Genomic DNA, 136481 nt, shown 5'->3' on the forward strand with positions numbered 1-136481 from the left:
GAGCGCAGTATTAATTTATTATTGTGTGGGTGGAAATACAAGATATTCGTCAGCTTAAACTCAATTATATTCTTCTAGTAATAAGAGTGACATACATCATACAAGTATTTCAAGCGGGAACAAATCTTCTACTAGGCATACATGTCATATATGAAAAACATAGAATAATACTATCATAGAACAATATATAACTCTTTCATTTTAGCGAAGTCTCAACATTTCGAGTTTGTTTTTTATAGATCTAGCATTCATGTACGTGATATTCACACTTTGGGCCTTAGAGTATTTTTTTCTTTTATTATTACAGTTATAAGTGCAAGGTTCACTGTAGGTTTTTACGGCCATTGCAGAAGTCAGAGATGTAGTATCCACAGTAGGGTGAGTTTAGGGGAACAGTTAATCACCTAAATTTCTGATCAATATAACTTTCTAGCTTACAATGAAAATTCAATTCTCTCTAAACTGGTCCCTTCCAAGACTATTAAGCTACATAGTTGCAGCCAAAAAATTACCTATTTCCCCATAGCTCTCATGAAAATATGTATTTGAACACAAACATTTTTTGGTTAACTGTGTCCACCCTATGGTACACAATTAACCAGGGGGGTAGTTCACAGTTAACCAGCGTATACACAGTTGACCATAGTGTATAAGGAAAGAACTACCTACAGACTTATTATTTAAAAAAAACATAGCAAAAAAAAGTTTTTATTTAAAAATCTACAATAAATGAAGAAGAACAAAACAAAAACTTGAACAGATAATTTGATACAAAATAAAGAACTAATCTTTGAAGAAAAACAAAAACTCTTGAAGTAAGTTAAGTTTTGTCAAATCAAATTTGACATTGAATTTAAAAGTGGCCTGTCTTCGACTGCTGCCAACTATTTTTGGCATGGGTAGATTAAACGTAATATCTCTAATCTTTATTCCTCCAGTATCTTGTACATTAGGTTCACAAAAGGTCTGATGAGCTCGACTTTTCAACCTTAAAAAATTTACGAAAAAGTCGGCGTCATCGTCATCATCATTTCCTCTAATATTTTGGCAACGAAATAAACTGATCCTTTTTTTAAAGGGAAAATTACGACAACATATTCATTTTCCTTTGGATCTTGAGTTATTGGTGAAAAATTTCCATCCACTTTAACAATATCATCCTCATCATCTAACTCACCAACAAAGTCTTCTCCCCCAGATGGCGATCCACTGGCCACGAATTCTTCCTTATCTCTATCTGAGTCTTTTTCACCTGCTTATATTTGAACTTGTTTTTTCTAGATTTACCCGAGAATAAATAATATGGGCTTTTTTTGCCGCTGCTTTAGAAGTTCTATTCTTTTTTTCAGCTATTGCCTCTTTCTCAGGGGTATCCGTAGCAATCAAACTTCTTCCCGGTGCTCTTCTTTTTTTTAAATTGCGAGGTTTTGCTCTCAGTGGAGGCATAAATTCTCTTGGCGAGATAAATGCTGATTTGCTAGTAGACGGAATTGCCAGTCGTTTATCTTCAAGTCAGGGACCGTATTCTCGACAAGTGATCTTTCAAAACCTATACGTTCATTCAGTGTTCTTAGCACTGAAAGAACGTATACGTTTTGAAAGATCACTTGTCGAGAATACGGTCTGTTCACGTGGATTTCGATTGGGTGTGATCTTTGCTCATTGTTAAAGAAAAAACTTATAAACTACTGAAAACTAGTGTTCATCTTTATTGTAAACAATAATCAACAACTGAAATCTCAGCGTAAGAAATACAGTTATAATTTACAATGTGACTGTCGTTGCTTGCTTCTTATCTTGCACTGCAGATGGGCCGCTGGCGGTTGTTATGAAAGGCTGGGCGCTTCGGCGTCACCAGGTCGTACCCGATGTCGCCCGAATTGCCAAAGTATCCCTGGTTGCCAGGATTGACTAGCGGTTGGCGTGAACATCCCTGCCCCCTTGAAAGTCTCGACTTTCAAAATCGATTGGTAACGGGCAAATCTTGGTCACAGATCTTCGATATTCTCCATTCATAGTTCGTACTGATACAACTCGGATTTGACCATCTTGCCCTGAAAAAAACCTCAATTATACGTCCTAATGACCATTTAAGAGGCGAGGTCTTCTCATCCTTAATCAGCACCATTCTGCCCATAAGGAGTTGTTCATTTGCTGCAGTCTTCCCTTTCCATTTGGTACGTTGGTGTAGAGTTGTTAGATACTCCTTCCAACGTGCCTAGAAGTGCTGTAACATTTGCTGCAACATCTTATATTTGCTGAGTTTATTCATTTGTAATGCGGTGACATCGACCTGAGGGATGCTTGTTAAAGCATCGCCGATCAGAAAGTGAGCTGGGGTGAGGGCACCAAGGTCGGTAGGTTCTGAGGAAATTGGGATAAGAGGTCGTGAATTCAGGACGGCTTCTATCTGCATCAAAACAGTACTCAATTCTTCATAAGTCAAACTGACGTTACCGACTACCCGAGCTAAGTGAAATTTCGCAGACTTCACCGCCGCTTCATAAAGACCACCAAAATGTGGTGATCGTGCTGGTGCAAAGTGCCACCTTACGTGATTTTCCAAAAAATATTTATTTATCTGCTCATTGTGAGGAGCCTCAGAAAAAAGATCATATATCTCCTTCAACCTATTGGCACCAACAAAATTAGTGCCGTTATCCGAATAAACGTCCGTGCACAATCCTCGTCTTGATACAAACCGCTTGAATGCGTTTAAGAAACTCTCTGTTGTGAGATCGCCCACTAACTCTATATGTACCGCCTTTGTGGAAAAGCAGACAAAGATACATATGTATGCCTTAACTAGCCTCCGATTTCTCCGTCTTCCATCCTTAATTAAAAATGGTCCTGCGAAATCAGTGCCAGATATCAGAAATGGTCTGCAGGGTGTCACCCTACTCGCTGGCAATTCTGCCATCGGTTGTGTTATAAATTTTGGCTTGAATCGAAAGCATGCGACACATTTATTCAAGATTTTTTTGACAATTGATTTTCCTTTAATGATCCAAAACCGTTGCCTGATTGCCGTAAGAGTAGTTTGTACTCCAGCGTGTAAGTGGCGTTTATGTTCATAAATGATCAGTATGTTGGTGAAATGATGATTATGTGGCAATAAAATCGGAAATTTGGTATCATATGCCAATGTAGCTCTAGCAATTCTACTTCCTACTCTGAGAATACCCTGGTCGTCTATGAATGGATTCATTGCAAGAATGCTACTGGACGCCTTGAGGGGTTTGCTACCCTTAAGAGCATTTAGTTCGTCAGAGAACGCGTAAAGTTGAACCATTTTAACTATTACAGTCAAGGACTGATCTAATTCTTCTACATTCAATTTATCTGTTTGAGATCTAGCTTTATTTCTGCAATTGAACGCAAATCTTAATATATACGCAACAATATTAATCAATTTGGACATTGATGAGTATTTTTTGATCAAGTCGAAGTGATCATCTATATGCGACAGAGAACATACTTGGAACTCAGGCAATTTCTTTCATTCGGGTAAAGAATCAGGTCTCAACGTAATAATCGATTTAGGCCAATAATATTGATCTTCAACTAGCCAAGTTGGTCCAGACCTCCACAGGTCGCAAGTTTTCAAATTATCTGGATCCAAACCCCTGGAAATCACATCTGCAGGATTATCCTCACCTTTTACGTGTCTCCAACCTTCACGATCAGTAAGTTGTTGGATTTCTGCGACGCGATTAGCAACAAAAGTCTGCCAATTGGTAGACTCTGATCGAATCCAATGTAATACTATACTGGAATCAGTCCAATAGAATTTGGAGTTCAATTCAATTTTTAAGGCATCTAGTGCCTTACTAACTAGTCGCGCGAGCAAAAGGGCTCCACTGAGCTCCAAACGAGGTAAAGTTGAAACCTTGAGCGGCGCGACTCTCGATTTTGCGCAAAGTAATCTGCACCCCCGATTTCCCAACTCGTCCTCTGACAACAAATAAATGCACGCCCCATAGGCTTTCTGAGATGCATCACAGAATGAATGCATGCTTATTGATATGCAATTGCGAAGAACAGCTTGTCTACGAACGTAACACTGACCCAAGTCCGCTAGATGATCCCCGAAAGATTCAAACTTCGATTCTAAAATTGGTGGTACAGGATCATCCCATCCAATATTTGAATGCCACAACTCCTGTAAAATTATTTTTGCCTTTATTCATACTGGTCCAACTAACCCCATAGGATCAAAAATTTGAGCTATGGTAGATAAAATTGTTCGTTTATTGATGTTCTTGTTACATTTTAAATTGATCTTATAATGCAAGGTATCTGAATCAGACTGCCATTGAACACCTAAGGTTTTATGGCTGGCATCCTTCGCAATAAAATGTTCAGATCTTTGATTTGCCTCAAGATCGCTTTCAAGTATGGACATGTCGTTACTAGCCCATTTTCTCAAATTGAACCCATGTGCACTCAACATGCTTGAAATTTCTTGTTTCAATGTGATTGATTCGTGGACTGTATTGACTCCGGTGATCAAATCATCGACATAGAAGTCTGAGAGGACAACCTCTGCGGACTCCGGAAAAGATTCGCGTTTTTCGAAAGCGCATTCATGTAGGCATCTGGTAGCAATGAAACTAGCAGGACTTGTGCCATACGTTAGTGTATTGAGACGGTAATGGGAAATCGGTTCGCTGGAATTAAATCGCCAAACTATACGCTGAAGGTCATTTTGCGATTCACAGGCCTCGATCATCCGATACATTTTTTTCAAAACAGGGCTGACTCTACCCTCCCTCCAAAATCTAGGGAAACAGTGCACAGCAAGGGATAACCTAAATATAAGGGTCAAAGGTCTAGCCAGAATGATCGAGTAGTCTTTCAATAGAAAAGATGGAATCCCGTCAGGCCCCGAAGTCATATTGCCTTTTTTAAGGGATTTGAGTACATCGTCCTCAGTTATCTCAGGAATAGCCAGAGACTGCGTGAAAGAGATGTTGGAGGAATCACTATGCTGGAAGAACAAATGAAAGCCGAATTAAAAAATGATGCAAACGCATTGACTATGTTCTGAGGAGCTGATAATTGCCGATTCTAGTAATTCATAGAACCAGGAACAGATGAATTGCCCCTTATGGTGTTCAAATAACCTGATGATATCGCACAGTTTTTCTTGATAAAGAAACTAAAATAACTTTTGTAACACTTAACTTTATTTATAACGAAGAAATATAATATAGGTTAGGTTAACCTTGACAGAAACTTACACAGAAAAAAGAGAGTGAATATTTTTACTTACAGCAGTATTGTAGCAGTATTCACAGCTGTTCACAGAACATTATTTATCTTTTTTATTTATTATTTGCCATTGGTCTCAACACACCCCCTCAATGGTAAATTAACTAACATAATTAAACCTTTCAAGTCCTAAACTACCACAAAATTTTTCGAACAGAGTTGAGCCTACAGGCTTTGTAAATATATCTGCGATTTGATCGCTTGTATTTATATACTCTATATTAACAATATTTTTCTTGATTTTGTCACGAATAAAATGAACCTTTATGTCAACATGCTTCAGTCTTTTATGAAATTCAGGATTTTTGCTAACCTTTATAGCCGACTGATTACACGGGTCAACATGAAATTTGACTTTGATTGCAAAGCATTAAATTTCGGTAGTTTAGGTCGTAATAAGACGGAAAAAAAATATATGGCATGAAAAACTTTGCTTTTGTGCTTAGAAGACTGATTGAACGAAATTTTTAAAAATCTCGGATTTTAATTTTTGATTGAAAATAAAACTATTGAAATAAAAATGTTTATTATTTTTATTAAGTTTAACTATCAAATTAGCTTACAGAAAAGTGGAAAATAACTTAAAAGTGCACACTTTTTCTTTTTCTTTTATGTTCATAGCTACTTTCTCTCAATAAACCCCAAATATAGTCGCCCATCATGTTTTCATTGTATTGGCCTTGATAGCGTTGTTCAAAATTCATGATGTCCTGATGGAAACGTTCTCCTTGCTCTTCGGAATAGGCTCCTATATTGTTTTCAAATTTATCCAAATGAGCATGCAGCATATGTACTTTTAATGACATCCTGCAGCCCATGGCCTTAAAATTTGTAAGCATATCCTCAACCAACTTTTCGTAGTTTTCAGCTTTATTATTTCCTAAAAATCCAGAAACTACTGCTTTAAAACTGTTCCAACTTGCTTTTTGAGTACGATTCAGCAACGTTGGAAATTTTTCATCGGCGAAAATCTGTCTTATTTGCGGACCAACAAAAACCCCAGCTTTAACCTTTGCTTCCGATAACTTCGGAAAAATTTTTTTTAAGTATCCAAAAGCTTCTGAAGTTTCATCCAGTTTTTTAACAAATTGTTTCATCAACCCTAACTTAATGTGCAAAGGCGGCATTAACACTTTTTCCGCTTCAACAATCGGCTCAAATTTGACGTTCTGTTTTCCGACACACAATTCTGTTCTTACAGGCCATGACCGTTGAATATAGTGTTTAGAATCCGCTCTGCTATCCCACAAGCACAAATAACACGGATACTTTGTATATCCACCCTGTAGCCCCATTAAAAATCCCACCATTTTAAAATCTCCAATCAGCTCCCAGTTATACTCACGATACTTTACAGATTCAAGCAAAATTTTGACACACTCATAATTTTCTTTAAGATGTACTGAGTGAGCAATTGGAAGAGACGGAAATTTATTTCCGTTGTGCAATAGAACTGCTTTTAAACTTTTTGTAGAGCTGTCAATGAATAAACGCCATTCGCTAGGGACACAGGGTATGCCAATTGCTTCAAACATACCTTTAATGTCATTACGAAAACAAAGTCCATCTTCCTTCGTGAAAAACGTTGCAAACATTTCATGCCTAGTCCGCTGATCCGTGATCTTAACATCATCAAGCAAATTCCACTGTTTTAACCGAGAGCCTAGAAGCTCTGCTTTATTTTTTGGCAAATTTAAATCTCTAATTAGATCGTTAAAATCTTCTGAAGTAATGAGATAGTGTTTTGGTTGTTCAGGTGTAGGCAAAAACTCCTTATCGGAATTACTTTTATAAGAACTAAAAGATGAGCTACTTTTCTGCGATAATTTTTTTGGTGGCTCAGGTACTGGTCGTGTCAGGTTGTGAGCAATTGGAGCAGAAGAAGATTCGAGGTCAGGATATTCAATAGGTTTTGCATTTTTACCTCTACGTCTTTTACTCGGATTCACCATACAAAAGTAGCAGTCAGTAGTATGGTCTTTTGGTTCTCGCCAAATCCTTGGTATTGCAAATTTCATAGACCTTTTCTCACCTCGATACCAACCTAAAAATATAAAAATAAAAATTAATATGTCTATTATTTTGGATTCATCGCTTAATTAAATAAAAATTACTTACCTTCCAAACACCTTTTACAATAACTACAAGCAACATGTGGAGCCCATGGCTTATCTTGATTCCGTACAGGACAGTCAAAATATGCTTCATAGGCTTCACAGAGAACGTGAGATGTCTTTAGTTCATATTCCACGTCTCGAACTTTAATAAATTGACCACATATAAAACAAAATGCATCAGCATCGTATTTGCACTTTCGTGATGACATTTTAAGTTATTCTGGGCTTGTAAATAACACCTGATGGTTGTTTATCACTCGAGTGCCATCTAGCGGCACAGTGTAAACGTTAATACCCCACTCTCACCGCGCGGTCTTTTTAAAAATATTAAAATCAATTAAAATTTATAAAAAAATTGAAAAATGAGTATTATTATTATAACTATCACAAAAGCAAACTTTATACCGAAAAAAGGTATTTTCTTTTCGTTTTTGTGCATAACTAACTGGAAAATAATAGTATAAACTTTAGGACAAAGAACGAAAATTTTTTTGTAGAGTCGTGTTATCTTCAAAAATCATAACACATACATATCGATCAAAAATTCCAAAATCATGCAACAAATATCGAAGCCAACATGCTTCGCTAACTGACTGACTCAAAGCTATGTACTCAGCTTCGGTTGATGACAGGGCAACAGTAGATTGTTTTTGAGATCTCCAAGAAATGGGATTTCCAAATAATTTGAATATATAACCTGTTGTCGATTCACGGTCTGTCCTGTCACCAGCCCAATCTGCATCTGCATATCCTACAATAATATTATCAATATCTTCACATTTAAAAATAAGACTTAAATGAAGTGTTCCCTTTATATATCTTAATACTCTTTTTAGAGCTTGCCAAAGATCTTGACTAGCACAAGTTTGATATCTGCTTAAGATGCTAATAGATATATAGGTACATAGATCAGGTCTTGTGCAGAGCATCGAATACATGATTGAACCTATTACAGATCTACATCTCTGCTCTAACTCCAAACTTTCAGATTTGTCTCTTTTTAAAATTTCATGATTAAAATTCACTTCCATTGGCGTTTTGGAAGGATTACAATCAAACATTTTATATTTATCCAATACATTTTTCAAATAATGGGTTTGATTTATTATTATTTGATTTCCTTGAATATCCTGTTTTACAATCATGCCTAAAAATCTATGAATTTTCCCCTTATCAAGCATTTTTAAATTTTGACAGCAAATTTTTATATTTGTGACTTCAAATTCTTTTGTTCCAGCAATCAGAACATCATCAACATACAGCAAAATAAAAATTTTATATGAATTTGTGGCTTTGGTATACAAACAATATTCATTTTCAGATCTTAAAAACGATAATGACATCATAACACTATGGAATTCTTCATTACAACTTTTGGGTGAAGTTTTCAAACCATACAATGATTTTCTTAATTTGCAAATGGTTCCCCCTTTCTGTTCAAAACCTTTAGGTAGAGAAATATAAACGTTTCCCTTAATATCACTGTTTGGTTGTGGACTGTAGAAAAAAACATATGCACTGGATTTTGAACTTGTGTTTTAATTGCACGTAACTTGATGCATACATAAATTGATATACAGCGATGTGTACTGCATAAGTTGTTGACACTGTTGCCATCAACTAGGTCCTAACATGGCGCCCAACTTGAAATGACAACGTTATTTCAATAATATAAAAAAGAAAAAAATGAATGACAATTTCTATGGCACGTGATCGTATCACTCAACCGGCAACACACAAATCTTGGACACTGGTCGCTTAAATTCTGCTCCATTGCCCGAACACTTCAAACTGACCACTCGGACAACTCCATCATTGCCGGGATGTAGTGCGGTAATTCTGCCAATTTTCCAGCTGTTGACAGGGTTGTTCTCTTCCTTGATGACCACAAGACTGCCAATTTGCAAAAGTTCCTTGGAACGTTTGTGCCATTTCACCCTGTCTTGCAGGTGAGTGGTGTACTCGTTGTTCCAACGTTTCCAATCATCATCATCATCATCATCATTCAGCGTTTCCAATAATGTTGTATAATTCTTTGTAGGTGTTGGAACCTTTTTAATCGATTTTCCGGTTTTTGCAAGAAGTCTTGCTCAGGTATAGCTGTTATGGCTCGTCCGATCAAAAAATGTCCGGGTGTTAGAGGGTTAAAATCATTGGGACTAGATGAGAGAGGACTGATTGGACGGGAATTCAATACGGACTCAATTTGCGCCAATACAGTGCTGAACTCTTCATAATCTAAAATGGTGTTATTTATCACTCTTTTGAGGTGAAATTTGAAAGATCGTACCCCAGATTCCCACAATCCGCCGAAATTTGGTGTCTTGGAGGCATAAAATGCCACGTTATATTGTCCTTTGCTAAGGAATCAGAAATTTTGGCATTATTTTTTTTCAAGAAGCTTTGAATTTCTGAATTTGCACCTATAAAGGTGGTGCCATTATCCGAAAACAAGTGTAATGGTCTCCCACGCCTCGCAACAAATCTCTTGAACACGGCCAAAAATGCCTCACTCGTCAAACTGGTCACTAGTTCAAGATGCAACGCCTTTGGGTCATACAGACGAAAACGCAAACATATGCTTTCAAAGTTTTATAGTTTCTTGTTTTCCTATCTTTAATCATAAAATAGCCACAAAAATCAAGGCCAGTATTAAATAACGGTAAGTACTCGTTTACTCGAGAAACAGGTAAGTTTCCCCATTACATACCGAATTACATACTGAAATGCTCTCGGTTTTGCCTTGAAGCATGTGACACATTTGTACACTATAGCTCTCACCAGATTTTTGCCTGATAGAGGCCAAAATTCTTCACGTATTGAATACAGTAATTGTTGGGGACCACAATGTAGTAAGCGTTTATGCTCCTCAATCAATATAATTTCTGTTAATTTGTGTTTATTGTGCAATAAAATTGGATGTTTTTTATTAAAACTTAAATTTTCAGCATTTTGCAGTCTTCCACCTACACGCATAATTCCCTTATCATCTAAAAAGAGATTCAATCTGAGCAACGGACTAGATGAGGAAATTGTACGAGCTGCCTTGAGATCGACTATCTCCTTTTCAAATGATTGTTGATGTGCAAGTTTGATCAAAACCTTTGATGCTGCTTCAAGTTCCTCAATGGTAAGTACTCCGACTACCCGTTTTTCACCTGTCAATTTCGAATTGTGCAAGAAACGTAAGCAGTAAGCTACAACCCTCTTCAATTTGGAAAACGTAGAAAACCTATCGAATATTTCAAATGTGGGTTGCCGACTTGTTGCCGTATTGACTAAAATTCTTTGCTCCGGAATCATTTCGTTGTGCATGGAAATACCTGTAGTCGGTAGATCTGAATCTTCCGAAAGATAAGGAGGACCGTTCCACCAAAATCTTGAATCAATCAATTGGTTGATATTAACCCCCCTGGATATAAGATCCGCGGGATTGTCTTTGGATTTAATGTAATGCCAATCTTGAATTTCAGTGCTTGACTGAATTTTGCTCACACGGTTTGCTACAAATGTATTCCATCTTTTAGGCGTACTCTGTATCCAGCATAACGTAATCATTGAATCTGTCCAAAAATAAAACCGATCGATCTTCATCTTGTTAAGTGAAATCACACGTATGCCTGTCGGCTGCTCAGTTGATACGGTGAGGGTGTGGGCACCAAATGAACTTGTTAAACTTGACTAATTAATTGTTGGGCGCCAGGCTTACTAAAGTAAACCAAATTTCATAAAAATGAAATTTCTCAAAAAAAAAAAAAATATTGATAGAGATGATAAAAAAAAAAAATGAAGCTAAGTAAGAGAAACGGGAGATAGATAAGAGAGATCTTGCTTAGTGGTAAGAAATAAAACGTATAACTTCGAAGAACACCTACTGGTCCTATTATTTTTTTTGCGTTCGTAATCAATGTGCTCACGCTATGAAAGCCTTTCATCAATGATCAGACCAAGAAATTTAATCCTACTAGAGTATTTCATAGTACTATTTCCAAATGATATTTCTTTTTTGGTGTATTCAGGCACCTTACATTTATCAATCCACATGAAAAAAGATTTATCCAAATTAAGGGTCAACTTATGGCAAGATAACCATTTGGTCAAGCACTGGAGATCGTGTTCGATGCTCCGGGAGACGACGTCACATGTTTCTCCACAGTATACAATTGTTGTATCATCTGCATACAGTCGGACTTCCCCTCTAATATTTATGTTCGCTAAAGAGTTGATGTAAATGAGGAAAAGGGTGGGACCTAAAATCGATCCCTGTGGTACACCACAGTTAATTTTTTTATTTTCACTAAAATATGAGCCTTATTGAATGAATTGCTTTCTATTTGATAGGTAATCACGAAACCATGTGACATACTTCCCCTGAACACCGATCATTCTCATTTTTTCAGCAAGATATCATGGTTGACAGTGTCAAAGGCTTTACATAAGTCAAGTGAAACAAGAGCACACTTTTTGTTTTTATCAATTTTCATTTGTACTTCAGATATCAGATCAACAGCAGCGGTGGTAGTGTCACCCGACTTGCGAAAGCCGTACTGTGATTTCGTCAATATACTATTTTCTTCAAGATATTCCTGCAGTTGCTTATTCACTATTTTCTCAATTATTTTCGATAGTATTGGAAGCACTGATAAAGGGCGATAGTAGTTCGGGTCTTCCTTATCACCGGACTTATACATAGGTGATACTTTCGCTAGTTTGAAGACTTCTGGTACTTTACCACATGATAAGGACTGGTTTATAAGTTTACACAAAACACTTTGTAGTTCAGGTTTACACTCTTTCACAGTCTTCGCTTCAATCTGATCCCATCCTGGTGCCTTGGATGTGTCCAGGTCGTCTATAATTTTACCTATATCCTCCTGTGTTACCGGGGTGAATGAGAATCTGGCATTACAAGTTGTTTCCTTTGCAGGGTCTATATTTTGGGGTGTGATGTTTGCGGCCAGTTTTTCCCCAATTCCAACAAAATAGTTTTTCATATAGTTGTAGACTTCTTCCGGACTTGTGATGGTGTCATTGTTATCTGTTTTTATAGCAGAAATATGGTTTGTATAGGTTGTTGACTCGTTTCTAATAATGTTGTTTATGATTTTCCATGTTTTTTTTATCCCCATTTGTTCTATTGAATTTTTCTTCATAATATTTCTTCTTCGCAGCTTTGACTTCAGTTTTTACAGATTTTTGAGCCATTTTGTGTTGGTCGAAGAAATATTCATTACTTGGAAATCTTTTTATCTGTTCGTATAGATACTCTTGATGTTTTATCGCTTGTAGCACTTTCGAGGTGAATCAGGGTTTGGAGTCTTTCCTGCGTTTGTTTTTACATCTTTGATAGGAAGTGTTTTTTTCAAAACAATTAGCTATTTTTCCGTAGTTTACATCTATATCAAGGGTGTCCAGGTAATTTCTATCAGCCTCCAAGAGATCTTGCTTTAATCTCTCCAGATCAATTTTTTTTTTCGTGTAGAACTTTTAAGGTTGTTGTTTAGAGATCTCAGTATTCATTTTCAGAATTTGCAGTTCATGATCACTAATACTGTTGCTTATTATTGCTAGCTCTATAGATGCAGTGACTAATTAATGAATGGTCAATAAGTGTTTGTGAATAGCCAGTGATCCTTGTGGGAAAAGTTTACAGTTTTTTACATACCGAATTACATACTGAAATGCTCTCGGTTTTGCCTTGAAGCATGTGACACATTTGTACACTATAGCTCTCACCAGATTTTTGCCTGATAGAGGCCAAAATTCTTCACGTATTGAATACAGTAATTGTTGGGGACCACAATGTAGTAAGCGTTTATGCTCCTCAATCAATATAATTTCTGTTAATTTGTGTTTATTGTGCAATAAAATTGGATGTTTTTTATTAAAACTTAAATTTTCAGCATTTTGCAGTCTTCCACCTACACGCATAATTCCCTTATCATCTAAAAAGAGATTCAATCTGAGCAACGGACTAGATGAGGAAATTGTACGAGCTGCCTTGAGATCGACTATCTCCTTTTCAAATGATTGTTGATGTGCAAGTTTGATCAAAACCTTTGATGCTGCTTCAAGTTCCTCAATGGTAAGTACTCCGACTACCCGTTTTTCACCTGTCAATTTCGAATTGTGCAAGAAACGTAAGCAGTAAGCTACAACCCTCTTCAATTTGGAAAACGTAGAAAACCTATCGAATATTTCAAATGTGGGTTGCCGACTTGTTGCCGTATTGACTAAAATTCTTTGCTCCGGAATCATTTCGTTGTGCATGGAAATACCTGTAGTCGGTAGATCTGAATCTTCCGAAAGATAAGGAGGACCGTTCCACCAAAATCTTGAATCAATCAATTGGTTGATATTAACCCCCCTGGATATAAGATCCGCGGGATTGTCTTTGGATTTAATGTAATGCCAATCTTGAATTTCAGTGCTTGACTGAATTTTGCTCACACGGTTTGCTACAAATGTATTCCATCTTTTAGGCGTACTCTGTATCCAGCATAACGTAATCATTGAATCTGTCCAAAAATAAAACCGATCGATCTTCATCTTGTTAAGTGAAATCACACGTATGCCTGTCGGCTGCTCAGTTGATACGGTGAGGGTGTGGGCACCAAATGAACTTGTTAAACTTGACTAATTAATTGTTGGGCGCCAGGCTTACTAAAGTAAACCAAATTTCATAAAAATGAAATTTCTCAAAAAAAAAAAAAATATTGATAGAGATGATAAAAAAAAAAAATGAAGCTAAGTAAGAGAAACGGGAGATAGATAAGAGAGATCTTGCTTAGTGGTAAGAAATAAAACGAATTAAATTTTATAAATATATTAAAACTATTTAAAAAATATTTTGCTGAAGGCTGAGAAAAAAATAAATTCAGAATTCACACAAAAAAAATATTGCTGAAGGCTGAGAAAAAAATTAATTCAGAATTTACAGAAAAAAATATTGCTGAAGGCTGAGAAAAAAATAAATTCAGAACATTTACAAATGATGAAAATTTCACTGATCTCACAATTCGGATATAAGGTCTCCAGACAGAATTTGGAATAAGTAGGTTATCGAAAGATGATTTTTGATATCTCACGTGGTAGATCTTGTTTCTCAATTTTGATAGCTGCTTGATATCAGAATATTGCTTTTGGATCGAAGTGGTGAAAAACAATTCAAATCTCGGGTTCCAATTTGGTGGATGCTCGCCTGAAGTGAAACTCAACGGCACTTGCAGTATTTCGTCCAAATATTAGATGAAGGTTTCTGTGCAACCTTGATCAGGATGCAGATTCAGTGCAGCCTGGTTAAAACTTGTACAGGAATTGTGGAATCTTCTTCGTATCAAAATGGTTGCTTGAGCATGCGTGGAGAGAAAAATTCAGGAAATTAGATTTGTACAATTATCGAAGATAAAAATGTTCTGGTTGAATTTAGAAAAATAGTATCTAAAGTATTGTATGAAATTTGGAATTGACAGAAATTATAAACTATTATATAAAAATGAGTTAATTATTGAATACTTTCCGGAAAGTGAAAAAAACTTATGTTATAAGAAACAATTAAATACAAAGAATAAAAAAATGTACATATGATCCGAGAGTTATTATAAGAAGGAAATTTATTTAATTTGAATGAAATTTATAGTTAATTACAGCAAGAAAGGGAATATGTACTTCCTGGCGGCTCTCAAAAGAAAGAAGGAAAAAAAATCCTTACACACTACTGTGTGTTAAGAGAAAAAAAGAAAAGAGACAATGGAATATCAAATTAAACTATCAGATATCAAATCGTTAGATAGAATTACTGTTATTCAAAGAAATAATTAGGTAATATTCAATATCTAATATTAAGGTACTCAACCATACGTAAAGCCACCAAAAAATATCACACTCACTCTCCACCTGTTTTCAATCAGTCGTCAAATCAATAATAATTCTCTTTCAGCTGAAATCTGAAAAATTTCCACATTGAACGACAATCTCCGCGCACTCTCTGTATCAAATATGAGAATCGATAGTGTTCGATAAATTACATCGGGGATCAGTGGCGTTTCTTAAACATGAGCTGGGCAAAATTATATAAGGTCCGTTGAATCGTTACAATCTCTAGAGCCTGGCGAACCTTTTCTTGTAATTCTACTAATAGGACCGCTGCCATTAACTCTAACCGTGGTAAAGTGATTTGTTTTATTGGTGCCACCCTAGACTTAGCACATAATAATCTCAGATGATAGCCTTTTTCATTCTTGTTTTCATACCTGACATAAACACATGCACCATAAGCTGCTTCGGAAGCATCTGAAAAACCGTGTAATTCGATAATTTCTGCCTCTGGTGATAGTACGTACCGCGGTATGCTGATTTTGTTCAAATGTTGAAGATCTTCGCAAAATCTTATCCATTTTTCATAAATGGAATTCGATACCGTTTGATCCCATTCTACCTTATCTACCCATAGCCTTTGAATTATAATTTTCGCATTAATCGTGAGTGGACCCAATAGTCCCAATGGGTCAAATATTTGAGAAACATTTGCGAGAATTGATCTCTTCGTTACATTATTCCTTTTGAATTCGCGAAAATGTTTACTTGAGAATTGAATAGAATCCTGAATGGAATTCCAGCATAACCCCAGCATTTTGGATTGTTCATTTTCCCCAAGATGCAATACACCTACATCAATATCTGCATTCACATGAAACTCATTTAATATGTGCTGTCTGTTAGACATCCATTTTCGCAACTGGAAACCCCCGCTTGCCAAAATTATAGACACTTCTCGTTGAAGTTGTAAAAGTTGTTCAACATCGTCTGCTCCTGACAGAAAATCATCCATGTCAAAATCGCTCAAAATGGCTTCACAAGCCAACGGATATTTTTCCTTGAAATCTAAAGCTAATTGCAACATTGAACGCACAGCTAGAAAGCCCGCCGAGGCCGTTCTACGTCAGGGTTTGTAATTCGTAACAGCGCAGTTCCTCTGTAGAGTCAAAACGCCACAATATTTTTTGGAACTTCCTATGTTCCGGCGCAATAAGAACTTGTCTGAACATTTTTGATACGTCTCCGCTCGAAACGAATGTATGACGCCTAAAACGCATCAGTACTGAAAATAGGTCACTCTGTATTACAGGTCCTGAATACTGTGCCTCATTCAATGATAATCCTTGATCTGACTTGGCTGATCCCTCAAAAACGACTCTAACCTTTATGGTTAAACTGTCCTCTTTCACTACAGCGTGGTGAGGTAAGTAAAAACCATATTTTTCATCCTTGGTATCTTGTATGAGTTTCATGTGCCCTAACTGTATGTATTCTCTTGTAAACTTCGTATATTCTTCCTTTAAATTTGGATATTTGATCAGTTTTCTTTCCAACGAATGGAATCTGTTAATTGCCAACTGACGCGTATTTGATAATTCACTATGGTTCGGTTTAAAAGGTATTTTCACAATAAATCGCCCTTCTGGATCACGCTTGTAATTTTCTATAAAATGTTTATTGTAAAATTCGGAATCATTGGGTAAGTCATTTTTTGCTATTTCAAATTCATCTATTTGCCAAAACCTTTTAACCGCGTTACACATTTGCTCCTCTAGTGAAATGTGACAAACGACCGCCTTGTGTTGTGTTGATTCCAAACACCGACCTGACCACCAACGATCCATCCGAATCTTGTATTTTGTAACGTTGGGAGCCCTTTCCGTTTCAATTGTTGCATTAATAACAGATTATAGAGTAACTCACATCCTATCAACATTTCTATTTTGCCGCGCCTGTTCAAATTTGGATCCGCTAAATTTATATCAATTGGTACCTGTAAAGTATCTATATCAAATGAAACAATTGGCAAATTCTGAGTTATTTTTGGAATTATCAGACACGAAATTGATTCATTGTAATTGTTGAGTCTTGAAAATATAGATACTTGCACTTTTGAATGTATTTCCGACATTGCCTCTCCTACCCCTGAAATTGCGAATTTAATAGGTTGAGTGTTTAAATTGAGCCTCTTACATAAGTCACTTGTAATGAAGTTGGTTTGACTTCCTGCGTCTAGTAGCGCTCTAACAGAATGTTTGCAACCGTTTGCGTCTGCGACCAATATCACGGCTGTAGATAATAAGCATTGTGCCCTTTCCTCACCTTCATTAGTTTGTCCGACTAATACCGTTCGATTTTCTTTTGTTTCAGAAAAAGATGGATTATTTGATGCCGCTGCGAGTACGCTCGGAGCAATAGCTGTTTCACTGGTGCTATCTTGTGATACAGTGCTAGTGGAGACTTGCGATTTCAAGGACTCCTTGTGAAGCAATGTATTATGCTTCCCTTTACACTTCCTGCAGTTAGATTTTTGACATTAATTTGTAATGTGCTTAGAACTCAAACAATTATGACACAGTTTCGCTTTTGTTACTGCCGAAATTCTATCTTCTAGACTGAGACTCTTAAAGGAATCACAATTGTGAATAGCATGACCTTGGTTGCAATAGTAACATGAAAATCTAACTGATGATGTAAGGGTGCTTCCCTTCTGTTTGATCAGAAAAGGCTTAGACTTGTTAGCATTATTGAATCCAGTTTTTGAATCATATTTATTTAACGGTGATGAATTATCAGAAGAATTGTTGAGCCTTTCTTACAATTCACATCTTGTTTTGAGAAATGTTTGCATATCTACCATTGTAGGTAGATCACCATTGTGTTTGAATGATTCCCACTCTCGTTTTGTTACCGAATCAAATTTACTCGACAGTATGTATATTATCAATGAATCCCAATGATTGACAGATTGACCTAAAGTTTCTAACGCCTTGAGATTTTTATTAATTTCGTCATATACATTGCGTAAACCAGCACTGTTTTCCTTTATTACCGGTTTGACATCCAACAATGCCTTAATATAGTTATTTATAATGAGCTTTTTGTTCTCATATCTGTCTGTCAACAACGACCATGCAACTGGATAGTTAGAAGCACAAACTTGTACCGAGCTTATAAGTTGAGCTGGCTCGTGCTCTAATGATGATTTGAGATAATAGAATTTTTGAATGTCTGCTAAGTTGTCATTATCTTGAACTAAAGCGATAAATGTATCCTTGAACTCTAGCCAGTTTTCGATTGAACCATTGAAGGTCGGTAACTTAATAGTGGGAAGTTTAACTTGTTGCGAACCTTGGAAGTGAGAATTAGGTTGTGAAATGCCAAAACTTCTCATATCCCGCTTGTTGAAATGTGTTATAATTTTTTTGCAGTAGGATACGACATTAAAATATAAATCCTCGAATTGTTCACTTATATTTGATTCATCGTCTCTGTCTTCAACCGTATTTTCCTCTATTTCACTCTGAAGTTCATTAAACCTATCGTATATTGGTTCAATTTTTGATAAACGAATTTCTAATTGTGTGATTGTTAATTCATCTAACTCAGAGGTTTCAATAGAGTTGCTATAGGTTTCAAATCGTGACAATTTTTCCTCGATTTGTCCACGTCTTTGTTTAAGCTTAGTGATATCCATTTTTATTGACTTGAACAACTGAATATGAAATGAACAGCACTGTATTTACTCATGCAAATCCGTGGCAATGAAAAGATGGAATGGGCTTACAATTTTGTTGTTTGTGAACCTGCGGTACCCGCTTGTTGAGGATCGCTGTTGCCTCTTGCTTCCGCTCTCTGAAGCTCGCTGTTGTTCCCCCTTGTTGAGGACTGCTGGACTGGAAATGTATTGCGTGACTGGCTGGCGGCGTTGATCGACTGCACCTGCTTCTCGAACTATGCAACTGGCGGGAAACTGACCAATTTGGAGAAGTATTTTCTTGAATTTCACTTTTATATGTGGCTCGATTGGACCAAATATGTTTGGTTGTGGACTGTAGAAAAAAACATATGCACTGGATTTTGAACTTGTGTTTTAATTGCACGTAACTTGATGCATACATAAATTGATATACAGCGATGTGTACTTCATAAGGTCTCGAAGGGTACTGTCTTTTCTAGGGATGTGTCGTTCACGAACGAACGAATCAAAAGACCCGGGTCTTCAGAACGAATGGTTCGATCGGGTCGTCTCTCTGAAAATGATTCGTTCGTTCGAACCGATCCGAATGAGCCAAACTTTCACATTCAGTTCATTCAATCTGAGGATCTTTTAGGACCCAAAGATCCATAGAATGGTTCGTTATCCGAGCCTAGGTAGATGGGTTTCGGTTTGGACTGACCCTAAAGGAACATAATTATGGTAGTAATAAAAAACATCCATTTCGCAAATGAATCATCGGCTCGGCACTTGGCACCCGGTTTTGAAGAAAGATGATAGATGGTAAAAGAAACTGGGCTTTGTAATTGCACTCTCTTAGATGCACCAATTATTATTTCTTGAAAGTGTTATGGAATTTTTTTAACTATATATTCAAACCTAACTTTGTAAAGTTGATCAAAATGAATATTTTTCGGGAACAAAATATATTAATTAAGGTTAATGAGTTATTGGTTTGAGACCTTTTTTAATGATGAACTATTTTCTTGACAGGGTTGAAGGTCAGGTTGTTGGAACAAAAACCACTTCTCAGACCATTGCCGACATGTTTCGATTTTATTCAAAAATCTTCTTCAGGGCTCTATAATAAATTACAAGATTTTTTTTTTAAAAACACTAATAAATAAATCATGTTGGAATATACAATGGGACATTACAATTGAATAAATAATTACATGAATATCTGAACAATACAATGCAAAAAAGGAATTTTTTAAAAAACGAATAGTGAGAGAAACACTAAAAACAATCCAGCCCAGCATAAAGGTACTCGATGATTTTACATTAAAAAGGGGGAACCAATTACTTACAGTCTATTTGCGGTTTTTTTGTCAGAATCATGGAATATATGAAATAAATATCACTTTTTGACAACATCAAATTATAATCTAAAACGAACGAAATGATAAAACGGGAACAGACCACTCTGATAATACATATGTTATAAGTAAATAATGAATACTGTTTATATCTACATACATGACATTGACATTCAATTTGAATAATTAGTTCAAGTTATTTTTCTTTTTATTTTGTTGATGAGATAGTAATAGGCCGTATTCAAACCTTCAATGTCTGTTCTCCTGTTAATGGATTTTTCATCTTGTTTAATTGAGATCATTTCATGTAGTAAGCGTTTCTTTAAAATTTTTTGGTGTCCTAATATTTTTATTGAATCGATGTTAAAATCAAAAGAATGGAGTGTATTTGACACATGTTCAGCTAAAGCGGTGTTGTTCTCCTTTTTCTTTTTTAGTAAAAAAGAAAAAGTTTTTTAGTAAAAAAGAAAAAGGAGAACAACACCGCTTTAGCTGAACATGTGTCAAATACACTCCATTCTTTTGATTTTAACATCGATTCAATAAAAATATTAGGTCACCAAAAAATTTTAAAGAAACGCTTGGGTGATATGTTCTAAAATTTCGCTATTATTTGAAACGAATTTTCTGAGATTGAAACCAGCGGAGCTTAAGATATGCACTAGTTCTGATAAAACTTGCTTACCATCTTCAATGCAATTAAAGCCGGTTAGCAAGTCATCCACATAAAAACTGGATTTGATGACTTCACTAGCTTTGGGAAATTTTGATTCATTCTCTTTGGCAACTTGTAATAAAGCTCTAATAGCAAGAAATGATGCGCTAGCAGTTCCGTACGTGACTGTGTTTAATTGAAAATGATTGAGTGATTGAGATGGGTCAGAACGCCATAATATCCGTTGTAAGTCACGCTGATCAGATCGTATTTTTACCATTCTATACATTTTTTCTATATCAGCAGTGACGACGTACTTATAACTACGAAATCTGATTACTATTGTAAATAAATCGTCCTGGATTGTAGGACCGACCATTAAAACATCATTCAATGAGATGCCGCTGGAAGTTTTCGCTGAACCGTCGAAGACAACGCGAAGTTTTGTCGTAGCGCTGGACATCTTCATTACTCCATGATGGGGTAAATAGAAGATTGTATCTTGAGTTGAATCATTTGAAGTATTTATTTTGGTCATGTGTCCGAGCTTTTCGTATTCATTCATGAATGAGACATATTGTTCCTTGAACTGAGGATTTTTCAAAAGTTTTCTCTCAACGGCATAGAACCTTTTTAGAGCGAGGTCGAAAGATTCGCCAAGCTGGTTTATGTTTTCTTTTGTAGGCAAACTGACAACAAATCTGCCTGTTTCATCGCGTGTTGTAGTATCTACAAAATGTTTTTCACCTTCTGCTTCCTCTGGGGAATATTGAATTTTCGCTGGCTGTTCTTCAATTTTCCAAAAGCGCTCTAGCAAGTCATGAATATTGTTATTTTGTAATGTTACATTGCAAATTGATTCTGAATTGATTTCATGTGATATGGGTAGAGGCCCGGAAAATATCCAACCAAGTTTTGTTTTTTGTAAAATTGCATGATGACCCGGTAGATTTATGCGTCCAATAGAAATTAGATCCCAAAAAATAGAAGCTCCAATGAGTAAATCAATTGGACCAGTCTCATTGAACCTTTCATCCGCCAAAACAACGTTGGGTGGAATTTTGAGATTGTCCAAGTTGACTGAAATAGCGGGTAAATCCTTTGTAATTTTATTGGATATCAAAAAAGGTACATCTTTTAGAATATAAGAGTTTGTTTTTGACTTCAAAGTAGCCCATGTTTTATGAAGTACGGATGTTATGTTCGAACCGAAACCTTCAACTGAATGTGTAACGTTTGATGTAGGAAGTTGTAAGATTTTGAATAATTTTTCAGTGATGAAATTTGATTGAGAACAGTTATCGAGAATAGCTCGACATTCATGAGAATTACCGTATTTATCAAAAATAAGTACGATTGCTGTAGGCAGCATAACATATGAATCACTATGTGTATATTCCGCAGAGCAAGCAGTGAGAGTTGATTGTGAAATATTAGAAACAGATTGTAAATTACTAGTTTCGTTATTTTGAGAAGGTGCTAAGTTGTGTTCAGTAGAAGATTTTTCTTTTTCTAAATGTAATAAAGTATTGTGTCTTAATGAACATTTTTTGCAAGAGTGTTGATTTTTGCAATCTCTTGCTGAGTGTCCCTTACGTAAGCAGTTGTTACATGCGTTGAGTTTTCTGACCTCCTTTATACGCTGTGGTACACCGAGCTTCAGAAAACTTGCACATGTGAATATGAAATGATCTTTTTTACAAAATATGCATATCGGATCTGTGGTAGCGACATGCGCAACACTTGAATCGAAGTAGTTTTTTTTTGTAAAAGGCTTTGTTGAATTGAAAACTTTTTTGTTTGGATGTAAACCTTCTAGTAATTGACATCGTTGATTTAGAAATGAAGTAAATTCTTTGAATGTAGGAAAATCTGATTTGATGAAGAAACTAAATGAATGATTATGGTGTCCCATTTGTCCACAGGTAATCCCAAAGACTCAAGACTTCTGAGATGTTGATTGACAGTATCAATAATGCTTCTGAGTAGAATGTGAGATTCTTTTTGAATGTTTTGAATATCAGAAATTGAATTTAAATGTGTTTGAATGATGACTCTTTTGTTTTCGTAACGCTCGCAGAGGAGATCCCACGCTTTGTCGTAATTTGCTTCAGATACTTCCAAAGCTGTCAGAACATTTGCAGCTTCACCTTTAATACATGATTTCAAATACCAAAATTTTTGAATTTTATTGATTGATTGGCAATTATGAATCATTGCTTTGAATGTTTCGGAGAATTGGAGCAATTTTTCATATGCTCCATGAAATTCAGGTAAATTTAATTTTGGCAATTTTGCATTTGTAGTGCGAATTGTTGAATCATTGGAACTGTCTTGAAAACTGTGAGCGTTAGAAGAGGAGCCTACATCAACAGGTGAAAACTGTTTTATCAACCTCTTTGCTTGGCCGATGGTTTTGAAATAAAAATTTTCAAAATTCGTTCTCTCTGTAAGATGAATTTCAGTTGTTGTTTTTGTATCAATGATCTCTAGTTCAGTTAAAATGTCATCTAATTGATTCCAAAGCGGTTCAATTTTTTCTATACGTGTATTTAATTCTTCTAAACTGCTATCATCCGTTACAGTTGGTATGAAGTTAGAAAGTCGTGTGATTTGTCCTTGAATGTTACCGCGTTTGAAACGTAAAGTTTTGATCTGTTCATCAGACATTTTGACAAATGAGAGCGTATAATATACAGCAATAAGCAATTCAGAATGAAGCAAGGAAAGCAGAAAAGAAAAAGGAAAGGCTTACTTGATATTTCCAATTGGATCAGCTGATCTGGAGACACTGTTGATTGATTCGAAGGACCTGAGTTGTTGATTTGTTTGAGTTGATGTAGCTTGGTTCACATGCGGCTCGAAGGGACCATGTTCGATCTCGTGAGATTTTTCACTAAATCTACTTGATGTTCTTCGATGGTGATGATGAATAAAACACTCACTGGGTGATTTTAAAATGATTTAATTTGTATAATGCTGATTCACTTTGAAAATAAATGTATGATTGTACTACGTACGTTATGAGAATTGAGTAATGAATAAAATGTACATGTGTACGTGAAGGGATGCTTTGCTCGAATGGCCGAACCAGAGCCAACGCCCAACAGCTGCAGTACCGCAGGGGCAAGCTACCCTCGTGCCATTAGTAAAGAGGGTGCGCGCATGCCGAGCTCATAGGCGTGCGCGTATAACATAAAATGATTAAAATGAATATGAATATAAAAATTGAAGGAAACAATACAATAACTTAAAATTCTTTAAAAAGAAAAAACAAAGAACGAAAGAACCAGATCTACGGCTCTTTGAATCATGCGCAAATCGTACATGATTCGATCTGAGCTAGTGAGCTGAAAAGAACCATTGGGTCAATTGAACGGGTCTTTTGAACCGGGTCGTCTCAGCCATGGATCTGGTTCGACCCGGTTCGTCGAAATTGAACGAACCACACATCCCTAGTCTTTTCGCGCTCCACTTCTTTACCGCCCTGGATGCGTGCGGTGTTGACACTGTTGCCATCAACTAGGTCCTAACAATCACCATTAAGAAAAGCACTACACACATCCATTTGATAAATGGGTATTTTTAAATAGTTACAAACATTGAAGAAAAATATCACTGAAGGTTATTTTGCTACAGGTGAATAAATGTCTGAAATACACTCACTATGTTTGAAACCTCTAGCGACAAGCCTGGCTTTGAATTTTGATATATTTCCTGCTTCATCCTTTTTTCCTTTGAATACCCATTTGGAGTCTATCACTTCAGCGTTGTTGGGATTCTTCTCCACTATCCATGTATCATTTTCTTCAAGAGCTTTGATCGCACTTTCGACGGCTTCTGTCCATTTTGCTTTGTTTTCGCTCGACATAGCTTCATCGTACGAGACTGGATCATCTTCATCCAAAATGCATGCCAATAACGTATCATCCATGTACAGTGCATCCCATTTTGGGTGAGACAGCCAGGTTTCTCGCTTGTTATTTGAGATAGAGCCTTACGGTTTTCACGTTCCTGTTCTACTTTTTCGTGAAACTCAAGTTGGTCTAATCAGATTTTGCATAACTGTTTCCGTTCAAGAGATACAGGGCGATTTTGGAAATTGATACTTTTCGGACCCCTCCTTTATCTTCGAAGTTATTAGAAATAATGCTGAGGTAAAAACTACGTCAGAATCAGAATTTTGCGTAGAATCCAGTGGCGTACCCAATTTTTTTTTCGGGGTATGGTTTTGAAGATTCAACACAAACCTATATTTTTTTCAATGGAACACCCTATATATCATTACCTCGTTGAATTCGTTATTTTTTTCCCTTCAAAATGATATATGATACTATATAGGTAGGATGGTCAGAAATGTTAAAAAAACACTAAAACATCAAATAATTATGATTTTTTGTTAATAAGCAATGGATTTTCCATATGAAAAAAAGGATTAATTGGATAATTTTCATTTGTGATTTCTATTTATAGCAGAGTAAGCAAACAAAGATAATACACTCATCACTAATATGAAAAACAAAACGTAGGTACCTACCTAATAGCAACAAATGAATAATAAAAAAATTCATAAACATTGCATAATATCTTAGGCCGGCTATCCACGTACAGTTGAAACTGTCAGTTTCGACTAAACAGTTAAAACTGTCAGTTTCAACTGTGAACTGAGATGTGCACACATGTGCAGTTCAAAGCTTCAGTTTGTTCCATGACTGATTCGAGAAGGTCCGACGATCTGGCGGTCCTCGGTTTAATTTTGCAATTTTTCCAAGAATAAAGAAGAGAAAGCATAAAGAGTGGTGCAAGCAGTGGCTACAAAAAAGAAATTTATCTTCACACATAAATTTATTGAGAGAATTAGGAGAAGAACCATTAGATTTTCTCAATTATTTGCGCATGACTGAAACAGTGTACCAAAAATTACTATTGTTGGTTTCTCCTTTAATTGTGAAAAAAGATACAGTCATGAGAAATGCAATATCTCCACATGAAAGATTAGCTGCTACTCTGAGATTTTTAGCCACAGGACGCTCGTAAATACTAAACATTAATTACATCGTGTTTTTCTTACCTCTTTTTCATTTTCACTACTCTCTAAATTAGAATATGATACTCTCGGGGTGTCTTGGTCATTCAGAAAATCAAACAGGTCATAGTACCAAAGTACCGGCTTGTAAATGCTGTCCACAGATGCTCCAGATTTTTTCGAAGCCTCAACTTTTTCTTTTCTTTGCGGTAAGCAGATCTCAAGCTGTTTATTTTTGACAGCACCGATTTCTTGGTCGTACCAGGTTCCATTTCTTTCAACTTTTTCACCAGTCTGCTGTATGCCGCATTTTTTTGGCGCGATCGTGATAATCAGCCGATGTCACTTGCCATAAACAAGGTTCCGACCTATATAGTTCGATAAAATCGACTATAACCTGGTTATGTTTACGCGAAATTGTGATGCGCACCCTTGCTCGACACGAAATCAACTGAGAACTCCACAGTTGAACCCCCACACACTGTCAGTTCAGTTAAACCTTTCAGTTAAAAATATGAACAATTTCATTTCTCTCAGTTGAACTGTTCAGTTAAAAAATTCGAGTTGAACTGAGACTGAAATACCCACTCACGTAGAGTTTCGACTGACAGTTTTAACTGTTCAGTCGAAACTGACAGTTTCAACTGTACGTGGATGGCCGGCCTTACAGATTAAACTGTTCAAATTGCTTTCCATTTTCCCTAATACATATAATATACTACAGTAAAAGACATAACAGTCTCGAAGAACTTCGTGCATCAAGAGAGGCAGTTTTCCAGGATTTACAAAACCGCCCTTTTATAATATTAAATGCACTCAGGCGTATAGAAAAGTTTTGTCAATTATGTATGAGAGGAAATTGGACAGTAATTTGAACAGTTTAAGCTGTAAGATATCATGCAATGTTTATAAAATTTTTGTATTATTTATTTGTTGCTATTAGGTAGGTATCTACGTTTTGTTTTTCATGTTAGTGATGAGTGTATTATCTTTGTTTGCTTACTCTACTATTTATAAAAATCACAAATTAAAATTATCCAATTGAACCTTTTTTTTATATGGGGAATCCATTGCTCATCAACAAAAAAATCATCATATTTGATGTTTTAGTGTTTTTTTAACATTTCTGATCTTTCTACCTATATAGTATCATACATCATTTTGAAGGGAAAAAAATAACGAATTCAACGAAGTAATGATATATAGGGTGTTCCATTGAAAAAAATATAGGTTTGTGTTGAATCTTCAAAACCATACCCCGAAAAAAAAAATTGAGTACGCCACTGGATTCTACGCAGAATTCTGATTCAGACGTAGTTTTCACCTCAGCATTATTTCTAATAACTTCGGAGATAAGGGAGGTGTCCGAAAAGTATCAATTTCCAAAATCACCCTGTATCTCTTGAACGGAAACAGTTATGAAAAATCTGATTAGACCAACTTGAGTTTCACGAAAAAGTAGGACAGGAACGTGAAAACCGCAAGGCTCTATCTTAAATAACAAGCGAGAAACCTGGCAGTCTCACCCAAAATGGGATGCACTGTACAGTTCATAGTCCTCGAGTCTTCTAAAACCTTTTGTTTCATCACAATACCCAGTGAATACACCTATTTTGTTTTTAGGATCCCATTTCAGTCGTTTTTCTTTTGGAATATGAACCGATACCCTTAAACCAAAATCTTGAAATATTTCAAAATTGACCTTCTTACCACACCATACTTCATAGGGCGTTTTGTTCTTGACAGAGCTTTTTCCAGTTCGATTTATAATATAGGCTGCAGTATTGACTGCTTCTGCCCAAAACTTCTTCTCTTTACCATTAATCATAGATCGAGCTGCTTCTACAAGAATTCCCATTTCTCGTTCCGCTCTTCCATTTTTTTGGGGAGTGTAAGGTACGGATGTTTGATGTTGGATGCTCTGCTTTTCCAATAACTCTGTTATTTCCTTGTTAATGAATTCCAGGCCATTGTCTGTTCTCAACACCTTCATTTTGTTGTTTGTCTCTCTTTCTGCCATAGAGATAAATTTTGATAATAATGTTTTGACTTCAGACTTATTCTTCATGAAATACACAGTCCTATAACAAGTCAAATCATCTTTAAATACCAAAAAATATCTGGCACCTCCACAATTGACGAAGTTTCCATTGGACCACATACATCGGCATGGACCAATTCCGAAGTCTTAGAGGCCCTAGAATTACTAAGGGGATGAGGCATACGATGTTGTTTACCTAAAAGACATTTCAAGCACACAAAGTCTTTTTCATCGTCGGTGAAACTAATATTTTTGGACTTTAATAATTGTTTGATATATTGAATATTCTGATGTGCCAGAACGTTGTGCCACTTACTCAAAGTTTTAACAGTTTTGACAACACATGATACATCAGGACTACAGTCATAATATCCCTCGCTGTCACTTGTATGGGACATTTGATCTACGGACAACTCGGGATTTTCTTGAGCGAAATCCATTTTAACCCTAGAACGCCAACGTTCCTAATACCCCACAGTAACGCCAACCATACGTAAATTTTACGTGTTCAACAGTGGAAGAAAATGATAGCGTGTATTTCTCTGTATAGGTTATTAAACAATGTTGGTTTCAAAATATTTTATTTAAACATATATTTAATAACATTCAAATGAAAAATATACCTGCAGAAGGTAAAACAAAGAAGCTTAATATGACATATAAAGTGAGTAATATTATTTATTGACATTTTGGACGCAATCATAACATATTTTTATCTGATGTTCTCCACAAAGTGCTCGTGGACAGACGTGACAGTAAGTTGTCGTCATTCTTTTTTTAGCAGATGGACAGATGCTGCAGTATGAACGTTTCCCCTTTTGTTCCACTTTGGTTATTGTTGGAGCTTTTTCCCCCATCACATTTGATATACATTCCTTCAAATTTCTGGGCAAGGTAGGAATGCTTCGCCTTGTTTCCTGCCAAGGCATGGTCAATTGTTCATGAAGTGTCAACATATACTTAAGTCTAGATGCTGGCTTTTTTTTCATAGCAGTCAAGTTGTGATTATAGATGACGTAGGAGTTCACTGCGGCAATGTTCATCATATTATAGAAGATACAAAGAGGCCAGCGCCGAGTCTTTCTATTACAACTCATGTTCTGGGACATTTGATCGAATGTATCCACCGCTCCCTTCGTGGAGTTATAAACATGTATAATTTCTGGCTTCGCAGTTTCGGAATTCAGGCAGTTCGAAGTATGCATCGTGGATAGCAATAAGACATTTTTATTTTCTTTCGGTTTATAGGAGATTAGAGTAGAATTTTTAGTAAAGACAGCCATTGTAGTTTTACACGGTCTAGATTTTATATCTAGTAGTTGTGGCGGTATCTGTGGTTTGTTTTTTCTGAGTGTGCCGACTACAGTCAATTTGAAAGGGGCTTCAGTTAGTTTATTGCTTATAGTCTAAGATCCCGATATAGAACGACCGAGATGCTTATTTGATCGTATTTTATATTTAATTTAACATGTCAATGAATATATCACATATGGGTTGCCTAACAAATTTTAGTCCAGAGTAGGTTTAATTAATAATTAAAAAAAAATTTTTTTTCGAACATTGCTTATTTGCTTATTAGATAAATTCTATACCAATCGAAAGTATGAAGCCCATAGAATGTGCAAACGTTAGGTTGCCTATTTTTTTCCGGTCACAACTCTCGGTTGCCAGGTATAAACAGGTCAATCTATACTAGCATTTTGCAACGGTCTGACTATTTAATCAAAATCAATATGATTAAAGATTATTTTATTATGAACACGGTGGTATAGGGTTACCTGCGAAAAATCAGTCCAGAATCCCGGTTGTCGAATTTTAAAAAGTTAAATATTGCTGCGTGTGAGGACACAGCATAGCAGCTGTTTGAAGTCCGTCCAGTGAAAGAAAGAGAGTGCGCATGCTATTTGTTCTTGGAAATGAAAAGGATAGCGATAGACTCGTATATGCGTGCATCATTTTGGAGCAGATAATTATCAAAATAGATGAATAGTTATTCAATTTTTTTTTAATCAATTAATTATTTAGGTGTGTATATTTTTATGTGACACTAAATGAAAAGGATAGCGATAGACTCGTGTATGCGTGCATCATTTCGGAGTAGATAATTTTTGAAATAGAGGAATAGTCAATTAATTATTTTTGTGTGTATATTTTTTATGTGACACTAAAGAATCTTTACTAAAAAAGAAGGTTATAGGGATACATATATAATACTAATCTTGCAAATTTCATCTTTATTATTAGACGACAAAATGAAAAACAACTTTAAAAAAAATACTTATGTTTTTCATGAAAAATTATAAATACAAAAATTTTTTGAAATTATTCAGGTTTCGAGTCATCGGACATATAACTATGATCTCCAACTTCTGAATCTTCTTCGTCATCATCACTCTCCGTTTCAGTTCTTTCGACAATGACTTCTATCTTCAAAGGTGTATGATCCCCAATGAATCCTACTAGTTTAAAATATTCATCTGAGAACCAACCGCAGTTCTCAGGCTGAAGTTTCACGCATATTGGATCCGTTGCATTAAGCCACATGAAATTTACAAAAATAGTTCGTGAAATTTTTTGAATTAATGATATCCAGCATGGTGGTATGGAGTTGGAGTTTTATTTTTTCTAAGAAGTGCTCACTGTCTTCTTTGGCAGAATAATTTTTCATAAAAATGCGATATCTCATGCGAAAATAAAACAAGATTTTATTTCAAAAAACGACAAAAAAAAAGGAGAAAAAAAACGGAACAAAAACAAATAGGATCAAAATAGCAAATATAAACAAACAAATTTATATATTTAAATAAACAAAAGGATATAAATAGAAATAAAAACTAAAATCTTTCAGATAAAAATAACATTAAATAAAGAAATGAATTACTACAGTTGAACATAAAAAAAATTATCGAAAAATCGGTATCAATCTGTACTCAAATCATCGTCTTTAACATCCATACATAAATTTTCACTATCCATCGAATCGAGCATATTTTTTGTATGTTGAAAACGACAACAATCACCTATCTCTTTAAGTCCTTCTTTAGCATGTTATAATAATGCTATATTTTTATTTAGAAATCTGTTTCTATTTTTTGTTTTGATGCGGTTAATAGCCGAAAATATTTTCTTGCATTTGGCATTCGAAATCTGAAATATGCAGCCACCCAAATTTGTCGATGAAATTCCAGTTAGACATATTTTTTTCCACTGAATAGAATACCAAATGCGAGATAATGGTATATTTTCAACGGAAGTTTACACACCACCTGTTTTCAATGAGGCACCCTTCGGATATTCCATCATTCTTCGTATTTATTCTCAGCCGACAAAAGTTTTATGATTTTATTATGTTTAAGTAGGTACGTTCTTCTAGAAACACGTAGAACGTAGAACCTCAATGAGAATGAACAATGAATTGATTCATAGAAACAGTCTAGACATCCGAATTTCCATATTCCCAATCGCCTCGGTTATATTTTTTAAAACTACCAAAATCTACTAAAATCTACCAAAGGATTTCTTCCTACTAAAAACTCCATGAAAATGCGAAAAATCTACTAAAAAAGTAGATTTCTACTAAATCTGGTCACACTGTATACGAGTCTATCGCTATCCTTTTCATTTCCAAGAACAAATAGCATGCGCACTCTCTTTCTTTCACTGGACGGACTTCAAACAGCTGCTATGCTGTGTCCTCACTCGCGGCAATATTTAACTTTTTAAAATTCGACAACCGGGATTCTGGACTGATTTTTCGCAGGCAACCCTATACCACCGTGTTCATAATAAAATAATCTTTAATCATATTGATTTTGATTAAATAGTCAGACCGTTGCAAAATGCTAGTATAGATTAACCTGTTTATACCTGGCAACCGAGAGTTGTGACCGGAAAAAAATAGGCAACCTAACGTTTGCACATTCTATGGGCTTCATACTTTCGATTGGTATAGAATTTATCTAATAAGCAAACCGGTGAAATGTTCGAAAAAAAAATTTTTTTTAATTATTAATTAAACCTACTCTGGACTAAAATTTGTTAGGCAACCCATATGTGATATATTCATTGACATGTTAAATTAAATATAAAATACGTTTTATCGAATTAGCATCTCGGTGAAGGTCGTTCTATATCGGGATCCTATACTATTAGAGGGATATTCGTAAACCAATAATCCATCGTGATGTTTCGTTCAGTTCCCCAAACTGGCTTAGTCAATAACTCGACATAATAATTAGCCAAAGGAGCTCCATTGGTTTTTGTTGATTTTCCAAGATATGGGCTTGCATTCAACACGTATTTTGTTGCCACATCACAGACCATTACGATCTTTATACCATATTTATTCGGTTTATTGGGTATGTACATTCTGAATGGACACCTCCCACGAAAACCAACTAGCTGCTCATCGATACACAAATATGCACTCGGTTTGTAATTTTCTGTGCAATTATGTATAAATTTATCCCATAAATCCGATATAGGAGCAAAATTAGATGCTGCTCTTCGTTCAACTCTTGTTGATTGGTCATCAAATCTTAGAGCATTTTGTAAAAAGAGAAATCTTGTTCTACTATGAGTAGAACAAGATTTCTCTTTTTACAAAATAGTAGCTCGATATCTGGATCCTGAAAATGAATCGTCGAATAGGAGTTCAGCTGAGAGGTGGTTGCTTTTCAAGGCGGCAGCTAAGATTGAAAGTCCAAATAAAGCCTTCAGTCCACTTATTGACGTTAGAGAAGTGGATGCGTTTTGTGTTTTATACTTTTCTTGCAAGACAACTATTCTTTGATTCGTATAAATTAGTATGTCTGACAGTACGTCATCGTTGAAAATTAGAAGAAACGCATCGAGAGGCTCAGAAAGCGCTTTAGCTGGGCCAACTGGACCAGGTCTGATATAAACCACATTTCTTGCCGGAGTTTTCCCCTTTTCAGATATTGGCGGTGTATCACTCCACTTATACCCATCTTTTCCAAAAAAATTATTTGGAAGAATGCTTTCCCCTTGGTTTTCCTCATTCAATGGTGTTCGTCCTGAGCATGAGCTGACTGAGTGTGAGGTGGATGGAATAGCATCATTGGCTAATTTTTCTTTTTTTGCAGTAGATCCTTCGGAAATAATACCTTGTATTCTTTTCTGGCCCCGTCTCCATATGGTTTGCAGCTCCTCAGCGTATGAATCCTCATCTAATGGATTCTGGAACATAATCTCTATCGGCAATGCTGTCGTCGCTGTCATAATCAGCATCTATTTCTTCCGGATTTTTTTCTTCTGAATCGCTTATATCACTAAAATCGCTTTGCTGCAAAAATTTCTTCTAAATCCTTATCACTTAATTTTTTTTTAGAACTTAAAACATCTTTCGCACTCATTTTGTCTAGAAAAAATGCACATTTATAAGGAAAAAAATATAACTCTCAAAATTATACTCACGTTTCCGCCAATCATACGTCAAAAATACGTGTTGTGATTTATAGGTAAACGCCAACGATACGTAAAATTTACGTGTGGATTTTCACTCCTAGCACTGTAACACACTAAAACCGACTGATGTGATGCCGCATTCGGCGGCACTTATGGGTCTAAGGAGTGGGGAAAGCACTGGCGGGCGCTCGTCCCGCGGAAACAGATATCTAGGTTGTAATAGTTAGGAATTTAAAAGACATACGTAAATTTTACGTGTGTTGGCGTTCTAGGGTTGAAAAGTTTGTTATGTCTATATGCAATGGCACGTACCTGTCCTTTAGCATCTATTATTTCACATTTCTTCTTGTCCGATACCATGTTGAAACCTTTATCCAGAGCACAGCCAACTGAGAAAAGGTTGAATTTAAGTTTTGGAACGTAGAGGACATTTGACAGTGTGGTTCTTATACAGGGTGGCCATTTGAAAACGAAACAGACGAGATTACAGACGAAATAAAGTTTTTCGATAGAAATGCTCGGACAGGTCGATTTCTGTTTCGAGGGGGACAACTTAAGATGTAGGTTACGGACGCATAGCGCTTCAACCCTTGCTGCTACAACCCCCACCCCCAATTTTTGAATAGGGAAGATGGGGTGAGTGATACCTCAATTTAAAGGTATTTTTATACTGATTTCAGCACAGTAATTGTTTTTTCATTTTATGCATTAGTTCTCGAAATATTCATGCGTTAGTTAATTTTATCACTTAAATTAATTTTTTGCGAATAATTGACATTTCTTTCTTCCGAAACACCAAAATTTCCGTACTTGTATTTGAAATTGCAAAACATCTACCACTGGGCAAATGAAGTCATACCGTACGTGTTAATGCTACTAGGGCCAGATGTTCGACTAGCTGTTTTATTCACTGAAATCATTCTCCAACTGTACGGTATCAGAACGATTTGAAGTATTGATCTAAGAAATAAGACTTTTCAAAGTAAAGTATCAAAAACTCACATCAATTAATTAAATATTCAAATTGTTCACCATTAGCTTCCATACAATGAAATAAGTTTTGTTCGAAACGATGGCGCACATTTTGCAGCATTTCTGGATTGATTTGACGACATTCGTTCACTATACGTCTTCTTAAATCCTCTATGGAATCGGGCTGTGTAGAGTAAATTTTACTCTTCAAGTGGCCCCAAAGAAAAAATCTAGTGGTGACAGATCTGGCGATCTGGCTGGCCATTCAGTGGGACCCCTTCTTCCAATCCACCGATTCGGAAATCTTTGATCCAGATATTCTCGAACTGGTAAGGCGTAGTGTGGAGGAGCTCCATCCTGATCTTCCACATAAATTCCAGCATTGTTTTCAATAATTTCCGTCAAAATTGGATCAATGTGATTTTCCAATAAGTCCAGATACATATCTCCAGTAAGATTACCAGGTAAAAAGAACGGGCCGACAATGTTGTCACCAAATATTCCAGCCCAAACATTGAGTTTTTCTGGTTGTTGAGTATAAACTTCGTGGAACAATCTCGGATTAGCATCGGCCCAATAACGACAATTGTGTCGATTTACTTTGCCGTTTAGAAAGAATGAACACTCATCGGAGAAACAAACATTGTACAGATAATTGGGATTAGCAGTTATAGTACATCCAAAGTCACTTGGAGGAAGCCAGAATATTTCGATTATACAAGGGTTGTCCAAGTTTCCAGAAATTCCTTTGGGGTCAGTGAATTTATTGCCTTACAATACTTTCAAATGAATCCCAGTATTTAGCGGATCGCGGTATCCACCTCAAAGGGACATCTAGCCAACCTTTTTTATGGCCTAGTTCAAGTGACTTTGGATATACTATACTCGTTCACTCATTGTATCACAAAATTCAACACGACGGTCAAAATCATCTTCGTTTAGTGCGTGTGAAAGATGGATTTTGTAAGGATGGAATTTATGATGCTTCAAAATATTTGCAATTCGAGTTCGTGTAAAACCAGATTCATGTGCTAGCTGCCTCGTACTCGTCATTGGATTCAGAGCAATCAGTCCAAGACCAGCTACTTCAGCTGCTTCATTTCTTTCCATGTTTCGTTTTTTATTAGCCACGGACCCGGTTTCTTGAAACTAATTCCAAAACATACTTCCTATTAACATGTTTATCTAAATGTCGTTGATTGAAGAATTCTGCGGTTCTATTCGCACATTGATTGTTTGCAAAAAAAAGTGAAATTATTTCCACCCGCTCTGCAATTGAATAAACCATGTCGAACAATGAATTAGAACACATACAAGTCTCGATTCAAAACTAAGAATAATTCACATGTCAAAGAACCAGTAAGCCAACTTAATGATCTGTTCGTAATAAATAAAAAATTATCGATTCTCATTTTTTTGAAAAAGATATGAATTCAATAATCAACAAAATGAAAACATATTGAAGCCAACTGAGAAAACACTTCATAATTAAGTCGGAAATCGTTTCACGAATTGGGACTGGAATATTTCTGTGGCATCATTAATGATTTGATTTTCTTACCTGGTAATCTGATTAGAGATATGTACGTATTTGGACTTTTTGGAGATTTCTATCGATCCTGTGTTACCGCATGTTATTGGAAATACTGCAAATTTATATCGAAGATAATTTAGATTGAGTTTCAGCAAGATTGAGCTCCTTCGCAATACGCTTTGTTTGTTCGACATCTTGATTAAAGATTTCTATGTCAGTGGATTGGAGGAAGGAATTCACAGTCATGGTTGTTCTGAAGCTTAAAATGTCGATTTTTCACAAAAAAACACTACAAGTGCCATGAAAACACCACTTCATTTTCAAATACTTAGTTAAGAATATTTCGAGAACTAATGCATAAAATGAAAAAACAATTACTGTGCTGAAATCAGTATAAAAATACCTTTCAAATGAGGTATCACTCACCCCATCTTCCCTATTCAAAATTTGGGGGTGAGGGTTGTAGTAGCAAGGGTTGAAGCGCTATGCGTCCGTAACCTACATCTTAAGTTGTCCCCCTCGAAACAGAAATCGACCTGTCCGAGCATTTCTATCGAAAAACTTTATTTCGTCTGTAATCTCGTCTGTTTCGTTTTCAAATGGCAACCCTGTATTTTGTTCTCCATTTGATGCCCACAAACTCACTGTTCCACAACCTTCAACATTTAAAAGGTTCCCATCCCCAATTTTCACTTTTCTTTCTTTCTTCAGTTTATCGATGGTATTGAACAGTTTCCTGTTCCAACACATATGCTCAGTTGCACCTGTATCCATACACCAATCATCGACTTCTATGGTATAGTATATCCAAAGTCACTTGAACTAGTCTATAAAAACGCTTGGCCAGAGATAATTGCAAAACAGTCATAAACCATAGGCGCACAATTTTCAAACCCTTGAGTTGAAAATAATATTTTTGCGTAGATATGTATGGGACTCAGATGTCGATTCTTTCAGAAAATTTGTGACGTGAGTAACTTTTTCTGTTGCATCAAAAATGATACTTTGTCATTCTACGGTGTTATAATTTGATTATTCTTTATTCTCGACCTGTAATATACTATCAAGGAACGTTATCAACGATGATGAACTGATCATTGCATAGAATTATAAGAGCATGAGATGAATTCGGAAATGTTCTCTCTTGTAAGACAAACTAGGTTAGAATAGGTGCATGACCTTGAGATCCTTGAATGACACCCTTCTACGTCAAATTAGCAGCTACGTTGCCGAATTGAATTTTATTTCTTCGTTATTGTAAGGCGAAATTTATGTCCCTCGGTGGAAGCAGAAGGCTAAATGATAATGATGTACAGGGTGATTCACCGCGATGGCCTATTAGACGTTTATGGTAAACTAATAATAATTTTGTGCTGAAAATTTATACAATTTCCTTTTTTTTTATTTCAAACGGCACACCCAGTATATTATTGCCTTATCAGATAGCTTGGTTGATGATAATTTCAGCAATATGGCAATACTTGAGTATGAGCTCAACGGTTCATAAGTTGAAGAGATTCCTATAGATATCTTATGAAAAGTTTTTTGCAAAAAACCTATATTTTTTATTCATTCAGTTAATTTTACGTATAGGTATGAAAAGAGAGGGGTCTCAATCAAATCCTATACTTGAAGAGTTATCGAGGAAAAACTTGAACTAAGGAAAACTGCAATTTCTCATTGAATGGAGTAGTCTATGACTTCCAGAAAACATATAAAGAAACTAAAAAGTCGAAATTTCATGAATTGTAATGAATTATTCGTTAAGATGGTTGCAAATCCATAAACTAATAAAATTTTCAATTAAGAATAATTAATGACATTTCATGAAATGTCAAATTTAGTTATCTAAATTTCAATATTAGTTGAAATTATGTTTTCCGGAAGTCATAGACCGAGTTATAGACTACTTCACTCAACTGAGTGAAGTAGTCTATGACTCGGTCTAACTAGAAATTGTAGTATTTTCTTAGTTCTTCCTCGATAACTTTTTCGTATTCAGAATCAGAATAAATATTCAAAGGTATATGTAATATATTATTAAAACTGGTCCGACTGATGGCAGGAAATGGTGAAATATTTCTATTTTCTATAAAATACTTGATTGATTTTTCGATCTGGCTACGTAGCTGCTAATTTGACGTATAAGAGCCTCAACATCATATACCTATTCTTCATGATTTCTCAAACCAGTATTAACATTGCTAAAAATCAGTAAATGTAATGAAAATTTTGTTGGTTAATCTCATTTTAATCAATTCTGCCTTCAGTGGAATGAAGATATTGAGGATGCAAAATCATTTCCTTCAGAACCCGTCATATATCAATTCCGACTTTGAAAGTAAATGGGAGGAATAGATTTGATTGGGAAATATTCATCTTTTTTTACATAAACCGTAGATTTGTGCCAAACATCATAGTCGAAATCATTAAAAGCATCAGTCACACAACGAACTAAAACGACGTAAAAATGCATTTCAATAATACCCCTATGGACTACACTGGTCTATAAGAATTATTAGAAAGTAATTAAGAAGTGACAGATGCAGCCAATGAGTGTAACCAAAAACGCTCTCAAAGTGGAAAGGGGAATACGAGGGGAAATATTCAGCCAATAAGATCAATCAAATCGGGACATTCTTGTTTCCAAGACGATTTGGTAAATACCGGGGTTTATTTGAGAGTATTGATAGCAATATTTTCATAAATTCCAAAGGAATTTCTGGAAACTTGGACAACCCTTGTATAATTGAAATATTTAGGCTTCCTCCAAGTGACTTTGGATATACTATACCAGAACATCCAATAAATGCATTCGACATTGGTTTATCCTTACTTCTATCTTCATTATTTTTTCGGAACCCACAGTTCTCCGCTTCATGGCCAGTTTTCTTGCAGATGGTACATTTTTTGTCTGCTTTACCTTTCTTGAAGCAATTTCTTGCAAAATGTCCTACCTTATTGCAATAGTTGCACTTAGCAGTATTTTTGGCACCCGCTTTCTGTCTGCTGTCCTTAGATTTGTTTAAAGAAGTTGTCAGTGCTGTATCACTTTCGTGCATAGACCTTATATCACATGGACAGGCCCTAACGAGACTTTCACGAAGAGTTCGCGTCAGGCTGAATATGAAAGAGAGAGATGCAGCTAGATGAGTCAATGTCAAAATCATATGACCAAAACATTGGACTTACGTTTTGAAAATCTTGAATTTTTCTTTTATTCTGAATGAAACTCATTGTTATATTGATATATTGGAATTCTAGCAATGTAAACGAGGGTTAGAAGTTAGAATTGCTTGAAATCTTTCTTATATTAATCTATTTTCGACTATCAAACGTTTAATTTTTGTTTGAGAATTTATGGAAAAAGCTATAATAAATAATATTTTTATTATTTATATACCAAGAAAGGAAAACATTTTTTCCTTAGGTATGTATATAGTCTTTTCTACTACTTTTAAGGTCGTCATTTTTATCAGTCAGGGAGGAAAATGGTACTTCTACTCCTGCCGGGAGGAAAACATTTTTCCTTCCTTCTTTAGGGGCGAGAATGAAGTTTTCTATTAAGATAGTAGAAAAAATATATTTTTTTATTATATCGCAACTTAAAATGAAAATAATTTTCATATATTTTTATCAAGTGAAAATCGTTATATTATGTTATTATTGAGTGAAGATGATCATTCTTTCAAATGTTTGGTTGGAATAATCAATTCAATATAGACTAATTCTTAAATATAACCATTTAAAGATTCAAAATGAAAGTATACTGCTTAGTAATCACCTATTTGTGTTGTTCTATTTTATTACTTTGGCTTTCGACAACCAAAATTCTAAGTACAAATATTATTGATGGTAGAATGAAAAATCATTTTTACAAACAATTTTAGCGTTTAAATACAATCAGTTATGTCTATTACATTTCATTCTTCAATTTTCTATTACTTCCAACTAGTTTAGTTCAAGTCACTTATCAATTTGATAATAGTAAAATCTTTCAAAAAATTGTTTCCAGATAACACAGGCAATTAAAAAAAAGAGAGTTTATGAAGAATTGTATTCATTAAGTGTTCATTGCTGTTCAAAATACATTATTACAATAAATGATTTAAAAAATGGTCCGACTCTAGCCTATCAGCGCATGAGGAAGAACATATTCGCAGTCGGATTTCTCACTCTCCACTAAGGAGGATATTCACTCTTCCAATCATTTAATATCCAGGATATTGAAAAATATCAGGATTGAGCTCTTCCTCTTCTTAGTTCTAAACTCCTCCAAATCTTGAAATTTATGAATCTTCTTCTCCTTATCTCTCCAAGGATCAGTTATGATACATTCATTTTTCCTGAAAAATACATATTATAACGTTATAAGTTGTTGTTCACATATGTTAAAAGTAATTTTCAACTAAATAACAATTTAAGATACCCATTTTCAGCCTTTCAGTGAATGAGCTTCCCTAAAGATGAATTTTTAAGCCACGGCACAGAATATGTTCCTCATTTAGTATGGCAATCTAAAAACTGAAAATTTCAAACTATTTGATCTTCATATTTGGTTTTTCTTGAATTGAACTTACATTATTATCGTTTAAATCACACCTAGTATCATCAGTATTTATGGACTTGTCTGTACCAAACCAACTGTTGTGTTCTTTAGATCAATAATATCATGTCTTATTTCCATTCTATGTCTTATTGTATCATTTGGTATCATGTCCCTTTCAGATTTTCCAGCTGCTGTTCACTTCAGAGCTGTATGTTATTATGCTCCTAATTATTGAGTACATTTTTTCTTATTATTCACATTTATGTTTTTAATCGATAATATCCTATTTAACATTGAGATTATTGGTTTTCTTTGGATGTTTCTCTCAGATATTACTTCGTCTAGTGTTCCATTCTTGGAAATCCTCATTCCCAGGTTTCTAATTTCTAGTATTTCTAATATTAGTATTCAATCTGGGGGAAAAATCTTCCATGGCAGCAGCAGAGGATTTTGATATTATAAACAGTTGTACCGTCTCTGGTTGCCCCATCTCTTGCTGTTTTGTCTCTGGCTGGTCCTGTTCAATTTCTTTTGCAATAATTATTTATATGAATGAATAAAATAAGGGACGGAAAATAAATAGATATTTCACATCCATAAAAAATAAAATATTAATGTACCTTCAATATTATCTTCAAGACATTTATCTCCATAATTTAATCTCTCAGGCATATAATTGGAGAAACTGAAAACTGAAGGAATAACATCTTTTTTCAGAGTTTTTGTACCATGAATATTAATAAATTATGTTGATGAAAACGGTTGCTGCATATTTTCAACAAGGAAAAAGGTTTGAAATCAATTCTTCTTCAGCTTTCATCTACTGTTCCCTTAATTCGCATCCTTTGGAAAACTGTGAACTGATATTTCCTTTATGTATGAATTCAGAGGGTATTAAAAGAAATAAATACTTACGAATGAAATTTCAACTTTTGGCTTTTTTCTAATTTCGCTGTACAATTGAAGGCTGCACGAGTGTGAGGCATTTTATTTGAAAATTAGTTCTTTTGGTGCTTTGAATTTCGCAATAGCAGATGGATTCTAGAAAAACATGAGCTTTCAATTAATTTTCAAGATGAAATCGGCCTTTCAATAAGTTTCATGAACTTATTGAAATCCGATAAAGATTTCACGGAATACTTACCGCTAATTCCTTTTATTAGAATGTTCAACACTTTTACAAATCGAATCAATCAGATTAACTATGTGTTCAATTCAGAATGAGAGAAAAATTAGCGATTTTCTGAATGTGAGTTCAATGTTTTGATCATATGATTTTGACGTTGACTCATCTAGCTCCATCTCTCTCTTTCATATGCGGCATGCCAGAATTTCTCTCTAAGGGCCTGTCCATTTGATATTAGGTCTATGCTTTCGTGAGACATTGCTCGTTCCTCTTCTATCAGCAATCTTGATGTGAGTTCTCCAAGTGTCTGCTTATCTTCAGGGACTGATTCCCAAGCGGACGTGAAGTGCTTATACTTCTCAGGAAGTGACATCAATATTTTGTTCATTATCATACTGTCTGATAACTTTTTCCCTGCTTGCTTTAATTTATTTCTGATTTCTTCAATTTTCGATATGTATGATGACACAGATTCTCCTTGAAAATCCATAAGAAAAAATTTTTGTTGTAATAAATAATAATAATAATAATAATATAGTTTATTCTGAAATACAGTATAAACGTTCCACACGGAGGTATAACCTGTATACTTACAACGGATTCCTTGTCATATACAGATTTCAATTTTGACCACATTTCACATGCGGTTTCGCAAGACAGAATGTGCGTCAAGGGTCCTTCTTCCATCCTTGTTACGATAAGTTGTTGGGCTTTGGCGTCATTTTTCTCCCACGCAGCGGTCTCCTTTTCTCCGCTTGTAGGTTTCAACTTCTTACCGGAGACGAAATCGAAAACTCCTTTCAGCATCACAGAAATTTGGAATTTCCATACTACCCAATTTGCACCATTTAATTTTACGCCAGTTGAGAGTTTTTGCTCAATTTCTTCTAATTCTTCTTTGTTTCTTTACCTCAGAATGGGAAGCCACGTGTCTCTGTTAGAAGACTTGATTTGATTCCTCTTTCTTAGAATGGGAAGTCACGTGTCTCTGTTAGGAGATTTGATTCTTGATTTTTTATAAAACAAAAAACGGCTTTTGTTTGACTGGGTCCAAAACCTAATGATATCGCACAGTTTTTCTTGATAAAGAAACTAAAATAACTTTTGTAACACTTAACTTTATTTATAACGAAGAAATATAATATAGGTTAGGTTAACCTTGACAGAAACTTACACAGAAAAAAGAAAGTGAATATTTTTACTTACAGCAGTATTGTAGCAGTATTCACAGCTGTTCACAGAACATTATTTATCTTTATTTATTTATTATTTGCCATTGGTCTCAACATAATCCCAAAACTTATTAGGATTTCCAGATAAATCGGCTTCAGCTTGTCACGTAATTTTCACTAGGTTACATCAATGCGAACGGCAGCTGTTCGCCAGAGAGCATTTAGGTCGTGGGTTTATAATTTTTGAGACACTACAATATTTTAACTATGAAAAATGGACGCCACTTGATTTAGCTCTAATTAACTTAGATTATTAAACTGTTTGAAAATCAAGAAACAAGCAGTTATGTGTGGTTCATTATTTAGGTGACAATGAATTAATGAAACGTTGATATTCTGGCTCAAAAATAGTATTATGTTCATATAGGGTTAGTAATTCCTACTAGAAGGCACGTAGGTAAATCACACACGCAGTTTCGAAATAAGTACACCAAACCTTTCCTTGATGTTCAGGAATTCGCAGTTAAAAGTTATCACAGTTTTGTTTAATACTGGCCTTGATGTTAGAAGAACGAACGAAACAAAATGGCGGTAGCAGCAGTTCCAGGAATTCTACAGGTACATATATGATGATTGATGCAATCAGGTAAGTAAAATCAACAGTCCTGACGTAGATTTCGTAATCGAAACTTTACTGTAGTAGATCGATAATTCTTAAACCTCCGGAAGGAACCCTAAAAATTACAATTCTCACATGTAACAAAAAAATATAATAGTCTTACGAGACTCACCTTTTAATATAAAAAGGGTTCTTATGAATTTGGACAGAATCTGAGTGTTACTGAACGAAACGACAATAATTTCTGTTTTAAAACGGTAATTTTATATTTCTAATTGACAAATCCCTTTCAGGTCAACAACGAAATACGAAAGAAAAATCTGGAATGTCTTATTATCAACTACCGATCAGATAAGAATTAAGAGAGCCATGGACACCGATCGCCACCTGTCTTTTATTCATATTGTTACTCATATTAATGAAATATATTTCTGCATATTTATTAATTGATTTCAATTATTCCCGCAAGATGGATTGAGGAAGAGAAGAGGAAAATCCTTTTTGCTTTCAAAATGAACCAATTATATATGTTTGACACGAAAATAATTTTGAACCGTTACAAGCTATCTGAATGAAATCGGCTCGCTTGCTAGCAATTTCTCTCTTCACACTCCTGCGGAGATCCCTGAACATATTTAAGAAATGACTATCGCCGGTTGACCTGTATTTGCGTAAATATTTATTTTTTAGCTGGCCAACAATATCACCCAGGGCCCCCGCAAGGGACATCAACGCCTGCGTGCGGAACATATTTTTTGGCGCCCCTTAAAGGGGGGAGGTGGAGAAAAGCAGTGTTGGATAATCGGAATTTTTTTTTTGTTTTGTTAAGAATTTAGTGTAGAATGGTTGAAAATCTTTCAGCAACCTTCATTGCCTTAAGAACTTTATGATGTTAGTTGTAACATAATACATTTTGAATGTGTTTCGAAACTTAAGCTGTATTATTCTTTAAATTATTCATAAAGGCATAAACATTTAATTAGGATCCATCCAGAAATTGAATGGATGTTTTTCTAGATTTAGCTGTTGCAAATTTTTTCATATAATCAATCAATCAATTTTATCGAGTATCTCTTGCTTTATATCTAAGATTGCCAATCCAGAAAATCTTTCTTATGACATGGTATACTTCAAATAGTTTTCAATTATTTTTAATTTAGTGAATGATCTCTCACCAGAAGCAACAGACACAGGTAAAGTGTCCATTGATTTTTTAATTCAGTATTTACTACGTCTCACGTCATTTTGTTCGCCCATATATCTCAGAATATTATTATTTTCTAACGCTCCTTTCCTCGTCAAAGCGTCTGCGCGTTCATTCCCTGTTATACCCAAGTGGCTTGGTATCCACACACAGATAACATTTAAATTTAGTTTTGCGGCTTTATAAAAATCCTTTTTTGCTTTAATAGATATTATATCCAGGTTTGATGACATTTTCCATTCGTTGAGTCTTTTTATTGCGCTCAGAGAGTGAGAAAATTACGCAGTTTTTCCTGTTGATTTTAGTGGATTTATTCCAATAAATAATCCTCAATGTAATGAAAAAACAATTCATTCAAGATGAAACATCGGCGTATTAATACGACATTATACATTTGTCTATATATTTCTATGACCTATCATTGAAAATCAACTATCACAAAATTGTGATGTTTTTTTTTCTTTTACATGTGCTAGGCTTAACCATCCACAAAACGAACATTTCATTTTCTATAAGACTCTTTGTAATATGTTTATTAACAGGTGGTTAAGTAGGCAGGTATCAATACTCCAGTGTATTTATCTTAGTTTATTACTTAAACAGTCGTCTAAATTAGTACAAGTATTACAAGATACCAACAAGCGGTACATACGTGCTACGTCACTGTATTGTACTTGATTCTTAGGTTATATCGAGATGCATAAAATATTATATCTAAGGGGAAGTTAACACTACATATACCTAATGCCGTGTCACCACTATTACATTTTTTCTTCCCTATAAATTTAGTCTAGCAGGTTTCGTTACAACCCTACCTGTTCGAGTTGTTATTATGTTACTTTCACAGGCAGGTTTACATTCAGGAGATTTTGGTTCATCATCTGTTACATTACAAGTATTTGTCACAATATTTTCTGATGTTAACATTGGCAGGCTATCATTAGCTTCCATTTTCAACGGGTTATTTGACAGTCTCAAATCGTGCCTATTTCTTCTAACAACAGAACCATATTTATCCATTATCAAATAAGACCTAGGTGCTGAACAAATATCAACTACTTTACCAGCATCCCATGTCTTAGTTCCATGATCATAGATTGTTACATTATCATGCTTTATTAAAGGTTTTTGACTTAACGCATTCCTATCAAAATATTTTTTACTAAGATCTCTTTTTAATTTGATTTTTTCCAAAACATTTTGACACAGTTCTGGCTTCAACAAATCCACTGAGGCTGGCAGTTTTGTTTTACATCTCTTACTATTCAACAACTGTGATGGAGAATAGTTCATATGCTTAAGAGGCATGTTTCTATAATTGAGTGATGATAACTCAATATCTTTTCCTCCTTCGAGGGATTTTCTCAATATATTTTTCGAAATAGCTACGGCCTTTTCTGCCAATCCGTTTGATTGAGGGTAATTAGAACTTCTAAAGATTAATTCAAAATTCCATTCCTCAGCAAATTTTTTGAAGCGTTCACTATTAAAGGGAACATTATCAGCTACAATCACATCTGGTGGACCAAATCTGGCAAATATTGGTTTCATCTGTGTAATGACCGACAATGCACTCTTGTCACTTATTTTCAATAACAAAAGCCAATTAGAATATGCATCAAAAATTACAAGGTAAGATACATTACTAACTGTAAAAATGTCTATTCCTAAACGTTCCCATGCTCGGGTTGCAATTGGGTATGACATTAGAGTGTCTTTTCTATTTTTACGAGCATATTTCTCGCATACTTTGCATGATTTTACAAATTTTTCTACATCAGGTGTTAAACCTGGCCAATAAAATGTTGTTCTTGCCAAAGACTTAGTTTTATCAATACCGAAATTACTTTCATGCAGACATTTTATAATTTCAGTTCTAAGCTTAGTTGGTACAACTAATTTATTATTCAAAAACAATAGACCATCAACATATGAAAGATCATCTCTAAGCTTATAATAAATTTTGACACTATCAGGGATGTGTTTTTTATGTTTAGGCCAAGAATTATGATGGTCGCCAACCTCCGTTGAGGAGACGGCACTTAAAGAAGAAAGAAGAAGGCCAAGAATTGTTCATATATTCTATTACATTTTTTAATGTTGAGTCATTTGCAGTTTCAGTTTTAATCTGTTTCTATTTCTACCTCCTTTGACGGATCAAAGAATGACAAAACAGGGGCTTGTGTAAGCAAATGCTTCAATTGATTCATCGTTCTCTGATGTTGATCAGACCACTTCCATTCAACATCAAGTCTGGTCAAATTTCTCAGACAAGCTGTTATTTTTGATAAATTCGGGATAAATTTACCTACGTACTTAACCATTCCTAGAAAGCGTAGTAGTTCCTTCTTCTTTTCAGGGATTGGCATATCCCTTATTGCTCTAGTGTAATTTTCATTCGGTCTTACTCCTTCTTTGGAAATCATCTGTCCTAAAAATCTCACACTATTTTGTTTAAATTGTATTTTGGATCGATTGAATTTTATATTGTATTTTTTTGCTAAATCTAACACACGTTTTAGGTTACGGTCATGTTCAGCCTCTGTTTCACCTGTGACTATCAGATCATCAAAGTAGATGCCTACTCCTTGCAAATCACCAAATATCTCGTAGTTTTTCCTTTGAAAAACCTCCGGAGCTGAGTTGATTCCAAACGGCATTCTAGTGAACTGATATCGTCCAAATGGTGTTCCAAACGTGCAGAGGTCAGAACTACTGGCATCCAGACAAACCTGCCAGTATCCGTCTTTCATGTCTAACCCTGTAAAAAATTGTTTATTACTGAGCTTCCCAGCAATTTCATCCATAGAGGGAATAAGAAAGTGTTCCCTTCTGATCGCATTGTTCAGGTGTTTGGGATCCAAGCATAACCTCAAATAACCACTTTGTTTTTCCACAATTACTAATGGGTGAACCCATTCTGTTGGTTATTCAACTTTTCTGATGATACCTTTAGATTCCATTTCTAAAAGTTTAGCTTTGAGTCTCTCGTGTAGTATCTGAGGAACTCGTCTAATAGGAGTGAGATTGGGGGATACGTTATCTTTCAAGGTTATGTGATATTCCCCTGGAAAACTTCCTAATTTCAAATACAGAGTGATAACTTTTTAAAACTTGATCAACTGACTTGAAATTTACATCAACACTTTCTACTCTATAAACCAGGTTAAGTTTAAGACAATCTGCTAGTCCCAAAAGAGGAATTGTGTTTTCACTACAATAAACGTAATTGGAATGGCTTTATCTTGTGCTCTACACAGTAATGTTATTTCACCTATTGTTTCAAGCTTGAACTTATGACTGCCATATGAAACTAATGATACTCGACTTTCTTTGACCTTACTAGTAGGACTTATTTGTTTCAAAATTTTGAGTGGTAATACACTTACTTCAGCACCAGTGTCAAGCTTAAATTCAATAGGTTGCTCATTTATAAATACCTTTTTTGTCCACATTTTCACATCTAAACTACCATTTACTGATCCTATACATTTGTCGATGGAGTCAATGTAGTAATCACACTCACTACTGCTACCTTCCTCGTTCTTCTCTCTTGTTACCTCATCAACCTTTTTTCTTTGATCTTCCTTTCCAGTTTGAAAATTCTTTCCTTTCTTGCACATCTTTGCGAAGTGGTTCTGTCCCTGGCATTTGGCACACGTTTTCCTAAATGCTGGACACTTCCTTGGTGGGTGATTGTATCCACATGCTCTACAGGGCTTCTCTTCATTGTTGGTCTTTCTGACATTTGATTTTACATAACTTATTTCTGCTTCATTTTGCAGGGCCTTCGACTGACTTTTGCTTATCTCAACAGCTCTACAGAAGTTTATGCTTCTTTCCAAAGTTAGGTTTGGTTCACGCAACAATCGCTCCTGGGTGGTTTTATCAAAAATGCCCATAACAATTCTGTCTCTCACCAAAGAGTCTGGCTCTGGATATTCTGTTGATTGCACAGCTTTTCTCAATTCGGTGACAAAATTGTCAAAAGGTTGAGCTTCCTTCTGAACGATGCTATTGAATTTAAACCTTTCAAAAATTACATTTTTCTTTGGAGAACAATAATCTTCAAAGCACTTCTTGATTTTAGCCAGCGACTTCTGTTCATCTGCATTGATGGGAAATGTGTTGTGAAGTTCAAGAGCTTCATCACCTATCACATTCAGGAGTATAGCAATTTTCTTTTCTTCCGGCTTGGAGTCGAGATCTGATGCAGCCAAGAACAAGTAAAATTTCTGGATGAACTTCCTCCAATTTTCTGCAATATTTCCATCTAATACGAGAGGATCGGGTACTTTAAACATGTGCTCCATTTTAGGTTACTAGTTACCAATCTGTTTTACTCCGTTACCTGACACCATGTAATATAATAATAATAATATGTCTTTATTGCAGTTGACAGAGAAAAAAATACATCATAGTAGATTAATATGGCAAAGGGCGAGGTTCAGTTCACTCCAAGTGAAGTGTCTGCTCTTCCACCTAACCCATGAAAGACAAAAAAATGTATACACAAAAAAAACATCATATACCTATACAGATTGAAACAATTCAACTAAGGTAATAATCTCTCAGCCCAATGAAACAAACAAAAAAAAACATTGTAATTACTTATACAGTAGAACCCCGATTATCCGTGCCAGTCGGGACCGAGCCTTCGCCGGATAATCGAAAACACGGATAATCCAAAGACCTTGTTTTAATTTTTCAATCATTTATTTAGACAAAGCCATGTGTAAAACAAAGAAAAAAAACGTTATGCTAGATACATGTAACAAAAAATAACAGTTTCAATATTTATACATAATGTCTAAACGTACATTGAACAATGTATATATGTATGTATGTCACATTGAAAAATCACTTGAAAAAATCACTAATTTTTGTTTGTTTTTGGGATTCGTAAATTTTAGACTTTATAATCTCCTTCATTTTTCTAAGCTGAAGCTCAAGAATATCATCAATTCCAGGCTGATCTCCAAAATATTGGATAAGTAAATTTACTGCATCCCCTGCTTCTCGATGACTTCTTTTTTTTACGCAATTATTTTCATCGTCATCACTACTTTCATCAGAGGTTTCTGCGGACGTCTGATTATTCAAATAATCGACATCTACAATCTGATAACCTTTTTCTTCTTCATCACAATCTATCCATTCCTGAATTTCTCCTTTGTCTATTTCTTCCAAACCTTTGATATGGGAAGCTATAGATGTTATGTCTCCGACTGATAACTCACCTTCATTTAAGTCATTATCGTCTTCAATACCTTTCTCATCTGATATATCTTCTAAAGTCATTATTTTATAAAATGCTTTTTTAATTGTAGACGCTTTCACTTCACTCCAGGCGCGAGCTACAGCATAAATTGCTTCTTTCAAATTAAGACGTTTCCAAAACTCCATAAAGTCACATTCTCCCAACATTTGAAGCATAAGATCTTTTCTATAAAGCCTTTTCATTGTCTCTATAACGCCTTGGTCCATTGGCTGGGCAATAGATGTTACATTCGGAGGAAAATATGCTGCAAATATGTTCCCATCTGCTGACTTCAGTTGTTCAACATCAGGATGCGATGGTGCATTATCCAGTAACAGTACAGCCTTGGGAGGAAGATTATTTTCTTGCAAATAATCTCCAACTTGAGGTATAAATTTTTCGAAAAACCACTTTTTAAAAATTACTCTATCCATCCAAGCTGCCTTTTGATTATAATAATCAACAGGCAATGTTTTTACATTTTTAAAAGCCCTTGGATTTTTGGATTTTCCGATGACTGCTAACTTAAGCTTATGAGTTCCTGATGCATTTGCACAGCATAAAACTGTTACACGGTCTTTGCTTACTTTGAAACCTGGTGCGCTACTTTCTGAGCCTGCAGCAAGTGTTCGTCGCGGCATTGCTTTCCAATAAAGTCCAGTTTCATCTCCATTATAGACTTGCTCAGGTCTCAAGTCGTGCTGCTTTATAAGATTTTCCAAATCATAGCAAAATTCAACCATGGCGACATTATCTGCACTTAATTTTTCCCCTTGAACAGCTAATTCTCGTATTCCATGACGTTTTTTAAACCTGTATAGCCAACCAGAGGATGCTGAGAAGTTTCCTTCAATTTTCAACTCCTTGTGGAACATTTCAGCTTGCCTAGCACACATATGTCCTGATATTGGAACACCTTCTGATCTTTTCTGCAAGAACCACCTGGTCATAGCGTCGTCAAGCTCTCGGAATGTAGACCCTTTTAGAGATTTCCTGTCCGAAATAGCTTTTGCACTATCAGCTTTTGCTACAAAGCTCTGTAATTCGGCTTTCTTCTTTATAATGTCACGAACCGTTTGTTTTCCAATGTTATATGTTGTAGCCAACACAGCAACACTTGTGTTCTTTTCAAATCGTTTCAAAATTTCCATTTTTTGTTCAATAGTTAAAACATTGCGCTTACGCTTTTGATTAACACCGGTACGCTGCATTTTGTGTTCGCGTTTAAACGAGTCAGACGGAAGTAGCGTCAGTGGCGAAACTAATAAGTGAATACATAAATAGGGGATTCCCCGAGTCGAACACGTGTCGTGCCAACCTCTGCTGCACTTGTCAGAATGCCGCACGGAGAATCCGCCGCCCGGATAAAGCGCGCACGGATAATCGAGGTTCTACTGTACCTAATTTGCAGAAAGGGAAATAAAAGATTGCGGGGACGAAATGAGGTTTCAAAAATCTTTACTCTGAAACGTCTCCGTGAACCAATCTCCAAAATGTCAAAAGGCAGTTTGTTCAAAAGATTAACAATTTGATATGAGAAGGACCGCTCGAACAGCCGCAGGGAATGTTTCGGTATCGATAGTCTACCTCTTGATCGTACAATGAACTTCAGATCTGAAAGTTATTTTATTATAAAGATAAAGTGGAATTTTAGTTTTGAGAATTTCCCGAAAAAAACAGATTGTATGCAAATATCTGCGCTCGCTCATGTTCAACCATCCATTTGTCCTAAGATAATGACTAATATGATCGAATTTTCTCACACCAAAAATCAGTCTTAAACATGAATTCTGCAACCTTTGCACACGTACAGCATCACTTTTGGTCAAACATGGGCCATATATCGTGTCACAGTAGTTAAGCTGTGATAATACCAAAGAATCACATAGCATAGACTTAAGTGGACGCGACAAAACAGTCCTATTTTGATAAATTAATTTTAGACTTATATATGCACTTCGTAATTTTTTATTTATATGATCCGTGAATCTCAAGTCTTGGTCAATCACGAGCCCCAAACTCTTTATATTTTTCTGGAACATAATTTGTTCGCCATCGACAACTATGCAATTCCTATAATTATCCTCAAAGTCAGATCGCCCACCACCAAATACCATAATCGCAGACTTAGAAATATTCAACCTCAGGCAATGCTTCTTAGAAAATTCTGAGATGGAAGAGAGGTCATAATTGATTGCCGCCACTGCCTGATCAGACTCTGATGGAGAAAAGGACAAATACATCTGAGTATCATCAGCATAATAATGAAATAAACACGATAGAAAACAGCGAGAGAACTGGCTCACATATATTACGTATAGAAGGGGGCCCAAAATAGACCCCTAGACAATTTATGTTGTCTGAATCCCAATAATATGGAGAAAAGATCATCTTGTAGTGTAGGTCCGACGTACTGAACATCATTCAGCGAAATCCCGTTGTCAGATTTAGCTGACGCGTCGAAGACATTTCGAGTTCTTGTGGTTATACTTGTGTTTTTTATTACTGCGTGATGAGGAAGAAAGTAGCCGTCTAGACATTTCTTGTTTATATCGAAAACTTCCAATTTGCGCATATGACTTAGTTCGATGTATTCTTTCATAAAGTCGCAGTAATCATTTTTCAAAACTTTATCTCTGTTTAGACGTCTCTCCAATGCATGAAACCGATTCAATGCCATCTCGTCAGAATGTCCTAAATTGATTACATTTTCCTTAAATGGAAATTCCACAATGAATCTACCCTCTGGAGTCCGCTTGACATTATCCAAAAAATGTTCTTCACAAAAAATTTCATTTTTAGTAAGAATTCTCTCGTTGTCGCATTCTTCGACTGTCCAAAATTTAGTTAAAGCATTTTCCAAAGACTCGTTAATTGTTATGCAAGAAATAGTTTTGCTCGTCTTTGATTCTACATACGGAATATTACCTCCAAAAACCCATCCTAGCTGTGTATTCTGTAATATAGGCATGTTGTTATTTTTCCTTTGTTCCATGATTAAAATGTAATAAAAAATACTAACTCCCAACAGCATATCTATATCTTGAGGCAAATTGTAGTTTGGATCCGCTAGAGTTAGTTCGTTTATTCTTGATCGCGGAGAAACCTCAAACGACGCATTTGGTAATTTTTGTGCTATTTTAGGAATAATGAGACACAAAATATTTTTAGTATAATCATTAATTCTTGAACTGAACCTCACGTCAGTCTTGTATTGAGCAGCTAGGACCTTTGACTCTCCTACGCCTACTATTGAATAATTTACTGGTTTTTTGTCTAAATCAGTTGTTCAATGGTAAATTTCTCATCACCCACAACCAAGCAACTTTTACGAATGTATGCTCTGTGGTCTCTTGTCTTTGCTAAGGTGAGCTGTTGTCTCAAGAGCTTGAGGTCGTCTCGATCCTCCTTGCACAGATCGTCGTTGATGAATATGCGGGAGCCTTTCAGTTTAAATCGATTGCTGGTCACCTTCGTCTTCGACAGAAAGGACAAAAATTCAACCTTAATGATCGACTTATTCTTGCCGAGTTTATAAATATTGTTTATTTCCACCTTCTGCAAGTCAGTCCCCAATAAAGTATTCAGCTGTGTGATAACGGAATGCAATAGATCAGAAGAATCAAGTTTCAGTCCAAATATGACGATGTTATTCTTCAAAGTTCTTCGTTTGATCTCTAGAATATCGCATTCGACCTTAGCGATCCGATTTTCACAAGTTTCTATTCGATTTGTTGTAGAATCTCCTAACAGCTTTATTTCTTCTCTCACCTTCTTAAGTTCCTCCCTTATTGCGACCATTTGACCGGCAAATTCATCCTTTATAAGTATTGTTAGTTCTTCACTGTTCTTCATTCTTCGACCGCAACGATATTTTGACGTGTGTGTCACACTTTATATACGTTCGATTTGTACGAACAGATGCGAGGTCGCGGTCGTGAATAATCACAATAATAAATACTTGAATTGATTTAATCAAAACAATCGCAAAAATCAATGAGGGATACTTTCCCTGACAAAATGAATCACAGTACCAAAATCGATTACTTTCGGCAGTTTAAAATACACCAAACTAAATTTATTCGATAAATCTTGAAGAGAACTCGGAAATACGTCTACTCATGTGGCAATCATCAAAACATCGATTAAAATCGGAAGGATCAGATGATAAGGGACAAAGGGGACGAGAGTTAAGTATACCTTCTATTTGTATCAAAACTGTCATCATATCTTCATACGTTAAGCTAGTATTTTTCAATATTCTTTTCAAATAATATTTAACTTGTTTTATATTGGACTCCCAGAGACCGCCGAAATTAGGGGCCCTAGGGGGAATGAAATGCCAAGTTATATTTTCGTTAGTATGTGCAGCAGCTATAGGAGTCGAATAAGCTTCTATGAACCCTTTCAAATCATTATTGGCTCCTATGAAAGAAGTCCCATTATCGGAGAATAAATGAGATGGTCGACCTCGTCTTCCAATGAATCTCTTGAACATTGCCAAGAATGCTTCAGATGATAAGTCGGTAAGCAACTCTAGGTGGACACACTTTGTACTCATACAAATGAACAAACAAATGTACCCTTTTATTAATTTTGCCCCTCGTAATTTTCTATCTTTAATGAGAATGGGTCCGGCATAATCTAATCCAACATTTGTGAAAGGAATATATTTGTTGACTCTTTCTGAAGGAAGATTTCCCATTAAATATTTGCATCCCATTGGCTGGGCCTTACGACAAGTAATGCAGCCTTTTACAACAGATCGCGCTAGTCTGCGTCCTGCTATAGGCCAATATTTTTCTCTTAACGAATATAGAAGTTGATTTGGTCCACAATGCATCAGTCTCACATGCTCCTCTTGTAGCAATAATAAAGTCACATGATGCCTTGTGTCCAATAGAATAGGATGTTTCTTGGCAAAATCTATATCGGCATTTACTAACCTGCCTCCTACTCTAATTAGACCGTCGGTACCAATAAATGGATTCAGGGCCAATAATTTACTCGAAGTACTGATTTTATCTCCTATTGTTAACATTCTATATTCATCCGGAAAAGATTGTTTTTGAGTATTATTATATCATGAGCATAGCACAGTTCTGTGACCGTTAAAATTCCGGTTGTCTTCATTGACTTGTCTTTCATATTTGATATGAACCTTATACAGTATATTGAAATATATATTGAAACTGATATGGAGACACATTTATATTAATTATTGGAGCCTAAGAAAAATCTGTTGGTGCCCACGATGTCGACATTGACCAGAGCGCCATCTTCCTGTATTGATAGGCTGGCCATATCCCTCCATTCCACAGTGCCCATCTTCATTCTTTTTCCGTTAGAAATCAAGTCTTCTCTTAAAGTTGAAAGGACATCGGTTAGTGCAGAAATTAGCTGTGGGATTGTTTTGGCTGCAGTTGTGTGCCCTGTCCTCTTACCAATCTGCTCGAAGAATTCTTCAGAGAAATGTTGAGTACGCTTCCCACTGAATACTGGTACAGCACATGTTTGGGTGTACCTTGAGGCGAAAAGTCCAGTTTGATTTGCTGCACTCAGTTTGGAGTAATATCGAAATTTAATCAGTCTTAGTTTGGTACTCTTGCCGCAAGTTTTCATCTTTTGAAAACACTCGCTAAAGTCTTCACGTGTGTTCCATGTCCCTTGATCTGTTATTTGGGACAGTATGGTTAAGTCCTCTTTATAAGTGCCGAAAATACTGTGGAAAATGATCTGTTTTGCCTCATTCTCACTTACATTCCCCTCCATCACCCAGGTTAGTTCGCACATAGCTCTATACCAAAAGTATCCACCTTTCCCTGATACGTTGAAAGCCTCCAAAGCCTCTTCTGGGCTTACTGTATCTCTCACTGGCATCTCCTGTCCCGCTGGTGTCGTTTTCACTTTTGTCTGGTAGTTAGTTTCCAAAACTTTAAATGCATTGTAGACCCCTACGAACATATTAAGGGGAAACGTCATTCTGTGTGCCTGCCTAGCCCCCGTTATCAGGACTATGTCTGCCAGAATCCTTATCAGAGTGCTAACTTCTGTAGCTTTCTTGTTCTTTACCACTTCTAGAACCTCATCGATTAGCGGTACTTGCATCATGGACTTTTTGGCGGCGTCTGTCCATTTTTGTCTGTACTTTTCCTCAGTTCGTATGTGGCACAATAGTGCTGTCATCGGTCCCACGCTTTGAGCCATAGAGCTTCGCTTTTCAGGAGGATAGGAGCTCCCCTCTAGTAGCACGTGGTGGCTTCCATCTAGTCCGTACTTGGCCACTGGAGTAGTTATTGAGGTCCCATTCTCCTTTGCAATGGGCATACTCGAATGGCCAAGTCTAAGCTCTGACAGTCTAAGGCTATTGGCACAGAAAAAGTCCAGGTAAGGTGCCGCGGTTCCGTACCAGTTTTGTGGGTCTTTGGGATCAAATTTTTTGAATTCTAAACCAACTGAAGTTGCCACGTCCTTTCCGTACTGTATGGCTTTCGCCACATCGACTGTGTGAGTGGTGCCCATCGTTGTTATGGTGAATGTCTTCATTGCAAGTGCTTTCTTTTCTGCATTACCAGTGATTCCGTTGGCTCGTTGTTTGTTTATAACGAACACCGTGAACACTATGCTTGCAATCTGGTTGCCGAGACTTATGTTCTCATAATTGTCCCTGAAGTCAGCACTAGAGTGGATTTTTATGTACAGCTCTGCTATCAATTTTAGAACTGCTACCTTCTTGTTCTTGTCGGGCTCCACTCGGGACTTTTTGGCAACGGATATAGGGGTATTGTCATCAGGGTCCACCATTTTTGAATATGGTCTCTTGGTACTGCTTGATTGGGGATCTACTTCCATTGTTGAGGTCATGGTTAAGAGATTTTCAATTTGGTACACGAATAGCTTTTAATATTCAAGAGTCCGTTTTTACAGTAGGCTATTGTTCTCTGTAATTTTTTAAATCTTGAGAATTTAGTAAACGGAAGTTCCAATTGATTCGTTTTTTGACAAAAATTAACTAATATTCTTTTTTCAGGCAATTCTCGGTATGGTAAATCTAGTACAAATTCAGATCTGTCTCTGTTCGCCAAGAAATGTGGACCTTTCCACCAAATATCGCATTCTAAAAGATTAGTCACCGTTGTACCTCGTGACAATAAATCAGCTGGATTGAGTTTGCCAGCAATGTGGTACCATTGACTTGGCTTTGATAAATTTTGTATACTAGAGACTCGGTTCGCGACAAATGTTTTCCACTGACTGGGGCATCCGTTTATCCAACCTAGTACCACAGTGGAATCCGTCCAATAAAAACATTGATCAAATGTAATTTCACTAGCCCTAATTACCTTTCGCATTAATTTAGCTAAAAGTTCGGCTGCGCATAATTCTAGGCGAGGCAGTGAAATTTGTTTCAACGGACAAACTCTGGATTTGGAACATAGTAATTGAGTCCTGTAAGGCTTATCTTGTACTCTACAAGAAATGTAAATACATGCACCGTATGCCTTTTCGGATGCATCTGAAAACGCGTGTATTTCGATAATTGTATAATTTTCGCAACAAACATATCTTGGAATTTTAAGATTATTTGATAGTAATAATTCTTTACAGAAATTGTTCCAAGTGACACTAAGATGATTGGACACTTGCTGATCCCAATCTAGTTTTTCTTGCCATAAACGTTGCAGAAACATTTTCGCTATAACTACGATAGGGCCAACTAATCCCAAAGGATCGAAGATTTGACTTGTCATAGACAAAATGATTCGTTTCGATAACCTTTCTACAACTTCGAAATCTTTAATTGAATATTGTATATTATCATTAAATGCGTTCCAATAAATACCGAAAGTTTTATTGTTTTCCTCTTTTCCTAAATGTAAAATTCCTGAAGATAAATTTTCATCAACATTAATTTCTTTTAATAATTCCTTGTTGTTACATAACCATTTACGCAATTGAAAACCTCCAGACCTTAATATATTCGTGACGTCTCTTTGGATTTCGCGTAATTCAGAAAGGCTGTCTGACCCTGTTAATAGATCGTCAATATAAAAATCTTTTAAAATTACTTTGCTCGCGATTGGGTATTCATCATTATTCTCTATACCCATTTGCCGAAGACAACGCACAGCTAAGTATGGTGCAGATGAAGTTCCATACGTTACGGTGTTCAGTTCGTAGCATTGTATCTGTTCTCCATCATTATCTCTCCAAAAAATTCTTAAATATTTTCTCTCGCTAGGGTCTATACGAATTTGGCGATACATTTTTGAAATATCAGCATTTAAGACAAATTTATGTTGTCTGAATCCCAATAATATGGAGAAAAGATCATCTTGTAGTGTAGGTCCGACGTACTGAACATCATTCAGCGAAATCCCGTTGTCAGATTTAGCTGACGCGTCGAAGACATTTCGAGTTCTTGTGGTTATACTTGTGTTTTTTATTACTGCGTGATGAGGAAGAAAGTAGCCGTCTAGACATTTCTTGTTTATATCGAAAACTTCCAATTTGCGCATATGACTTAGTTCGATGTATTCTTTCATAAAGTCGCAGTAATCATTTTTCAAAACTTTATCTCTGTTTAGACGTCTCTCCAATGCATGAAACCGATTCAATGCCATCTCGTCAGAATGTCCTAAATTGATTACATTTTCCTTAAATGGAAATTCCACAATGAATCTACCCTCTGGAGTCCGCTTGACATTATCCAAAAAATGTTCTTCACAAAAAATTTCATTTTTAGTAAGAATTCTCTCGTTGTCGCATTCTTCGACTGTCCAAAATTTAGTTAAAGCATTTTCCAAAGACTCGTTAATTGTTATGCAAGAAATAGTTTTGCTCGTCTTTGATTCTACATACGGAATATTACCTCCAAAAACCCATCCTAGCTGTGTATTCTGTAATATAGGCATGTTGTTATTTTTCCTTTGTTCCATGATTAAAATGTAATAAAAAATACTAACTCCCAACAGCATATCTATATCTTGAGGCAAATTGTAGTTTGGATCCGCTAGAGTTAGTTCGTTTATTCTTGATCGCGGAGAAACCTCAAACGACGCATTTGGTAATTTTTGTGCTATTTTAGGAATAATGAGACACAAAATATTTTTAGTATAATCATTAATTCTTGAACTGAACCTCACGTCAGTCTTGTATTGAGCAGCTAGGACCTTTGACTCTCCTACGCCTACTATTGAATAATTTACTGGTTTTTTGTCTAAATCAGTTGTTCAATGGTAAATTTCTCATCACCCACAACCAAGCAACTTTTACGAATGTATGCTCTGTGGTCTCTTGTCTTTGCTAAGGTGAGCTGTTGTCTCAAGAGCTTGAGGTCGTCTCGATCCTCCTTGCACAGATCGTCGTTGATGAATATGCGGGAGCCTTTCAGTTTAAATCGATTGCTGGTCACCTTCGTCTTCGACAGAAAGGACAAAAATTCAACCTTAATGATCGACTTATTCTTGCCGAGTTTATAAATATTGTTTATTTCCACCTTCTGCAAGTCAGTCCCCAATAAAGTATTCAGCTGTGTGATAACGGAATGCAATAGATCAGAAGAATCAAGTTTCAGTCCAAATATGACGATGTTATTCTTCAAAGTTCTTCGTTTGATCTCTAGAATATCGCATTCGACCTTAGCGATCCGATTTTCACAAGTTTCTATTCGATTTGTTGTAGAATCTCCTAACAGCTTTATTTCTTCTCTCACCTTCTTAAGTTCCTCCCTTATTGCGACCATTTGACCGGCAAATTCATCCTTTATAAGTATTGTTAGTTCTTCACTGTTCTTCATTCTTCGACCGCAACGATATTTTGACGTGTGTGTCACACTTTATATACGTTCGATTTGTACGAACAGATGCGAGGTCGCGGTCGTGAATAATCACAATAATAAATACTTGAATTGATTTAATCAAAACAATCGCAAAAATCAATGAGGGATACTTTCCCTGACAAAATGAATCACAGTACCAAAATCGATTACTTTCGGCAGTTTAAAATACACCAAACTAAATTTATTCGATAAATCTTGAAGAGAACTCGGAAATACGTCTACTCATGTGGCAATCATCAAAACATCGATTAAAATCGGAAGGATCAGATGATAAGGGACAAAGGGGACGAGAGTTAAGTATACCTTCTATTTGTATCAAAACTGTCATCATATCTTCATACGTTAAGCTAGTATTTTTCAATATTCTTTTCAAATAATATTTAACTTGTTTTATATTGGACTCCCAGAGACCGCCGAAATTAGGGGCCCTAGGGGGAATGAAATGCCAAGTTATATTTTCGTTAGTATGTGCAGCAGCTATAGGAGTCGAATAAGCTTCTATGAACCCTTTCAAATCATTATTGGCTCCTATGAAAGAAGTCCCATTATCGGAGAATAAATGAGATGGTCGACCTCGTCTTCCAATGAATCTCTTGAACATTGCCAAGAATGCTTCAGATGATAAGTCGGTAAGCAACTCTAGGTGGACACACTTTGTACTCATACAAATGAACAAACAAATGTACCCTTTTATTAATTTTGCCCCTCGTAATTTTCTATCTTTAATGAGAATGGGTCCGGCATAATCTAATCCAACATTTGTGAAAGGAATATATTTGTTGACTCTTTCTGAAGGAAGATTTCCCATTAAATATTTGCATCCCATTGGCTGGGCCTTACGACAAGTAATGCAGCCTTTTACAACAGATCGCGCTAGTCTGCGTCCTGCTATAGGCCAATATTTTTCTCTTAACGAATATAGAAGTTGATTTGGTCCACAATGCATCAGTCTCACATGCTCCTCTTGTAGCAATAATAAAGTCACATGATGCCTTGTGTCCAATAGAATAGGATGTTTCTTGGCAAAATCTATATCGGCATTTACTAACCTGCCTCCTACTCTAATTAGACCGTCGGTACCAATAAATGGATTCAGGGCCAATAATTTACTCGAAGTACTGATTTTATCTCCTATTGTTAACATTCTATATTCATCCGGAAAAGATTGTTTTTGAGTATTATTATATCATGAGCATAGCACAGTTCTGTGACCGTTAAAATTCCGGTTGTCTTCATTGACTTGTCTTTCATATTTGATATGAACCTTATACAGTATATTGAAATATATATTGAAACTGATATGGAGACACATTTATATTAATTATTGGAGCCTAAGAAAAATCTGTTGGTGCCCACGATGTCGACATTGACCAGAGCGCCATCTTCCTGTATTGATAGGCTGGCCATATCCCTCCATTCCACAGTGCCCATCTTCATTCTTTTTCCGTTAGAAATCAAGTCTTCTCTTAAAGTTGAAAGGACATCGGTTAGTGCAGAAATTAGCTGTGGGATTGTTTTGGCTGCAGTTGTGTGCCCTGTCCTCTTACCAATCTGCTCGAAGAATTCTTCAGAGAAATGTTGAGTACGCTTCCCACTGAATACTGGTACAGCACATGTTTGGGTGTACCTTGAGGCGAAAAGTCCAGTTTGATTTGCTGCACTCAGTTTGGAGTAATATCGAAATTTAATCAGTCTTAGTTTGGTACTCTTGCCGCAAGTTTTCATCTTTTGAAAACACTCGCTAAAGTCTTCACGTGTGTTCCATGTCCCTTGATCTGTTATTTGGGACAGTATGGTTAAGTCCTCTTTATAAGTGCCGAAAATACTGTGGAAAATGATCTGTTTTGCCTCATTCTCACTTACATTCCCCTCCATCACCCAGGTTAGTTCGCACATAGCTCTATACCAAAAGTATCCACCTTTCCCTGATACGTTGAAAGCCTCCAAAGCCTCTTCTGGGCTTACTGTATCTCTCACTGGCATCTCCTGTCCCGCTGGTGTCGTTTTCACTTTTGTCTGGTAGTTAGTTTCCAAAACTTTAAATGCATTGTAGACCCCTACGAACATATTAAGGGGAAACGTCATTCTGTGTGCCTGCCTAGCCCCCGTTATCAGGACTATGTCTGCCAGAATCCTTATCAGAGTGCTAATTTCTGTAGCTTTCTTGTTCTTTACCACTTCTAGAACCTCATCGATTAGCGGTACTTGCATCATGGACTTTTTGGCGGCGTCTGTCCATTTTTGTCTGTACTTTTCCTCAGTTCGTATGTGGCACAATAGTGCTGTCATCGGTCCCACGCTTTGAGCCATAGAGCTTCGCTTTTCAGGAGGATAGGAGCTCCCCTCTAGTAGCACGTGGTGGCTTCCATCTAGTCCGTACTTGGCCACTGGAGTAGTTATTGAGGTCCCATTCTCCTTTGCAATGGGCATACTCGAATGGCCAAGTCTAAGCTCTGACAGTCTAAGGCTATTGGCACAGAAAAAGTCCAGGTAAGGTGCCGCGGTTCCGTACCAGTTTTGTGGGTCTTTGGGATCAAATTTTTTGAATTCTAAACCAACTGAAGTTGCCACGTCCTTTCCGTACTGTATGGCTTTCGCCACATCGACTGTGTGAGTGGTGCCCATCGTTGTTATGGTGAATGTCTTCATTGCAAGTGCTTTCTTTTCTGCATTACCAGTGATTCCGTTGGCTCGTTGTTTGTTTATAACGAACACCGTGAACACTATGCTTGCAATCTGGTTGCCGAGACTTATGTTCTCATAATTGTCCCTGAAGTCAGCACTAGAGTGGATTTTTATGTACAGCTCTGCTATCAATTTTAGAACTGCTACCTTCTTGTTCTTGTCGGGCTCCACTCGGGACTTTTTGGCAACGGATATAGGGGTATTGTCATCAGGGTCCACCATTTTTGAATATGGTCTCTTGGTACTGCTTGATTGGGGATCTACTTCCATTGTTGAGGTCATGGTTAAGAGATTTTCAATTTGGTACACGAATAGCTTTTAATATTCAAGAGTCCGTTTTTACAGTAGGCTATTGTTCTCTGTAATTTTTTAAATCTTGAGAATTTAGTAAACGGAAGTTCCAATTGATTCGTTTTTTGACAAAAATTAACTAATATTCTTTTTTCAGGCAATTCTCGGTATGGTAAATCTAGTACAAATTCAGATCTGTCTCTGTTCGCCAAGAAATGTGGACCTTTCCACCAAATATCGCATTCTAAAAGATTAGTCACCGTTGTACCTCGTGACAATAAATCAGCTGGATTGAGTTTGCCAGCAATGTGGTACCATTGACTTGGCTTTGATAAATTTTGTATACTAGAGACTCGGTTCGCGACAAATGTTTTCCACTGACTGGGGCATCCGTTTATCCAACCTAGTACCACAGTGGAATCCGTCCAATAAAAACATTGATCAAATGTAATTTCACTAGCCCTAATTACCTTTCGCATTAATTTAGCTAAAAGTTCGGCTGCGCATAATTCTAGGCGAGGCAGTGAAATTTGTTTCAACGGACAAACTCTGGATTTGGAACATAGTAATTGAGTCCTGTAAGGCTTATCTTGTACTCTACAAGAAATGTAAATACATGCACCGTATGCCTTTTCGGATGCATCTGAAAACGCGTGTATTTCGATAATTGTATAATTTTCGCAACAAACATATCTTGGAATTTTAAGATTATTTGATAGTAATAATTCTTTACAGAAATTGTTCCAAGTGACACTAAGATGATTGGACACTTGCTGATCCCAATCTAGTTTTTCTTGCCATAAACGTTGCAGAAACATTTTCGCTATAACTACGATAGGGCCAACTAATCCCAAAGGATCGAAGATTTGACTTGTCATAGACAAAATGATTCGTTTCGATAACCTTTCTACAACTTCGAAATCTTTAATTGAATATTGTATATTATCATTAAATGCGTTCCAATAAATACCGAAAGTTTTATTGTTTTCCTCTTTTCCTAAATGTAAAATTCCTGAAGATAAATTTTCATCAACATTAATTTCTTTTAATAATTCCTTGTTGTTACATAACCATTTACGCAATTGAAAACCTCCAGACCTTAATATATTCGTGACGTCTCTTTGGATTTCGCGTAATTCAGAAAGGCTGTCTGACCCTGTTAATAGATCGTCAATATAAAAATCTTTTAAAATTACTTTGCTCGCGATTGGGTATTCATCATTATTCTCTATACCCATTTGCCGAAGACAACGCACAGCTAAGTATGGTGCAGATGAAGTTCCATACGTTACGGTGTTCAGTTCGTAGCATTGTATCTGTGCTCCATCATTATCTCTCCAAAAAATTCTTAAATATTTTCTCTCGCTAGGGTCTATACGAATTTGGCGATACATTTTTGAAATATCAGCATTTAAGACAAATTTATGTTGTCTGAATCCCAATAATATGGAGAAAAGATCATCTTGTAGTGTAGGTCCGACGTACTGAACATCATTCAGCGAAATCCCGTTGTCAGATTTAGCTGACGCGTCGAAGACATTTCGAGTTCTTGTGGTTATACTTGTGTTTTTTATTACTGCGTGATGAGGAAGAAAGTAGCCGTCTAGACATTTCTTGTTTATATCGAAAACTTCCAATTTGCGCATATGACTTAGTTCGATGTATTCTTTCATAAAGTCGCAGTAATCATTTTTCAAAACTTTATCTCTGTTTAGACGTCTCTCCAATGCATGAAACCGATTCAATGCCATCTCGTCAGAATGTCCTAAATTGATTACATTTTCCTTAAATGGAAATTCCACAATGAATCTACCCTCTGGAGTCCGCTTGACATTATCCAAAAAATGTTCTTCACAAAAAATTTCATTTTTAGTAAGAATTCTCTCGTTGTCGCATTCTTCGACTGTCCAAAATTTAGTTAAAGCATTTTCCAAAGACTCGTTAATTGTTATGCAAGAAATAGTTTTGCTCGTCTTTGATTCTACATACGGAATATTACCTCCAAAAACCCATCCTAGCTGTGTATTCTGTAATATAGGCATGTTGTTATTTTTCCTTTGTTCCATGATTAAAATGTAATAAAAAATACTAACTCCCAACAGCATATCTATATCTTGAGGCAAATTGTAGTTTGGATCCGCTAGAGTTAGTTCGTTTATTCTTGATCGCGGAGAAACCTCAAACGACGCATTTGGTAATTTTTGTGCTATTTTAGGAATAATGAGACACAAAATATTTTTAGTATAATCATTAATTCTTGAACTGAACCTCACGTCAGTCTTGTATTGAGCAGCTAGGACCTTTGACTCTCCTACGCCTACTATTGAATAATTTACTGGTTTTTTGTCTAAATCAGTTGTTCAATGGTAAATTTCTCATCACCCACAACCAAGCAACTTTTACGAATGTATGCTCTGTGGTCTCTTGTCTTTGCTAAGGTGAGCTGTTGTCTCAAGAGCTTGAGGTCGTCTCGATCCTCCTTGCACAGATCGTCGTTGATGAATATGCGGGAGCCTTTCAGTTTAAATCGATTGCTGGTCACCTTCGTCTTCGACAGAAAGGACAAAAATTCAACCTTAATGATCGACTTATTCTTGCCGAGTTTATAAATATTGTTTATTTCCACCTTCTGCAAGTCAGTCCCCAATAAAGTATTCAGCTGTGTGATAACGGAATGCAATAGATCAGAAGAATCAAGTTTCAGTCCAAATATGACGATGTTATTCTTCAAAGTTCTTCGTTTGATCTCTAGAATATCGCATTCGACCTTAGCGATCCGATTTTCACAAGTTTCTATTCGATTTGTTGTAGAATCTCCTAACAGCTTTATTTCTTCTCTCACCTTCTTAAGTTCCTCCCTTATTGCGACCATTTGACCGGCAAATTCATCCTTTATAAGTATTGTTAGTTCTTCACTGTTCTTCATTCTTCGACCGCAACGATATTTTGACGTGTGTGTCACACTTTATATACGTTCGATTTGTACGAACAGATGCGAGGTCGCGGTCGTGAATAATCACAATAATAAATACTTGAATTGATTTAATCAAAACAATCGCAAAAATCAATGAGGGATACTTTCCCTGACAAAATGAATCACAGTACCAAAATCGATTACTTTCGGCAGTTTAAAATACACCAAACTAAATTTATTCGATAAATCTTGAAGAGAACTCGGAAATACGTCTACTCATGTGGCAATCATCAAAACATCGATTAAAATCGGAAGGATCAGATGATAAGGGACAAAGGGGACGAGAGTTAAGTATACCTTCTATTTGTATCAAAACTGTCATCATATCTTCATACGTTAAGCTAGTATTTTTCAATATTCTTTTCAAATAATATTTAACTTGTTTTATATTGGACTCCCAGAGACCGCCGAAATTAGGGGCCCTAGGGGGAATGAAATGCCAAGTTATATTTTCGTTAGTATGTGCAGCAGCTATAGGAGTCGAATAAGCTTCTATGAACCCTTTCAAATCATTATTGGCTCCTATGAAAGAAGTCCCATTATCGGAGAATAAATGAGATGGTCGACCTCGTCTTCCAATGAATCTCTTGAACATTGCCAAGAATGCTTCAGATGATAAGTCGGTAAGCAACTCTAGGTGGACACACTTTGTACTCATACAAATGAACAAACAAATGTACCCTTTTATTAATTTTGCCCCTCGTAATTTTCTATCTTTAATGAGAATGGGTCCGGCATAATCTAATCCAACATTTGTGAAAGGAATATATTTGTTGACTCTTTCTGAAGGAAGATTTCCCATTAAATATTTGCATCCCATTGGCTGGGCCTTACGACAAGTAATGCAGCCTTTTACAACAGATCGCGCTAGTCTGCGTCCTGCTATAGGCCAATATTTTTCTCTTAACGAATATAGAAGTTGATTTGGTCCACAATGCATCAGTCTCACATGCTCCTCTTGTAGCAATAATAAAGTCACATGATGCCTTGTGTCCAATAGAATAGGATGTTTCTTGGCAAAATCTATATCGGCATTTACTAACCTGCCTCCTACTCTAATTAGACCGTCGGTACCAATAAATGGATTCAGGGCCAATAATTTACTCGAAGTACTGATTTTATCTCCTATTGTTAACATTCTATATTCATCCGGAAAAGATTGTTTTTGAGTATTATTATATCATGAGCATAGCACAGTTCTGTGACCGTTAAAATTCCGGTTGTCTTCATTGACTTGTCTTTCATATTTGATATGAACCTTATACAGTATATTGAAATATATATTGAAACTGATATGGAGACACATTTATATTAATTATTGGAGCCTAAGAAAAATCTGTTGGTGCCCACGATGTCGACATTGACCAGAGCGCCATCTTCCTGTATTGATAGGCTGGCCATATCCCTCCATTCCACAGTGCCCATCTTCATTCTTTTTCCGTTAGAAATCAAGTCTTCTCTTAAAGTTGAAAGGACATCGGTTAGTGCAGAAATTAGCTGTGGGATTGTTTTGGCTGCAGTTGTGTGCCCTGTCCTCTTACCAATCTGCTCGAAGAATTCTTCAGAGAAATGTTGAGTACGCTTCCCACTGAATACTGGTACAGCACATGTTTGGGTGTACCTTGAGGCGAAAAGTCCAGTTTGATTTGCTGCACTCAGTTTGGAGTAATATCGAAATTTAATCAGTCTTAGTTTGGTACTCTTGCCGCAAGTTTTCATCTTTTGAAAACACTCGCTAAAGTCTTCACGTGTGTTCCATGTCCCTTGATCTGTTATTTGGGACAGTATGGTTAAGTCCTCTTTATAAGTGCCGAAAATACTGTGGAAAATGATCTGTTTTGCCTCATTCTCACTTACATTCCCCTCCATCACCCAGGTTAGTTCGCACATAGCTCTATACCAAAAGTATCCACCTTTCCCTGATACGTTGAAAGCCTCCAAAGCCTCTTCTGGGCTTACTGTATCTCTCACTGGCATCTCCTGTCCCGCTGGTGTCGTTTTCACTTTTGTCTGGTAGTTAGTTTCCAAAACTTTAAATGCATTGTAGACCCCTACGAACATATTAAGGGGAAACGTCATTCTGTGTGCCTGCCTAGCCCCCGTTATCAGGACTATGTCTGCCAGAATCCTTATCAGAGTGCTAACTTCTGTAGCTTTCTTGTTCTTTACCACTTCTAGAACCTCATCGATTAGCGGTACTTGCATCATGGACTTTTTGGCGGCGTCTGTCCATTTTTGTCTGTACTTTTCCTCAGTTCGTATGTGGCACAATAGTGCTGTCATCGGTCCCACGCTTTGAGCCATAGAGCTTCGCTTTTCAGGAGGATAGGAGCTCCCCTCTAGTAGCACGTGGTGGCTTCCATCTAGTCCGTACTTGGCCACTGGAGTAGTTATTGAGGTCCCATTCTCCTTTGCAATGGGCATACTCGAATGGCCAAGTCTAAGCTCTGACAGTCTAAGGCTATTGGCACAGAAAAAGTCCAGGTAAGGTGCCGCGGTTCCGTACCAGTTTTGTGGGTCTTTGGGATCAAATTTTTTGAATTCTAAACCAACTGAAGTTGCCACGTCCTTTCCGTACTGTATGGCTTTCGCCACATCGACTGTGTGAGTGGTGCCCATCGTTGTTATGGTGAATGTCTTCATTGCAAGTGCTTTCTTTTCTGCATTACCAGTGATTCCGTTGGCTCGTTGTTTGTTTATAACGAACACCGTGAACACTATGCTTGCAATCTGGTTGCCGAGACTTATGTTCTCATAATTGTCCCTGAAGTCAGCACTAGAGTGGATTTTTATGTACAGCTCTGCTATCAATTTTAGAACTGCTACCTTCTTGTTCTTGTCGGGCTCCACTCGGGACTTTTTGGCAACGGATATAGGGGTATTGTCATCAGGGTCCACCATTTTTGAATATGGTCTCTTGGTACTGCTTGATTGGGGATCTACTTCCATTGTTGAGGTCATGGTTAAGAGATTTTCAATTTGGTACACGAATAGCTTTTAATATTCAAGAGTCCGTTTTTACAGTAGGCTATTGTTCTCTGTAATTTTTTAAATCTTGAGAATTTAGTAAACGGAAGTTCCAATTGATTCGTTTTTTGACAAAAATTAACTAATATTCTTTTTTCAGGCAATTCTCGGTATGGTAAATCTAGTACAAATTCAGATCTGTCTCTGTTCGCCAAGAAATGTGGACCTTTCCACCAAATATCGCATTCTAAAAGATTAGTCACCGTTGTACCTCGTGACAATAAATCAGCTGGATTGAGTTTGCCAGCAATGTGGTACCATTGACTTGGCTTTGATAAATTTTGTATACTAGAGACTCGGTTCGCGACAAATGTTTTCCACTGACTGGGGCATCCGTTTATCCAACCTAGTACCACAGTGGAATCCGTCCAATAAAAACATTGATCAAATGTAATTTCACTAGCCCTAATTACCTTTCGCATTAATTTAGCTAAAAGTTCGGCTGCGCATAATTCTAGGCGAGGCAGTGAAATTTGTTTCAACGGACAAACTCTGGATTTGGAACATAGTAATTGAGTCCTGTAAGGCTTATCTTGTACTCTACAAGAAATGTAAATACATGCACCGTATGCCTTTTCGGATGCATCTGAAAACGCGTGTATTTCGATAATTGTATAATTTTCGCAACAAACATATCTTGGAATTTTAAGATTATTTGATAGTAATAATTCTTTACAGAAATTGTTCCAAGTGACACTAAGATGATTGGACACTTGCTGATCCCAATCTAGTTTTTCTTGCCATAAACGTTGCAGAAACATTTTCGCTATAACTACGATAGGGCCAACTAATCCCAAAGGATCGAAGATTTGACTTGTCATAGACAAAATGATTCGTTTCGATAACCTTTCTACAACTTCGAAATCTTTAATTGAATATTGTATATTATCATTAAATGCGTTCCAATAAATACCGAAAGTTTTATTGTTTTCCTCTTTTCCTAAATGTAAAATTCCTGAAGATAAATTTTCATCAACATTAATTTCTTTTAATAATTCCTTGTTGTTACATAACCATTTACGCAATTGAAAACCTCCAGACCTTAATATATTCGTGACGTCTCTTTGGATTTCGCGTAATTCAGAAAGGCTGTCTGACCCTGTTAATAGATCGTCAATATAAAAATCTTTTAAAATTACTTTGCTCGCGATTGGGTATTCATCATTATTCTCTATACCCATTTGCCGAAGACAACGCACAGCTAAGTATGGTGCAGATGAAGTTCCATACGTTACGGTGTTCAGTTCGTAGCATTGTATCTGTTCTCCATCATTATCTCTCCAAAAAATTCTTAAATATTTTCTCTCGCTAGGGTCTATACGAATTTGGCGATACATTTTTGAAATATCAGCATTTAAGACAAATTTATGTTGTCTGAATCCCAATAATATGGAGAAAAGATCATCTTGTAGTGTAGGTCCGACGTACTGAACATCATTCAGCGAAATCCCGTTGTCAGATTTAGCTGACGCGTCGAAGACATTTCGAGTTCTTGTGGTTATACTTGTGTTTTTTATTACTGCGTGATGAGGAAGAAAGTAGCCGTCTAGACATTTCTTGTTTATATCGAAAACTTCCAATTTGCGCATATGACTTAGTTCGATGTATTCTTTCATAAAGTCGCAGTAATCATTTTTCAAAACTTTATCTCTGTTTAGACGTCTCTCCAATGCATGAAACCGATTCAATGCCATCTCGTCAGAATGTCCTAAATTGATTACATTTTCCTTAAATGGAAATTCCACAATGAATCTACCCTCTGGAGTCCGCTTGACATTATCCAAAAAATGTTCTTCACAAAAAATTTCATTTTTAGTAAGAATTCTCTCGTTGTCGCATTCTTCGACTGTCCAAAATTTAGTTAAAGCATTTTCCAAAGACTCGTTAATTGTTATGCAAGAAATAGTTTTGCTCGTCTTTGATTCTACATACGGAATATTACCTCCAAAAACCCATCCTAGCTGTGTATTCTGTAATATAGGCATGTTGTTATTTTTCCTTTGTTCCATGATTAAAATGTAATAAAAAATACTAACTCCCAACAGCATATCTATATCTTGAGGCAAATTGTAGTTTGGATCCGCTAGAGTTAGTTCGTTTATTCTTGATCGCGGAGAAACCTCAAACGACGCATTTGGTAATTTTTGTGCTATTTTAGGAATAATGAGACACAAAATATTTTTAGTATAATCATTAATTCTTGAACTGAACCTCACGTCAGTCTTGTATTGAGCAGCTAGGACCTTTGACTCTCCTACGCCTACTATTGAATAATTTACTGGTTTTTTGTCTAAATCAGTTGTTCAATGGTAAATTTCTCATCACCCACAACCAAGCAACTTTTACGAATGTATGCTCTGTGGTCTCTTGTCTTTGCTAAGGTGAGCTGTTGTCTCAAGAGCTTGAGGTCGTCTCGATCCTCCTTGCACAGATCGTCGTTGATGAATATGCGGGAGCCTTTCAGTTTAAATCGATTGCTGGTCACCTTCGTCTTCGACAGAAAGGACAAAAATTCAACCTTAATGATCGACTTATTCTTGCCGAGTTTATAAATATTGTTTATTTCCACCTTCTGCAAGTCAGTCCCCAATAAAGTATTCAGCTGTGTGATAACGGAATGCAATAGATCAGAAGAATCAAGTTTCAGTCCAAATATGACGATGTTATTCTTCAAAGTTCTTCGTTTGATCTCTAGAATATCGCATTCGACCTTAGCGATCCGATTTTCACAAGTTTCTATTCGATTTGTTGTAGAATCTCCTAACAGCTTTATTTCTTCTCTCACCTTCTTAAGTTCCTCCCTTATTGCGACCATTTGACCGGCAAATTCATCCTTTATAAGTATTGTTAGTTCTTCACTGTTCTTCATTCTTCGACCGCAACGATATTTTGACGTGTGTGTCACACTTTATATACGTTCGATTTGTACGAACAGATGCGAGGTCGCGGTCGTGAATAATCACAATAATAAATACTTGAATTGATTTAATCAAAACAATCGCAAAAATCAATGAGGGATACTTTCCCTGACAAAATGAATCACAGTACCAAAATCGATTACTTTCGGCAGTTTAAAATACACCAAACTAAATTTATTCGATAAATCTTGAAGAGAACTCGGAAATACGTCTACTCATGTGGCAATCATCAAAACATCGATTAAAATCGGAAGGATCAGATGATAAGGGACAAAGGGGACGAGAGTTAAGTATACCTTCTATTTGTATCAAAACTGTCATCATATCTTCATACGTTAAGCTAGTATTTTTCAATATTCTTTTCAAATAATATTTAACTTGTTTTATATTGGACTCCCAGAGACCGCCGAAATTAGGGGCCCTAGGGGGAATGAAATGCCAAGTTATATTTTCGTTAGTATGTGCAGCAGCTATAGGAGTCGAATAAGCTTCTATGAACCCTTTCAAATCATTATTGGCTCCTATGAAAGAAGTCCCATTATCGGAGAATAAATGAGATGGTCGACCTCGTCTTCCAATGAATCTCTTGAACATTGCCAAGAATGCTTCAGATGATAAGTCGGTAAGCAACTCTAGGTGGACACACTTTGTACTCATACAAATGAACAAACAAATGTACCCTTTTATTAATTTTGCCCCTCGTAATTTTCTATCTTTAATGAGAATGGGTCCGGCATAATCTAATCCAACATTTGTGAAAGGAATATATTTGTTGACTCTTTCTGAAGGAAGATTTCCCATTAAATATTTGCATCCCATTGGCTGGGCCTTACGACAAGTAATGCAGCCTTTTACAACAGATCGCGCTAGTCTGCGTCCTGCTATAGGCCAATATTTTTCTCTTAACGAATATAGAAGTTGATTTGGTCCACAATGCATCAGTCTCACATGCTCCTCTTGTAGCAATAATAAAGTCACATGATGCCTTGTGTCCAATAGAATAGGATGTTTCTTGGCAAAATCTATATCGGCATTTACTAACCTGCCTCCTACTCTAATTAGACCGTCGGTACCAATAAATGGATTCAGGGCCAATAATTTACTCGAAGTACTGATTTTATCTCCTATTGTTAACATTCTATATTCATCCGGAAAAGATTGTTTTTGAGTATTATTATATCATGAGCATAGCACAGTTCTGTGACCGTTAAAATTCCGGTTGTCTTCATTGACTTGTCTTTCATATTTGATATGAACCTTATACAGTATATTGAAATATATATTGAAACTGATATGGAGACACATTTATATTAATTATTGGAGCCTAAGAAAAATCTGTTGGTGCCCACGATGTCGACATTGACCAGAGCGCCATCTTCCTGTATTGATAGGCTGGCCATATCCCTCCATTCCACAGTGCCCATCTTCATTCTTTTTCCGTTAGAAATCAAGTCTTCTCTTAAAGTTGAAAGGACATCGGTTAGTGCAGAAATTAGCTGTGGGATTGTTTTGGCTGCAGTTGTGTGCCCTGTCCTCTTACCAATCTGCTCGAAGAATTCTTCAGAGAAATGTTGAGTACGCTTCCCACTGAATACTGGTACAGCACATGTTTGGGTGTACCTTGAGGCGAAAAGTCCAGTTTGATTTGCTGCACTCAGTTTGGAGTAATATCGAAATTTAATCAGTCTTAGTTTGGTACTCTTGCCGCAAGTTTTCATCTTTTGAAAACACTCGCTAAAGTCTTCACGTGTGTTCCATGTCCCTTGATCTGTTATTTGGGACAGTATGGTTAAGTCCTCTTTATAAGTGCCGAAAATACTGTGGAAAATGATCTGTTTTGCCTCATTCTCACTTACATTCCCCTCCATCACCCAGGTTAGTTCGCACATAGCTCTATACCAAAAGTATCCACCTTTCCCTGATACGTTGAAAGCCTCCAAAGCCTCTTCTGGGCTTACTGTATCTCTCACTGGCATCTCCTGTCCCGCTGGTGTCGTTTTCACTTTTGTCTGGTAGTTAGTTTCCAAAACTTTAAATGCATTGTAGACCCCTACGAACATATTAAGGGGAAACGTCATTCTGTGTGCCTGCCTAGCCCCCGTTATCAGGACTATGTCTGCCAGAATCCTTATCAGAGTGCTAACTTCTGTAGCTTTCTTGTTCTTTACCACTTCTAGAACCTCATCGATTAGCGGTACTTGCATCATGGACTTTTTGGCGGCGTCTGTCCATTTTTGTCTGTACTTTTCCTCAGTTCGTATGTGGCACAATAGTGCTGTCATCGGTCCCACGCTTTGAGCCATAGAGCTTCGCTTTTCAGGAGGATAGGAGCTCCCCTCTAGTAGCACGTGGTGGCTTCCATCTAGTCCGTACTTGGCCACTGGAGTAGTTATTGAGGTCCCATTCTCCTTTGCAATGGGCATACTCGAATGGCCAAGTCTAAGCTCTGACAGTCTAAGGCTATTGGCACAGAAAAAGTCCAGGTAAGGTGCCGCGGTTCCGTACCAGTTTTGTGGGTCTTTGGGATCAAATTTTTTGAATTCTAAACCAACTGAAGTTGCCACGTCCTTTCCGTACTGTATGGCTTTCGCCACATCGACTGTGTGAGTGGTGCCCATCGTTGTTATGGTGAATGTCTTCATTGCAAGTGCTTTCTTTTCTGCATTACCAGTGATTCCGTTGGCTCGTTGTTTGTTTATAACGAACACCGTGAACACTATGCTTGCAATCTGGTTGCCGAGACTTATGTTCTCATAATTGTCCCTGAAGTCAGCACTAGAGTGGATTTTTATGTACAGCTCTGCTATCAATTTTAGAACTGCTACCTTCTTGTTCTTGTCGGGCTCCACTCGGGACTTTTTGGCAACGGATATAGGGGTATTGTCATCAGGGTCCACCATTTTTGAATATGGTCTCTTGGTACTGCTTGATTGGGGATCTACTTCCATTGTTGAGGTCATGGTTAAGAGATTTTCAATTTGGTACACGAATAGCTTTTAATATTCAAGAGTCCGTTTTTACAGTAGGCTATTGTTCTCTGTAATTTTTTAAATCTTGAGAATTTAGTAAACGGAAGTTCCAATTGATTCGTTTTTTGACAAAAATTAACTAATATTCTTTTTTCAGGCAATTCTCGGTATGGTAAATCTAGTACAAATTCAGATCTGTCTCTGTTCGCCAAGAAATGTGGACCTTTCCACCAAATATCGCATTCTAAAAGATTAGTCACCGTTGTACCTCGTGACAATAAATCAGCTGGATTGAGTTTGCCAGCAATGTGGTACCATTGACTTGGCTTTGATAAATTTTGTATACTAGAGACTCGGTTCGCGACAAATGTTTTCCACTGACTGGGGCATCCGTTTATCCAACCTAGTACCACAGTGGAATCCGTCCAATAAAAACATTGATCAAATGTAATTTCACTAGCCCTAATTACCTTTCGCATTAATTTAGCTAAAAGTTCGGCTGCGCATAATTCTAGGCGAGGCAGTGAAATTTGTTTCAACGGACAAACTCTGGATTTGGAACATAGTAATTGAGTCCTGTAAGGCTTATCTTGTACTCTACAAGAAATGTAAATACATGCACCGTATGCCTTTTCGGATGCATCTGAAAACGCGTGTATTTCGATAATTGTATAATTTTCGCAACAAACATATCTTGGAATTTTAAGATTATTTGATAGTAATAATTCTTTACAGAAATTGTTCCAAGTGACACTAAGATGATTGGACACTTGCTGATCCCAATCTAGTTTTTCTTGCCATAAACGTTGCAGAAACATTTTCGCTATAACTACGATAGGGCCAACTAATCCCAAAGGATCGAAGATTTGACTTGTCATAGACAAAATGATTCGTTTCGATAACCTTTCTACAACTTCGAAATCTTTAATTGAATATTGTATATTATCATTAAATGCGTTCCAATAAATACCGAAAGTTTTATTGTTTTCCTCTTTTCCTAAATGTAAAATTCCTGAAGATAAATTTTCATCAACATTAATTTCTTTTAATAATTCCTTGTTGTTACATAACCATTTACGCAATTGAAAACCTCCAGACCTTAATATATTCGTGACGTCTCTTTGGATTTCGCGTAATTCAGAAAGGCTGTCTGACCCTGTTAATAGATCGTCAATATAAAAATCTTTTAAAATTACTTTGCTCGCGATTGGGTATTCATCATTATTCTCTATACCCATTTGCCGAAGACAACGCACAGCTAAGTATGGTGCAGATGAAGTTCCATACGTTACGGTGTTCAGTTCGTAGCATTGTATCTGTTCTCCATCATTATCTCTCCAAAAAATTCTTAAATATTTTCTCTCGCTAGGGTCTATACGAATTTGGCGATACATTTTTGAAATATCAGCATTTAAGACAAATTTATGTTGTCTGAATCCCAATAATATGGAGAAAAGATCATCTTGTAGTGTAGGTCCGACGTACTGAACATCATTCAGCGAAATCCCGTTGTCAGATTTAGCTGACGCGTCGAAGACATTTCGAGTTCTTGTGGTTATACTTGTGTTTTTTATTACTGCGTGATGAGGAAGAAAGTAGCCGTCTAGACATTTCTTGTTTATATCGAAAACTTCCAATTTGCGCATATGACTTAGTTCGATGTATTCTTTCATAAAGTCGCAGTAATCATTTTTCAAAACTTTATCTCTGTTTAGACGTCTCTCCAATGCATGAAACCGATTCAATGCCATCTCGTCAGAACCCTATGTCCTACGCGACACGACGCGACATAAATATGGTTGGGTTGGGTTGGGATTGTGCATTGCGGAAGATCAGTCCGTTGTCATACGCTTGTAATGATCGATCTCGTGAGATTTTTCACTAAATCTACTTGATGTTCTTCGATGTTGATGATGAATAAAACACTCACTGGGTGATTTTAAAATGATTTAATTTGTATAATGCTGATTCACTTTGAAAATAAATGTATGATTGTACTACGTACGTTATGAGAATTGAGTAATGAATAAAATGTACATGTGTACGTGAAGGGATGCTTTGCTCGAATGGCCGAACCAGAGCCAACGCCCAACAGCTGCAGTACCACAGGGGCAAGCTCCCCTCGTGCCATTAGTAAAGAGGGTGCGCGCATGCCGAGCTCATAGGCGTGCGCGTATAACATAAAATGATTAAAATGAATATGAATATAAAAATTGAAGGAAACAATACATGCCGCCCGCCTTGAAAGGATCGGCTTTCAAAATAATACTAACTTATCAATATATGATAACAATATAATATAATATAGTAACTTATTATACTAATAGTTTATGGGCAGAGCACAAATTTTGGAAACTGGTCTCTTTAAAACGCCATTAACGGTCTTCACATTAACAACACGCACTATTCCATCTTCGCCGGGAAACACCTTGATGATTCGGCCCATTTTTCAGCATGAAGGGGCTGTGTTGTCTTCCTTGAGTAGAACCTGAGTGCCTGTTTCTAGATTTGGGGTAGATTGTCTCCATTTCATCCTTTCTTGGAGATGGTTTAAGTATTCATGCGACCATCTTTGCCAAAAATGTTGCATTTGTTTTTGGATATACTTGAAGTGGGACAAACGATTGCTTGCTACATGTCTGACATCATCCTGAGGTAGAGTGGTCAATGGCTCGCCAATAAGGAAGTGTCCAGGTGTTAGAGGTGAGAGATCGTTAGGATCATTGGACATTGGGGATAAAGGACGGGAGTTAAGGACTGCCTCAACCTGAGTTACTACTGTGTATAGACCCTCAAATGTCAAATGTGAATTACCTACGATTCTCTTAAGGTGAAATTTAGTTGACTTTACACATGCTTCTCACAAACCTCCGAAATTGGGAGCATGTGGCGGAGAAAAGTGCCAATTTATTTGATTTAAGTTGAGAAATTGATTAAACTGACTGTTTTTCTTGAGGTTTGATAAAATAGTCTTTAATTCACGTTCGGTACCTACAAAATTAGTACCGTTGTCGCTATAAATGTCGGTGCTTACACCTCTTCTTGACACAAATCTTGTTAAGCATTTGAGAAATGACTCCGTGGAGAGATCTTCAGATAGTTCGATATGTGCTGCCTTTGTGACAAAGCAAACAAAAATGCATAAATAGCATTCGATAATTTTTCTATTCTTCGTTTTGCCATCTTTAATATGAAAAGGACCTGCAAAATCAACGCCTGTTGATGCAAATGGGCGTTGTGGTTTGAGACGTGAATAGGAAATATATCTCCCATTTGATATTTACTATCTATTGGTTTTGTTCTGAAACAAATTACACATGTGCGTAGAACTCCTCGAACAGCACTACGTCCGTTGATTGGCCAAAATTTAGCTCTGACGGCTGAAAGAGTGGCTTGAGCACCCGCGTGAAGATGCCTTAGATGTTCATGTTTTATTATTAATTTAGTGTAATTACTGTGAAGAGGTAACAGAATTGGGGTGCTTTTGATTGTAAGAGAGGTTGGAATGTTTGAGTCTACCTCCTACTCTGATCAAACCATTTTCATCCATGAATGGATTCAAAGATATGATTTTACTGTTTCGAGGTATCTGTTTAGATTTTCGTAGCGATGAAAACTCTGAAGGAAATGCCCTTTGTTGAACTATTTTACAAATAGTCTGAAGGGAATTATCAACTTCAGCCTTTGTCAATTCACCTGTAAAACGATTTTCAGGGATTGAGATTCTTGAATTGTTTGCAAATCTTTGGCAAAAGGCCATAACTCTGTGGAGTTTCGTGAGGGATGAGAAGCGATCGATGATACTAATGTCTTGAGTTTCTATCATGATGGGCGTAACATCAGTTTTCTTGGTGTCAGGAATTTCTGATTGGGGCAAAATGTCAGTCTTGGGCCAGAACGATTTTTCTTGGGACAACCAATCAGGACCGTTCCACCACAATTTGCATTCTGATAATTCCTTTGGATTAATGCCTCGTGATATGATATCCGCAGGGTTTGATTCTGAAGGAACGTGACCCCACTGATTCTTACTCGAAAATTGTTGTATTTCAGTTACTCGATTTGCCACAAACGTTTTGAGTCGATGCGGTTCAGTATTTATCCACGCTAATGCAATAGTGGAATCACTCCAATAATAAATGTTATCAATTTTATTAGAAATGGCTTGTAAAACCTTTTGAGAAAGTTGAATGCTCAAAAGAGCCGCACAGAGTTCGAGCCTGGGTAATGATACAATTTTCAAAGGTGCCACGCGAGATTTTGCACAAACTAAATGAATATGAATTTGATTGAATTGATCAATAGATCGAAGATAACAACACGTTCCGTAGGCTCTTTCTGACGCATCTGCGAAACAGTGTAGTTCAATGGACACAGGATTTGTACAGATTATGTGTCTTGAAACGTTTATTGTATCTAAACAAAGTATTTGACTAGAGAACTCGATCCATGCAGAATGAAGATTGACTGGAAGACTTTCGTCCCAATGTAGCCCCAGTTGCCAAAGCTTCTGAATGATGATTTTGGCCTTGATTGTGCAAGGTCCTATGAGACCTAAAGGGTCAAAAATTTGAGCAACCGCTGACAGTATTTTACGTTTAGTTACATTGGATGATTGATTATAGGATACAGTGTACTTGAAGATATCATCAGCAGAGTTCCATATCAAACCCAGCGTTCATTTAGCTCTTGTTGTAACTCTTGTTCTTGGTTTTCTGATCCACTTAGTTCGTATTCGATCGAAGATTGCACTGATGAAAATTCGTTTAGAATCGGTTTAATTTTGTCTAATCTTACTTTCAGTTGGGTTATTGTTATCTCGTCTATATTGTTTAAATCAATTGAATTAATATAACCTTTGAATCTTGTTAAGGTTGCCTTAAATTGACCTCTTTGAAATCTGAATTTAGTTAAATTCGACATTGTTCTTGATTAGTAATAAATTGCACTTGTAATACTAGCTTATCGTATTGAATTGACTTTAAATTCAACGTGAATTATAATATTTAACTCTCGTATAAGATAAAGGAACGAGCTTACTTGGAATTGTGGAATTGTCTCACTCTGCTTCTTGTTGCAGTCGTACAGCTGTCCTCGTCTATCGTGGCGTAGCCGGTAGCAGGTGTTCGCTGTAGTGAAATCGTCGAAGCTCCGTTTCGCTCGGTTTCTGTACAGGAATACAGCCGTCTTACCCTATGTCCTACGTGAGCGACTAATGTTACGACGCGAGCGACGCCAATTTTATGTACTACGCGAGCGATGTGAGCAGCGCGACTTTTTTTGTTCTACGTTAAAATCTACAAACGCGACACGACGCGACATAAATATGGTTGGGTTGGGTTGGGATTGTGCATTGCGGAAGATCAGTCCGTTGTCATACGCTTGTAGAGAAACAGTTATAATGAGGTGATCAAGTAAATTATTCATATGTGAAAATGTGGCTTTAAAAATGCTAATTGTAAGACGCAGAAAAATGGGAAGAAAGAGAAATCCAACAAATAAAATATTTTTGAAACGAATGAACTTTGGAGAGTTTCACCACTTATATAAACAATTAAGGACTTCTCCAAATTTATTCCACAGTTATTGTAGATTGCTTCCTACAACATTTGACTATATAGTGAACATTTGACTATATAGTGAACATTTGACTATATAGAAACAGTCAAAAAAAATCTAAGAAATACGTTAACCTTTACTGAATTGAAATATTTTTTTCAATCTGCATGGATGCATATTACATATAAATAAGGTTTATTTATTATTACTCAATAATATATTAACCTCAACCATATTTATTTCCTTCAAATGGATATTTCTTCAGCATCATTAATATAAGTTATGCGTAAATAAATGAAGTGTAATAATAAATGATGATTATTGGTGGGATTTCAAATAAATCATTTATTTCCATGAAACTAATATTTGTTTGACCATAGATCCAATAAATGATTCATTAACTATAATGCATTTTCGATAATATCAAATCAACACTTCTCTCAGTGTATATAATACTATAGTTAATTCGTCAATCTTACTTGTTTCCCCCAGTTCATCGGCCATTCTACTCCATTCTCTATCCACCAACAGTCGATTATGATATCTTTTATCAGTCTTGTCCCAGAGTATACTGGAATTTCTAACAGCCAGTATTAAAACTCCGTTCAAATCATTCATTTTAGAGCGGTCGAAGTAAACGTGCCTGCATCAACAAGAACTACTGAAGTTCGCGCGAATTCCGCTTGGAAATATCAAATAATTTGATCGCCGACAGAGCGCGAAATTCGTCTGGAACAGTTTTACGACCGATACGACTGCACGTAGGAGAGCGCTATTATATTCCAAGGTTTGTTAAATCGCGTTTGGTCGCGTCGCTCTCATCGCTCGCAATAATTCGCTAACGTAGGACACAGCGTTACCCTATGTCCTACGTGAGCGACTAATGTTACGACGCGAGCGACGCCAATTTTATGTACTACGCGAGCGATGTGAGCAGCGCGACTTTTTTCGTCCTACGTTGAAATCTACAAACGCGACACGACGCGACATAAATATAGTAGGGTTGGGATTGTGCATTGCGGAAGATCAGTCCGTTGTCATACGCTTGTAGAGAAACAGTTATAATGAGGTGTGTGACGTGTCGACCTTGAGTAAGCCGGTCACAAGGCTAAAATTCGGCTCGCGACTACACTAAGTGAAGATGGGAGTGAGTTCTTCAAAATTAGATGGAAAATAATAATGGGCGCTAGGTAGAGATGTGCCTGTCTTAAGAACAATTGCGTACTCTACCAGAGTAGCAATAAAACAAATACTCAATGTCAAACGTTTAATTAAAATTAAAATTTGTGCAGTGGTTGATAATAAACAATAAAATAAAAAGAATTCTCAAAGTTACCAATAGCCAGAAGGGCTTCCCAAAACTTTACCTAACACTAACAAATGCCAGAAGGGCTTCCTATAAACTATAATCAACAACAAATGCCAGAAGGGCTTCCTATAACCTATAATACCTAAACTAATCCTCAAAATTGAATACTTATATCAGCCACACTTGGCTTAGGCTAAACCTAAAACTTCAGTACCAAAACTAAACGTCAACAGAGTTCAACAAACTCCAAATATACCAGATAATAAACCAGACAAATAACCAAGTTGAACAAGAAGATTGACCTCAACCACAGATCCTGAAGGAATATACAAATACAGTGGTTGTAATAACTGGCTGGTATAAAACAGCAGGTTGAATAAAGTAATAATAAATTCCAGTTACAAATCCTGAAGGGATACACAAGTATTATAGTTGTTAAAATAAATGGCCAGTTAGTGAAGTGAACCTCACCGCAAACTGTTTACAATTGCAACAGTGTATAATAAGCATGAAACAACCTTTATTCAATATAACTTATAACTTCAATATAACTATCAATGGATAGAAAATTAATAATAAAACCGTTAACTCCTATTCAAATAACTGATTTACTATCAGTACACTAAATCGTTACTTCAAAAATTAAATCTCAATACAATCAATACTCGTTAAAGCCAGTGCAAGCACCGGTTACCTGATACAAAATCAATATTGAAGGTTGACTTGACAGCAAATCTAACGGTGAGATCTCTATACGTAGAATATGCCATCTACTCGAGGTACACCATATGCCAGCAATATACTATCTACTCGAACTGTACCATATATCAGAACTGCACCAGAAATTCACAACCATATACCAGAAAATAATACCATAAACTCCAACCAAACTATACACCAGACTTAGAATTCCTGAACGGAACCAGGCCGTAGGATTCTTCAAATTCAACCAGACTCTTACCAGGCACTAGGATTCCTCAAAGATATCCAGCACTAGGACCCTAATAAATGACAATAAGATATTGCTCACAAAATGAAAAGGAATTTATACCTCTCAGTTGTTGTTCGAGGGAAAAGGATCTTCTTGATATTCTTCTTGTAAGCTCAACAGTTATTCGAACTAATCGGCGGGAAGCGAATCCTAATAAAACAGAAATTTCAGACAACAGCTCAAGATATAGAAATGATATCATACCTCTCAGATCTTCAGAGTAAATTCAATACAAGAGATGGGCCTTGTGGAAGAAAATTTTTATAATCACGTCTAAAACGTATTTCCCAGAAATATTCACAATACCATAAACCATACAGGGAATTTCTCAAATTGAAGAAATAATCGCCTATAACAAGGATGATTCTAGATCATATATTCTTCAAATCAAGTCCAATTTTCTTCCCAAAAAAACTTCTCTCCAAATTATCACAAATCGCCGATAACCTCCATCTGGTTCTGACAATTTCATTATCAACCATAGAATCTACCAGTTGTCAAACGAAACTTCCAACACAGAAGAAAAGTAATACAAGAAATCCAGAAACTATAAAATATTTCCCAACGGTAATGATATTCGACCTCACTTATCCGGAAATAACTCTTCCATAATAAATTCAAATTTATATTAATACGGAATATTCCGAGTTGAATTCACAATCAACCTCTAGAGGGCGCACTACCAACCGAAATATCCAACAGTGTAAATTGAACCGTTACAGGTGGTCAAGAAAACGTAAATTATTCATATGTGAAAATGTGGCTTTAAAAATGCTAATTGTAAGACGCAGAAAAATGGGAAGATAGAGAAATCCAACAAATAAATTTTTTTTGGAACGAATGAATTTTGGAGAGTTTCACCACTCATATAAACAATTAAGGACTTCTCTAAATTTATTCCACAGTTATTGTAGATTGCTTCCTACAACATTTGACTATATAGTGAACATTTGACTATATAGAAACAGTCAAAAAAAATCTAAGAAATACGTTAACCTTTACTGAATTGAAATATTTTTTTCAATCTGCATGGATACATATTACATATAAATAAGATTTATTTATTATTACTCATTGATATATTAACCTCAACTATATTTATTTCCTTCAAATGGATATTTCTTCAGCATCATTAATATAAGTTATGCGTAAATAAATGAAGTGTAATAATAAATGATGATTATTGGTGGGATTTCAAATAAATTATTTTTTCGGCAACCGTCCGGGAAGTGCTCACTTTTTGAAAGTCTCCTTCCTCATATAAGAACACTCAGCCCAAAAAGAAAGATGTTATTAAGGATGAAAATACAACAAGAAGTTTATAACTGCATTTATGGAGATCAGCAGGAAATGACACAATCAACCAGTACTTTTGAAAAAACAGGAACACAGGAATATTCAACTTCTTCATCAATAACTTCTTACATAAATCATTTTTCTGATGAATCTCTCCATAATTTATAGAAATTCGAAATGTACTTAGAAGCATTTACGTTTTTGTCCAAGTTGAGTTTATTCCTGAATAAAAATATGAGGAATATGTGTTAACTTACCTCAAAGTCACCACTAGACGTTCTGTGGGAGTGATAGGGTTGCGAATAAAATTGGTCCAGTTTTTCATTAATTTATATTCAATATTTTCCAGAATGTAGTCGAACGTTGCAATATTCATATGGAAATATGAATGAAATTTCTCTGGATGCTCGCGTAATTCTTCATACAAGTGATGAAATTCACCATGTACTTTCCTAGATTTCTTAATTTCGTGAACACTACACGTTCTTCTATTTTTATCATTTTTCATTACATACCAGAGTTTCAATGAAGAATTTTCTAACAGTATAAATTCATTTAAATCCATTTTTCGGAAATGCGCCTCCTCTATAATGATCAAACTCGACTATCGCCTTGATTTCTTGTTCGCCTCACTATATGATGACACCTCGTCATCGCCGCTACTCTCGGGAACCGCTATCCTCTCTGCTATCCTCTTCGCACCTCTTGGTCGCTTCACTATGTTCCTAGCCTTTAAATTATATTTCTGTCGTAACATTTTGACTAGTAATTCAACTGATTTTTTATATGTATATCCTCGCCATTGATGAATAATTTGATTGTTCTACAAAAACTGGAGAATATATATTCATTTGAAGAAAAACTAATTGCCAACTGAAAGAAGACCAGTGAATATATTCCATACATTATTAAAATCAATATCTTCAAAGTACTATTCAAAAGACTAATAAGGTCTAGAAGAATGTCTTTCTCAAATTTATAGTCATATAAAAAATTAATTAATTAATTAATTCACATCTAAAGTGAATTTTTTTTAGAAAAATTTCAGTATAGCTGTAATGAACAAACTAAAAAGAGATAGAATGAATAGACTTGCCTTTCAAATACCCATGGCTTGTGTTACCTCATAAGCAATTGTAATATCATATCTAGGTGGAACCTTTTTGAGAAATCAGGTTACAAGTTTGAGAGTCTCTAATTTCCAAGGTTTACACATGTTTCAGTTGAGCGGCAAATCATATAACAGGGTATATATAGTTGAAATTATTCGTATGAAAGATTTGACTTATTCATTATAAATTCAACAGCACTGCACTCAAATTCTTCAAAAACGGATTGGTCACTTATATTTTTGCACTCTTTTGTCGTAAAAGTGTATATTTTAGATATTCATTGAACACATGGAAATTTTTGAATGTCATCTGACTAACTTGGCTCTTTTTTCCAGTAATAAAGCCAGTTGTGAATTATCTATAAGGAGTTTTTCTGTTTAATACTGTTTCATAGTAGCACAACTTTTACTCCAATCCAAGACTGAATTGATGAATGAAGCTTCTGTTCTCTTTTGTAGTTCCATCTGCTGTCGCAAAAGATTAAAATTCTCACGAATGAAAATATAGTTTTATAGTTTGTGGAAAATAAACGAAAAATTCCTGAAATAAAGTAACATTCATCCATTCGAATCAATAATACAAACCCTTCAAACGAACCTGAACTGAGGAAAATGCATTCGATGATAGGGTAAATGTAGGTAATGGGGATCACTTAAGCGAAAATGAAAATAAAATCAAATATATGAATCAACTATTTATTGCTCTGTTCTTATTATAAACTTTACTTACTATACTATCAACTGAGATCAACTTTAATCACTTTGGCTTATTAGTTTTGGTACAATATAAAATTTAAAAAAATATCAGTTTGATCACAATTGTCAACACCGGTTGGCAATGGTGATCAGCATGTGGACAATGGTGATCAACACATATCACACACATAATTGTACGCAGAGTCCCATCCAGTACAATCGGCATGAGCCCAGTGCCCACAAGAAGTGCATCGGTACCATGTTTCATTGTTTCGTCCAAATTCACCACATACAAGACACAAGTTGCTTGCATCTTCTGTATCATCGTTTTCGTCATCCTGGCATAACTCATCCGTATTCACGTCTGACATCGAAGTATCATTGGAGTCCTGCAGTATTTTCTTCTTTACCTTCTCACGACGGATCTCCTGTGGCTTGCTTTTCTTCCCTATTCCTTTTCCTTTTCCTTGAGTTTTCAAAGCTTTGGCCTTCTTTTTATTTTCTTTTTCAACTAGGGCGTCTTTGATAGGTGTAGATGTTAAAATCGTTGCGTGCTGTTTTTGTCTTCCTTGTCTTTTCTTGGCAACTGTTACTTTCTTAGGCATTTGAATGAAATTTTGAACACTTGTCAGATCCTTAGATGTTGATGGTATATCAAATTGAGACAACCGTGTAGTCACTCGTTCAGATGTAGTGGGACAATATGTGGATGTACTTGGAATAGGACTATTTTGTTCTAGCTCGATAGTAGCTGTTATGGATGATACGGAGGCAACAGCACCAACAGAAGGCGATCCTAAAATAGAGTCAGCAAGATCTTGAACAACGATTGGCTCTGACTGTAGGACTTCAGCTGCTATAAAGTCTTCATCTGAAAAAACATTGGAATTTATCGGAAATATGCCCGTTGCTTTGAATCCTGCTTCGGCCTTACTCATGGAGGCAACATTAGAGAACGCTTTTTTGACCAACGAAGCAACATCATAGGGTGTTATTCTTTGTAAAAGTTGGCTCTTCATGAATAAATCGCATTCTCTTCTATATGCAGCTTTGAATGGACCAAAAAAGGACACATCTAATGGCTGCATGCGATGAGAGGTATGGGGTGGAAGAGATAGCATATGGACATAGTTTTCCTTACAATACTCAAAGATGGCCAGAGAACTGTGGCTAGCATGATTGTCCAGTATTAATAGTATCGGCTCTTCTGCAGAAGGTTTGGCGTACTGGGTAAAATGTTTGAGCCATTGAAGGAAAAGTTCTTCATTTATCCATCCATTGTCCGAACATTTGTATATTGCTCCTGTTGGTCCATCCTTTTCAAGAGTCGGGGTCATCCTCTTTCGGGGAAAAATGAACATCGGCGGGACATATCCACCTCCAGCACTCATAGCGCAGAGCATAGTGATATTCTTACCCCTCTCCCAACTTGTTATGGACCCTACTCTCTTTTGTCCCGTTGCAGTTAATACTCTTTCAGGCTCTTGGACGGTAGAGATGCCGGTTTCATCACAATTGTAAATATTTTTAGCCAAAAATTTGTACTTCTCCATTAGTTCCTCTAGCAGATTGTAGAATCGTCCAACTTCAGTCTTGTTAAAGGCTGTAACTCTATTGATGCTAGTAGCTTCGGGCTTCCTTACAGAAATATTATTTCTGGCAATGAATCCCTCAAACCAAACTCGACCAGCCAATCTTGTACTCTTATTAAAATCGTGTTTCAGATTAAGGGCTTCAGCGTATTCAAACGCTGCTCTTTTTATTTGATTTGGGGTGCAGCCGTAGAATATGTTGGCCATTTTCTTGATTATGTCCGCGAATTCTTTCTCCATTTCAGGAGTGAAGACAGTTTGACGGCCGAGACGAGGTGCCTTATCAAATTTTTTTTTGTACCTCTTGTAAAGACTGGCAAATGGAATATTCATGGTCTTCGCGGCATTTCTTATAGAATAATTTTGTTCGACGATGAGCTTTATAGCCCTTTGCAGGTCCTCCATAGTCCAGTTAGCTTTATTAGTCGTTCTAGGACGTACTTTCGGCATCTAAAAACAAAAAATCATACTGTTTTACCGAGATTAAGTAGTGTGGGCAATGGGGATCACTATGTAGGTAATTGGGATCACCCGATTCCGATTACCTACATAGGCAAAAAGCGGGGGAAAGAACCCTGGCAAATATAATATAGGTTATAACAACAATATAGCTGTTGAATTGGACACTAAAATGCTACGACTGTTACACTTTGCATGTACAGAAATAAATATTTATTATTTTGTGACTTACCTTCGGATTTATCAACTCGAAAAATTAGATGAAAATAACACGAAACCTTCTCACACCCGTCTCACTCCTACGCATCGCTCGAACTGAGTGAATTACCGGCTGCGAACAGGAATGGCGTATAGCTATCGTTTAGTTATGTTGGCATCGGTGGTTCGCGCTCGATTTTTGTTATTTTGGGGTGATTACCATTGCCTACTGATTCCCATTGCCTACATTTACCCTATCAATGTTCATTTCCAAACTTTGACAAATATCTATCGAATTTTTGATTCGCCGAAGACTTTGCATTTTATCTGTCGGCATTTATTTAAGTATTAAATAACAATTTTGGAAACTGCAAACTTTCTCAACAACTTTCATATATCGAAATGGAATATTTATTATTAACATGACACTGACAATCAAATTGTCCACAGATACCACAGAAATATGGGACTTGAAATGTCAAAATAATCCGAAACACCCCGTATACTCGAAAACCGCGAGGAGAATCGAAGGTTTGGGATTTTTCGCGGGATCTCCAGAAGATTATGAGGAGGGTCTAATTCTTGTCATTTTTGCTCTAGATGGTCGGGTTTGGGCTGTGATTTTACGTTTAAAATTTGCCGAAATATCACAAGCGGTTTTATATATTACACTATCTCCGCACTTCACTCTGGCAATCTTCTCTTCTGTTGTAGTGACCATCCAGTAATCTACTGCTAGTTGATGGACGCTGGTTCCCCTCAGGTTTGTCCTTTTCGGGCTGCATCTTGTGTAGTTTCTGGTGATGCTGAGTAATTCGACTTCGCATGGGTTGGTTGATGATATTGGTCTTGTATTTTCTTCACATAGAAAGTTAGCTGGAGAAACTTCTTGGCATGGACCATTGAATAGAGCGTATTTTGTTTCACAAAGGAAAAGGAATTTTGCTTTGGGGATTATAATTTGATATAGGTTGTTTTTCAAAATTGGTATTGGAAATAATTCGTAATAATTGTAATTAATATTTTCTGTAAGGGGAATTTCTAAAATGAATCTCACTTGATTTTTACTAATGAATCCCTTAATTCGAGTACAAGAATAATACTGAATTATATTCTCATCTTTAATTGGAAATGGTAATTTATTATCTTTGATTTTTGATTGAATTTTGAAAAGTTCTTTCATAAATTCTTCATGTGAAATGATCGATGAATGAAGGGTTTTTGTTTGGGCAAAAGAAATGGCTATTTCTATATCATTTAAAATTTCATTTATAATATCTACTGCTAGGGTAATATGTGTGAATACTGAGTTTAGAATAACGAAATTGAAATCATCCCAAGAATCCATGGCTGATGTGTTCATCCAGAAGTTTATTTGGTTAATTTTACTCTCTAATAAAGCTTGATTATGTTGCAATTTGCTCATTGAATTGTTGAATGCAGTTATCGATTTTTCTGTTAGACTTATTTGTGAATTTGCCTCATCAATCAATTTCTGTTGCGAGTCTCTTAAGTTTTGAATAGCTTTATCGTATTTATCAGCATCACTTTGGTCTAGATTCCCGGTTATAGATTTCCATATAGCACCTAATCCATTTATCAAACCTCTTTTTCCTCTTCTTATAGGGGTAGATATAAGTTGGCTGAGTTTTTTATGGGTTTCATCAATTTTATATTCTAAGATATATTTATGATTGGAAATTTCATGCGAATAACTTTTGCCGTTTTTTGAGCTATGAAATGATGTGTTCATTTTTCTATAACTAGAAACTAATTTGTTGAATTCCGACGTTATGTTCGATACATCAAAATTTTGAATGAGAGTCCAATAGTTCACAATATTTTGAGACAATCCCTTTTTTAATGGTAACATGCCAGGATTGTCTATAATTTGATTGATCTTTACTTCCGTACATTCTAAGATGACGATTCCGCAGATTGCTGCGACGATGATGAGCCTGTAACAATAGGTTGTCTTAGATTTTTCAAATGAACTGTCCGACCAATGTTTTGTTTGGATTTATTACCTTCTACTTTTTGAATAAGGGCTTTATTACCTGGTAAAAGTTTTGTGATAATGAATGGTCCGCTAAATTTAGGTTCACTCTTATTGCGAGCATATTTATAGCATCTTTCAAAAACTGTTTGGCCAATTTTGAAGGGGTTTCTTGTATTCTCATTAATTTTTTTAACAATTTTATTTTTCTGTGAAATTATATTTTCATTGACTTTATCATAAACTAATGCTAAATTTTCTTTATGTTTTTGTAAATAGTTACTATACATTTAAAATAAATAATAATACACTGTTGATTTCCACAAAATTTATTGATGTTTAAATGACGACAATTGTTTCGCTACACTGTAGCTTTTTCAAGTCGGGTGCTGAACTACTATACATTTGTTTATCGTAAAGTATGTCTAAAGGATCTTTCAGTTTTGTATGGCCAAATGTGAGTTCAAGTGGAGTTAATTTTGTGGTTGAATGAATGGAGTTATTGTAACCTATTATAGCATATTTCATTATGATTCCTATAGGGTCTTTGGATTGTGATTTCAAAATTCTACAATGTTCCGCTATTGTTGAGTGGAATCTCTCAATGATTCCGTCAGAATCCGGATGATGTGCTGTCGTGAAATGAATATTTATTTTATGAGTTTCTAAAAGTTCTTGTACGATATGTCCGAAAAATTCCATTCCTTGATCTGAGCTTATATGTAATGGTGTTCCGTAAAATGAAAAATAGTCTAATAGAGCATGAAATATGTCTACAGCATTTTTGGATTTAATTTCGATTGCTTGGCCGAATTTCGTGAAAGCATCAACTATAGTTAAAAATTTAGTGTTTTCGAAAGTGTAAATATCTATGTGTATTTTTTCAAAAGGTCTGAAAGGAGTGTCTGTTAGCATCATATCAATTTTTGGAGGATTTCTCTCGTATTTATTTTTCTTGCAAATTTCGCACTTCGCTATATAATTCGAGACGTATTCTTTCATAGATGGAAAATAGTATTTTCGCTGAAGTTGCCTGATGGTTTCATTCACACCTCTATGATTTGTTTTTCCTTCGTGTTGAAATTTTATCGCTTGGTTGATAAGTTCCTCATCTTGGATTACTTCTCTCCTTTCGGTGCAGTATATTATTTCTGGACCGTTTCTGTTGAACAGCTTGTTTACAATATTACTAAACACTCTGAACATGTTCTCAGATTCGAAGTGGAAATAATATCTCTTCTTATCTGCCGTGTACTCTTTTAGGAATTTGATGATCTCGTCTTCATTATTCGCAGAGTTGATTTGAACGTAAAATTTCTTTATGTTTCCCATAGATTCTTTTCTCACGGGTTTTGGGTTGTTGTAGACTTCCTGAATAAAAAATTGATTTGGTTTTGAGTCAATAATCTCGTTTGATATTTTGATTGGGGAAGAGTTTGAAGTTTCTCCATTTGAAGAATGTATGGTTTCGTCATTACTTTCTAAAAGTTCCTCATTTTCATCACTTGTATCATTCTGTATCTAATCTTTTCAAAATTTCATTCCATTCTGATTCAGACATCTCGACTGATGCTGTATCTTCTAATAACTTTTCAATTTCGTTCTCATCTACGTTATTGATTAAGGATTCAGTATCTGTAATGTTCAGTTGTATTCTTGATAATGCATCGGCATTTTTGTTAATAGATCCTTTTTTATATGAAAGTTCGTAATCATACTCCTCTAGGCGTATTTTCCATCTCTGGAGTTTTGAATTAGGTTCTTTCAATTTATCTAGCCAAATTAAAGGTCTATGGTCAGTACATATCGTGAATTTTCTGCCATAAAGGTAACATCTGAAGTACTTAACTGCCCAGATGACTGCTAGGAGTTCTTTTTCTATAGTACTGTACCGTTCTTCTGATTGATTGAGGGTTCTTGATGACTAACATATTGGTTTGTCTGAACCAATAGGTCCTTGTGATAGAATAGCTCCAATTGCTACGTTTGATGCATCTGTAGTTACTATAAAATTTTTACTGAAATCGGGATATTGTAAAATTGGTGGATTGGTTAATATTTCTTTACACCTGTTGAATGATTTCATGAATTCTTCTGAGTAGACAATTTTTCTTCCTTTTTTCAGACAAACAGTCAAAGGTTTCGTGATTTTAGCGTAATCTCTTATAAATTTGCGATAATAACCTGTGAGTCCAAGAAATCCTTTTAACTCGGTTGTTGTTTTGGGAAGGGGATAACGTAAAATAGCATCAATTTTTAGAGGGTCGGGTTTAAGCCCTTCCGGTGTTATAATGTGGCCTAAGAATTGAACCTCCTTCTTTAAGAATTCTGATTTGTCCATTTGGATTTTTAAATTTGCAGCTCTAAGACGATCAAATACTTTACGTAATTTTTCTATGTGTTCTTGTAGTGATGTTGAGAATATTACTATGTCATCTGAATAAACAACACAAGCTTCATTCATAATTCCTCGTAAAATATTGTCCATGACTCTTTCAAAAGTTCTTGGTGCGTTTTTTAATCCAAAAGGAAGTCTTTTGTATTCATAATGACCTCTTTCTGTAGGAAATGCTGTCTTAGGTATATCTCTAGGATGCATTTCAATTTGGTGGTATCCTGAAGCTAGGTCAAGTGTGGAAAAATATTTGCATTTTCCTAATTTGTCTAATACTTCTGTTATATTTGGTAATGGGTATTGATCGTCAATACTTGTTTTGTTGAGTAATCTATAATCAACACATAGACGATATTTTTGTTCTCCGGAAGCATCAATCTTTTTTGGAACTACGATGACTGGGCTGCTCCATGGGCTACAGGAAGGTTGAATAATGTCGTTTTTCAGCAGATCTTCTACTTGCCTTTCAACTTCCTTCTTTTGTGTTTCTGGCATTCTATAAGCCTTTTGAAATATTGGTATTTCGTCTGTGGTTCTTATTTCATGTTTCACAACGTTAGTAAAACTCAAAGGCAATTTCTTGCAATGAAAAATATCTCTGTATTCAAAGCAAATTTTTCGTATTGCTTCTTTTTCTTCTTTATTCAGGTGTTCTAGACGAAGATTTTTCATGTTTTCTTTTAGTAAATTGTCGGTTTTCTCCTCCTTTTGAATTACAGTTGTTGGGGAATCATTAATTTCCAAAATTTTGAGGGGGTTTATTGTTATTTGTTCTTCAGTCTCATTGCTATTCGTTACCGTTAAATAAGCTTCATTATTTTCTACTCTGACTAAACATTGTGGAATTTCGATGCCTTCTGTTAATTTTAAATATTCTATAATACCTTGATTGACTTCATTCGAAATGATGGGTGCTTTTATAATTTTTTGAGATCTAGGTGGTAGAGCGTATGAATATGAATTTTGTTTAAAATATAAAGGAATAGGGCCATTTTTTGTATAAAGCACATTTTCTTGAGATCGATATTAGCACCTAAATGTGTCAATAAATCCATTCCAATTAATCCATCATATTCTTCGTTGAACTCAAAAATATGAAAGTCAAAATATTCTTTAGTTTTAAAAATTTTCGGGAGAGGAATGTGCGCAATGTATTCGTGAAAAGTGATTTTATGAGCTGTTTTCATTTTGAATGGAGCATATTTGACATAATTTTGATAGAATTGCTCAACAATTCGAGGACTAATTAAGGTTTTTGAGCTTCCAGTATCAATCATGAATTTCAAACCGACTTTAGGAATTTTTATATAGGGCAAAGTGGAATTATTGATATTCGTGATATTTATTATGTTTGATTTTGTTTGGACTGGAACATGAAAATTTTCCTCCGGCGAATCTGAATATTGATTGTCATTGGAGAACTCTGTGATCTCATACTGATCGTTTGGATCGTAATCGGAGTTGGTATAATAATCATCATAGAAAAAATCATTTTCATCATATTGATCAATCCCTACATCGATTTCTTGCTGAAAAGGCTCTTCGGAAATAAAATTTCTTTGGTTTAAAGGTCTATTGGGTAGAATTTGATTTTGTGGTCTGTCTGTACGTCTGGTATTTGAGGAAGATGTGTCCATAGGAACATGTTGATGCGATCGTGTTTGATTATAATTTCTCATCTGAATACTCCTTTGATTATTTGAATTTGAATTTATTGTATTTTGACGAATTTGTGTGGGCGGTGTTTGATTAACAGAGCTCAAATTTTGATAAAGAGGACGGTGTATATTTCGTCTATTTTGCAAAGATCTAAATTGAGGACTTGTTGGTTTCATAGAGTTAATATATGTTAAATTTCGTCTAGCATAAGCAAAATTTTGTTCTTCAATAGTAAATGCGATAGCCTGTTCTAAAGTTTGTGGATTTCTCAGTCTTATCGGTAAATTAGATTGAAGGCCTCTTAGAAAAGCATTCAGTGCTTGTTTTTCGAACAAGTTCTCTTTTAATTCGAGAATATTTGCATTATTTTCCGTCAATTGAATTTTATTTAGCAATAAACTCAAAAGATCTTGACATCTGTGACCAAAATGTACCGGACTTTCTAACTTTCCTTGTCTTAAATGCATTAAGTCTCCAACTAAACAATTTTCATCTCGCTGATCTGAGAAAAATTGGAGCAGTAAATTTTTGATAGATAACCAATTTCTCAAATTACCTCTACTACCAACTAAATTCAATGCTCTTCCCGTTAATTTGCCAATAATGGCTCGCAAAAGAAATTCATTTTGTGGGTTTGCAATATTAGTATTATCAGAAAAATTATTAATTAAATATTCGCTAGACTGGATGAAAATAGCCAAAGTTGCTGGATTTCCATCATAATCTGGGATGCAATCAATATGGTGTTTTTGTACTTGAGGGACTGCCATTCTATCTTCTCTAATATTATCTCTGCTCAAAGGACTACGGTCTTTAATATCAGTCATAAATGGATAAAATTGTGTATATTTCAATTATTATAATTACGTTATATTCACAAGCAAAAATCAAGTGTTCAAAGAAATAATAAAAAAAGACAAAATCACAAAAATCTTAAAATTAAAAAAAAATAGATTGGGATGTGGAAAGAAAGGACGTGAAACTTACGCTATTGGCTTCATAAAGATTTCTTCTTTCTTCTTTTTCTTCCGCTTCAGGGGATATAGCGATTATAGCAGGCAGTTTCGTTCCAGAAACTCCGTACCTAACTATAATTTCTCCACCTGAATGCTGTTGATTTGTTTGGTTGTCCTAATTATGAGCTTCCGTGATGTTGACTTCCACTCGCTGGTTTGTTTTACCACTGGGTCTGACTTGGTCAATTTTTGGGCCAAGGTCCGACGAGAAAAAATTCGAATACCCAACTAATCGTTGAAACGAAAACAACTTTTTCGCGATTTCGGTCGAAAAAATTTTGGGTATCCTACCGACTGCGCCACTTATGTTTTAGAAATAAGAACTTTGATTTTTAAAAAGCTTTATTGAATATTGACGAAGCGGACAAGGTTAAAGTCACGGCATTCAGAACAATACTGACTTAATTATTACATTCTAAGGAACAAGTAAGCTTGTATTCCACTGTTTATGGAATGCCTTCCTGCACTGAGAAAAAAGTTTGTTAACTATAATGCATATTTATTAATACCTAATAAGGGCTTCATTCAAATATGGCGCAATAAAGATTTATTCCTCAGAAATTAATGCTTTATTAGAATTCCTCAAAGAAATATTTATTCATACCAAATATGTTTATTAATAATGAATAATTTCTTTTCTTTGCCTGAAATGAGCTTCTTTATCAGTTATAATGAACATAATTATCTATAGGAATCCGCTGTGTTATTATTAATAATGTGAATTAATCCAAAACATCAATTTCATTATTTATAAGTAAATTGTTATTCATAGTAAAATTATATTGTCGAATAAACAAATATTGAATATTCTTCGAATTTTGAATAGTAATAAACATTTGTTTCCCATAACACTATGTTGACTAAGGTCGTTTTTCTCATTTATTTCCCGTGAATAACATTTATTCAGATTGTGAATCCATTTATAAAAAATATACAAAAAATTCTCTATGGCAATCTTTACAAAATAACTTATTTTTCATGACAGCATATCTGCGATAAAAACTAATATCGAAAGATATTCATAATTTTCAAAAGGTAATTCTGTAAAGATTGCCATACAGAAAGTTCTGTATATTTTTTATAAATGAATTCACAATCTGAGTAAATATTATTCATGGGAAATAAATGAAAAAACAACCTTAATCAATACAGTAATTCAAGAAAGAAATGTGGAAATCAGATTATTTCCAATATCTTGATATTTTAAGGAAGAATTTATATCAACTGTTCTTGTAATTGTTTAATTTCGATGAATATTTAAAAAGTTTTATTTTTTCTCCATGACACAAGACTGGAATGAAAAGTAATATCAAAGGATTTTTATAATTACAGAGAATAAATTTGTAAAGGACACTACAAAATTTTCAGTGTAGTTTTTATATTCAGTATCATAATCAAATCGTAATTAGATGTAGAATTCATTATTATGTATAATTTACGATATGATGAAAAAAAATTTTTATTATTATATTTTTTTATTCCTAATTTTTTTTACCCATTACGAAAAAGTTTGAGTTCTGGAAATAGGGGTTAATAGAAAAACATCATTGTGATTAATTTTATATTCTTTATAACTCAAACAAAAATCTTGAAACATAACAAAATTCAGGTACAACAAATCAAACTAAATATCAAAAATAATAATTCATGCACAATCACATTTCCTGTTTCACGGAGGAAATGAATTTATTTCCTTCAGCATTAGCATGAATATGAGTTAAAAAAGGTGAGTACAACGATTTTGTATTAATAATATAATTCTTTGGTAGAACTTTCTCAACAAGATATGCTTCGTAATGTTTAATGAAACCATAACACTCGATCATCTTATAGACTAAATAAAATTTTTGGTCATCTGTTACGAAAACTTCTTCAATAATTCCAAATACTGGTTCGCCGAAATCGTCTCGATCAACTTGAGCAATCAATCCTTTTTTGAACATTATGCCATTCAATTTAAGCCAGCTAATGAAAAGGCAAGATGCTTCAAACCCAGCACTTTTCAAAAAAGAAACTTGTGTTTCGGAAGGAACTGTTCTTGTTTCACTAAATTGTATACTGTCGCAAATTCCATTACCAAGGAGAAAACGGTAGGCCAATTTGAGTTGGTGTTTCACCCCTAAACTGAGTGGTAGATTAATACGAGAAGATGTAACATTACTGTACGACTTGCTTACTCTATGAAAAGCTTTGAAACGAATGGAAGAAACCCTGGAAAGTGGTCCTATATTACGTATAGTTCGTGAATAATGAAGAAGAAAATGAAATTTTGGGGTAAGATGTTCATTAAACAAAGAAATATACAAGGAATGATGCTCATGAATTAAATTATCCAAATATATCAATTCGCTTTCATTAATCGATGGTTTTATCACTATCTGCACTATATTGAAAAGTAACAGATAAAAATGCCATACCTCATCTGATTCATCCACTAAGTCACCAACAATAAAACTGAAATAGGTAAGGAATGCATGCATTTCTGCTGATGACATAATAATTATTTGCTTTTCAATTTGTGTTGTTGGAATTAATGGAATTTTATTACCTACATCTACAGATGAATGATTAAAGTATTTGATTCTTCTATTAAGGGTTTCCAGAGTGAAAATTTTCTCTTTTATGAAAAATTTCAAAATTCTACCGAAATCGTAACGACAAATGCCTTCGTACAAGTCATGCATTATATCAAAGTGCAAATTTTTAGTGACATGGTAATAAGATAATTCATTCCACATACAAGAACTTTTTATTCCATGACTGTTCTCTTCAATATGTATGTTATAATTATCTTCATTTCTCAAACTATTCTTATTTTCTCTAGTCATAAATTTTGTTTCATTTTTATGAGAAAAACATGCACGACAAAAATTGTTCGATGAAAAACTCTCATGAAAGCCTAGAATTGAATTAACTCCCAAGTTATCGCCTAAAAAAACTGGTACAACAAAGAAAATTTGTTTGTTATTTACATTTATGCCAACAGTTTCCAAGAATTTCAATTCATCTAAGAAGACTTTGAAAACAGCCTCATTGCCAAAAGTAACACGATCTGACGAGTAAAATATTCCCCACAAAAATATACTTTCTAATCTTGATGCAAATTCTGGCCCCATACAAGCAAACGACACATAAACTCCCCCTAATTTGTGAACTCCTGCTTGGGTTCCTAAAACATTTCCAGTCTCAAAATCATCATAATATAAATATAAAGGAAGTATCGTTTTATTCCCCATTTTATTTTTTATAAATTTCCATAAGCTACAATTAAACATGCTGCTCATATAATCAGAAACCTCTTCTTCATTTTTGATATAATCCAACATGTATTGAAGAACACCAGGGGTTTCTAAATATTTTTTAAGAATTTTTCTGAGAGATATAATTACGCCTTTACATTGTTTTGTGAGTACTTGTGATGTACTAGCAATAGATGAGGTTCTACTTTCAGGGAGGTAGCCAATGAAATACTCTTCTGGTTTGAAATATAAATTATGTTTTGCCAAAAGTTGAAACCGTTTATACTCTGATTTACAAGATTTGAAAATATCCGTTGATAGCGCTGAGATAATTTCATTATAGGATGAATGACCTTGCAGATTTGGTAAATCTTCAATTTTTAAAAGGATATTTGAGAATATGTTATTGATCAGCTCAGAAGTAGTGCCTATAATGTCATGAACAACAGATCTATTGATGGCAGGATGAGAATATAGTTTATTCACAAAAGTTAACATTTGCAATTCAAATGTATCTTGCAAAATAGTTTCTACAATATTAGGAGAATTTTCGGACAGTTCTGGACATTCATCATATAAAACCTCATTGTCATAATGGAAAGAATTATTAGAAGAGGATTTAGATTCAGAATTTTTATTTTTGGCCACATTTTTCTCTGAGTGAAATTTTTGTGTATGTTTTTTCAAAGATGATAAAGTATTGAACTTCCTTGGACAATCCTGTTGGCCACATGAAAAGTTACTCAAAAATCTATGAATTGTTGAAATGTGAATGAGATAAGAATTATTATCAGCAAGCTTCTTGCCACATTCTTTACATAATACCATTATTGAAAACAAAAGTTGATCGAGTGAGCTAAAATTAAAAGATTGACGCAACCAGTATTTGAAGAACTTTGAATTTCTATGAACATTTGTTGACAAGATCCAAAATATTGGGTATCTTATCATAAGGAGTGTTTAGGTTGTACATACCTATTTGAATAAACATCCATATGTTCTCGCTTTCATAAGGGTATCTTAAGTTGAAAATATGTATAATCTGAAAACATATATCAATTGCTTTCAGTACCCCATCGCAACGATAAATGATATCATTGTAGACAACATAAACATTTTCAATTTCTGAAATGGATGGCCCTTGTATAATCACAAAAGGAAGTAGAGGAAGGTTGTACTTGGATAGAAATTTCCTCTTGCTATTAATTGTGTCCTCGATTTCAGCAGGAATCTGATAAAAAATAATAAAGTTACTGATATTGAAGATATTGATGTTCAATGTGAATAACCTACCTTAATATGTACTATAACACCCTTCACGCTGTCCGTTATTGTAGGGTGCCATATGTTGCCCTTCTTTCCATATGATTTTTGTGGTAAAAGGGAAGCCAATAAGGTAAGCATGTAGTAATGACGACTTTCTGAAAATGGAATATCTCTATTAGAATATATATAGGATACTTATCTTCCAATATTGAATATCTACCAAAATCAATCGTAATTATGTAAAGGAATAGGAGTAATGAAAGTTTAGACTAGGAGTAGGTATCGGATGAAGTTAATGGTAATAATTATGGGACTTTCTTTCAATACTTCAGACGATTATTAGGTAACAGTAATTTGAGTTTTGGGATCTTACCAACATTAATTTTTTCCGATTGAATGAGATCTACAATCAGTAAATCACCATGATTCAAGTTTTTCTTCTTCAACTCCAAAAGCTTGTGGAAGATAGGCTCGAATTTTTTAAAAATTAATTGATACTGTGGTTGGAATGTCCTTTTGAAATCAATGTCAATTAAAGTGTATCCTAGGGGATTTTTGATAATGGGAAATTTCTGTAAAATCTCCTGAAACTCTATATCCTGCCTGATGAGTTGTTTCCTATATTCAAAGGTCTGAGACCATTTATTTATCACTTCTCCCCAGGGTTCCCTGTTATGTATCAGCCAAACCAAATCTTCTTCGAAGTCATCTACAAAAAACTCAGAAGTAATACTAAAATATAATCAAACTATGAAATTGCATACCATCTTCAAGATTTCTTTCATTAGGTTCAGGTGTATTAATCTCTTCTTTATCTGTATATTTAGCAGAAATGATTCCTGATTTTCTTAGGAATGTCAGCCTATTCCTATATTTGTCAACAAGTTTGCCCCTCGCCACCCCACTTTTGTTATCTTTGGAATTTCTTTTTTTTATTGGAGAGGTGAAATATACTTGGTGTAATTCACCAGGAAATAGTTCGACAATATGTTTCGATAGTCTTCTAAAGTCCTCATTCGTTAGTCTCCTTGAAAGAAAGAAAGTTATTAGTTAAATTAAAAACTGTTTAGTTATATTCATTATTACCTGAAAGGTTGGATGTTTATCAAATGTTGAACGATTAACTCCACCAAATAAGATTGACAAGTTGTTGATAATTGTCCGTTCGTTCTATAGAGTTCGATAATAGCCCTACCCATGAGTGAATTCTGCAACAATTGCTCCAAGTGGAATGTATTATCTCCAATTATAATACTGGACAACACAGGTGTAGGTGTAATGTTGAACACAATCGGTGTATATGTGAAATCCAAATCAATCGAGGAAGTACTGCGTAACGACTGTACTTCAGATGGGGTTGCATGGATATCCGGAACGTCTATTATGATTTTCTTCGTAGAAATTTGGTCTGTTACCTCATCATAACAAGTCCTGTAGATATATTTTAAACATAAATCAATCAAAATATAGGGTAATATAGATTAACTAAATACATGCACATTTAAATAAATATTGGATATATCATGCAGTAGTCTCCAAGTCAACGAAATAAGTGTAAGAATGCTAAGGTTATGGTGATAAAAAAGCAGATGTAGGTATGTAATGAACGACTCACTTTTGAGAAAGGGATAGTTTCCTTTTTATCTTCAATCGATCTCCCAATCGAGGCACTGTCTCTTCGAACGATTTATCCTGTACAAGTTGTGTTATTAGGTCAATTGAATCTATTCCATTTTCTACAACAAAGTATAATCTTTGACAAAATAGGAGAATAATTATTAACATACGTATAAAGGGTGTTTCGTTTTAGAATTAAAAAAATCACAAAGTTTTTCTATTTCGTTATTTCGCTCTGTTCCGTACTATTCTTTCGATGTATGTTCATAATGAATACAATAAGATAGATTTGTGATACAATTTCACGATTTACATTACCAGAAATGCTCAAAAATAAGAATTTCCTCATTGTTTATCTATTCCGCCATAACTCCTTCTGGAGAAGTGTATGTCAGTGTTTCCATTTCGTATTAATTACAGATATCATAGATATAAGAGGTAATAGTATATTCAGTTATCATGAAATAATCTTAAATTGATACTAACCGGTAACACTGCAAAATCCACCGTCAGATTTCTTAAATCCAATTTGATATGGCGGATTTCCTGCAAGGAATTCTCATTTTTTGACCATTTCTGGCAATGTAAATGGTAAATTCGTATTGCACATCTATATTTTTGTATTTATTACGAATATACATCAAAGGAATAGACCAGAAGAAAACGAAATAACGAAATAAAGTAGGGTTACTCTGGAAATTTTTGCGATTTTTTTCTAAAAACTAGAACAGAACACAATTTTTCGTAATCCATGATCAAAATTTGGCCAGAAACAATTAATTTCACGAAAATTAATCGTGTATATTGTGTTCTTGTACACATTTAGCAGAATTAATTTTATATGCATAACACTTACCCTCCAGAGATTCTTTAAGATGCATCAATCCTCCTTCCTCCAAAAAGTTTTCCATATTCGGTATACTTATGCCTTGATATCTTCAGATTCACAGTCACAACTAATACATATAAATATTATGATTGCGTGATATAGATATTCTGATCTTAGTCTATAATAAATAATAGTAATACTACTTCGAACTACGAAAAGAAAGTATGTGTACTGAACTCTTCTCCTGTGGAGTACGCAGTACGCACTGCGGACCCTTCAGACCTGCGCAAATACGGTCATGCAGGGCGCCGCGATTCGTCCTATTGGTCGATAGCGAAAGACAAGATTCGACAAGTATAAAGAATGAGTGGAGTAGACAAATAAATATGTTAACTATTAACGAATGTATATTTCACTGAAATATATACTTTGAATTAAATATTTCTAATAATCATTTATTTGCATGGAATGAATAATATTTGGTCTAAATAAATTTGGCCTGAATAAATTTGTTATTAACTAAAAATAACTCATATTTGTTGATTTCTTTGATGGAAATCAGATATACTTGTTATTGGCTTACTGAGATTACTATAAATAAATATCGATCAAATAATCATTTATTAAATATAAGCCATATCATTTTTCTCAGTGTGGTATCAGTGGAATATGATCTATTCTAATGCTACGTATCTATTTAATAAAGACATTGGAGGATACCAACATGTAACTAACTGTTGTATGAATTATCGTTTGAAGGAATGTCATCTTCTAAGCATTGTTGCAAGAGGTTGCTAAATGACAATAAATCTCATTGCCTGTTGGAGAGACAAAATTTCTCGTGAGAAGTCATCGGCCTAGGGATTACCAAGCGTTCTTAGATAATCCTCACTTCTTATAGAAGATGTCGGATCAGCCTTAGCTATGTCATAATCTGCAACATTGTAAGTAGGACAACCCTCTGTAGAACTGGGTGGGTAGTTCTTAGTGCTTCTGCAGATGAAATGAATAGAGCTTGTGCGTCATCCACATTCAGAAATAGGTCTTCAGGAAGACAAGGCCCTAAGAATTCTGCCATGATTAGAGTTCTGAGGACCTTATCTTCAACTGGGTATTTTTCCATAACGATAGCTCTTCCGACATTAGCTATAAGACCGACAGTTGCTATTCCTATATATCGAAATGGAATATTTATTATATTATAACATGACAGACGAATTGTCCACAGGGACCACAGAGAAATGAGACTTGCAATGTCAAATAAATAATCCGCAACACCCCGCATACTCGAAAACCGCGAAGAGAATCGAAGGTTTGAAAGTTTTCCCGGGATCTCGGGACGATTTCGAGGGGGGTCTTATTCTCGTCATTTTTGCTCTAGATGGTCCCGTTTGGGCTGTGATTTAATGTCTCTATACAGGCTGTCCCGGGAAGAATGCGACAAACGGATACCATGAATGAAGATCATCGAGTTCTTCCGGATATACAGGGTGATGTTCATTTCATGAGTTAAATATCACAGTTCGGTAACTCTTCAACTAATCGATCGAATAATTTCAAATTTTGAAGTTTTGTCACCCTTCACTATCACCTTCCTTCAATATTTCTGAAATCGAGTAAATCAGATCCGGACTAGGAAACTTTCAGATTTTTCCTATCTTCGTGAATATTATGATTTTTTTCGTTGTCGCATTCACAAAGAATTAATTCATAATCAAAATTCTAAATCTCTAATTATATTATCCAGACATGAAGCAGAGAGTCGAGTTACCCTAATTGACTTCGCAATAGTTTCATTTGCACCATAGCTTTCCACTCAAATCATAAATTCTCTCTTTGGTCAGTCATCAAATCAACATTAAAATCACCTGCCAATAAAAAATTTACATGTTCACTAAGGCATTTATCTAAAATAAGCTGAAGACAGTCAAAAAAAATTCGATACTTGCTTGGGGTATGCATGTGAACTCAACTACCCGATCTACATTGAACACTTCAAAGTCTGGACGCGCTTTACACGACATATTATTCCTACAGAAAATAGCACAACCTCTCTCTATGTTAGTTCATGTTTCTACAATGACTAGAAACAAGTTTATATCCTTGCAGTTTGTATAATTCGAGTTGTTGATGATTCTTTCAGTGCTCGGTTATAGCTAATATATCAGGATCTTGCTCCTCAACGAAATGTTGTAATACTGAGAAGGATGTGCCTATAATTTGATGTATCAGAGTGAGTGGATTCTTGGTATTCACTTTATGTATTATAGGGTCGCTTTGTCCTATTCTTGAAAATGTATCAAGGGCACTAATTGTCGGGTGGTAAGTTGGACTTCTTCAAGAAAAAATTTTTTTTAATTCTCGCAGGATAATTCCATTCGGCCGAAAATCACTGGGGTTGATCCGTATATACAACTTGTCATCAGCTATTTCAATACTCGAATACTCGAACTGCTGTTTTTAAATTTGGCAACACTCGAAATTTGAAGTTCAAACTTAAAACCACAGACTACTAGTCTGTGTTAGAACTTTCACAGATAAATAGCATTTATTTGAGAATGTAAGGTTAATGGCAATACTTGTACGAAATGAAATAAACAACGATATAATATAAATGTATATGTAGGGTTTTTATATCGTTGTCTAGGGGTTATAAAAAGGCCGCCGGAACTTAACTACTGTTTATTCACACTTTGTATAATCTCAACGTCAAATGAATGTACAGCCACTGAACTTTCGTCTATCGAAGTTATTTTATTCCGTCTAATTATTCGAGTAGATCCGACTATATCTAACGTCGAAATTATCTAACTCGCTGCGTCTATTATTTTACGTTGAACTCTATGCGTCTAATCCCTCTAATCTCTCACGTCGAATTCTAACTATGTCCGTCTATTCTCTTACGTCGAATTCTAACTATGTCTGTCTATTCTCTAACGTCGAATTCTAACTATGTCTGTCTATTCTCTAACGTCGAATTCTAACTATGTCCGTCTATTTTCTAACGTCGAATTCTAACTATGTCCGTCTATTCTCCAACGTCAAATTCCACCCTCGTTCCTGTATCGTACTCCAGTCTCAGTCTTAAGTCTCAAGTACCTCTTCCCCTTACGTCTCCCTATATCGATAAATCTGCATGGTCCACCGTTTGAAGATCGATCGCGTAGTTTTCGTATCGTCAAGTCAGTAGCGTATCATTGGTTAAGAATTCGGATCCCACATATATTTACACATCCAAGACTCACCCTGTATATATTCAGATCTCGATATAGCGACAAATACTATTTTCTTTATCGCTAGTATATAACTATATTATTTTATCGCTTGTAGGTATGATTGATCTGATAATTTTTTGATGGTTGGAAAGCGAACAGTTTTTTTTTCAAATAAGGACCGAAAACATTAAAAATTGTATCATCTTATATTCAAAAAAAGTTTTTTTTGCCATTGTGTTAATTTGATGAGTTTTCATAATTGATAGTGCTATAGCATTGGTATGAGACCTTTGGATGATTTGATTTAGCTGTGGATAAAGCCATATATATATTCAATTATCATTAATTTCATTTTCCTGAATTTCAACTTTTCACGATCATTATAGCCTTTAAAATTGATCGATCAGTTTCTTTACGAAAAAATAGTTAAATGGTCTAACATGATTTTTCCACATGGGAAATGATTGGTAAAACCGTTTCGTTGATGTAGAAGATAGACGGAAGACGAAATTCTAGAATTATGTATTGTTTTCAATATAAGTCATAATGGTTAGCTAGTTATTTCAAAGCCCACCTATATTGGGATGCCAGTATAAAATGCTCATATTAAAAAACAACAAATACTCAATACGTGTTTTGGAGAACTGGTTACACTCATTATTTGGAAGATTTACCTTAATTTTTTATGGAATATTTGCATATCACACTTGTGCTTCAAATCTACCATTCAACCAACTAGTCATATGATTCAATATATCTGAAAGAGGAGAATCTCATACTATGTAACTTTAGAGAGTTGAATATGAGAATATCTTCTGACTGGCTTTTGTGGCGTGGTACTATTTTGATCTTCAACATTCGTCATTTGCTATTAACGATACTATTTATATTTTTGGATGTGAAGTATAATTCTCACACAGTACATATTACTAACCTATTTGGCCTTGATACACTTCTTTCAAGAACCCAATCATAATATGTCTCTGTGAAACTACTCAACACAATGGACGAGAATTTTCAAATGCATTGAATATAGATGCGGGTTGAAGAAGGTAACAAATAATGTATCAGAAATAAACCATTAAATGATGGTTTTCGAAAAGGCCGCCTTCGATGAAATGTTCTGGAAAGTAAAACTGTACTGTAGTCAGAAAGTTTTCACTATTTTTCTTTAAATAGAAAAAGACTGTTCCTCATCGCACGTTATGTTGCAAGTGTCGAAACAGTACCATATTATGCTTACCACGAAATTTGTTTCATTCTGATGTGTATACGAATAGATTGGCTGAGATTGATGATTGAATCAATATGATGATAAGTAGAAACAAAGGTATAGATGCGAGATTGTTCCTTCAATTCAGAATGAATTTCACCTCTCCAGAATTTGAGTAATTGTTGTTTTTTTCATCAATGATTGTTTTTCGCCTTCCTGATATCGAATTAGGCCATTTAAATTTGATTTTTATATCTAAACTTTGCCGATATATCAGAGGTGCTACTAATATATCGATAAATCGAATTTAATTTTAATGAAGGTTTGTTTTTGAAGAAAAAAGGCAGTTTAGTGAATTTTTCATGCTCAAAGGAAGAAATGATTCATCTTCCTGAAGTTAAGAACTTGTAAAAAAGCAATCAGTTGTATTTTTAAGCGATTGATTATAATCTGATTAATGAATTTTAAAAGTCGAGCTATCATGAAAAGTAGAACCGAATGAAGGTAATATAACGTGCTATTTTAATGGTATTAAGTATTATTTACCCTGAACATTTTTAAGAATAAGGAAATTTGGAACAACACAGCTAGTTATCCGAAGAATATCATCATATAACCAGGCAAACGTCAGCGAATGATATCTCAATTATGAGATAAAGTTGGATGTACAAGGTTGGCCAAATTTCGATGTTTTAGCACTACAACTTTTAAACCAGATGAGATAGACAAAATCTGATACCCCATTCACGGTCTCTTTTTCTGAGAAACTAACAAAAGTAGTATTCATTTTTGGCCACCTTCTTTTGTTTTAGAGTTATAAGTGAAAATTGGAAAAATGGTGATATCGAAAAACATTTATATCTTCGCTAATACTGATGATAGAGCTCTGAAATTAAAACATTATACAGGCACTTTTTCACGTAGGGTCCAATGGCGTGTTTGTAGCACCACAGACTCTTAGTCCCGGTGTACACATCCGACTTTTGCAGTTGCGACGCCGTTGCGGTGTCGTACTTGCGGCTTGTGTTACAAAGAATCAAATGGGAGCATGTACACTACCCGCCGTGCCGTTGCAGCGTCGCAACTACCATCTTGCGGGTTGTGGTACAAAGAATCAAATGGGGGGCATGTACACTACCCGCCGACACCGCAACGGTGTCGCAACTGCAAAAGTCGGATGTGTACACCGGGCCTTATAATATTAAGTCCACGTGTTTGACACCTCGGCCAAATTTGCCTTGGCTAATTGAATGCATTTGTGCTTCTTATACGTAGGAATTCGAAATCTGAGGTTACAAAGATTCTATAAAGTTGAAGAATTTTTATGGTTTTCGTCTAAAAAACCGTTAGATATGAAGGAAATCTAATATTTATATCTGTACCTACCGGTTTACTTCGCCTTGAATGCTGTTATCTGTCCAAAGTGCAATATTTACGTCATTGCTTAACAATTTACATGAAACGGGATGTTATAAGATTGGATCAATTTTCATGAAAATCTCAACAAATCGCAAAGATACCATCTTAAAAAGTCGGTTCCTACCATTGCAGTCCATTCTTTCCTTAAATAGCTCGTCGAAAATTCCTCAAATAACCAAATGACTCCTGTAGAGGTTTCTGTCGAACGTAGATTCCCATTGACACAAAACGATTCCGTTTGAAAATATCATCAAAGATAGATGGAAAAAAGGATAGAAATCATCTTTTCTTGCATTTTTCCTCTGAATTCGTCCAAATTTCTATGTTTCTAGTCGAATATCATCTGACGTTTCGTACTTATATTTGGGGCGTTCCTACTCTGAATGCCATCGATAGATGATATCGGGAAACACAGATTTAACAGAAACGTCAAAATGTTACCAAAATTACACATTTTTGCGTGAATTTTTCGAGAAAACAAAGACGAATATCGAAAAAAGGGCTCCGTTACTTTTCTAGTTCATCTTTCGTAAATCAGATTGAGCAAAAACATCTCGTCCCTACGATATCCTACGCCCGATCTCGTTTCTAGAAATTTTCACTTTTCGACGAAAATCGTTTTTTTTGTCGAGTTTGGGAATATTTATAGAATAATCGGGGTACTTGTGCCGAAAAACACCGTACCGTAACAAAATTCCGTCTTTCCCCTTTCGAAACGTATTATCGCGTCCCTTCCTACTCCCCTCCGAACGGTCGAAAAAAGTCTAAACGTTTAGGACATTTTGAAAAAACGCGTTTCTTTCCCCTTTCCCTCCCATAGTACTGTTTTGTCGATTAGTATATAGAACTAGTACGCGCCGTAGATCTACCTTGTAGGTAGATCAATGTAGCCCATAGATCAATAGGTAGGTAGATCAATGTTGCACATAGATCTACCTTTTAGGTAGATCAATGTTGCCCACAGATCTACCTTTTATATAGATCAATGTTGCCCACAGATCTACCTTGTAGGTAGATCATTGTTGCCCATAGATCTACCTTGTAGATCAATATAGCCCATAGATCTACCGTTTAGTTTGATCAATATAGCCCATAGATCTACCTTTGAATTCATTCATAAATACTCCCATATCTCCTGTAAAATCGATATCGGACTAAGATAAAGCGAGATACTAAGGTTTCTTGAATATACGCGTGAGTAACGCGCATCTTGTATGTAATTTGAGGATTGGAATAATATCGAATAATTCGTATCAACTGACAATCAACTCAACCCTGTATAAACTGTATATTTACATGAAACATCCTGTATATAAATTTCTTGTAGAAACACAAATGAAAAGAAAAAATCCCAATCTATTGTAAAAAAAAGAAGCTGTAATTTCAATTCTCAATTTTCATATTTTATATTGTCTCAATTCTTCAGAAATATCTAATTGCCACTAAATTCCTCATCCTGTATAAATTTCATTTATTGAATTATTATTTATAATTAATTGCTAAAGCTTTCCATGTGGTGATGTTCATTATTGCTCGAAAGCCATTGGGTTTTATTCATCCAATTTTCAGATTTCATTGTGTCTAATTTTTCACAAATATCAAATTGTTATCCCAATTTTCTACTCCTTGTATAATTGTTAATTAATTATTATATATTTCCTCAATAATTTTCTCTATGATAAAGAAGAATAAACGTCTAATAGCCACTCGAAAATAATACACTCTGTATATAACCGTCAATCCCCACCTGTATACCTTCAAGAATTATGCAATGAAATGATAACCTAGAGCTAACATGTCAACTATAAGAAAAGTTTTCAGTTCTCCAGAGACATCTCGGAAATTGGTACTCGGAAATTGTACACTCTGTATAAACGTTATTCATCGCACGTATAATTTCGCAAATTATGTGAAATCAAACTTGAAATTTCAATTTTCAGATTTCATGAGTTTTCTATTTTACAGAAAAGCATAATTGGCGCTCGAAAAATGTACACCCTGTATAATATGGAAATGTAGGAATCGCTTTCATTTTAAAATTTCAAATTGGTCAATTTATCGAAAAACCTCCAATAGGCAACTTGAAAAAAAAACAATGTATAATCGTTATTCTTATATGTACTTTGAAAATCGGAAAAACATAATTATATGTGTATACTACGAAATCATTCACACAATAGACCAAAAAAAAATTGATCCATATAAATATTCCGAAGCATTCACCGCCAAATAATATAAAAATTAATAACTGGCGCAAAAATAAGAAAAAAAAATTATGACCTGCTGCAAGACTTGAACTCGCAATCCATAGAGACCTCAATGTGAACGACCGCATCCCTAACGATCCGGCTACAATGCCTTTGAATAATTTGGTGCATTTGTGCTTCTTATAGGAAAAATGTCAAAATGAATGGTGACAGAAATTCTATAAGTTGATGAATTTTCATGATTTTCGTTTAAAAAATCGTTAAATATAAAGGATATCTAATTAAAATATCTCTACCTACCGGTTTACTTCGAATCAAATGCTGATATCTCTCCAAAATGATATATTTACGTATGTCCTTGACAATTCATATGAAACGGAATGCTTCAAAATTTGACGAATTTCCATGAAAACCTCAACAAAACGCAATAATACCATCATAAAAGGGCGGTACATACAGTTGTAGTTTATTATTTCCTTGAATATCTCGTTAAAAACTCCTCAAATGACTCCTGTAGAGACTTCTGGCTTATCAAGTTTCCCATTGACACAAAACGATTCCGTTTGAAAATATCACCAAATATACATGGAAAAAAGGATAGAAATCGTATATTAATCATCTTTTCTTGCATCTTTCCTCTGAATTCGTCCAAATTTTAATGTTTCTAGTCGAATATCATCTGACGTTTCGTATTTATAATTAGGGGCGTTCCTACTTTGAATGCCATCGATGGATGATATCGGGGAACACAGATTTAAGAGAAACGTCAAAATGTTACCAAAATTGCACATTTTTGCGTGAATTTTTCGAGAAAACAAAGACGAAAATCGAAAAAAGGGCTCCGTTACTTTTCCAGTTCATCTTTCGTGCATCAGATTGAGCCAAAACATCTCGTCCCGACGTTATCCTACGCCCCATCTCGTTTCTAGAAGTTTTCACTTTTCGACGAAAATCGATTTTTTCGTCGAGTTTGAGAATATTTATAAAATAATCGGGGTACTTTTGCCGAAAAACCCCGGTACCGTAACAAATGTCCTTCTTTCCTCTTTCGAAACGTATTATCGCGTCCCTTCCTACTCCCCTTCCAACGGTCGAAAAAAGTGTAAACTTTTCTTCCCTTTTAAAAAAACGCGTTTCTTTCCCCTTTCCCCCCCATAGTACTGTTTCCACGATTAGTATATCTAACTAGTACGCGCCGTAGATCTACCTTGTAGGTAGATCAATGTAGCCCATAGATCCTCTTTGCCCGTAGATACACCTTGTAGGTAGATCAATGTAGCCCATAGATCCTCATTGTCCATAGATCTGCATTGGCCACAGATGTACACCCCATATAAAATTCATTCAAATACTGCATATCTCCTGTACCTATATAATCGATATCGGACAAATATAAAGCGAGATACAAAGGTTTCATGAATATTCCTGAGCAACTCACACCCTGTACTTAATTTGAGGATTGAAATGATATCGAATAATTCAAATCAAGTGGCAATCAAGTTGACCCTGTATAAACTGTATATTTACACCCTCCATATGAAATTATCGTTGAAATACAATTAGGCAATCAAAAATACCAATCAACATGTCCGACATGTTATTCGAAAAATTATATAGTTATATCTGGAATAATTATTCTCCAGGAATATCTAATTGGTATTAAATGGTACATATATTTCCGAAAATTATGTACCTACAGCTATAATCCAAATTTTCAGATTTCATTTTGTCTAATTTTCCAAAAATATCAAATTGGTACCCAAAATTTGAACACCTTGTATAATTGTTAATCAATTATTTTAAATTTTCTCACAAACTATGAGAAAGAAGAAAAACCTGAAGCTTATAATACGATATTTCAATAGGTTACATTTCGTATTTTCGCATTTCGAAAATAATACACCCTGTATATGATCGTCAGTCTTTTACTATATAACTTCAAGAATTATGCAATGGAATAATAACCTGGAGCTATAAACTATCAGATTTCAGAAGGTTCTGTTCTATAAAGACATTCAATCGTTACTTCGAAATTGTACACTCTGTAGAAACGTTATTTATCGCACGTATATCTTCGCAAATTATGTGAGAGAAATCTAACTTGAAATTTCAATTTTCAGATTTCATAAGTTTTCAATTTTACAGAAAAGCATAATTGGCGCTCGAAAATTGTACACCCTGTCTAATATGGAAATGTAGGAATCCCTCTCACTCTAAAATTTCAAATCGGTCAATTTATCGAAAAACCTCCAAAAGGCAACTTGAAAAAAAACAATGTATAATCGTTATTCTTATATGTACTATGAAAATCGGAAAAACATAATTATACATATGTGTATACTACGAAATCATTCTCACAATAGACCAAAAAAAAATTGATCCATTTCAATATTCCGAAGCATTCATCGCCAAATAATATAAAAATTAATAACTGGCGAAAAAATAAGAAAAAAAAATTATCACCTGCTGCAAGATTTGAACTCGCAACCCATAGAGACCTCAGTTTGTACGACCGCATCCCTAACGATCCGGCCACAATGCCTTTGCAAAATTAGGTGCATTTGTGCTTCTTATAGGAATAATGTCAAAATAACTGGTGACAGAGATTCTATAAGTTGATGAATTTTCATGAATTTCGTTTAAAAAATCGTTAAATATAAAGGAAATCGAAATAAAATATCTCTACCTACCGGTTTTCTTCGAATCAAATGCTGATATCTCTCCAAAATGATATATTTACGTATGTCCTTGACAATTCACATGAAACGGAATTCTATAAGATTTGACCAATTTCCATGAAAATCTCAACAAAACTCGAAGATACCATCAGAAAAGGACGTTTCCTACCATTTCAGTCCATTCTTTGCTTAAATATCTCGTTGAAAACACCTCAAATAACCAAAATAAGTCCAGTAGAAGCTTCAGCAAAGGAATGTATTCGACTGACACAAAATGATTCTGTTTGAAAATATCATCGAATATACCTCGAAAAACGTATCTGAATCGAATGTGAATCATCTTTTCTTGCATCTTTCCTCTGAATTCGTCCAAATTTCAATGTTTCTAGTAGAATAATATCATCTGACGTTTCGTATTTATAATTAGGGGCGTTCCTACTTTGAATGCCATCGATGGATGATATCGGGGAACACAGATTTAAGAGAAACGTCAAAATGTTACCAAAATTGCACATTTTTGCGTGAATTTTTCGAGAAAACAAAGACGAAAATCGAAAAAAGGGCTCCGTTACTTTTCCAGTTCATCTTTCGTGCATCAGATCGAGCCAAAACATCTCGTCCCGACGATATCCTACGCCCCATCTCGTTTCTAGAAGTTTTCACTTTTCGACGAAAATCGATTTTTTCGTCCAGTTTGAGAATAATTATAAAATAATCGGGGTATTTTTGCCGAAAAACCTCGTTACCGTAACAAATGTCCGTCTTTCCTCTTTCGAAACGTATTATCGCGTCCCTTACTACTTCTTTGCGAACGGTCGAAAAAAGTCTAAACTTTTCTTCCCTTTTAAAAAAACACGTTTCTTTCCCCTTTCCCCCCCATAGTACTGATTCCTGACTTAGTATATAGACTAGTACGCGCCGTAGATCTACCTTGTAGGTAGATAAATGTAGCCCATAGATCAATAGGTAGGTAGATCAATGTTGCACATAGATCTACCTTTTAGGTAGATCAATGTTGCCCACAGATCTACCTTTTATATAGATCAATGTTGCCCACAGATCTACCTTGTAGGTAGATCATTGTTGCCCATAGATCTACCTTGTAGGTAGATCAATATAGCCCATAGATCTACCGTTTAGTTTGATCAATATAGCCCATAGATCTACCTTCGAATTCATTCATAAATACTCCCATTTCTCCTGTAAAATCGATATCGGACTAAGATAAAGCGAGATACTAAGGTTTCTTGAATATACGCGTGAGTAACGCGCATCTTGTATGTAATTTGAGGATTGGAATAATATCGAATAATTCGTATCAACTGACAATCAACTCAACCCTGTATAAACTGTATATTTACATGAAACATCCTGTATATAAATTTCTTGTAGAAACACAAATGAAAAGAAAAAATCCCAATCTATTGTAAAAAAAAGAAGCTGTAATTTCAATTCTCAATTTTCATATTTTATATTGTCTCAATTCTTCAGAAATATCTAATTGCCACTAAATTCCTCATCCTGTATAAATTTCATTTATTGAATTATTATTTATAATTAATTGCTGAAGCTTCCCATGTGGTGATGTTCATTATTGCTCGAAAGCCATTGGGTTTTATCCATCCAATTTTCAGATTTCATTGTGTCTAATTTTTCACAAATATCAAATTGTTATCCCAATTTTCTACTCCCTGTATAATTGTTAATTAATTATTATATATTTCCTCAATGATTTTCTCTATGATAATGAAGAATAAACGTCTAATAGCCACTCGAAAATAATACACTCTGTATATAACCGTCAATCCCCACCTGTATACCTTCAAGAATTATGCAATGAAATGATAACCTAGAGCTAACATGTCAACTATAAGAAAAGTTTTCAGTTCTCCAGAGACATCTCGGAAATTGGTACTCGGAAATTGTACACTCTGTATAAACGTTATTCATCGCACGTATAATTTCGCAAATTATGTGAAATCTAACTTGAAATTTCAATTTTCAGATTTCATAAGTTTTCTATTTTACAGAAAAGCATAATTGGCGCTCGAAAAATGTACACTCTGTATAATATGGAAATGTAGGAATCCCTTTCATTTTAAAATTTCAAATTGGTCAATTTATCGAAAAACCTCCAATAGGCAACTTGAAAAAAAACAATGTATAATCGTTATTCTTATATGTATGTACTTTGAAAATCGGAAAAACATAATTATATGTGTATACTACGGAATCATTCACACAATAGACCAAAAAAAAATTGATCCATATAAATATTTCGAAGCATTCACCGCCGAATAATATAAAAAATAATAACTGGCGCAAAAATAAGAAAAAAAAATTATGACCTGCTGCAAGACTTGAACTCGCAACCCATAGAGACTTCAGTTTGAACGACCGCATCCCTAACGATCCGGCTACAATGCCTTTGAATAATTTGGTGCATTTGTGCTTCTTATAGGAAAAATGTCAAAATAAATGGTGACAGAAATTCTATAAGTTGATGAATTTTCATGATTTTCGTTTAAAAAATCGTTAAATATAAAGGATGTCTAATTAAAATATCTCTACCTACCGGCTTACTTCAGGTTGGATGCTAATATCTGTCCGAAATGATATCTTTACGTTTGTCCTTGACAATTCACATGAAACGGAATGCTTCAAAATTTGACGAATTTCCATGAAAACCTCAACAAAACGCAATAATACCATCATAAAAGGGCGGTACATACAGTGGTAGTTTATTATTTCCTTGAATATCTCGTTAAAAACTCCTCAAATGACTCCTGTAGAGACTTCTGGCTTATCAAGTTTCCCATTGACACAAAACGATTCCGTTTGAAAATATCACCAAATATACATGGAAAAAAGGATAGAAATCGTATATTAATCATCTTTTCTTGCATCTTTCCTCTGAATTCGTCCAAATTTCAATGTTTCTAGTCGAATATCATCTGACGTTTCGTATTTATAATTAGGGGCGTTCCTACTTTGAATGCCATCGATGGATGATATCGGGGAACACAGATTTAAGAGAAACGTCAAAATGTTACCAAAATTGCACATTTTTGCGTGAATTTTTCGAGAAAACAAAGACGAAAATCGAAAAAAGGGCTCCGTTACTTTTCCAGTTCATCTTTCGTGCGTCAGATTGAGCCAAAACATCTCGTCCCGACGATATCCTACGCCCCATCTCGTTTCTAGAAGTTTTCACTTTTCGACGAAAATCGATTTTTTCGTCGGGTTTGAGAATAATTATAAAATAATCGGGGTACTTTTGCCGAAAAACCCCGGTACCGTAACAAATGTCCGTCTTTCTTCTTTCGAAACGTATTATCGCGTCCCTTTCTCCTCCCCTCCCAACGGTCGAAAAAAGTCTAAACTTTTCTTCCCTTTTAAAAAAACACGTTTCTTTCCCCTTTCCCCCCCATAGTACTGATTCCTGACTTAGTATATAGAACTAGTACGCGCCGTAGATCTACCTTGTAGATAGATCATTGTAGCCCATAGAGCCTCTTTGACCGTAGATACACCTTGTAGGTAGATCTACATTGCCCATAAATCCATATTGTCCATAGAACTGCATTGGCCGCAGATCTGTTATATATGTCCTTGTTTCTTATAGAAGAACCGAAATATAAATAGAGTATGGACCAATCTAAAAAGTATAATCGATATCGGACTACTATAAAGCCAGACACTAAGGTATCACTAATTCCATAAATACCCAAGACAAACGCACATCCTGTATATTTCAGGGATCGGAATAATATCGAATAATTTCAATTAAGTGACAATCAAGTCGACACGAAACATCCTGTATATGAAGTTTTTGTTGAAACACAAAGAAGCAACCAAAAATTCCAATGAACATGTCCGACTCGTTATTCGAATACCTTCAAGAATTATGCAATGGCAGAATAAGAAATTTTAAGATTCCATACGGACTCAATTTCTCCAGTTGTTATTTTCCAGGAATGTGAAATTCGTATCCCAAATTTGTACACTTTGTATAATTGTTAATCAATTATTATATATTTCCTCAATGATTTCCTCTATTATAAAAGGAAATAATCGTCTAATTGCTATTCAAAAATAATACACCCTGTATATAATCGTCAATAACTTAGTGTATACCTTCAAGAATTATGCAATGGAATAATGACCTGGAGTTAACATCTCAACTATAAAATTTCAGGAGGATTCAGTTCTCCAGAGTCATCCGATTGGATCTCGGAAATTGTGCACTCTATATAAAAATACTCATCGCAAGTATATCTTCGCAAATTATGCAAGAGAAACTAACCTGAAGCTCTAATTCCAATTTTCAGATTTCATTTCGATTTTCGAGAAATGTATAATTGACGCTGGAAAATTGTACACCCTGAATGAAATGGGAATGTGGGAATCCCTATTATTTTAAAATCATCATTAATTTTATTTGATACAATTTTTTTGCTTTTATAGTTTTTATTATATTTCAATATGTACATGTTATAATGGTTTACATCATTTGTTGTTTGATATTTTAGTAGTTCCTATACATGATTTACCTACAATAATAATAATATTTTGGCTGGACGCCTTTAGATATTCAGAGGTTTTGTTTTTTTTTAATGTTTTAAGTTAGTACTTATATTCAAAGTATCCACAGGAAGAAGCAGGGAAAAACCTGTTTTCATTATTTCCCAGTATCCTGGGCTTAAGCAGTATCAACAATATATAAAATGAAATATAAAAAATAACATCAACAAAAACAACAATAATTACAGTAACAATAACAGTAGTACTTGTTAGCTATTTTTGTATCTAATGTGATTTCTATTATATGGGTAAATGCTCGTAGGGAAGGGCATGTTTTTCATTGACGCTTTTCGAGTTCCAACTAGTCGAAGTTATTTTGTTAACGGGATCGCTCACGTATCTCGTTTTTTCGTAAAAGTTCGCGGAAATTCTATCTATGTGATTTTTTATTGTTTCAATACCTGCTAATTCGTGCAAATCCGTCATTCTTGTGTATCTGTCCTTGTTAGTGATAAGCCTCAGCATTCTATTTTGGAAAATTTGTAACGGTCGTGTCGGCCCTGGTATCAAGTGACACCAGAGGACGTTTTCTCGACAAGTGATCTTTCAAAACGTATACGTGCATTCAGTGCTCAGAGCACTGAAAGTACGAATACGTTTTGAAAGATCACTTGTCGAGAATACGGTCCCTGGCCGGTGCCGCGTACGTAATGATTGGTCTAATTAAGGAGGTGTATATACATATATGGCGTTGATTATATAATTAAGTTGAACGATTGCCTTTTTAGAAAGGTTCTTGATCAGTTTGTTATCAATTTCATCTATTCCGGGGGATTTATTGTTTGCCAAGTTTTTAATAATGTTTTTAATTTCTAGTGGTTGGGTATGATATTTTTTCGATTCGTTGTTAGTATTGCTATGGCTACTTAGGTAATTTTCTACTATTTCAATTATTTTTTTGTCTTCGGAACTGTTTGTCGGGCCTATGTCATGAGTTTTTTCATAGGTTTCCGCCAAGAGTTCCGTTTTTTGTTCGTCTGTTATGCAATCGATAGAATTACTTGAAAGAGTAGGTATTTCTTGTGGTTTTTTCTTCAAGAATTTCGTTACTTTCCACAAGGAACCATTTGATGGAGTTAATTTGGAAAGTTTTTCTTCCATTATTTTATTTTTATATTCGCCAATTTTAATTCTTATTCTCAGGTCGTTATCATAAGGGTTCCGGTATTTCTGCCAACGTTTACGAGCCCGATTTCTTAATTGTATAAGATTCTTTATTTCTGGTGAGAGGTCATCGTTGTATGGGAAAATGGTTTTTAATTTAGTGGTTTGATTCCTGGTATAAATTATATTTTCCGTGATTTTTATCACCTCCTCCTCAAGCTTTTCTATCGAGTCAATGTTGTTGTTTATGACGATTTTATTGTTCAGAATTCTTCGATATTCTTTCCAATCTGTGGTCGAATAATCAAAGATTTTCTTAGAGTTACTATCTCTACAGGTATTTGTAATGGTGAAAGTTACTACGTTATGGTCTGAGGTCAGGTAGAGATTCAGGGGTGCTTATATTGGGTACAAGTCGTGCTACTAGGAGGTCGATTATTGAGGGAGTATTATTGTTAGGCGGATAATGCGTGGGTTCAGAAGGATGATGAATAAGGCAATTTTGATTAGTTTCTAGGTATTCGAAAAAAGTTAGTCCGTTGATATTGTTTAAAACACAGCCCCAGAGCCCGTGTCTAGCATTAAAATCTCTTTCTCTAATTCTGTGGTTATTCCGTTCATTCTTCCACATCTTGTAGAACAAAATCGTGCGAGAATATATCAGAAACGCACAGTTTTCATGGTTATATTTCATTATTCTATGGTGGTACTCCGAACTTTCCGCCACGGCTTTATCTGTCAATTCATCAATTTGCCTTAAAGAAATCAGTTCTGCCAACCAACATTTTTCAATGCAAAAATTACTAAAATATATTTATGGAAATATTTCATTAATTTCAATGAAAATGCAATGAATTAGAGAAAATAATGTATAATACTCGTACAGAAGGCTCATTCTACCACTCGTTCATTCCAAAACTCGCCACTTCGTGGCTCGTTTTTGAATTTTGAACTCGTGGAAGAATATCAATGCCTTCTGCACTTGTATTATAAATAACTATACTACAATGGTTTTATCGGTTTTTAGCAGTTCTTCGAGATCGCTTTCTCCGAAGTTATTCAATAACAACGATTGAAAATATGTAAGTATAAATTAATATAATTTGCAACTTTGATTGAATAACAATTTTATATATGTATTTTAATTATTCAACTATTCCAGGTATAAATTTATGAATAACTTCGATAATCTGCCCAATGTAAGACTTGGGTCACGTTCAAAAAAGAAGAACAAGAAGCAAACTTTCGTCAATATAGATAATGGCAATTCGTTTGAGGCCTCATCGTTTTATTCAATGCTAAACGGAACACGTAGCGATTCTATCCTTGTTGAAGGCCGACAAGAGGATGCCGAAGAGTTCTTGGGCCTTCTGTTGAATGGACTCAATGATGGAATGATGGGGATAATGAAATTGATTAGCCATGACGAAAATATTCAAGCAGCCAAAAAAGAAGTGAAAATAGATGTGGATGATTGGGAAGTGAGGGGTCCTAAGAACAAAGGGAATGTAACAAGAAAAATACAAATGGACAAGACACCGATAAGTGATATATTCGGAGGACTTTTCTGTTCAAGAATCCATAAAACCGGATATGAAACCACAGTAAATATTGAACCATTCCTAACATTGCAATTAAATATTGAGAAAGCAAATAACATAGCTGAAGCATTAGAAGGCCTTACAACCAAGAACAAAATAGAGGCTCTGACATCATCGAAAACGAAAGAAATGGTTGAAGCATGGCAGCAAGTGATGATAGAGAAGTTGCCTGTAGTTTTAGTATTAAATTTGAAATGCTTCGATTACAGAATAAATGGCTGCACTAAAATAATGAAGACTATAGAATTTTCCACCAATCTATATATATGTTATATATGGAGATGAGTTTAAGACCGTTGGCTAATTGTATACCCGCATTCTCTAATGTACAAGGAATTTCCGGAAGTTCTTTGAACGGAATGTCTTTTCTAACAAAGATAAGGATACCCTCGTCTCTTGTGTTACCTGAACGATCCCTTCTAACAACGTGGAATTCCTTTATCTTAAATTTGTCGGTGTTTATTAATCTAGTTTTATTTATGAATAAAATATCTATTGAATGTTCCTTGAGAAAGTGTGAAATTTCATTATATTTGAATCGAATTCCATTGGAATTCCTGGTTGCTAGATTCAACTGTTTTTGGGATTTAAAAACCATGACTAGAAATATTTTCTAGGGAGTAGTTGAATATTAAGAATTTTCCTTTGAAATTAGTGCATTTATCCATTTTTTGGTTAAGTGCGCGGATTTCTAGCAAGAATTTATTTATATTAATATGTTGGTTCAGTTTGTCCATTTCATTTTTTAAATCGAAAAGCGGGCTTTGAGCTGTATTACCCATGCTCAAATTCTCTGTATTTGTCCTAGCAGCATCTGGTTGGGAGCTTCTTTTTTCGTTTCTTTTATTTCTTCTCTCTTCCCAAATGTTTACTGCTGGTAGTGGAGCTTCAACGTATGAAGGTTTCCTCGTAGGTTGTGGTTGGTTCCTGGATATTCTGCTTTGTAGAATTCTCTGGTACACTTCACATTCAACACTATTTGCCCGATGTTCTTTCTCTTCCGCGGGTTTGGTGCATTCTGCTGTGGCATGTTCGTCCGCACACAGTAAACATTTGTATGCTCTATAGCCAGTTACTTGTTGCGTGTCCCTATTGTTCGCACCTCTTGCATATAGTCATTTGTTTGGTCCTATATTGCCTTTCCCAATGTATCACGGTGTAACACACTGTTCGCACTTCTCGTTTCAATTGTTTGAGTGTCACTTGGATGCTAGTTATGACGAGGAACATCGGATTTCGTGTGCCTCTCATTTAGTAGATGTTTTTTACGTCTATTTCATATATGTCCTTCAGTTCATCTATTATTTCTGGGATTTCAATATAAGAATTTAGTCCTTTGAGTACATGAGCATGAGTTTTTTCGTTTTTTAATGTGTACGAGTTGAACTTTTGTCCAAGGTTGAGGAAAGATTCCTTCAGTTTTTTATGATCGTCCAATTTATTCGTGTGAATGTTCGAGGACTTCCGTCCGTATCTTATGTAGAAACATTTGTTTCCAATTCGTTCCGCTATTCTTTTAACAGTTTGATTATGATCTTCAATATAAGTCCTTCAAGAACTATAGGAGGAGCTTTCATCTGTTCGTATATTGTTGTTTCGCTGTCATCTATTTGCATCTTGGTTTATTCCACGTGCAGATTTTTGAATCGATTAGTAGTCGCTATTGGTTCTTCTGCTTCTACTACTTCGGTTGATGTGTTCGATGGTTGTTTAGCACCTCCGGGGTGGGTTTGCGTCGGATTTATCGTGTCCCTTATCTTCTTTCTTCGGTTTTCCATTTCGGCTCCTAAGTTCGTTTTTCCATCAGCTTTTTCAGGGCTTAAAGAAAATTCGTCCGTGTCCCTAACCACTCGGCCACAATCCCTTGACGTAATCGCATTTGTGCTTCTTATAGGAAACGTCAAAATTACATATTACAAAGATTCTATAAAGTTGAAGAATTTTCATGATTTCCTTGACAATTCACATGAAACGGAATACTTCAAGATATGACCAATTTCAATGAAAATTTCAACAGAACGCAAGGATACCATCATATAAGGGCGGTATATATAGTTCCAGTCTATTATTTCCTTGAATATCCCGTTAAAAACTCCTCAAATGACTCCTGTAGAGGCTTCTGTCAAATCTAGCTTTCCACAGACACAAAACGATTCCATTTGAAAATATCAAAAATAGACATGGAAAAAGGGATATTATCATCTTTTCTAGCATTTTTCCTCTGAATTCGTCCAAATTTCAATGATTCTAGTGATTTCTCCGAGAAAACAAAGATGAATAACGAAAAAAGGGCTCCGTTACTTTTCCAGTTCATCTTTCGTGCATCAGATTGAGCAAAAACATCTCGTTCCGACGATACCCTACGCCCGATCTCGTTTCTAGAAATTTTCACTTTTCGACGCAAATCGATTTTTTCGTCTAGTTTGACAATATTTATAAAATAATCGGGGTACTTGTGCCGAAAACCCCCGGTACCGCAACAAAATTCCTTCTTTCCCCTTTCGAAACGTATTATCGCGTCCCTTCCTATTCCCCTCCCAACGGTCGAAAAAAGTCGAAACTTTTCGGACCTTTTAAAAGAACGCATTTCCTACCCCTTGCCCCCCATAGTACTGTTTTGTGACTAAGTATATAAAACTAGTACGCGCCGCAGATCTACCTTGTAGGTAGATCAATATACCCATGAATCTACCTTTTTATGTAGATCACTATAACCCATAGATCTACCTTTTAAGTTGATCAATATCGCCCATAGATCTACTTTTTAGGTAGATCAATTTAGCCCATAGAAATATTTTTGGGAGGATTTAATTATATAATACTTCAATGATAATTGGAAATTAATTGAAATCGAATTTTTCGATGTACCATATTGTTAGTATGATTTGATGGGTCGATTAAACTTGCACTGGTTTACTTATATAGTTTCATTTAGAGAAAAATACTTCAACAACTTAACTACATTGTTCTCTTAAATCTAGCGGGAATAATAATAATGTCACTGTCGCTGTCTGTCAGAAAAACATATTGACAGAGAGCATGGAATCGTATGACTCGGGTATGCGGTGTTGCCAATATAAATGTACTTAATATACTAACACACCTCCTTACATTTATACTGCAATAAACAATATTTAAACTTAATACATTTCCACTTTACCATACAAAAGTTCTCTCATAACTTAAAGTTTTCAAATAATCAACTTATTCTACTTTTACACTCTGGCTATATATCTTAATGTATATTTATTATTCATTTATATTTAACAAATCTCTGAATTTAAGGAATTTTACATTTCATAATGCTTTTGTTAAAATATCAGCAATATTATTTTCAGATTCTATTTTGATAACTTCAATTTTTCTTTCCTCAACATTTTCATGAATATAATGATGGTGTACTTCAATATATTTAGAGTTCTTTGTGAAATTTCCATAATTAGCAATGGCTATTGCACCTGAATTATCTTCAAATATTGTGACTGGTTCACAGATTTTATTGAAAACATCATTCATTAAACATATTTAGTAATTTATTTCTGTTACTGCTTCAGATAGAGCTATGTATTCCGCAAATGTTGAGGATTTAGTTATACAGTTCTGTTTTTTTGATTTCCACAAAATAACATTTCCAAATAATCTGATTACATATCCTGTAGTAGATTTTCTATCCACTATATCTCTTGCCCAATCAGAATCGACAAAACAATCCAATATATCAGCATTAACATTTTGATTATATTTTAATTTTAAGTTTTTAGTCAAGAATAAATATTTAAGTACTCTCAGAGCATATTTAATGTGTCTCATCGCAGCAATTTTGAAAGCGACTCAGGTAATTCACACAAAAGGAAATATCTGGTCTAGTACCAGAGCTTATGTATAACAATGCACCTATCAAATTTCTATATTTAACATTTTCATTTAGTTCAGATTTTTCCAATTTCAAATTTATTTCCATAGGTGTTTTGTACAATTTCGCATTTTCAATATTGTAACGTTTTCTAAAGATTCAATGTAATGTTCCTGACTCAAGGTTAAAATGTTATCTTGATCATAGTTGTATTCAATGTTTATACCAATGTAATTCTTTACCTTTCCTAGGTCTTTCATTCTAAATTTATCACATAACACGATTTTAATATCATCAATAATATTTTTGTTACTACAACAAATCAAGAGATCATCAACGAACAATAAAATATAAACAGCTATGTCATTTTCCCTTTTCAAATACAAACAGTTACAAGTCGGGCTACTATGAGGTCGATTATTGAGGGAGTATTATTGTTAGGCGGATAATGCGTGGGCTCAGAAGGATGATGAATAAGGCAATTTTGATTAGTTTCTAGGTATTCGAAAAAAGTTAGTCCGTTGATATTGTTTGAAACACAGCCCCAGAGCCCGTGTCTAGCATTAAAATCTCTTACTACAATGGTTTTATCGGTTTTTAGCAGTTCTTCGAGATCGCTTTCACCGAAGTTATTCAATAACAATGATTGAAAATATGTAAGTATAAATTAATATAATTTGCAACTTTGATTGAATAACAATATTATATATGTATTTTAATTATTCAACTATTCCAGGTGTAAATTTATGAATAACTTCGATAATCTGCCCTTTGTAAGACTTGGGTCACGTTCAAAAAAGAAGAACAAGAAGCAAACTTTCGTCAATATAGATAATGGCAATTCGTTTGAGGCCTCATCGTTTTATACGATGCTAAACGGAACACGTAGCGATTCTTTCCTTGTTGAAGGCCGACAAGAGGATGCCGAAGAGTTCTTGGGCCTTCTGTTGAATGGACTCAATGATGGAATGATGGGGATAATGAAATTGATTAGCCATGACGAAAATATTCAAGCAGCTAAAAAAGAAGTGAAAATAAATGTGGATGATTGGAAAGTGAGGGGTCCTGAGAAAAAAGGGAATGTAACAAGAAAAATACAAATGGACAAGACACCGATTAGTGATATATTCGGAGTACTTTTTCTGTTCAAGAATCCATAAAACCGGAGATGAAACCACAGTAAATATTGAACCATTCCTAACATTGCAATTAAATATTGAGAAAGCAAATAACATAGCTGAAGCATTAGAAGGCCTTACAACCAAAAACAAACTAGAGGGTCTGACATCATCGAAAACGAAAGAAACTGTTGAAGCATGGCAGCAAGTGATGATAGAGAAGTTGCCTGTAGTTTTAGTATTAAATTTGAAATGCTTCGATTACAGAATGAATGGCTGCACTAAAATAATGAAGACTATAGAATTTTCCATCGATCTATATATATGTTATATATGGAGATGAGTTTAAGACCGTTGGCTAATTGTATACCCGCATTCTCTAATGTACAAGGAATTTCCGGAAGTTCTTTGAACGGAATGTCTTTTCTAACAAAGATAAGGATACCCTCGTGTCTTGTGTTACCTGAACGATCCCTTCTAACAACGTGGAATTCCTTTATCTTAAATTTGTCGGTGTTTATTAATCTAGTTTTATCTATGAAAAAAATATCTATTGAATGTTCCTTGAGAAAGTGTGAAATTTCATTATATTTGAATCGAATTCCATTGGAATTCCAGGTTGCTAGATTCAACTGTTTTTGGGATTTAAAAACCATGACTAGAAATATTTTCTAGGAAGTAGTTGAATATTAAGATTTTTTCTTTGAAATTAGTGCATTTATCCATTTTTTGGTTAAGTGCGCGGATTTCTAGCAAGAATTTATTTATATCAATATGTTGGTTCAGTTTGTCCATTTCATTTTTTAAATCTAAAAGCGGGCTTTGAGCTGTATTACCCATGTTCAAGTTCTCTGTATTTGTCCTAGCAGCATCTGGTTGGGAGCTTCTTATTTCGTTTCTTTTATTTCTTCTCTCTTCCCATATGTTTACTGCTGGTAGTGGAGCTTCAACGTATGAAGGTTTCCTCGTAGGTTGTGGTTGGTTCCTGGATATTCTGCTTTGTAGAATTCTCTGGTACACTTCACATTCAACACTATTTGCCCGATGTTCTTTCTCTTCCGTGGGTTTGGTGCATTCTGCTGTGGCATGTTCGTCCGCACACAGTAAACATTTGTATGCTCTATAGCCAGTTACTTGTTGCGTGTCCCTATTGTTGGCACCTCTTGCATATAGTCATTTGTTTGGTCCTATATTGCCTTTCCCAATGTATCACGGTGTAACACACTGTTCGCACTTCTCGTTTCAATTGTTTGAGTGTCACTTGGCTGCTAGTTATGACGAGGAACATCGGATTTCGTGTGCCTCTCATTTAGTAGATGTTTTTTACGTCTATTTCATATATGTTTTTCAGTTCATCTATTATTTCTGGGATTTCATTATTAGAATTTAGTCCTTTGAGTACATGAGCATGAGTTTTTTCGTTTTTTAATGTGTACGAGGTGAACTTTTGTCCAAGGCTGAGGAAATATTCCTTCAGTTTTTTATGATCGTCCAATTTATTCGTGTGAATGTTCGAGGACTTCCGTCCGTATCTTATGTAGAAACATTTGTTTCCAATTCGTTCCGCTATTCTTTCAACAGTTTGATTATGATCTTCAATAAGTCCTTCAAGAACTATAGGAGGAGCTTTTATCTGTTCGTATATTGTTGTTTCGCTGTCATTTATTTGCATCTTGGTTTCTTCCACGTGCAGATTTTTAAATCGATTAGTAGTCGCTATTGGTTCTTCTGCTTCTACTACTTCGGTTGATGTGTTCGATGGTTGTTTAGCACCTCCGGGGTGGGTTTGCGTCGGATTTATCATGTCCTTTATCTTCTTTCTTCGGTTTTCCATTTCGGCTCCTAAGTTCGTTTTTCCATCAGCTTTTTCAGGGCTTAGAGAAAATTCGTCCGTGTCCCTAACCACTCGGCCACAATCCCTTGACGTAATCGCATTTGTGCTTCTTATAGGAAACGTCAAAATTACATATTACAAAGATCCTATAAAGTTGAAGAATTTTCATGATTTCCTTGACAATTGACATGAAACGGAATACTTCAAGATATGACCAATTTCAATGAAAATCTCAACAAAACGCAAAGATACCATCATAAAAGTTCCAGTCTATTATTTCCTTGAATATCTCGTTAAAAACTCCTCAAATGACTCCTGTAGAGGCTTCTGTCAAATCTAGCTTTCCACTGACACAAAACGATTCCATTTGAAAATATCAAAAATGGACATGGAAAAAGGGATATAATCATCTTTTCTTGATTTTTCCTCTGAATTCGTCCAAATTTCAATGATTCTAGTGATTTCTCCGAGGAAACAAAGATGAATATCGAAAAAAGGGCTCCGTTACTTTTCCAGTTCATCTTTCGTGCATCAGATTGAGCAAAAACATCTCGTTCCGACGATATCCTACGCCCGATCTCGTTTCTAGAAATTTTCACTTTTCGATGCAAATCGATTTTTTCGTCTAGTTTGACAATATTTATAAAATAATCGGGGTACTTGTGCCGAAAAACCCCGGTACCGCAACAAAATTCCTTCTTTCCCCTTTCGAAACGTATTATCGCGTCCCTTCCTACTCCCCTCCCAACGGTCGAAAAAAGTCGAAACTTTTCGGACCTTTTAAAAGAACGCGTTTCCTACCCCTTGCCCCCCATAGTACTGTTTTGTTTGATGGGTCGATTAAACTTGCACTGGTTTACTTATATAGTTTTATTTAGAGAAAAATACTTTAACAACTTAACTACATTGTTCTCTTAAATCTAGCGGGAATAATAATAATGTCACTGTCGCTGTCCGTCAGAAAAACATATTGACAGAGAGCATGGTATCGTATGACTCGGGTATGCGGTGTTGCCAGTATAAATGAACTTAATATACTAACACACCTCCTCACATTTATACTGCAATAAACAATATTTAAACTTTATACATTTCCACTTTACCATACAAAAGTTCTTTCATAACTTAAAGTTTTCAAAAAATCAACTTATTCTACTTTTACACTCTGGCTATATATCTTAATGTATATTTATTATTCATTTATATTCAACAAATCTCTGAATTTAAGGAATTTTACATTTCCTAATGCTTTAGTCAAAATATCAGCAATATTATTTTGAGATTCTATTTTGATAACTTCAATTTTTCTTTCCTTAACATTTTCATGAATATAATGATGGTGTACTTCAATATATTTAGAGTTCTTTGTGAAATTTCCATAATTAGCAATGGCTATTGCACCTGAATTATCTTCAAATATTGTGACTGGTTCACAGATTTGATTGAAAACATCATTTATTAAACATATTAAGTAATTTATTTCCGTTACTGCTTCAGATAGACTATGTATTCCGCAAATGTTGAGGATTTAGTTATACAGTTCTGTTTTTTTGATTTCCACAAAATAACATTTCCAAATAATCTAACATATCCTGTAGTAGATTAATCTATATTTAACATTTTCATTTAGTTCAGATTTTTCCAATTTCAAATTTATTTCCATAGGTGTTTTGTACAATTTCGCATTTTCAATATTGTAACGTTTTACTAAAGATTCAATATAATGTTCCTGACTCAAGGTTAAAATGTTATCTTGATCATAGTTGTATTCAATGTTTATACCAATGTAATTCTTTACCTTTCCTAGGTCTTTCATTCTAAATTGATCACATAACACGATTTTAATATCATCAATAATATTTTTGTTACTACAACAAATCAAGAGATCATCAACGAACAATAAAATATAAACAGCTATGTCATTTTCTTTTTTCAAATACAAACAGTTATCATATTTACATCTTTCAAAATCTAGTTCGGTCAGAAATCCATTGAAACATTCATACCAAGCACGTGGGCTTTCTTTTAAACCGTACAATGACTTATTTAACTTTTTCAGTGCCTATTTCATAGCCGATTGGCTGTTTCACATAGACTTCAGATAAAATTCTACCATTAAGAAACGCTGTTTCTACATCCATTTGATGGATTTGCAAGGAATTTTGACAACAATAGGATAATAACAGTTTTAAAGTTGGCATTCTAGCTACAGGAGAATAGGTATCGTCAATAAAATCAGTTTGTTGGTAACCTCTAACCACTAACCTGGCTTTATATTCTCTTTCATTCTTTCTTTTGTACATCCATTTTACATCAATCACCTTTTTGTTCTTGGGTGGCTTGTCGACAAGTGTCCATGTTCGATTTTTCACTAGGCTTTCCATTTCATGGTTCATAGCTTCCTTTCATTTCTTTGAATCATCACATGTTATGGCTTCCTGATAATTTTCTGGAATCACAGTATTACTATAGTTAACATTTACACAATAATAACCAAATTCTTCATCGAATCGTAGTGGTGGCTTGACTTTTCTTTTTGGTGTCTCTTCCTCGTTTTCATCTAGTTCATTACTGTTATTGCTATCCACCTTTTCTGTAGTATTCTCCCCTTTTCCTTCTTCAATGTGTCCATTTTTATCATCGTCAAATCCACATAATATTACGTCTTCTTCTATAACATCACAATGTCTGGCTATTATTACTTTGTTGTTAATCAGTACTCTATATCCAGTGTCACTATAACCTAGTAAGATTCCTGTTTCTGCCTTGATGTCCCATTTTGATTTTCTTCTTTCTTCTGGTATTCGTACAAAGACCTTACTGCCATACATTTTTAGATACTTAAATGTTGGCTTCCTTTTGAAAAATATTTCGTATGGAGTTTTTCTTTCGATCGTATTTGTTAAGGTTCTATTTTTAATATATGCAGCAGCTTTAATTACCTCTGGCCAGTACTTTCTTGCAACTTTTGCCTCTGATAAAAGACATCTACCCATATCCATTAATGATCTGTTATATCTTTCTGCGGTACCATTAAGTTCGTGTGTATACGCTGGACAAGGTTTTATTATTATCCCTTTATCTTTGGCAAACTGAAAAACTTTGGAATTTATATACTCCTTACCATTGTCACATCGCAATTCTTTTATTGTCTTGTCAGAAAGATTTTCTACTTCATTCACATATTGCACTAAACAATCATAAACTTCATCTTTTGTTCGGATACAATAAACTTTGACTACTTTGCTATAGACATCTATAAAGCTTAGGAAATAATTTTCCCCATGATTTCCTGCTGTCTGATGTGGACCAATTAAATCTGTGTGGACAATCTGCAACACATCCTCAGCTCTTCTGCGGCTATTGTGAAATGGTAAATTATGCATTTTGTTTTGAATACATGTTGCACACTTTAAATATTCTGATTCAATCATTTTTGGTAGTCCATCCAATACTTCATACTTACACATTGCTTCCAATTTATTGAAATTGATATGTCCAAATGTACGATGCAGTTTTTCTTTTGTAGTAATGTTGCCTTTGATCACATTTGCTTCCACCATTGTTATGTTTACATAGCAATTCATTTTATATAATCTGTTCGATCTCGTGAGATTTTTCACTCGATTTACTGGTGGGTTGGTTTGTATAACTAACTTTCGTGGGGTAATGATTTAGGTTGACACTAATAACACACTGTTTAAGTAATATGATTGTATATTACATATAAATAGATAATTTAAGATTTAAAATGAATAATTATTAGTGATGCTGTTAAGTTGTGTATAATGCTTGTTTTACGATTGGAACTGACTCAGAAGTGCTTTTTGGGTGGTGCATCAGGCTCTAGGGATGCTGATAATGCGCATGGCATAAATTAAGTCAATCGCAATCGATAGGAATCAATACATGCCGCCCCCCTTGAAAGGATCGGCTTTCAAAATTATATGATATAAATGTCTATTGTCTTTCTTAATCTAAGAGTTTATCGGAAGAACACAGACCTTGGTCACTGGTCGTTTTAAAACACCATTAGCGGTTTTCACATTAACTACCCGCACTATTCCGTCTTTGCCTGGAAATACCTCGATGATACGGCCCATTCTCCAACACAAAGGAGCTGTATTGTCGTCCTTGAGTAGTACCAAAGTTCCAGTTTCCAGGTTCAGGTGAGGTTGACGCCACTTCATCCTCTCTTGAAGATGATTCAAGTATTCATGTGACCATCTTTGCCAAAAATGTTGGGTTTGTCGCTGAATACCTTTGAAGTGGGATAGGCGGTTGCTTGGAATAGGTCTCACGTCTTCTTGAGGTAAAGTGGTCAATGGTTCGCCAATAAGGAAGTGTGTCGGTGTGAGAGGTGAGAGATCGTTGGGATCGTTAGACATAGGGGATAATGGTCGGGAATTGAGGACTGCTTCAATTTGAGTTACTACTGTGTATAGACCCTCAAATGTCAAATGTGAATTACCTACGATTCTCTTAAGGTGAAATTTAGTTGACTTTACACATGCTTTCCACAAACCTCCGAAATTGGGAGCATGTGGCGGAGAAAAGTGCCAATTTATTTGATTTAAGTTGAGAAATTGATTAAACTGACTGTTTTTCTTGAGGTTTGATAAAATAGTCTTTAATTCACGTTCGGTACCTACAAAATTAGTACCGTTGTCGCTATAAATGTCGGTGCAGATACCTCTTCTTGACACAAATCTTGTTAAGCATTTGAGAAATGACTCCGTGGAGAGATCTTCAGATAGTTCGATATGTGCTGCCTTTGTGACAAAGCAAACAAAAATGCATAAATAGCATTTGATAATTTTTCTATTTTTCGTTTTGCCATCTTTAATATGAAAAGGACCTGCAAAATCAACGCCTGTTGATGCAAATGGGCGTTGTGGTTTGAGACGAACGAATCACCAAGTTGGTTCATGTTTTCTTTGAAAGGCAAACTAACAATAAATCTACCAGATCCATCACGAATTGTAGTTTCTATGAAATGTTTCTCGCATTCTACTTCTTCGGGTGAGTATTGAACTTGTGCTGGACATTCTTCTATTTTCCAAAACCGCTCTAGTAAATCGTGGATGTTGTTATTGTTTTGTAGAGTTATGTTGCAAATTGAACTTGAAGAGTTTGCTTGGGACATCGGTAAGGGCCCAGAAAATATCCAACCAAGTTTTGTTTTTTGTAGAACCGTATGATTACTCAGTAGATTTATACGTCCGACACAAATTAAGTCCCAGAAAATAGAAGCTCCAATAAGCATGTCGATAGGACCGGTTTCATTGAATTTTTCATCGGCCAAAATGACATTCGGTGGAATTTTGAGATTATTGATATTGAAAGAAACAGCTGGTAAATCCTTTGTTATTTTGTTGGATATCAAAAAAGGTACATCTTTCAATATGTATGAATTTGTTTTTGATTTAAAAGTCGCCGAAGTTTTTCGGAGAACAGATGTTATATTTGAACCGAAACCTTCAACTGAACGAGTAACCTTTGAGGTAGGGAGTTCTAAGATTTTGAATAACTTCTCAGTGATGAAATTTGACTGAGAACAGTTATCGAGGATAGCTCGACATTTGTGCGAGTTGCCATATTTATCGAAAATGAGGACGTTTGCTGTAGAAAGCATAACATATGAGTCAGTATGCGATGAGCAGGCAGTGAGAGTTGAAAAATTAGAAATAGCATTTGAATTATCATTCTCATTTTTTTGTGAAGTTACGGAGGTAGTTGCATTTGAATATTGTTCCTTGTCTAAATGTAATAAGGTGTTATGTCGAAGAGAACATTTTTTGCAAGAATGTGGATTTTTACAATCTCTCGACGTATGTCCTTTTCGTAGGCAGTTATTGCATGCATTAATTTTTCTTACCTCAATTATACGTTGTGGTACACTGAGCTTCAAAAAATTTACACATGTGAAAAGAAAATGATCTTTTTTACAAAAAATGCACACTGGATCTGTGGTGGCAACATTTGCAACACTTGAATTATGAATGTTTCTTTTCATGAAATGTTGAGTTGCAGAATTATATACCTTTTTATTGGAATGTAATCCTTCTAGGAGTTGACACCTTTGATTCAAAAATGAAGTGAATTCTTTCAATGTAGGTAGCTCTGATTGGATATTCAATGCGTGCTCCTCCCACTCACGTTTAGTGGTTACATCTAATTTCGATGAGACTAAATGAATAATGATAGTGTCCCATTTGTCTACAGGTAGTCCTAATGATTCGAGACTTCTGAGATGCTGATTGACAGTATCAATTATATTTCTGAGTAGAATGTGCGACTCTTTTTGCACATTCTGTAGATCAGTTATGGCATTTAAATGTGTTTGAATTATAACCCTTTTATTTTCATAACGTTCGCAAAGGAGATCCCACGCTTTATCGTAATTTGCTTCAGATACTTCCAAAGCTGTTAAAACATTTGCAGCTTCGCCTTTAATACATGATTTCAGGTACCAAAATTTTTGAATATTATTGATAGATTGGCAGTTATGTATCATCGCTTTATATGTATGAGAAAATTGAAGCCACTTTTCGTAAGCTCCATGAAACTCCGGTAAATTTAATTTTGGCAATTTTGAATTTGAATTTTCTATTGTTGAATTATTGAGAATATTTTGTCTGTCAGAAGGGAAGTTTTTATCGACAGGTGATGTGAATTGTTTTATTAATCGTTTTGCTTGGCCAACAGTTTTAAAATAAAAGTTTTCAAGATCTTCTCTCTCGGAGAGGTGATCTTCAACTGTGGTGTTTGTATCGATTAATTCCAATTCAGATTGAATATTGTCTAATTCATTCCATAACGGTTCCAATTTTTCCAAACGTGTTTTTAATTCTTCTAAAATGCTATCGTCTGTTATGGTTTGTAAGAATTTTGAAAATCGTGTTATATGTGCTTTTATAGCCATGTTCGATCTCGTGAGATTTTTCACTCGATTTACTGGTGGGTTGGTTTGTATAACTAACTTTCGTGGGGTAATGATTTAGGTTGACACTAATAACACACTGTTTAAGTAATATGATTGTATATTACATATAAATAGATAATTTAAGATTTAAAATGAATAATTATTAGTGATGCTGTTAAGTTGTGTATAATGCTTGTTTTACGATTGGAACTGACTCAGAAGTGCTTTTTGGGTGGTGCATCAGGCTCTAGGGATGCTGATAATGCGCATGGCATAAATTAAGTCAATCGCAATCGATAGGAATCAATACATAATCTTTCAACTTTAGTTGCAACTGCTATAAGTTTTCCATATGGGTTATATATTTTCGATAGTTTTCCTTCGGAGACAATTGAATTCTTTCCTGTTATTTTGGAGTAGCTCAGCAAATTTGCCTTCATTTCTTTAACGTAAAAGACATTCGTTAAATAAACTTCTGATTTTTCACCATATACTAGGGAATTAGCTTTGATATTTCCCACTTTTGTTGCCTCCAATATTCTTCCGTCACCTACTTTGACTTTGACAGTTTCCTTTAATGTCTCATATGTGTCAAAATATTCATCGGTGTTGCCAATATGGTCTGTGCAACCGCTGTCGAGTAACCACTCTATTTGTCCTTTAGACGTTTCTTTCTTACTCACTGTCGCAGAGTTAGCAATAGTTGTGTGAAAACTATTTCCATATTGTTCATGCTGATAACTTGTTTGCTGTTCTTTGGGATAATTCCTTTGTTGTTCATTAGAATAGTTTCCTCTTCCTCTATGAAAATTTCTATTATTGGAAGATCCACGTCCTCCAAATCCAGTATATCCTCGACCTCGACCTTGATGAATATTAAGGGTTTTATTTTATATTAATTGGGTTTTTAGTCAATAAATCCTCCAACTTCATATAACGATAAACTTAAACTTTATTTTTTTTTCAATAGTAATTTTTTACATGGGACTGACTTTTACATACATAGAAATATATGATTGACATATTATTCATAGAACAAACTGTCTTTTCTTTAAACTACTTATTTTATGATCATTACATTCTAAATCTAACATTTCAACAGACCTCTGGAACGACAATTTCTTCGTAAATGGCCCGGCTTACCACAGTTGAAACAATTATTTTGGGATGCTGCTTTTGTTTGTTTGAAAAACATTCGAGCTGTCATTTACCGTCTCCTTAGACTTTTCCTCTGCACTTTTTAATTTTATTTTGCTCTTTAAATAATCTACCGTTCTGTCCTTTTCAGGAAGTACGTCTATCAAATCCCCTATATGACTATAGTTCTGTGGTAGCGATTTCAACATATAGTTAAGTTTTTCATGTTCTGTTATAACTGCACCTGCATGCTTTAATTCATTTATGGCTCTTTCAAAATCATCAAAATATAAGGATACTTCTGTATAATTTTTTAATTTCACATTCTCAAGGTTATGTCGGCAGACAATTTGTAGAGCTGTCGATTTTTTCTGGTACATCTCATCGAATTTTTGGATAATTTTATAAGCAGAATCCAAATCGCAAATGTATTCCAACTGTTTGTTTGATATGGCGCTGTAAATATAATTGGTTGCTTGAATATCACGATTATCCCATTTTTCATCATCGGCGTTTGTTTTTTCCCGCATCACAACATCTTTGCATTTTTTGTACTGTAGAAATTTCAGTACACGTATTTTCCAATTATTGTAATCTGCTCCATCGAAGATAGGAATATTATGATAATATCATTACTTTTTGCCGCCATTTTCAGGTATTGCTTCTTGTTGTGACCTTCCAAATATAGTTTCTTCTCTGATTTTTGACTCGCTCTACTTACCACGCTCAGCTACCATGTTAGTATGATTTGATGGGTAGATTGAACTTGCACTGGTTTACTTATATAGTTTTATTTAGAGAAAAATACTTTGACAACTTAACTACATTGTTCTCTTAAATCTAACGGGAATAATAATAATGTCACTGTCGCTGTCTGTCAGAAAAACATATTGACAGAGAGCATGGAATCGTATGACTCGGGTATGCGGTGTTGCCAGTATAAATGTACTTAATATACTAACACATATTTTATAGCTATTTTGCTCGTAACTGAAGATTATTATTGGTGAAACAACAGTGAAATGAAAATTGATGACCCAAATAAAAAACAGATTTATCATTGAAATATTAAAAAAAAAACCTTTCAAATTCCAGTTGTTTGTTGACCATTAAATAATTCATAATAAAAAGAACTTATTCTTGTAATGAAAGACAAAATATATATTTGAAAAAGAACATAAATGAAGGTTTATTGAAATTATACCATTGAACACACTTATCTGATTATTAAACATCAAACATTAAGTAAAACATCGGAATGAAACCAATGATCCATTACGATGATGAAATATAATAATTGCACATTGATTAGGTAATTTGTAAGAATTTTGCTCATATGGATGATTGAATTGAATAAAATAAAAAAATAAGAATAAAATTATAACATTATAATAAACCAATGGAGACAATGGTTTTCATGAATTTTTTTCTTCCGTTTCTTGTTGTTCTTCAAAATTGCTTCTGGCTTTTGGTAATGGTTCCTCGAATTTTCATCATCTTCAATGTGGAACATAAGAAATTTTATTCAATAAAATTTTCGGATTCACCAATTTTTTTTTAAATCTTATATTCTGTAAGTAACCATTATGAAATAATTCTTCACTGTCCGTTTCGTTTTTGTTTCATTGTATAGCCATTGACAATTTATTTCAGAACTTTTTATTGATGACCTGATGTTGCCCATTATTATCATGTTCCCCGAATGTTTTACCTATTGATCTAAAAAAATGAAAATCATCGGTATAGTTATCATTTGTGATATTCCAAATAAAAATTAATATAATCTTCCATAATTTACTGAAGCAAACTTCCTGCTGATGGAATCAATC

At 35.2% G+C, this 136481-nt stretch overlaps 16 protein-coding genes and 1 long non-coding RNA gene across 19 annotated transcripts; all 17 read right to left on the reverse strand.

Moving 5' to 3' along the window:
• Positions 1-20815: 20815 nt before the first annotated feature.
• On the reverse strand, positions 20816-24835 carry LOC123684598. Its single transcript, XM_045623915.1, has 3 exons — positions 24568-24835; positions 22792-23051; positions 20816-22558 (listed from the first exon to the last, which is right to left on the reverse strand). The coding sequence occupies exons 1-3, from the start codon at positions 24833-24835 to the stop codon at positions 20816-20818; spliced, it is 2271 nt and encodes a 756-aa protein (XP_045479871.1).
• Positions 24836-39943: 15108 nt separating this feature from the next.
• Positions 39944-41819, reverse strand: LOC123685470. 3 transcript variants are annotated; one of them, XR_006748297.1, is made up of 6 exons: positions 41595-41819; positions 41366-41491; positions 41071-41310; positions 40482-40978; positions 40331-40425; positions 39944-40247 (listed from the first exon to the last, which is right to left on the reverse strand). It is a non-coding gene; the product is annotated as an uncharacterized LOC123685470 (long non-coding RNA). The 3 variants fall into 3 exon arrangements; XR_006748298.1 differs by having other exon boundaries at positions 40331-40418; positions 40482-41310; XR_006748296.1 differs by having other exon boundaries at positions 40482-41310.
• Positions 41820-46694: 4875 nt separating this feature from the next.
• LOC123684600 lies at positions 46695-48884 on the reverse strand. The gene is given in 2 exon segments (XM_045623918.1): positions 46695-47650; positions 47915-48884. Coding segments are annotated over 2 exon segments (1926 nt in total).
• Positions 48885-49431: 547 nt separating this feature from the next.
• On the reverse strand, positions 49432-51042 carry LOC123684601 (jerky protein homolog-like). Its single transcript, XM_045623919.1, has one exon. The coding sequence runs from the start codon at positions 51040-51042 to the stop codon at positions 49432-49434; it is 1611 nt and encodes a 536-aa protein (XP_045479875.1).
• A 1100-nt stretch (positions 51043-52142) lies between these two features.
• LOC123684602 lies at positions 52143-52826 on the reverse strand. The gene has a single exon (XM_045623920.1). The coding sequence runs from the start codon at positions 52824-52826 to the stop codon at positions 52143-52145; it is 684 nt and encodes a 227-aa protein (XP_045479876.1).
• A 1083-nt stretch (positions 52827-53909) lies between these two features.
• LOC123684603 lies at positions 53910-54872 on the reverse strand. The gene has a single exon (XM_045623921.1). The coding sequence runs from the start codon at positions 54870-54872 to the stop codon at positions 53910-53912; it is 963 nt and encodes a 320-aa protein (XP_045479877.1).
• Positions 54873-56697: 1825 nt separating this feature from the next.
• On the reverse strand, positions 56698-58770 carry LOC123684604. The gene has a single exon (XM_045623922.1). The coding sequence runs from the start codon at positions 58768-58770 to the stop codon at positions 56698-56700; it is 2073 nt and encodes a 690-aa protein (XP_045479878.1).
• A 1083-nt stretch (positions 58771-59853) lies between these two features.
• On the reverse strand, positions 59854-60816 carry LOC123684607. The gene has a single exon (XM_045623926.1). It carries the CDS (start codon positions 60814-60816, stop codon positions 59854-59856), a length of 963 nt encoding a protein of 320 aa, XP_045479882.1.
• A 1825-nt stretch (positions 60817-62641) lies between these two features.
• Positions 62642-64714, reverse strand: LOC123684608. The gene has a single exon (XM_045623927.1). The coding sequence runs from the start codon at positions 64712-64714 to the stop codon at positions 62642-62644; it is 2073 nt and encodes a 690-aa protein (XP_045479883.1).
• Positions 64715-65797: 1083 nt separating this feature from the next.
• Positions 65798-66760, reverse strand: LOC123684609. Its single transcript, XM_045623928.1, has one exon. The coding sequence runs from the start codon at positions 66758-66760 to the stop codon at positions 65798-65800; it is 963 nt and encodes a 320-aa protein (XP_045479884.1).
• Positions 66761-68585: 1825 nt separating this feature from the next.
• Positions 68586-70658, reverse strand: LOC123684610. The gene has a single exon (XM_045623929.1). It carries the CDS (start codon positions 70656-70658, stop codon positions 68586-68588), a length of 2073 nt encoding a protein of 690 aa, XP_045479885.1.
• Positions 70659-71741: 1083 nt separating this feature from the next.
• Positions 71742-72704, reverse strand: LOC123685266. The gene has a single exon (XM_045624921.1). It carries the CDS (start codon positions 72702-72704, stop codon positions 71742-71744), a length of 963 nt encoding a protein of 320 aa, XP_045480877.1.
• A 1825-nt stretch (positions 72705-74529) lies between these two features.
• Positions 74530-76287, reverse strand: LOC123685267. The gene has a single exon (XM_045624922.1). It carries the CDS (start codon positions 76285-76287, stop codon positions 74530-74532), a length of 1758 nt encoding a protein of 585 aa, XP_045480878.1.
• An 11902-nt stretch (positions 76288-88189) lies between these two features.
• Positions 88190-90011, reverse strand: LOC123685464. The gene has a single exon (XM_045625169.1). The coding sequence runs from the start codon at positions 89618-89620 to the stop codon at positions 88310-88312; it is 1311 nt and encodes a 436-aa protein (XP_045481125.1). The 5' UTR covers positions 89621-90011; the 3' UTR covers positions 88190-88309.
• Positions 90012-96468: 6457 nt separating this feature from the next.
• On the reverse strand, positions 96469-98880 carry LOC123685268. The gene has a single exon (XM_045624923.1). It carries the CDS (start codon positions 98878-98880, stop codon positions 96469-96471), a length of 2412 nt encoding a protein of 803 aa, XP_045480879.1.
• A 75-nt stretch (positions 98881-98955) lies between these two features.
• LOC123685465 lies at positions 98956-100606 on the reverse strand. The gene is made up of 5 exons (XM_045625170.1): positions 100405-100606; positions 100083-100345; positions 99692-100027; positions 99346-99473; positions 98956-99283 (listed from the first exon to the last, which is right to left on the reverse strand). The coding sequence occupies exons 1-5, from the start codon at positions 100515-100517 to the stop codon at positions 98957-98959; spliced, it is 1167 nt and encodes a 388-aa protein (XP_045481126.1). The 5' UTR covers positions 100518-100606; the 3' UTR covers position 98956.
• On the reverse strand, positions 100555-102354 carry LOC123685269. The gene is made up of 4 exons (XM_045624924.1): positions 101792-102354; positions 100934-101054; positions 100606-100749; positions 100555-100558 (listed from the first exon to the last, which is right to left on the reverse strand). Exons 1-4 carry the CDS (start codon positions 101844-101846, stop codon positions 100555-100557), a joined length of 324 nt encoding a protein of 107 aa, XP_045480880.1. The 5' UTR covers positions 101847-102354.
• Between the last annotated feature and the right edge of the window lie 34127 nt (positions 102355-136481).

This window comes from Harmonia axyridis, chromosome 7, assembly GCF_914767665.1.
Source record: "Harmonia axyridis chromosome 7, icHarAxyr1.1, whole genome shotgun sequence".
Taxonomy (NCBI): Eukaryota; Metazoa; Arthropoda; class Insecta; order Coleoptera; family Coccinellidae; genus Harmonia; species Harmonia axyridis.

Coding starts and splice junctions, on each gene's coding strand:
- LOC123684598 (XM_045623915.1), bottom strand. CDS start 24,835: ATGGATGATACGTTATTGGCATGCATTTTGGATGAAGATGATCCAGTC. Junction 23,052..24,567: donor CGCTAGAGGTTTCAAACATA/GTGAGTGTATTT, acceptor CATGTATTAAAG/GTGAAGCTGCAAATGTTCTG. Junction 22,559..22,791: donor ACACCATAATCATTCATTTA/GTTTCTTCATCA, acceptor AGTTTTCTGAAG/CTCGGTGTACCACAGCGTAT.
- LOC123684601 (XM_045623919.1), bottom strand. CDS start 51,042: ATGCAGCGTACCGGTGTTAATCAAAAGCGTAAGCGCAATGTTTTAACT.
- LOC123684602 (XM_045623920.1), bottom strand. CDS start 52,826: ATGGAACAAAGGAAAAATAACAACATGCCTATATTACAGAATACACAG.
- LOC123684603 (XM_045623921.1), bottom strand. CDS start 54,872: ATGTTAACAATAGGAGATAAAATCAGTACTTCGAGTAAATTATTGGCC.
- LOC123684604 (XM_045623922.1), bottom strand. CDS start 58,770: ATGGAACAAAGGAAAAATAACAACATGCCTATATTACAGAATACACAG.
- LOC123684607 (XM_045623926.1), bottom strand. CDS start 60,816: ATGTTAACAATAGGAGATAAAATCAGTACTTCGAGTAAATTATTGGCC.
- LOC123684608 (XM_045623927.1), bottom strand. CDS start 64,714: ATGGAACAAAGGAAAAATAACAACATGCCTATATTACAGAATACACAG.
- LOC123684609 (XM_045623928.1), bottom strand. CDS start 66,760: ATGTTAACAATAGGAGATAAAATCAGTACTTCGAGTAAATTATTGGCC.
- LOC123684610 (XM_045623929.1), bottom strand. CDS start 70,658: ATGGAACAAAGGAAAAATAACAACATGCCTATATTACAGAATACACAG.
- LOC123685266 (XM_045624921.1), bottom strand. CDS start 72,704: ATGTTAACAATAGGAGATAAAATCAGTACTTCGAGTAAATTATTGGCC.
- LOC123685267 (XM_045624922.1), bottom strand. CDS start 76,287: ATGGCATTGAATCGGTTTCATGCATTGGAGAGACGTCTAAACAGAGAT.
- LOC123685464 (XM_045625169.1), bottom strand. CDS start 89,620: ATGTTACCATTAAAAAAGGGATTGTCTCAAAATATTGTGAACTATTGG.
- LOC123685268 (XM_045624923.1), bottom strand. CDS start 98,880: ATGGTATTATGTAAAGAATGTGGCAAGAAGCTTGCTGATAATAATTCT.
- LOC123685465 (XM_045625170.1), bottom strand. CDS start 100,517: ATGGGTAGGGCTATTATCGAACTCTATAGAACGAACGGACAATTATCA. Junction 100,028..100,082: donor TGAAAGAAATCTTGAAGATG/GTATGCAATTTC, acceptor AGTTTTTTGTAG/ATGACTTCGAAGAAGATTTG. Junction 99,284..99,345: donor GTGTTATAGTACATATTAAG/GTAGGTTATTCA, acceptor ATTTTTTATCAG/ATTCCTGCTGAAATCGAGGA.
- LOC123685269 (XM_045624924.1), bottom strand. CDS start 101,846: ATGGAAAACTTTTTGGAGGAAGGAGGATTGATGCATCTTAAAGAATCT. Junction 101,055..101,791: donor TCTTAAAGAATCTCTGGAGG/GTAAGTGTTATG, acceptor ACTTTGTTGTAG/AAAATGGAATAGATTCAATT. Junction 100,750..100,933: donor AAACTATCCCTTTCTCAAAA/GTGAGTCGTTCA, acceptor ATATATCTACAG/GACTTGTTATGATGAGGTAA.